This window comes from Thalassophryne amazonica, chromosome 1 (assembly GCF_902500255.1).
Source record: "Thalassophryne amazonica chromosome 1, fThaAma1.1, whole genome shotgun sequence".
In the NCBI taxonomy this organism is placed as follows: Eukaryota; Metazoa; Chordata; class Actinopteri; order Batrachoidiformes; family Batrachoididae; genus Thalassophryne; species Thalassophryne amazonica.
This window is the reverse complement of record NC_047103.1, coordinates 22,524,982-22,669,160: the sequence shown is the minus strand read 5'-3', so window position 1 is coordinate 22,669,160 and position 144,179 is coordinate 22,524,982. Positions and strand designations below refer to the sequence as shown.

Here is a 144,179-nt window from a genome sequence, read left to right as displayed (position 1 = left end):
TCTTTAAAGTGTCCCACTGACACACCTCAGGAGACCAGACATCATCATCATCATCAATTTCATCAATTTTATTTATATAGCGCCAAATCACAACAAACAGTTGCCCCAAGGCGTTTTATATTGTAAGGTAAGGCCATACAATAATTACGTAAAAACCCCAACGGTCAAAACGACCCCCTGTGAGCACTTGGCGACAGTGGGAAGGAAAAACTCCCTTTTAACAGGAAGAAACCTCCAGCAGAACCAGGCTCAGGGAGGGGCAGTCTCTACACTGTTAATTAATTTTAACCAATTTAATTTAAAGGTTTTGGTGTTATTAGTTAGTCAAGTTATTTAATTTAATTTTTTCAAGCTTCTTTAATTTGCCTCCATTCCACTCAGGAATGTTCATGCAAAATATTACCTTAATTTTCTCTCTCGCTCTGTCTCACACACGCATACACACACACTCTCTCTCTCTCGCTCTCACACACACACACACACACAAACACGTTCTCTCTCTCGCTCTCTCCACACACACACACACACACACACACAAACATTTTCTCTCTCTCTCTCTCTCTCTCTCTCTCTCTGAAGGTGGTGTGAACATTGTTGTATGTACATAATGTTCTTTTGTCAATTGAAGAATTTTTCCATATTTTGAAAGAGTGTAAATTTGCTGATATTTTCTATTTTGTTAAGGTCGGTGTCATTGTGAACCCCAGGATCTGTTTGTCTGTAGATAATGGCAGTGCAGTACAGTTTGGTGTACTATGTGTGTAATTGGTGTCAAATGGTGAAATGTTCTTTGCTCAAGAACTTGAGTGTTGTATTTGATACTGTTCCTTTCCAAAGTAGAAATGGGGCCTAATATAGCTGTAAATGGTTAACTTTATCTGTAAAACTGCTGATTTTGAAAAGGACATGAAATGATTATTGTGGAATTGTAGTAATTTTCCGACTGTTCACTTGAATGCCTGTACTGGACAAGACAAGGGAATCTATTGGCACAGCAGCCCCACCAAGACTGTTTTTCACCAGCTGCCACTGACACACCATCAAAACCAAAATGGCCATTGCCTTTATTTATTTATTGGAATTTGAACGTTATCATCTATACAACAAGATGCAACAAGCAAACAATGCAAATAAATAAAATAAACAATAATAATAATAATAATTATTATTATTATTCTCCTGCATTGCATTCATCTGTATTCTCCTGCAAAGATCCTGGCATTGCCAAACCGCTGTCCATGGACCTCATGACGCCAAGCGTCTCTTAATCTCAAAAGGCTGAGGATCCCGTGTCATCGATGTCACTGCTGAGATAAGTGAATGTCTCGCCAGGTTCAACGCTTTCACCACATAGTGATGCACTTCAGATGGCTGGGTCCAGGAGGTCCCTAAATCCAGACAAAAATCAGACTCATCAACAAGTAAACATTCCATTCATAGCAAGAGGTCACAACACAAACATGTCCCTTGGCTGATTCTCAGCAGCAGCTGTTTCAGCTGCAGACCAGATACACAGGCTTGCTTCTTCTGCCCTCTACAGGCTAACGGGCTTTGATTTTGTATGTGGGTCACAAGGTGTGACTCCACCATCCATGACCTTGACCTATGACCTCCAAACCTGTCTGAGATCTTTTGTCGTAGTACACACCTGTAAACTTCGGTGCTGAAAGGTCTAATAGTTCTACACACACACACCTACCTACAATATATTCATAGAGGTTCATTGCTAATTATCAGTTATTCTGGGAACTCATATTCAACCTGCAAACACGTCAAAATCCACCATCCACTTCAGATAAATAAATAAATAAATAAATAAATAAAAGAGCGCTGCAGCTTTAGCAAGAAACCACAAGATGTCGCACAAAAACAACTGTAGGGTAAACAAACTGCATCTGTGCCGCCTGACAACCGGCCTGAATTCCTTCTGTAAATGATATATAGATTTGTTAAAATTTTGTGGAGATTTGGAAAACTATACATTTTTATAAAGCTTGTGAAAGGATGAATCCAGAAAACAATGTTTCCATTTTTTTTTTCAAAGGTTGCTATGGCAGCCATCTTGGATTTATAAAAATGGTTAGTTTCAGAACATTGACAGTTTTGGAAATCCATCATGGCAACCATAACAACTTTTTTTAAGAGACTTTTTTTGGTTGAGGGGGAGTTCCTCATTTCATAAGCTTTCTAAAAATTCATAGTTTACCAAATCAAAAAACAAACAACAACAACAAAACCTTCAAGGAAATTACACACCATTTAATGTGAACACAAACTATTCACTTAACAACAATGTTGACTAAAATTTTTCTGTATAAACTTTATATCTCTGACAGGAGTACTACAGGGAGATTAAATTCACTGATTTTATTTTCTGACTTAATTTGTGCAACATGTGCAGACTGTAATTAAACTCTATCAGCAACAATGATGAGGAATGCATTTTCAAGTGCTTCTTATCTAAGGTTGTTTAAATAAATTAACAAACAGAATACCTAGCTAGCTAGACAGCAAACTAGATGGTCTGCACATTAAAAATATTGTAAAGCTGATTAAACAGTTGTGTGTTTATTGCTCTGCCTTTTTATTTTGGATTTAAAATGTACATTTTTGATAGAATATAGTAAATTCACTTAAATATTCACTTTTGGCTTGTGGACATTCATTCAGATTAATTTATGGTCCAATGAAGGAAGGAATTTTAAGTTGCAGATATCTTCTTTCATTTCTAAAGCCTAGGCTGTAAAATCACCAGTGTAAAACTAACACTGACAGTGTTAAATTAACACTGCCAGTGTACATATGGTCCTGCTCTGGCAAAAGTGGGTCCATATGTTCACTGTCAGCGTTAATTTAACACTGGAGAGTTTACTCTGTAGGACTGGTAGCCACCTAGACCACACAATTTGTGCCCAGTCTCTCTGAGAAAGAGCCAGTAATTGTTCTCTTGCACTGTACTTCACCCTGTCAGCGCTGCCGCTTGTCAAACATAATTTTATGCCCTAGATGTGGTTGGTCTAGACACAATTGTCGACTCCGCTTCTTGTGCTGAATAAATCTCATTAGCAAAGAGCCAGATTTGAACAGAAGGGGCTCACAGCAAGTGTGCTAAAAATAGAGGAAGAGTGTGTGTGTGTACTGTAGAGATCTGTGATTAAATCTGAACTGTTAACCGGCACTGACGAGACACGTTTTTCCCTGAAGTGACTATAGGGTCACTCCTGTAAAAGATGACAATAGAGTACAGCAAATAGGTTATTAAAAGCAAAGGCAGTTTTATATACATATATACATAGAAGTGCTAAAAAAATTAAAGGAAGACTTTGAAAATACATCAAATCTCAAAGGGGAAAAAAGCATACCGGATATCTTCCCTGATATGGACTTGGTAAGTTAGGAATGAAAGGATGCCCCATCGTTTGATCGAAATGAAAATTGTCAACCTACAGAGGGCTGAATTTAAAGACACCCAGAAAATCAAAGTGAAAAAATGATGCGGCAGGCTTGTCCATTTTGTCTAAATTTCATTGCAACAACTCAAAATGGTACTCAGTAGTTTGTATGGCCCCCGCTCCTAATGAGACGACAAATGGTGTCCGGGGTGATTTCCTTTCAGATCTGGATCAGGGCTTCACTTAGCTCCTGGACAGTCTGAGGTGCAACCTGGTGGTTGGACTGAAACATAATGTCCCAGAGGTGTTGTATTGGATTTTGGTCAGCTGAGCATGGGGGCCAGTCAATGGCATCAGTTCCTTCATCTTCCAGGAACTGCCTGCGTACTCTTCACATGAGGCCGGGCATTGCTGTACACCAGGAGGAACCCAGGACCCACTGCACCAGTGTAGAGTCTGCAGGTCCAAGGATTTCTTCCAAATATGTAATAGCATTCAGAGTGCTGTTGTCTACCCTGTAGAGGTCTCTGCATCATTCCAGGGATATGCCTCCCCAGACCATCACTGACCCACCACCAAACCAGTCATCCTGAATGATGCTGTTGGCAGCATTAGATTTTGTGTGTGTGTGTGTGTGTGTGTGTATATATATATATATATATATATATATATATATATATATATATATATATATATATATATATATATACAGTGAGGAAAATAAGTATTTAATTTTTATTTAACATTTCATCTTTGTGTTTGGTTTGGTCACTTGAGTTGTAAATGTAAGGACAAATTAAATAGAATTGTAAAAATGGCGGGGAAAATTATGAGAAAATCCCAGAAGACTCTGGCCCACATTTACACTGACAGGATGAGGAGGAAAGCTGAGAAGGTCCTGGCAGACAGCTCTCATCCTCTGTCCTGTCAGTTTGAGCTCTTGAAGTCTGGGACGCGCTACAGAGCTCCTCTGGCCAAAGGTTCTTTCAAAAAATCTTTTATACCAAATGCCGTCACCATAATGAACTCAAAAAAGTGACCACTGCACAAATTAAACCTGAACTGCTTTACTTCTGTTTTATTTGATTTTATTAGATCTTACTGTACGTTTTATTTATCTTGCTAGGTCTTATTCTATTTCTTCTTTTACTTCCATGTATTTTATGTATCTTATTTTTGTTTTATTCATGTGTTTGTATGAATGTTTTATGACTGTTTTTTTGTCTTTTTTGTGCTGGTGAGCCAAAGACAATTTTCCACATCGGTGGACAATAAAGAATTATTCTGTTCTATTCTATTCTATTTGAACACCCTGCGATTTTGCAAGTTCTCCCACTTAGAAATCATGGAGGGGTCTGAAATTTTCATCTTAGATGCATGTCCACTGTGAGAGACATAATCTAAAAAAAAAATCTGGAAATCACAATGTATGATTTTTTTAATTTATTTGTATGTTACTACTACAAATAAGTATTTCAACACCTGTCAAAATCAATGTTAATATTTGGTACAGTAGCCTTTGTTTGCAATTACAGAGGTCAAACGTTTCCTGTAGTTTTTCACCAGGTTTGCACACTGCAGCAGGGATTTTGGTCCGCTCCTCCATACAGATCTTCTCCAAATCTTTCAGGTTTGGAGTTTCAGCTCCCTCCAAAGATTTTCTCTTGAGTTCAGGTCTGGAGACTGGCCAGGCCACTCCAGGACCTTGAAATGCTTCTTAAGGAGCTCCTCCTTAGTTACCCTGGCTGTGTGTTTGGGGTCATTGTCATGCTGGAAGACCCAGCCATGACCCATCTTCAATGCTCTTACTGAGGGAAGGAGATTGTTTGCCAAAACTTTGCAATACATGACCCCATCCATCCTCCCTTCAATATGGTGCAGTCGTCCTGTCCCCTTTGCAGAAGAGCACCCCCAGAGTATGATGTTTCCACCCCCATGCTTCGTGGTTGGGATGGTTTTCTTGGGCTTGTTCTCATCCTCTAAACACGGTAAGTGGAGTTGATTCCAAAAAGCTCTATTCTGGTCTCATCTGACCACATAACCTTCTCCCATGCCTCCTCTGGATCATCCAGATGGTTACTGGTGAACTTCAAACGTTTTGCTCCTAGTCAAAGTTCTATCAGCAGCATTTTGAACAGTTGGAGACCTCTAATACTGGACTGCCAGAGAACAGGATGTTGCAGTAATACAAACTAGAAGAGACAAAGGCATAAATCAGAGTCTCTGTATGAGCCATAGACAGGATAAGATGAACCTTCGCAATATTACGGAGGTGGAAGAATACTGACCTAGTGGTTTCTCTAATGTGTAGGTCAAAGGATGGTGTGGAATCCAAGGTGGCCCCAAGATTTTCCCTTTGCCACTGTGACGTGTATAACACAAGTCAGAAAATGTGCTTCTCTACAATTCAAGAAGCATTTTTGGGGGAAAACAGGTAAACCACTTTTTCTGGCATAGTTTTTCACTCTGAACATGAATCTAGCCCCAAAATGCGTAATAAGGCCACCAATCAAGGGTTGAAGGTAAATGAAAATTCTACATTTTTCAAAAAGTGTTTTATTTGACATAACAGGATGCGACAAAGCAGATAACCCGTAAGTTGGAGAGGAAATGGCGTCTCACTAATTTAGAAGATCTTCACTTAGCCTGGAAAAAGAGTCTGTTGCTCTATAAAAAGCCCTCCGTAAAGCTAGGACATCTTACTACTCATCACTAATTGAAGAAAATAAGAATAACCCCAGGTTTCTTTTCAGCACTGTAGCCAGGCTGACAAAGAGTCAGAGCTCTATTGAGCCGAGTATTCCTTTAACTTTAACTAGTAGTGACTTCATGACTTTTTTTGCTAATAAAATTTTAACTATTAGAGAAAAAAATTACTAATAACTATCCCAAAGATGTATCGTTATCTTTGGCTGCTTTCAGTGATGCCGGTATTTGGTTAGACTCTTTCTCTCAGATTGTTCTGTCTGAGTTATTTTCATTAGTTACTTCCTCCAAACCATCAACATGTCTATTAGACCCCATTCCTACCAGGCTGCTCAAGGAAGCCCTACCATTATTTAATGCTTTGAACTTAAATATGATCAATCTATCTTTATTAGTTGGCTATGTACCACAGGCTTTTAAGGTGGCAGTAATTAAACCATTACTTAAAAAGCCATCACTTGACCCAGCTATCTTAGCTAATTATAGGCCAATCTCCAACCTTCCTTTTCTCTCAAAAATTCTTGAAAGGGTAGTTGTAAAACAGCTAACTGATCATCTGCAGAGGAATGGTCTATTTGAAGAGTTTCAGTCAGGTTTTAGAATTCATCATAGTACAGAAACAGCATTAGTGAAGGTTACAAATGATCTTCTTATGGCCTCAGACAGTGGACTCATCTCTGTGCTTGTTCTGTTAGACCTCAGTGCTGCTTTTGATACTGTTGACCATAAAATTTTATTACAGAGATTAGAGCATGCCATAGGTATTAAAGGCACTGCGCTGCGGTGGTTTGAATCATATTCATCTAATAGATTACAATTTGTTCATGTAAATGGGGAATCTTCTTCACAGACTAAGGTTAATTATGGAGTGTTGTGTGTTGGGGGGTTTGGCTGGATGTTTTTGTGTTGTTTTCTTTTCTTTGCTCTCCAGGTGGTATGCAAACTGGTTTTTGTCTGTGGAGACGGTGCTGGCAGAAGAGTCCTTCACCCTCATCAGCATTATTAGCTGCACCTGTGGATGATGCTCACGTGTAAACTTAAAGACTTTCAGCTGAAGCAGATAATGAGATGGCGTTCTGCATTTAAGCCATGAGTGGTTCAAGCAGAATTGCCGGGAACTCGACCTTGTGACGTTCGTTTGTGAGACACTGAGGACCGCGTCAGGGTTTGACACATCGTGCCTGTGAAGGAGGACGGGTGAGGGACACATGCTGTCAGCACACATCAGAGGTGATTATTGTCTGAATGATCGTTAATAGTAATTTGGCATTTTGTTATGCAGTATATTTGAACATTGATGAGAATTGTGCAGTTTGCTTCTCACTGCCGTGGCGTACGGACTGATGATCCTCCACCTGTTGTGAGAAGCTGCTCATTTACATAAAGCTTAAATTCAGACCTGAATGTGTTGCTGATAGTGTGTGCCTCTGAAAGATATTTGCTGTAGCTCTGTTGACTTACCTCATCTTTTCCATCCTTCACAGAGTCAGTTTGTCGTGTCCACCTGGGGGGTGTTTGGCGGTGAATCTGAGTCCAGAAGCGCCGAGGCTTCGATTCTTTTGGGCGCTGGAGAGCGCGCCGTCCTTCACTCCACCAGACAACCCACATATTTATGTTGTACACTAATTATTGCACTAGAGGGGAAATAAAATCGTTTTGTTTGTGGAACCGCTTTCTGGTTATTTAGCGCTGGGTTCGGTCAGACGTTGGTCCTCTCCTCAACCTGCGTCTGCACATAACATGGAGTTCCACAAGGTTCTGTGCTAGGACCAATTTTATTCACTTTATACATGCTTCCCTTAGGCAGTATTATTAGACGGCATTGCTTAAATTTTCATTGTTACGCAGATGATACCCAGCTTTATCTATCCATGAAGCCAGAGGACACACACCAATTAGCTAAACTGCAGGATTGTCTTACAGACATAAAGACATGGATGACCTCTAATTTCCTGCTTTTAAACTCAGATAAAACTGAAGTTATTGTACTTGGCCCCACAAATCTTAGAAACATGGTGTCTAACCAGATCCTTACTCTGGATGGCATTACCCTGACCTCTCGTAATACTGTGAGAAATCTTGGAGTCATTTTTGATCAGGATATGTCATTCAAAGCGCATATTAAACAAATATGTAGGACTGCTTTTTTGCATTTACGCAATATCTCTAAAATTAGAAAGGTCTTGTCTCAGAGTGATGCTGAAAAACTAATTCATGCATTTATTTCCTCTAGGCTGGACTATTGTAATTCATTATTATCAGGTTGTCCTAAAAGTTCCCTGAAAAGCCTTCAGTTAATTCAAAATGCTGCAGCTAGAGTACTAACGGGGATTAGAAGGAGAGAGCATATCTCACCCATATTGGCCTCTCTTCATTGGCTTCCTGTTAATTCTAGAATAGAATTTAAAATTCTTCTTCTTACTTATAAGGTTTTGAATAATCAGGTCCCATCTTATCTTGGGGACCTCATAGTACCATATCACCCCAATAGAGCGCTTCGCTCTCAGACTGCAGGCTTACTTGTAGTTCCTAGGGTTTGTAAGAGTAGAATGGGAGGCAGAGCCTTCAGCATTCAGGCTCCTCTCCTGTGGAACCAGCTCCCAATTCGGATCAGGGAGACAGACACCCTCTCTACTTTTAAGATTAGGCTTAAAACTTTCCTTTTTGCTAAAACTTATAGTTAGGGCTGGATCAGGTGACCCTGAACCATCCCTTAGTTATGCTGCTATAGACTTAGACTGCTGGGGGGTTCCCATGATGCACTGAGTGTTTCTTTCTCTTTTTGCTCTGTATGCACCACTCTGCACTCTCTTTGTTTGATCAAATTTTTTTCTAAACCTGTGAGACACATCGAAGTGGACACGGTTCGAAAAATTAAGATGGTTTTCAGTGAAAATTTTAATGGCTGATGAGAGATTTTGAGGTGATACTGTTGCTTTAAGGACTTCCCACGGAGCGGGACGTCGTGCAGCGCTCCCAGGCGCCGTCGTCAGCCTGCTTCAAGCTGAAAACCTCCACATTTCAGGCTCTATTGATCCAGGACATCGTGAGAGAACAGAGAAGTTTCAGAAGAAGTCAGTTTCACCATTTTATCCGGATATTCCATTGTTAAAGGAGATTTTTTAATGAAAGACGTGCGGACGGGTCCGCGCGTCGGGACGCAGCCGGTGTGGTGCGGCGGCACAGGAAAAACACCTCCGTGTTGATAACCATTTGTAAAATCCAGGCGGCTTTTGATGGCTTTCAGTGGAGTGAGTATATGAGAAATTGTTTAACAGCTGGACATGTACCAACTTGTCCTTAAGGCTTCCAACAGAGGTGTTTTTCCTGTGGCGGAGCATTGCGGCGGCTGCGAGCCGACGCTGCAATCCACCCGCACGTCTTTCATTAAAAAAATCTCCTTTAACAGTGGAATATCCGGATAAAATGCTGAAACCGACTTCTTCTGAAACTTCTCTGTTCTCTCACGACGTCCTGGATCAATAAAGCCTGAAATGTGGAGGTTTTTGACAGACCTCGTATATACGAGGGCTGTCCGTAAAGTATAGGTCCTTTTTATTTTTTTTAAAAACTATATGGATTTCATTCATATGTTTTTACGTCAGACATGCTTGAACCCACGCAGTGTTATGAGAAAAATAACCCTGTATTCTGCAGCGAATGTAACAAGGAGTGTCGCTCTCCCACCTGTTACAGCCTGCATAAACAGCCGAAGTATCGTCCTTCCGCCGGTAAGTTCGTTAATGTGTGTGATAACAGAAAAAAATGCCCTCGATGTAAACGTGAGTATTACATAGCGTTTTCTAAAAACAGCGCTCCGCACGTGTGTAAGCAGAAGAGGTGTCATATATGCGGCGAGGCTCTCCAGGAGCCGAGCGAGGGTCACCTCTGCTATATGACCCCGCTCAAAGCTGAAGAGACGCATTCAGAGAAATATGTTTTTTATGATTTTGAAACGTATGTCGATAATAACGGGGAACACGTACCGTTTTACGTCAGCGCTGTAACAAAGACAGGTGATTTTTGGAGCGCATGGGGGACAGACTGCGTAGCCCGCTTCTTTAAACATTTTAGAATGAGAAAATTCAAAGAATACGTGTTCATCGCTCACAACTCAAAAGGTTTTGACGGCTATTTGCTTCTAAAGTATTTAGTCCAGCAGGGCGTAACCCCCGCTGTGATTATGACCGGGAGTAAACTATTACTCATGACAGACGCCGCCTTTAAACAGAAATATATAGATTCGTTATCTTTCCTTACAATGCGCTTATCTCAGATGCCTAAAGCCCTGGGGATCCGGCTGAAAGACGAAATCATCCGCAAAGGTTACTTTCCGCACCTGTTCAGTTCAGAAAAAAATCTGAACTATGTCGGTCCGTACCCTGACTCAGCGGCTTACGGGGTCGCAAATATGTCAGAGGGAGAAAGAGAGGAATTTAACGCGCGGTACGTGCGGAAAAAAAATGCAATTTTCGATTTTAAAGCCGAGGCCGTTATGTATTGTGATAACGATACAAAAATCTTGGCTGCAGCCTGCTCCAAATTTATGTCTGAATTCATCGCTGAAACACTCGTGGATCCTTTTACCTGCGTTACAATCGCCTCGGCGTGTATGAAAGTCTTCCAAACTAACTTTCTTGCTCCAAAAACGCTGGCGATCCCCTCCGCCGACAATTATAGAACGAGGCATAAAAAATATTCGGACGTGGCCGTGCAATGGTTAGAATGGGTTGCTGAGACGCAAAACATTATCATCGATCATGCTCTAAACAGGGGCGAGAAAAAAATAGGAGGTTATTATGTTGATGGGTATGCTCAGATTGACGGCCGGATAAAAGTGTGGGAGTTTCTTGGATGTTTTTACCACGGGTGTGCAAGGTGTTTTACACAGCATGAAATAAACCCTCTCACAAACACCTCATTTGGAGAGCTCCACGCAGCGTGTCAGAAAAAAATAGCCTTTCTGCGGGCTATGCCGGGCGTCACCCTCAACGTAATTTGGGAGCATCAATGGCTTGAAATGAGGCTGAGGGATGAGAGCGTTCGGTGTTTCCTCGCCCGCAGGGGGTTACCGGCCCCCCTCGAACCTTGCAACGCTTTATACGGCGGTCGGACTTGCGCGGCCCGTCTGAGGTACACGGCTGAGCAAGATGAGACGGTCTATTACGTCGACGTGACCTCGCTGTATCCTTACGTTAACGTAAATTTCACATATCCCACGGGGCATCCGGAAATTATCGAGAGAAATTTCCGAGACCCCAGGACTTATTTCGGGCTCATCAAAGCCATCGTGTACCCGCCCCAGGGGCTAAAATTCCCCGTCCTCCCACACAGAACTCCTCACGGTAAACTGGTGTTTACTCTGTGTCGCACCTGCGCTGATGAAAATAATCAAGCTGGAGCGTGCACACACAGTCAGCAGCAGAGAGCTCTGTCTGGGACTTGGACGACCCCGGAATTCCACAAAGCTCTGGATACAGGCTATGCTGTAGCTAAGATTTTTGAAGTCTGGCATTTTGAGGAAAAAAGTGATAAAATCTTAGAGGGGTACATAAACACCTTCTTAAAACACAAGCAGGAAGCCTCTGGTTTCCCTCCCGAATTTGATAAAGACTCCGAGAGCAGAGAAAAATACATCACGGACTACTGGCTGAATCAGAAGATTCGTTTAGACCCAGAAAAAATCAGTCACAATCCGGCAAAACGACAGATGGCTAAGATCTGCCTCAACTCCTTCTGGGGGAAATTCGCTCAGAGGGCAAATCTGACGCAGACCGCGCTCGTTAAAAATGCTGACGATCTGTTCAGGTATCTGTTTTCTGAAGAGTACGAGGTCACATATCTAACATTCCTCAGCAGTCAGGCGGCTATGGTTCAATGGAGGTACGGCCCGCGGCACGTCAGCCGACCGGGTAAAACCGTCAATATTTTCATCGCGGCGTTTACAACGGCGTACGCGCGTTTGACCTTGTACGGTTTTATGGAGGCTGTGGCAAATCCTGACAGGATTCTGTATTATGATACCGATAGCCTGATTTACGTTTGTAGGCGGGGTGAAACCCCGCTGCCTACCGGTAATTATCTGGGGCAGCTCACCGACGAGTTGAACGGCGACGTCATCACAGAGTTTGCAGCGGCGGGACCTAAAAGTTACGCATATAAAACCGCACGAGGTAAAACGGTCATGCGTGTGAAGGGGATCACTCAAACCCACGAAAGCTGTCAGAAAATAAACTTTGACAGCGTCAAAGATCTGGTCGAGGGTTATATAAAAGATCCCGCCCTCGCTGCATCTATCATAACGCCGCAGCAGGGAATTAAACGTCATAAAAGCAGTTTCAGTTTGACAAACGTGTCATTTCAAAAATCCTTCAGGGTGGTGTATGACAAGCGGCGTCTTTTAAAGGACGGGGAAACCGAACCGTTTGGATTTTGAAACATGTCTCACTCTGGAAACACGGTGGAGATTGACCCCAGACTTCAGCTCCCATTCTCCTGTCTCATCGTTGGACCGAGTGGTTCGGGAAAGACTGTGTTTGTGAAAACATTGCTGGAAAATTGTAGCCACGCTATGAGATATGTGCCTGACAACATTGTATGGCTGTATACGTCTGAACAACCTCTGTATTCTGAACTGAAGAATAAAAATATTACATTTGTAAGAGGACTCCCTGACTCATTTCTGGACGACAGCCTTTTCCCTGAAGGTCAGAGCCATCTGGTTATTTTGGACGATCTCATCTTTCAAGCAACGGATCATCCTGAAGTTGTAAGAATTTTCACCCAGTACAGACATCACCGGAATATGAGCGTCATCATGATCACACAGAACTTGTTTCATAAAGGGAAATACAGTCGAACCATCAGTTTGAATTGTAATTATATGGTGCTGTTTAAAAATCCCAGAGACAAGTTACAGATGAACATTCTGGCTCAGCAAATGTTTCCCGGCAGAAAACAATTTTTTTTGGAGGCACTTGATGATGCTACGAGCGTACCTTACGGGTATTTATTACTGGATTGCACGCAGGAGTGTCCAGATCAGTTCAGACTGAGATCGGGATTACTCCCGCACAAGTGGCCCACAGTTTATTTACAGAAAGATAAACGGATATGAGCTCTCTTTTAAAAAGGAACGCCCCCGCTCTTAAAGCGCTAATCAGAGCCGGGGCGAGGGAGCATCACCACAGCCTGAAGACCTGCAGGCCGGAGCTTCTGAAAACTTTATCCGAGATCGCTTTGAATATATTAAAGGGGAATATCGCCTTGAGCGACTCTCAATTCCGGGCCTTGAAAAAACGAAAAAGAGTTTTACGTCTTCTGGCCGACAGAAAAACCAGTTATAAAAAGAAGCGGGGAGCGCTGATTCAGACGGGCGGCTTTCTCCTGCCTCTGCTCGCCGCGGCCCTGCCCGTTATAACGAGTCTAATAGTACCCAGAGGATAATGGCGTTCAAAGCGGCGCAAAAGATGTTTTTACTCACTCCACAGCAGATGCTTCAACTCAGTCATTCCGTTCCACCGAGCGGAAATAACATCAGACAAACGGCGGAAAATGATTTAGACTCGCGAATGCGAGGTATACTGGAAGAACGTATTCACTCTCCTTATGAAAAAATTAAAAAGTATGAGGCTCTGCTGCAGCGCTATTTAACCCTGATCAAGCAGGGGGAACTCGAATCACGCGTTTCACCCCCGCAAGAGACTCGCGTCGCTAAGCAACCTGAGGAGGAGGGGGTGGAGGAGGAGGAGGAGGAGGATGAGACTGTCACAGAGGTCCTGAAGAATATCCCCTCCAGAGAGCGTAGAAACGCTGAATATATTATGAGGAAATTATCGAAGGGTGATACGCGCTGGAGTCCGTCGGGGGAATTTATTTACAAGGGGAAAGTCGTGAGGGGGTCTCACGCCATAGATCTTATGAAACATCTCGGATCCTCGTTCAAGAAATCGAGCCCGCCTACAGGCTGGGTGAAGTTCCTCAATATTTTACAGGAGCGGAACATCCCGGTGGCGTGCGTATCAAACCCGCAAGCCCGCGAGCAGCTTCAGAAGCTTAAAAAAGGCCGGAGCAGCTCGCCGGATGAATCCCTTCTTTTAACCGATTCGCCGGCCAGGAAGAAACTTAAGAAAAAAAAAGACTTCCAACGCTGGGAAGGTTTCTCACCATAAAAGGAGGGTATCGAATTAAAAACTGACTGGATATTATGATCAAGATTCTTTAAAATACATCGCAGTCAGTCACGTTTTTGGGTTACCTGTGGAGACGGGGCTCAGAGCGCCGCTGTCCTCCTCCGGGTTTAAATTGAAGACGTACAGCGCGTAGCCGCGCGCAAAATCCTCCCGGTCTATACAGAGAGGCTGGTCTTTGAGGTGTCGTCCGGTCGCGGTGTAGAGATTGTAAAACTCCCTGACAGAGAGTTCGTTGTTAAATTCAGGCTGGAAAGCTTTAGCCGGCAGCTGTCTCCCGTTTTGACTGAGTGCGAGGTACTCCAGGTCATAGTGTGCAAATTCAAACGGGGACAGATCTCTTCTCCCACTGAATGCATTGTGATTCACCATACCCAGAACCACATATTTGGGCATGGTTCCTAAAAACAGGTTCTCCTGGTTGCATATCCTGGAATGGCTGGGGATCACGTAAGTCTTAACGTTGATTCGTGATAACGGGTACACGGCGTTCCCTTTCATGAGAGCCGCAGAGTGGCCCAATCTCACTGCAGGGGATACGGTGACTTTCTTAACGAATAGGGACGCGCCCAGAATTTTCAGCTTGAAAGTGGAGGCCGCCAGCCCCATCAGGCAGAAAGCATCGCTGGCTCGAATTAATTTGACTCTTAGATCAATGTTATTCAGAAGAAGCCTCTCGCAGAAAAATATGTCCGCGTGCAGCGGACCCTGAACTTGAAATTCACGCGATTCGGCGCTAAAGCGCGCTCTGCTCACGAGGCCTTTATTCGGGCCCGCGTCATCCACAGCGGTCGAATTGTGCTGACCCGGGGTGTCCTTGTAAAACAAACCGCCCGTGAACTGCGATTTCAATGAAGCGGGGGAAAAGTTCAGCAGCGTCTCAATCATTGCCCTGTACGGGTGCGTCGCGCTGGACTGGGAAATCAGCCGGTCACCCAGAGTCACGTCGACTTGTGAGAAAATCGTATTGAGAGGATAATTTATGACGCCCACGCGGGCGTCATTAGCCAGGTCAGTCCCGTCGGCGTTTGTAATTTTCATTTGCAGATAAAGCAGCGTATTATTGAGGTCTAAATACCTCTCACCGTCTCCGGGGATAAAAAACTCGATAGGGCCCATGTCCGTCAGGGCTGATAACGGGCTGACTTCAACGTATTGGCTTTGCTCGATGGACAGCTGGGTCCCGGGGACGGCGAATAAATCCAATTCGCTCATGGTGCATTCGGGGGAATTATTTCGCAAAAGAGACATTGTTTAAGAGAAAATATCCCCGGACAACCTCCTCTTCTTATGCTTCCTTCGAACTGTTCTGCTTTTTCCGGGGGTCTTTCGCTTTTTAACCGTTTTGACCCGTTTCCCCGGGGGGCGTTTCCGGGGCCTTCTTGAGAGCACCATGATCCCGGACCCCCGCTGCTGCTCGGGCTCCTGACTCCGTCCGGCCCTCTCAACAACGCGGCTCACTACGTCGGAAGCGATGCTTCGGGCTGCGTTTTTCAGGTGAGGTTTGGCGATTGTGTATCCTTGTTTAATCAGCGGCGACACAAATTTGAACAGTTTCGAAAATATGTTCCCGAGCCCGCGCCCGTACATAACAGGAGCGCCGTGGAAGCCGTGAAGGCCGTTCCCGACTTGATTTTCATAGTAAGGCACAAATCTATAAATGTCGGCTTTGTGCGCTGCCCCAGCCATTTTTTTTTATCCCGCCGGTTTAAAATGTAATGTCACAACCACTTTACCGTATCTGAAATCCACCGTTTGATCTTGATCGCTTTTGATTTCGATGCGTATTGTCTCAATATGTCTTTTGGAGACCGGGATGTAATAAGCGGGGTTGAATTTCTTTGTAATTATTTCCCCGAAACGACCTCCAATTTCGAACGCTCGGAGGAGAGGAGCAAAAGCGTCACCCACCGCCTGAGGCTGTACAACGTCTGTATAACAGAACAGGTGATACATCCCTGCTTTTATATCGGGGTAGCGGGGACAGCTCGTGACCCCGGGTCCGCATCTCAGCCATTGATTAGGGTGCATCCCCAGCATGTACGCCGTCGGGGCTTCAAAATATACCTGGCTGGTACCGTCTCCTTCCCACAGAAACTTTTTCTGGATATCGTCATATTTTAAAGTCAGATTCGGATCTATAGTCTTCAAACGAGGGTTTATCAGCCCTGCAATAACCTCAAAGTTATCATAATATCCCGTGTCAAAATATCGCGAGTGAACGGCGAGTTTGTTCTTGCCCGTAATTTTCATTACCTGGAACGTACAGGAAGGCTTTTCCGGGATATTTAACCAGGTGTGCGGATAACAAATTTCCGTCAGCGCCACATCCCAGTCACCCTCTAGATCCAGGTGTCGAGCCAAGTCCACCTGGTAGCATGAAATTGTGTTGTCCGGGAATACTTTTAGGCTGGCGTTTGAAGGCAGAGTCATATAAAATCCGTGTTTCAGATCCCGATCCATTTCTCATATGTCGGTTGAAGATGGAAGTTCTCATATTTATACGGCCATCAGCTGGTCCGCGGGAACCCAGGAGTTAAATTTCTCGGGCCAATTTTTCCATCTGACAAATACAAATTTCTTTCCCTTGATAAAACGTTCACGAATAATTTCTTGAACCTGATACGGTCTGTCTTTTGCTATTTTAACCTTCTGCAATTCCGGTTAATAGAATGAGCCTTCAATGATCTCACCGTCATAATCTTTCAATTTATAAATGGGCGGCGTACGTTGTATACATTCTGACACCGTGAACATTTCATCCGTAAAACTTTGTTCATATTTTTTATCAAAAACTCCCCTGAGCTTGGAGACCCTGACTATATCTCCGACCTTATATTTACACTTCACAGGCCTCCTGCGTAGGGTGGATGCCCCATACAAATTTTGAAACACTTGATCGACATTTCGATCATTAACCTCATTCGGCCTCATCTTAATGCTTTTATGATAACTCTCGTTATAAGCCGTGAGTAAAGACGGTAGGATGTCGATGTATCTTCTCGTGTTTTTAGCAGTAAAATATCTCCACATTCTCGTCTTTAGCGTGCGATTAAACCTCTCGACAACCGAGGCTTTCAGATCACTTGCGGTGGCAAAATGTAGAATCCGGTGTTTTTTCATTAAATCCTTGAACGGTTTGTTAAAAAACTCTTTCCCGGCATCAGTCTGCATCTTCAGAGGCACCCCGCTCTGCTTTAAGAGTGAGGCAAAGGCCTGTGAGACTTCGCGCCCTTGCTTTGACTTCAGAGGTCTGGCATACGCTTTTTTTGAGAAGATATCGATAACGGTCAGCAGGTACTTGTACCCGTCGTTAAAATCTGATAACCCCTGCATGTCGCATAAATCCGCCTGAAATTGGTTAAGCGGGTTTGTGACAAATACTCTATTTCTTGGAAAATGCGTCCTGGCAGGTTTGTGTAATGTGCATGCATCTTCCCCCGACAGGAAATCTCTGATATGCTTCATACGAATTTTAGAGCTGTGTTGATCATGCAGAGCCCTGCGTAAACGCTCCGGCCCTCCAAAACTCCCCGGATTTACCGGACTATAATATACATCCTTCATTAAACCCTCATCACCCATCTTTTAAGACGGATCTCTTCAGAATGATGAACCGGATAGTCCTTTTGCATTTTTATATGTTTTAGCGACCATAAATATTAGTCTTTTGTTTTAAATTGAACTCTGATTCAGCACCGCGGAGAGCGCTCACAGAGCAGCCTCGAGCTTTTAATAAGACCGTGTTAAAACCCCTCATTAATTCATACGAGCACCTTTTTTCCACCAAAACCTTGTTTGTATGACTCTGTCTTGCAATATGAAGCGCCTTGAGGCAACTGTTTTGTTGTGGTTTTGGCACTATATAAATTTGATTTGTAAAACATTTCACCCTTTTTCAACAATATTATAGGAAAGAACACAGGCCGTATAAGGTTTAGAATATATGCTTTATTACATTCATTAAAGTCACACACAGAGAAAAAAGCAATTGTTCATGTTTATTAAACACAACATGCGTGAAGGAAAAAAGTATACGTTTTAAATAGGAGCTCTTGGAAACGTTAAATTGAACTCTGATTCAGCACCGCGGAGAGCGCTCACAGAGCAGCCTCGAGCTTTTAATGAGACCGTGTTAAAACCCCTCATTAATTCATACGAGCACCTTTTTTCCACCAAAACCTCGTTTGTATGACTCTGTCTTGCCATATGAAAAACATTTCACCCTTTTTCAACAATATTATAGGAACGAACACAGGCTGTATAAGGTTTAGAATATGTGCTTTATTACATTCATTAAAGTCACACACAGAGAAAAAAGCAATTGTTCATGTTTATTAAACACAGCATACGTGAAGGAAAAAAGCATACGTTCACGTACAAAACTGGAAAACTCTCAGTAATACATCTCCCCCGCATTTACGGTTTATTTCAGTATTCAGCTGTAAAAGTGTAGGAACAATCTCCCCTCTGGACACCCCCATCTGTTTCACCCGGCACGCTATCACATCCACAAACAGAGTGTATAATGTAAGCAGATGCATCATATTACACCGTGTAAAATCGTCAGTGGTCAAAACAGAGATTTTCAGTAATACGTTGTACAGAGATTTTTCAGATGAATGGAGAGCCGCGCTGTAGATATGATCTGTCCAGACTCCGGGCCCGGGGCGACGTCTGATAACGTCGAAGACCCTCTCCAAAGCGCATAAAGGCGGGGCGTCTGGGATCTCCAGCCTGCGAATGACTACCCGCTCCAGCTTATACGAGAGTCCACGTATAATATAAACTTCCCGCAAGCTTTGAAAGAGAATCATCACACAATTACCCATGACTGTAAAACAATATAATGATATTTAAAAAAAAAAACAAACAAAAAAAAAGCAGGTTTTTCTTCAGTCGTCTGGGTTATAGACGGCTACCATCCCCTCCAGGTCGAGATCTGCGTCTTCACCGAAACATGTGTACAGTTCGTTGATCTTTGCTTCAAAATTATCAGTGTATTTCAGCTCAGTGAGGATGTTTTCTACCGCCCCCTGAACCCTCGCAGCCGATGGGTTGAGGAAGCGCTGGGCTAGGAGCTTTACCACAGCTGGGATGAAGGTCGGTCTCCAGAGTCTCACCATTAATCTCTCAAAATGTCCGGTAAAGAAATATTCATTTAACGGGTCCAGGCACTCGTGCTGGCGCTGGCTGGGGTGATCGATCTCACACCCGTAACAGAGTTTTTGTCTGTAACTTTTGATCACAGCCAAAAGTAAGTGTGCCACGCCGACTTTCACCGTTTTCAGGAATTCCTCTGACAGGAACCCGTCTGGCCGGTCAGATGCAAAAGATGTGGCGTATTTCTCAGCCGGCTCGAGGTCTTGTACCTCCCGCGGACTCGCGGCCTCCGTGACAGTGGGAAGAGACCCCACGCCTCCCGGGCTGGAGAGCGCGTGAGAAGGATGGATGTCGCCCCAGACCGCCTCGAGCTGAACTCCCCACGGGCTCTCGTACCCACCGCGGGTCTGTGAAGCCTGGCTCAGGGAGGGCTGGTCTCTTCCACAGTCGAGCGCGCAGTCACAAGCGATGTCGTCGGCCGCTGCAATGGGAGAGGTTGAGGAGCTCATGCTGGTTCGTCGTCCGATGCTTGAATGAGATGTGGTCCCCTGGTTTTTTATAGAAATCCCCGTGCATGCGGGGAGGAGCTACGTCAGAGTTTTTTTTATTTTTTTATTTTTTTTATTTTATTTTATTTTATTTTTTTTTTTAAGTAAAAAGAGGGGCCAAGTTTTTTCGGACTTCGATAACGTCCCTCCAGGCCAGGCACCTTGTAAAGAGGCCCGTAATCCTGTCGTTGCAGGTGTTGAACATCTCATGCCAGCTCTCAGCCGCAGCTGTGACGCTTCTGACGTGGCCGCTGGCACTAACCCGCTCCAACTTAATTTCACCCTCAGAGACAGTGTCAGGAGGTCCACGCTGGAATATCACCCTATAGCGAGGCCCTTGGGCGCTGAGCCAGGTGAGTTGGAAGCGTGTTTTCTTCTTTTCCGGCGTCCGATCTCCTGGAGGTTCAGGGTTGACCGTGTCGCGAATCCGCCGCGGAGAAGACACCCCAATCGGCGGAAGTAAGCGCCACCTGTGGGGTTCCTCGAGTGGCAGTCTCACCCTCGGCCAGAGTGAAGAAACTTACTTGGGCATAATACGGGTCGAACGTGTAAGTTAAACGTTCGTGCCCCTCCAGGCTGTACGTCAGATCTTCCTCCGGTATCGGCTGGCTCAGACGGCTGACGTACATTCTCGCTTTTTTTGGAGCAAGCGAGCCTTCTGTTGTCATGGTGATGTTAACCGGGGTCTCACAGATGTAGCGGAGGATCGGAGTTCGTCTCGCCATGGTGAATGCTGTATGTCACTCTATCGTCGAAAGGGGATTTTTAAACCCTTCTTCGTCCGCGGGGCGTAATTCCTTACCTTTTGCTCTAAAAACACCGTTTGGCGTAAGTGATAAGGAGCATTGTTGATTGTTTGGGCTCGGGGCAGCATCTCCGCTCAGCGGGTGTCCCGCGCCCCATGATCGATCGGCTAATATCTTAAAAGAAAACATCATCTGGCGTGAGTGATAAGGAGCATTGTTTATTGTTCTTCGGGTTCATCACCTCGGGGCAGCATCTCCGCTCAGCGGGTGTCCCGCCACACACACACACACACACACACACACACACACACACACACACACACACACACACACACACACACACACACACACACACACACACACGCACACACACACGCACTCACACAGACACAGCGTCTGCAACAGGTTTTACAGCCGTGGGGTCATGTTTCCACGAGCGGCTCTATGCGTGGGTATTTGACCGTCTTGCTGCAAAGACTTACAGCCGAGAGAGACGGCTATTTGTTCCCCTTCTTTAATTTACGAATTAAAAAACAGAAAAGGAAACGTAATAATTTAAGAATTAAAGATATTAAAGGGGCATTAAATAATAGACAGTGATTTATGTTTAATTATTTCAGAATTAGTTAATTCTTTAATACATTAAAAAGATCTAGGTATTTTTAATCATTCTTTAATTCATGAAATAAAATGACATTAAAATATTAGACCCTGGGTGGGAGGGGAGGTATGGCTTGGAGGCGGTGCTTGGCCGGGGTTAGGGGAGGAGCTTGGGGGTGGGGCTAGGGGAGGAGCCAGAGGCGGAACTAGGGGAGGAGCCGGGGGGCGGGGCTTAGGGGCGGGACATACTGACGTCATCGACTCTGGATGTGACGTCATAAGGGGCGGGGGCCTCGGAGGCGGAACTAGGGGCGGGGCTTAGGGGCGGGGCATAATGACGTCATTGATTATGATTGGCTGTGACATCATAAGGGGCGGGGCTTGGAGGCGGGACTAGGGGAGGTGCTTAGGGGCGGGACATAGTGACGTCATCAATTCTGATTGGCTATGACGTCATAGATGTGGCGGGGCTTAGTGACGTGGCCGATTTTGATTGGCAGCTGTCACTTTTTTGACGAAAGGTGGGTCAGTTTTCTCTCTTAAATGGGAACTTCCAGCTTGGGGGCACAAAGACCGAGTTGGTGATTCAGTGTTTGGGTTTGTGATTGTGGTGTTAAAACTCAATTTTGGAAGTTATTGGTTAGCTGTAGCTTCTGATAAATTTTTGGGTGGTTTATCGGTTTAGCTTTATAAAAGATAACTTTTCAGTTAGGTGATTAGCTGTTATCAAAGCTAACTTTTTGGTTAGCTGTGCCCACCACGGCATAGGGGTGCAAGAGTTCACTGATGTAAAGTGGCATTTGACAGTGCAGAGCTCTAAAAGTCATCACCAATATTTTAAATTGCAGTCTGAACTGAATTGGGAGGCATTAAGTGAAGACATACCAGTAATCCCAAAGTAGTTCTTGAGCTTACCCAGTATTATACGATGATCCACTGTGTCAAATGCAACTAGATCTAATAACAGCAGCACCATAGTGGCATAGTGGTGTAAGAGTTAATTGCAAGCAGAAGGTCATTCACCACTTTACTAAAGTGCTGTCTCTGTGGAGCTGTGCATTCTAAATGCAGACTGTGGCGACTCAAAGCGGTTATTCTGAGTAAGATGGTCCACAAGCTGCCATGAAACCACTTTTTCAACGATTTTGCAGCAAAAAGATAGGTTTGATATCAGTCTATAAACAGAGTCCAGGTTAGGTTTCTTAAAGATTGGTTTTAACCGCTGCAGACTTAATACTTTTAGGGACGGAAGCCGAGGTTAATGACAGTTTAATAATTTCCAGCATAATAGATCCAAGTGTAGCCTTAAAGATCCTTAAAGATTTTAGTAGGTATCAGGTCAAAAAGACAATTTGTGCTTTTAGAAGAAGTTACAAGTTTTGTCAGCATACCTAGTAGAATAGTATCAGGTTTGGTAAATCTCTCTACACTGACAAAAGTGCTACAACCCCTGGCAAAAATTATGGAATCACCGGCCTCAGAGGATGTTCATTCAGTTGTTGAATTTTGTAGAAAAAAAGCAGATCACAGACATGACACAAAACTAAAGTCATTTCAAATGGCAACTTTCTGGCTTTAAGAAACACTATAAGAAATCAAGAAAAAAAGATTGCGGCAGTCAGTAACGGTTACTTATTTAGACCAAGCAGAGGAAAAAAATATGGAATCACTCAATTCTGAGGAAAAAATTATGGAATCACCCTGTAAATTTTCATCCCCCAAACTAACACCTGCATCAAATCAGATCTGCTCATTGACATTGACCCTATGTGTCTTTTTGCAAGGAATGTTTTTGCAGTTTTTGCTCTATGGCAAGATGCATTATCATCTTGAAAAATGATTTCATCATCCCCAAACATCCTTTCAATTGTCCAAAATATCAACATAAACTTGTGCATTTATTGATGATGTAATGACAGCCATCTCCCCAGTGCCTTTACCTGACATGCAGCCCCATATCATCAATGACTGTGGAAATTTACATGTTCTCTTCAGGCAGTCATCTTTATAAATCTCATTGGAAAGGCACCAAACAAAAGTTCCAGCATCATCACCTTGCCCAATGCAGATTCGAGATTCATCACTGAATATGACTTTCATCCAGTCATCCACAGTCCACAATTGCTTTTCCTTAGCCCATTGTAACCTTGTTTTTTTCTGTTTAGGTGTTAATGATGCCTTTCGTTTAGCTTTTCTGTATGTAAATCCCATTTCCTTTAGGCGGTTTCTTACAGTTCGGTCACAGACGTTGACTCCAGTTTCCTCCCATTCGTTCCTCATTTGTTTTGTTGTACATTTTTTGATTTTTGAGACATATTGCTTTAGGTTTTCTGTCTTGACGCTTTGATGTCTTCCTTGGTCTACCAGTATGTTTGCCTTTAACAACCTTCCCATGTTGTTTGTATTTGGTCCAGAGTTTAGACACAGCTGACTGTGAACAACCAACATCTTTTGCAACATTGCATGATGATTTACTCTCTTTTAAGAGTTTGATAATCCTCTCCTTTGTTTCAATTGACATCTCTCGTGTTGGAGCCATGATTCATGTCAGTCCACTTGGTGCAACAGCTCTCCAAGGTGTGTTCACTCCTTTTTAGATGCAGACTAACGAGCAGATCTGATATGATGCAGGTGTTAGTTTTGGGGATGAAAATTTACAGGGTGATTCCATAATTTTTTCCTCAGAATTGAGTGATTCCATATTTTTTTCCTCTGCTTGGTCTAAAAAAGTAACCGTTACTGACTGCCACAATCTTTTTTTCTTGATTTCTTATAGTGTTTCTTAAAGCCAGAAAGTTGCCATTTGAAATGACTTTAGTTTTGTGTCATGTCTGTGATCTGCTTTTTTTCTACAAAATTAAACAACTGAATGAACATCCTCCGAGGCCGGTGATTCCATAATTTTTGCCAGGGGTTGTACTTTGGATCAAAAAAATGAAATTAAAAAAACTGATGTAATTTGTTACAGCTAATTTTTTTTTAGTTTCTCACAATGTATATTTATGATTTTGTAAAGTGATTCCAGCAGATTTGAACTGGAAACCACAATTTTCCGTTAGACCAATGTAAATAAGTACTTTGAATGAAGTGCACTGTGTTTCACTTTTTTTAGTGTATCTATCCTATCAGATTTCCTCTTCATACTCTTTAGTTTTTGCTTGTGCACATGTAGCGGCTGTACTCTCCGGCATCTGTGTTGTGACTCCTCCCACTTGCTCTCCTTGGGACTTGAACTCACAGTTTGCAGCATGGGAGGCGAATAGTCTGTCCAGTCATCTAAAACCCAGGTTGTGGCCTGAGTGGTCAGAGTATCCTTTAGTTGTTGGACTAACATATCCATAGCGACTCCTGCTGGCCTCTGTCACACATTCAAGATTCAAGATTCAAGATTCAAGAGTTCTTTATTGTCATTACAACTTGTAAAAGATGCAAAGTCCAAAACAAAGATGAATAAAATAAAATAGCAAATATACTGAAAAAACACAGATACTATGTTGCGTGTGCAAATTGCAGGGTTGATAGATGAATATATGAATTAACAGATATAGTATAAATACTATGAAAAACAGAATATACTAAATGACACACACACACACACACACACATATATACGAGGTCTGTCAATAAAGTATAGCTCCTTTTTATTTTTTTCAAAAACTATATGGATTTCATTCATATGTTTTTACGTCAGACATGCTTGAACCCTCGTGCGCATGCGTGAGTTTTTCCACGCCTGTCGGTGACGTCATTCGCCTGTGAGCACTCCTTGTGGGAGGAGTCGTCCAGCCCCTCGTCGGAATTCCTTTGTCTGAGAAGTTGCTGAGAAACTGGCGCTTTGTTTGATCAGAATTTTTTCTAAACCTGTGAGACACATCGAAGTGGACACGGTTCAAAAAATTAAGCTGGTTTTCAGTGAAAATTTTAACAGCTGATGAGAGATTTTGAGGTGCGAGACGTCGTGCAGTGCTCTCAGGCGCCGTCGTCAGCCTGTTTCAAGCTGAAAACCTCCACATTTCAGGCTTTATTGATCCAGGACGTCGTGAGAGAACAGAGAAGTTTCAGAAGAAGTCGGTTTCAGCATTTTATCCGGATATTCCACTGTTAAAGGAGATTTTTTTAATGAAAGACGTGCGGACGGATTGCAGCGTCGGCTCGCAGCCGCCGCGACGCTCCGCCACAGGAAAAACACCTCCGTTGGAAGCCTTAAGGACAAGTTGGAACATGTCCAGCTGTTAAACAATTTCTCATATACTCACTCCACTGAAAGCCATCAAAAGCCGCCTGGATTTTACAAATGGTTATCAACACGGAGGTGTTTTTCCTGTGCCGCCACACCGCGCCGGCTGCGTCCTGACGCGCGGACCCGTCCGCACGTCTTTCATTAAAAAAATCTCCTTTAACAGTGGAATATCCGGATAAAATGCTGAAACCGACTTCTTCTGAAACTTCTCTGTTCTCTCACGACGTCCTGGATCAATAGAGCCTGAAATGTGAAGGTTTTCAGCTTGAAACAGGTAGACGAAGGAGATGTGTTGCACTGCATGAGGCAAATGGTGGTCACACCAGATACTGACTGGTATCCCCCCCCAATAAAACAAAACTGCACCTTTCAGAGTGGCCTTTTATTGTGGGCAGTCTAAGGCACACCTGTGCACTAATCATGGTGTGTAATCAGCATCTTGGTATGGCACACCTGTGAGGTGGGATGGATTATCTCAGCAAAGGAGAAGTGCTCACTATCACATATTTAGACTGGTTTGTGAACCATATTTGAGGGAAATGGTGATATTGTGTATGTGGAAAAAGTTTTAGATCTTTGAGTTCATCTCATACAAAATGGGAGCAAAACCAAAAGTGTTGCGTTTATATTTTTGTTGAGTGTACTAAATAACAGGCATACAATAAATATTATAAATACTGGAATGTGCAATTGAAGGTGTAAAAGTCCTGTATGGGAGGGTTGGAGGTGGTGGTGGGGGGGGGGGGGGGGGGCTACTGAGAGTTCAGGAGTCTTATTGCAGTGGGAAGAAGCTTTTGCACAACCTGGATGTTCTACTCCAAATGCCCTGATAAAGTCTGTTTGAGGGCTGAACGGTGAACAGTCTGTGGTTGGGATGTGAGGGGAGTGCCAATGACCTTCTCAGTGGCTCTCACCACTCTCTGCAGGGCCTTACAGTCCATAGCAGTGCAGCTCTCATACCAGATAGTGATGCAGTTTGTTAGGATGCTCTCAACTGAGCCCCTGTAGAAAGTGGTGAGGATGTAAGGAGGAAGGTGAGCTCTCCTTAGCTGTCTGACAGCCAGTACAGTTGCTGGTGGGCTTTCTTGGTCAGGGAGGATGTGTGCCGGGTTCGGGTCAAGTCACTGGAGATGTGCACCCCCAGGAACTTGGTGCTTTGGACGATGTCTACAGCAACGCCTCCTATGGAAAGGGGCGTGTGGGTTGGCTGGTTCCTCCTGAAATAAACAGCGACCTCCTTTGTGTTGTTGACATTCAGGTCCAGGTTGTTATCGGTGCACCAGCCCACCAGATGTTCCACATCCTCTCTGTGCGCCACCTCCTCATTGTTCTGAATCAGACCCACCACTGTCGTGTCATCTGCATACTTTATGATGTGGTTGTTAGTGGAGTGAGCGCCACAGTCATGGTTGATCAGGGTTACAAGCAGCGGGCTCGACGGGGAGCTGCTGTCTCAGACTGAACGGTCCGCCCCTAAAAATTGGTCCGTCCTGCCTGCGCTGTGCATGCTTCATTTCGGAGCTCAGCAGCTTGTCTGAGATGGGGTCTCTTCACCCAAAGCGATCAAATGGATTAATGGGATTATTAAACATCCGATGACAAGTGGTTAATGCGCTTGGTTTCAGTTCAGAAGGCTCCGGGTTCAAATCCCACCCCTGCTACATGTCTCCATTTAATGTGGAGTTGTGTCAGGAAGGGCATCCGGTGTAAAACCTGTGGCAATTCAACATGCAGATCCACCTTGGATTTGCTGTGGTGACAAACAAGTGCAAAACAAGGGAGCAGCCGAAGGGACTTACTTACTGTATGCTGTAGTTTTTTTTTTTCTTTTTCCAAACCCAATTTATCACTATCACACACCTTGTACTTTTATTCTGTGCTTTTATTCAAATGAGGGGGAAAAAAATAAAGTGAATTTTCACTATTCTTATACTAAAACTAGTTATAACATAAAATATAATATATAAAATAATATTATATAATATCAATCAATCAATCAATCAATTTTTTTTTATATAGCGCCAAATCACAACAAACAGTTGCCCCAAGGCGCTTTATATTGTAAGGCAAGGCCAATATATAATAATATAAAATAAATATACGCCCATATTGATTTAATTGCATAGCAAAGCCTATTAAATAATTATGATGATGATAACAGTTTGTTATCATCATTTGTTAACAAGTGTCTAATGAGTGGAGCCCTTCTCAAAAAAAAAAAAAAAGTGGCCCAGACTGTCTTGTGTTTACCATCATGGACACAGTTACCATACGACAGATTTTAAGGCAGCACTAATCTATTTGTTATTACATACTGTCTCCTGCTGTGCTTGCTGCAAGTTTTTGTTTGCGCACATACTGCTGCTCTTACGGTATTTTTGTGCCTTCACATACTGTTGCGGTCCTTACGGTACTTTTTTGTGCGCGCGCATACTTTTGTGGTTACGGTAGTTTTTTTTGGCGCGCGCACATGCGCCCGTGCTTACGGCGTTTCGTGTGCGCACTCCTGGCGTGAGCTGAGCTCACGTCTTCTTCAGCTTCTCCAGCAACACTGGGATGAGACGTGTGGAAAATGGTGGAAAAATGAGCTCCTCTTCTTGAAACAGACGGTTTGGAAGGCAGGCAGTGACCACGTCGGACCCGTTGTTTGGTTTTCGGCGCCGCTCGCGCTCATTCTCTCTGAATGGACGTAAAAAATATTTCGCAGTCTTCTACTTTGCATGCAGCCCGCGTGAAGTCAGGGATTTAGTCCACCGATCCTTGGCATGTGTGCACTTTTTGGCGAGCAGTTTTGTGTCTAAAGACAGTGTGGATTGTCTTTTCGCCTCCACGCTCGGGAGGCGGTGTTTGGCCGATCTTTCATTTTGTCCGCAGGATGTTTTGAGCGGCTGCCGTCTTTGCGGGGGGTTTGCTCACTGCGCACAGCCTCTCTGCGCTGCCGCTCCTCTCGCGCACGGCCGAGGAGGGACATCGGCTTGTAAAACCTGGAAATACGGCAATAAATGACGATGTCCGTCCCAGAGAGGAATCTGGATCGGAGGGGAAGGAGGAGGAGAGCGAGGATGAGAGCGAGATCCTGGAGGAGAGCCCCTGCGGCCGCTGGCAGAAGCGCAAAGAGCAGGTTTGTGTGCGTGTGTGTCGGCTTTAAATCGATCACGTCGGGCTCCCACTGTTGGGCAACATCCCAGCCAGCCACAGTTGTTTATTACTCTGCTGGTGTTGCACGACCCTCTGTGATTTATTGAACTGTTTTGCCCGCCCCCCACGCACGTGTGACGTGCGTCAAAATGTTTGGACAGTGTGTGGATCTAGTTTCCACTTTCTTTTTTTAATCCTCAAAACATTATCAGAGGAGCATTTCTGTTTTTGACTCAGTGCCCGATCAAGGGCTTGAACCTTGGTTTGGAAAAAAAATGTTCAGTGTAGTTTATGAGACACTTCCAACAGGGGCGGCTCCAGGAAATTTTAGGCCTTTGGACCACAGGGCCAAATTGACTGATGGCATCGTGATTTATGTGCCATCTGGACATTTTTCTAAAAAAAAAAACAAAAGCAAAAAACTGTTAAATGAATTCTTCTGAAATTTGGCACAGACATTCCTTGGGTGTCTATTTGGTTGTGGGAGTGAGGGCTTATCACTTGAATTCACCTAGGCCTCCCAGAAAAGGCAAACATAGGCATTTTCATACTTATTGCAGAACTCTGATACATTTTTCTCTAATCCAGCATAAGGTTTCCTATGTACTGAAAAAAATTTAATTTCCCTGGCATCATCTTAAGGGCAGCCCGGAATATGAAAATGGCAATTTCCTCCCTTAATTTATTTCTGATGACCTGTGTGATGAATATTTCTTTAACTCTGTATGGAAATTAATAGAGCCCGACCGATATGGATTTTTTGAGGCTGATGCTGATAATGATATTTGGATGAAAAAAATGCAGATAATCGATAAATCGGCTGATTTGCCGATAGCCGATAAATCAGCTGATATTATTATTTTTTTTAATGAATAAAATGTTCTTTTTTTGGACCCTTAACAAAAACGGTATGAGCTAAAAACTGAAGCTTTGTCCTCATATTGATTCACTTTATAACAGAGAAGAATTTTCAAGTTCAAAAAAATGCAATCAAGAATTAAACCTTTGTGAAATTAGCAAATACATATCCTTAAAAAGAGTTGTGAAATACATCTGATCTTGTACCTCTTGTTGCTGCAGCTTAGATATAGGTTCAGGATAAGGATATAGATTCTTATAAACTTACTTGTATGCTTTTGTCAGCTGATCAGTGCAGTGTGACGGCGAACTACGGGGGCCAGTGATGAACACATTTAAGCAGGGGTGTAAGCAGCTCTCAATTGAATGGAGTCAGAGCTCCATCTACTGGACAAATGGTGCAAAGACATTTTACATTGCCAACACAAACATTATTCAGTAATTGTTCTATTTATGAGAAATTATCGGCGTTCTATCGGCAAAATTTCGGCCGATAGTGAGTACTTTGAAAAGGGCTTATATCGGCCGATATATCGGTCAGGCTCTAGAAATTAATTAGGGGAATGTCAGAAAATCTCTAACCCCTTCAAACATCCAGAGGGAGCCCCCTAAGCCCCCCAAATGTCACAAATGGTATTTTACCGGTCAGTTGCTCTCCTATCCTCACCTATGGTTGTGAACTTTGGGTAATGTCCATAAGAATAAGGTCACGGATACAAGCGGCAGAAAAGGAGATTCCTTTGTTGGGTATCTGGGCTTACACTCCTAGACAGGGTGAGAAGCGTGACTATCCGAGAGGGACTCTGAGTAGAGCCGCTCCTCATTTAAATTGCAAGGAGCCAACTGAAGTGGTTCAGGTATTTGGTGAGGATGCCCTTGGTCTACTCCCTAGGGAGGTCTTGTAGCCATGTCCAACTGGGAGGAGGCCACAAGGAAAACCCAGGGCACACTGGAAGAATTATATTTCTCAGGTGGCTTGGAAAGGCCTCAGGATCCCTCGGGAAGAGTTACAGGACTTGGCTGAGGATAGGGAAATGCAGGGTGAGCTGCTTGTTCTGCTGCCACCGTGACCCAGACCCGGATAACCATTGGAAAATGAATGAATGAAAAACTGATACATTTTTTTTTAATACATCATAAAGTTTCATTTAAAGGTTGCCTGCATCCTAAGGGCTCTCCAGAGACCCCAAATTGTGAAAAACTGTTATTTCCTTTTTAGCAATTGTTTCCGAAGAACTGTTTGATGGATATTTCTTGAATTCTCCAAGTAAATTAATTCAGGCCCTACCTACTCAGTTTTTAACAGCCAGTATCTCACAACTGGAGCAGGTTACAGCTGTGGCTACTATTGATCTGTCATATAAAGTCATATGTCTACTTTCAACTAACACTATGATATTTCATTTTGAATGATCTTGAAAAGTTATGTATTAGTCACTCAAATTTCAGCAGCCCATTTTTCTCCAATGGAGCAGGATACAGCACTATTACTGTTATACAAGTTACTATTGATGATTTATTGATTATTAAAATCCCATTGTATAAAATAGATACAAAACATAATAAAAGAATAACACAATAAAGTGACTAGCACTGATTTCCGTTGTGCTCCTAATAATGGACTCTAATATTGGCCTTTTACCATTTGATTTCTTGTGCCAAATCAAATGGTATGGGGCTCTTTAAGTGCTAAAGGGTTAATCACGCATTAGAAGCTATGTGTCTCCATGAAGCACAACTTGAGCATATAATTAAATCCTCCTCTATACCACTTCATAATGAAGCCATATAACGGGATACAAAATGCAAAACATGCACTATACATAATTTCTCCAATCACAGCCAGAGAAACCTATAACTTCTGGGTTTGTCTGCGTGTCTTGGTGACTTTCCTCACTCTTCTCCTTCTTGCGTAGTTGCTCAGTTTTTGAGAACTATCTACTCCACACGGGATGGATGCATAAACATTTCCAAGGCATATTCAGTGACTTGGAAATGTTCATGTATCCATCCCCTGACTTGTCTGAAGAAAACTGGAAATAAAACTGATTATTTAAAGGTATTATACCAAAGGTGCTGATTACTTATGCAACCCATAATATTTTATATTTTTAATTAATTTATATCAAGTTGTGGAGATTTGCTTTCAGGTTGAGTTTAAGGAAGATATTTTTTAGAATTTTTTATTCTTTGTATTTGAAATGTCATAAACAAATTAAAATGTGTGAAATACCAAGTGTTCATATACTTTAAGAGGGCACTGTAGGTCCTGATTACTACTTGTCTGGGAGCTGTGAGCATGTTGCAAACTGTGGTTTGTGTTAAGAAGGGCATCTGGTGTAAAACCTGCCAAATTCCAATGCGGATCTGTACCAGGTCCACTGGGGTGACCCCAAGCAGTGGGGGCATATGAAAGTAAAACAAACATGAATATTGTTAATTTACTTATATAACACAAAACGCTGACCATTTCAAGCTCCACTGCAGTAACCTGTGTGGTTTCTCGTAGTTACTACTATTCGATTGGTATCATTTTTTTTTTTTTAACAAGTTTTATTTATGATTTTTTGCAGAGCACAGTAACAGAACACCAAAACTTGTGACCCCACCAACAGTAACATTGAGGAAATCCCTTCTACATATGAAAAAAACAAAACAATAAAAGACAGTTAAAAGAAAAAGAAAGGAAAAAGGAAGAAGAAAAAAAATTCTAATAAACATAATGCAATACAACAAATTATTAGGGACCTAAGGTAACATACTCCATTATCTAGGACACAGACAAGCACTGAAGTACACAAAGGAGAGGAGCAGTGATTGATGAACCAAAGGGGCATCTCTTTGTTACAAACATGAATACTTACAATTAGGGATGTCCCGATCCGATCATGTGATCGGAAATCGGGCCCGATCACGTGGTTTCAGACTTGATCGAAATCAGACGTTGCATCCCGATCAGGAATCTGATATAGATTTATCCTCATTATTTTGATCAGTGCTATTTCAGGCTCATTATTGCAGATTATTGGGCCTTTCACGCGTCGGAAGTGTCAGAGGCGTGAGACGCGTTGCTTTTTAGAGGTGTCAAAAGCGTTGTTTTAGCTCGGCTTTTGACGCAATGCTTCTCACGGCAGCGCGCATTGCCGCTTCTGGGCAGGCTGACGCGGTCAAAGTTCAACCCAATCTTTTTTTTTTTTTAATTAAACAAAAGAAAAAACATAAGTTCAGCCGGACAGAGGTGGGGGAGTTGCGTGCGCAAGTTCTTTCGCAGAACTGCTGTTTGTGTGTTTACGCGCTCAGGCCTGACGCCTAGATGCACTTGCACTTGCTTGCTTGCCTCTACTGGTGGTTGGCTCTCACTGCGGTAGTGTATCACTTCCTGTCTCGGAGCACAGCGGTGTTTTCTGTATCTGTAGCTGTTTAATTCTGCGCAGTTGGATTGATCTAGGTATCTAGATTACGATTTGTTTCCCAGTTGTAATCTTACGTGCCTTAACTAAAGCACTCCTTCTGCTGAATCACCTCTAATTATTTACAGCATTATTCACTTGCGTGGTTTTTAGGAATCCGCTAGCTTAGCGTAGCTACTAGCTCTTAAGCCGATTTAGCATGGCGGCTTCTCCTGTCTCTCCCGCACTTTTCTGCTCTGGGTGTGAAATGTTAGTTATTCCTCGGCCTCCTTTAGCAGTAATGGTACTTGTAATAAGTGTAGCTTATTCGTAGCTTTGGAGGCCAGGCTGGGCGAATTGGAGACTCGGCTCCGCACCGTGGAAAATTCTACAGCTAGCCAGGCCCTGTAGTCGGTGCGGACCAAGGTAGCTTAGCCGCCGTTAGTTCCCCCCTGGCAGATCCCCGAGCAGCCGGGAAAGCAGGCTGACTGGGTGACTGTGAGGAGGAAGCGTAGCCCTAAACAGAAGCCCCGTGTACACCGTCAACCCGTTCACATTTCTAACCGTTTTTCCCCCACTCGACGACACACCCGCCGAGGATCAAACTCTGGTTATTGGCGACTCTGTTTTGAGAAATGTGAAGTTAGCGACACCAGCAACCATAGTCAATTGTCTTCCGGGGGCCAGAGCAGGCGACATTGAAGGAAATTTGAAACTGCTGGTTAAGGCTAAGCGTAAATTTGGTAAGATTGTAATTCACGTCGGCAGTAATGACACCCGGTTACGCCAATCGGAGGTCACTAAAATTAACATTAAATCGGTGTGTAACTTTGCAAAAACAATGTCGGACTCTGTAGTTTTCTCTGGGCCCCTCCCCAATCAGACCGGGAGTGACATGTTTAGCCGCATGTTCTCCTTGAATTGCTGGCTGTCTGAGTGGTGTCCAAAAAATGAGGTGGGCTTCATAGATAATTGGCAAAGCTTCTGGGGAAAACCTGGTCTTGTTAGGAGAGACGGCATCCATCCCACTTTGGATGGAGCAGCTCTCATTTCTAGAAATCTGGCTAATTTTCTTAAATCCTCCAAACCGTGACTATCCAGGGTTGGGACCAGGAAGCAGAGTTGTAGTCTTACACACCTCTCTGCAGCTTCACTCCCCCTGCCATCCCCTCATTACCCCATCCCCGTAGAGACGGTGCCTGCTCCCAGACTACCAATAACCAGCAAAAATCTATTTAAGCATAAAAATTCAAAAAGAAAAAATAATATAGCACCTTCAACTGCACCACAGACTAAAACAGTTAAATGTGGTCTATTAAACATTAGGTCTCTCTCTTCTAAGTCCCTGTTGGTAAATGATATAATAATTGATCAACATATTGATTTATTCTGCCTAACAGAAACCTGGTTACAGCAGGATGAATATGTTAGTTTAAATGAGTCAACACCCCCGAGTCACACTAACTGTCAGAATGCTCGTAGCACGGGCCGGGGCGGTGGATTAGCAGCAATCTTCCATTCCAGCTTATTAATAATCAAAAACCCAGACAGAGCTTTAATTCATTTGAAAGCTTGTCTCTTAGTCTTGTCCATCCAAATTGGAAGTCCCAAAAACCAGTTTTATTTGTTCTTATCTATCGTCCACCTGGTCGTTACTGTGAGTTTCTCTGTGAATTTTCAGACCTTTTGTCTGACTTAGTGCTTAGCTCAGATAAGATAATTATAGTGGGCGATTTTTAACATCCACACAGATGCTGAGAATGACAGCCTCAACACTGCATTTAATCTATTATTAGACTCTATTGGCTTTGCTCAAAAAGTAAATGAGTCCACCCCACCACTTTAATCATATCTTAGATCTTGTTCTGACTTATGGTATGGAAATAGAAGACTTAACAGTATTCCCTGAAAAACTCCCTTCTGTCTGATCATTTTTTAATAACATTTACATTTACTCTGATGGACTACCCAGCAGTAGGGAATAAGTTTCATTACACTAGAAGTCTTTCAGAAAGCGCTGTAACTAGGTTTAAGGATATGATTCCTTCTTTATGTTCTCTAATGCCATATAACAACACAGTGCAGAATAGCTACCTAAACTCTGTAAGGGAGATAGAGTATCTCGTCAATAGTTTTACATCCTCATTGAAGACAGCTTTGGATGCTGTAGCTCCTCTGAAAAAGAGAGCTTTAAATCAGAAGTGTCTGACTCCATGGTATAACTCTCACAACTCGTAGCTTAAAGCAGATAACCCGTAAGTGGGAGAGGAAATGGCGTCTCACTCATTTAGAAGATCTTGACTTAGCCTGGAAAAGAGGTCTGTTGCTCTATAAAAAAGCCCTCCGTAAAGCTAGGACATCTTTCTACTCATCACTAATTGAAGAAAATAAGAACAACCCCAGGTTTCTTTTCAGCACTGTAGCCAGGCTGACAAAGAGTCAGAGCTCTATTGAGCTGAGTATTCCATTAACTTTAACTAGTAATGAGTCATGACTTTCTTTGCTAACAAAATTTTAACTATTAGAGAAAAAATTACTCATAACCATCCCAAGACGTATCGTTATCTTTGGCTGCTTTCAGTGATGCCGGTATTTGGTTAGACTCTTTCTCTCCGATTGTTCTGTCTGATGTTATTTTCATTAGTTACTTCATCCAAACCATCAACATGTTTATTAGACCCCATTCCTACCAGGCTGCTCAAGGAAGCCCCTACCATTATTTAATGCTTCGATCTTAAATATGATCAATCTATCTTTGTTAGTTGGCTATGTACCACAGGCTTTTAAGGTGGCAGTAATTAAACCATTACTTAAAAAGCCATCACTTGACCCAGCTATCTTAGCTAATTATAGGCCAATCTCCAACCTTCCTTTTCTCTCAAAAATTCTTGAAAGGGTAGTTGTAAAACAGCTAACTGATCATCTGCAGAGGAATGGTCTATTTGAAGAGTTTCAGTCAGGTTTTGGAATTCATCATAGTACAGAAACAGCATTAGTGAAGGTTACAAATGATCTTCTTATGGCCTCGGACAGTGGACTCATCTCTGTGCTTGTTCTGTTAGACCTCAGTGCTGCTTTTGATACTGTTGACCATAAAATTTATTACAGAGATTAGAGCATGCCATAGGTATTAAAGGCACTGTGCTGCGGTGGTTGAATCATATTTGTCTAATAGATTACAATTTGTTCATGTAAATGGGGAATCTTCTTCACAGACTAAAGTTAATTATGGAGTTCCACAAGGTTCTGTGCTAGGACCAATTTTATTCACTTTATATATGCTTCCCTTAGGCAGTATTATTAGACGGTATTGCTTAAATTTTCATTGTTACGCAGATGATACCAGCTTTATCTATCCATGAAGCCAGACGACACACACCAATTAGCTAAACTGCAGGATTGTCTTACAGACATAAAGACATGGATGACCTCTAATTTCCTGCTTTTAAACTCAGATAAACTGAAGTTATTGTACTTGGCCCCACAAATCTTAGAAACATGGTGTCTAACCAGATCCTTACTCTGGATGGCATTACCCTGACCTCTAGTAATACTGTGAGAAATCTTGGAGTCATTTTTGATCAGGATACGTCATTCAAAGCGCATATTAAACAAATATGTAGGATTGCTTTTTTGCATTTACCCAATATCTCTAAAATCAGAAAGGTCTTGTCTGAGTGATGCTGAAAAAACTAATTCATGCATTTATTTCCTCTAGGCTGGACTATTGTAATTCATTATTATCAGGTTGTCCTAAAGTTCCCTAAAAAGCCTTCAGTTAATTCAAAATGCCTGCAGCTAGAGTGCTTGACGGGGACTAGAAGGAGAGAGCATATCTCACCCATATTGGCCCTCTCTTCATTGGCTTCCTGTTAATTCTAGAATAGAATTTAAAATTCTTCTTCTTACTTATAAGGTTTTGAATAATCAGGTCCCATCTTATCTTAGGGACCTCGTAGTACCATATCACCCCAATAGAGCGCTTCGCTCTCAGACTGCAGGCTTACTTGTAGTTCCTAGGTTTGTAAGAGTAGAATGGAGGCAGAGCCTTCAGCTTTCAGGCTCCTCTCCTGTGGAACCAGCTCCCAATTCAGATCAGGGAGACAGACACCCTCTATACTTTTAAGATTAGGCTTAAAACTTTCCTTTTTGCTAAAGCTATAGTTAGGGCTGGATCAGGTGACCCTGAACCATCCCTTAGTTATGCTGCTATAGACGTAGACTGCTGGGGGGTTCCCATGATGCACTGTTTCTTTCTCTTTTTGCTCTGTATGCACCACTCTGCATTTAATCATTAGTGATCGATCTCTGCTCCCCTCCACAGCATGTCTTTTTCCTGGTTCTCTCCCTCAGCCCCAACCAGTCCAGCAGAAGACTGCCCCTCCCTGAGCCTGGTTCTGCTGGAGGTTTCTTCCTGTTAAAAGGGAGTTTTTCCTTCCCACTGTAGCCAAGTGCTTGCTCACAGGGGGTCGTTTTGACCGTTGGGGTTTTACATCATTATTGTATGGCCTTGCCTTACAATATAAAGCGCCTTGGGGCAACATGTTTTGTTGTGATTTGGCGCTATATAAAAAAAAATTGATTGATTGATTGATAGATGGAATGACAAGAGGATGATGGACACTTTCCACCGAAACCTTGCTCAGTCATCCTTCCGTGCGCAGCAGGACCGCGGTGATGACCAAGTCCTCAGGACAACGATCTGTCATCTGAATAACAAAAAGAAAAAAACAAATTGTCCTGTGATCGTTTGTCTGCAAAACGGCGAGAGAGATGGTGTGTGCACAAGCGACGTGCGCACGCATCACATTTAGGAGCGCGTCTTAAAGAGCTTCTGTCTTCATTCACGTTCCACTGCGCTGCTCTGAACTGTTGAACACTGATAAAGCATCAGAGGGGTACACTGAGGACTGTCAGGGTGTAAATGTACGTTTTTTTTTTGGTTTTTTTTTCCCTTTTACTTTTCAAGTTGACTTTTGAACTTTTGACGCTCTGAGCTGTGACGTAGCTTCGCTCCGTCCATTAGGAACGATTGCGTCGGGCCAAAACACGGAAAGACTAGTGGCAGAAACCACTGATCTGTACAAATGGTAAATGGCCTGTATTTATATAGCGCTGTTCCATCTGCATCAGACGCTCAAAGCGCTTTACAATTATGCCTCACATTCACCCCGATGTCAGGGCGCTGCCATACAAGGCGCTCACTACACACCGGGAGCAATAGGGGATAAAGACCTTGCCCAAGGGCCCTTAGTGATTTACCAGTCAGGCGGGGATTTCAACCACAGATCAGTGCAGAAACCACGTGTCTGAAGAAAAATCCTTGGAAATATTTTTTGTTGTTGTTTGTTACCTCCAAAATTTCTGATTACTGTTTTAAAGAGTTTAGAACACTTGTAATTAAAATAGCTAATCAGTGAATGGTTACTTTAGAAACCTTTCATCTATAAATTAAAACCACCTGTTATTTCAGATTAGATCATTTAACATACGGAACCTTGGACATTTATTTTTCACACAAATAAAATAACATGGAAATTTGTACATTTTTTAAGTCTGGTAGATTATTACTTGATTGTTCAAGTACCTCAAGGAGAAGTGCACTGTTTAAGTGATAAATAATAAAATACGGTGATTAAAATGAAATTATTATATATTGGCATTTGTTCATTGTTCATTCAGGTTTTTTAAAGTATCGGATCGGGACTTGGTATCGGCCAGATACTCAAAATCGGATGACTCGGAATCGGATCGGGGCCAAAAAAACCTGATGGGACATCCCTACTTGCAATCATTCACTCACAAAATGGTCTGAGCTAGTTGTCAATATAATTTAAGAAGGGCTACCATATCTACAAACTTATTGGCTGCCCCCCTGACAGTATACCTATCTTCTCCAGTTTAATAAAATACAGCATACAATCCACTGAGTAAAGGTTGGAGGGTTACAGTCTTTCCACCTCATCAAAATTTGTCTTCTGGCTACAAGTGTGGTGAAAGCTAGACAACTTTGGTGTGTGGTTTTTCAAAAATAGGTTTTGTGTCACCACACCGAATACAGCTGGGAAGGGGGATAATTCTAGGTCTGTACCTATAATTTTAGAAAGAGTGCCAAATATTAGCAGCCAAAACCTGGATAACCTGGGGCATTCCCAAAGCATGTGAATTAAAGTGGCATCAAATTGTTTGCAACAATCACATATAGGGTTTATGTTGGGTAAAGGTACAGTGAGGAAAATAAGTATTTGAACACCTTGTGAATTTGCAAGTTCTCCCACTTAGAAATCATGGAGGGGTCTGAAATTTTCATCTTAGGTGCATGTCTACTGTGAGAGACATAATCTAAAAAAAAATCCGAAAATCACAATGTATGATTTTTTTTAAAATAATTTATTGTATGTTATTGCTGCAAATAAGTATTTGGACACCTGTGAAAATCAGTGTTAATATTTGGTACAGTAGCCTTTGTTTGCAATTACAGAGGTCAAATGTTTCCTGTAGTTTTTCGCAGGTTTTCACACACTGCAGCAGGGATTTTGGTCCACTCCTCCATACAGATCTTCTCTAGATCTTTCAGGTTTGGAGTTTCAGCTCCCTCCAAGATTTTCTATTGAGTTCAGGTCTGGAGACTGGCCAGGCCACTCCAGGACCTTGAAATGCTTCCTACGGAGCCCCTCCTTAGTTGCCCTGGCTGTGTGTTGGGGTCATTGTCATGCTGGAAGACCCAGCCATGACCCATCTTCAATGCTCTTACTGAGGGAAGGAGGTTGTTTGCCAAAACTTTGCAATACATGACCCATCCATTGAGTCACATCACCTGCAGGGAAGGATTTAGCCTCATCAAACTCTAGCTGAGTGTGGGACTCATCTGCCAATAAGCATGTTAGGTTACATGTTAAACTGATGTTGAAGTAGTTTTGTTTTTATCGTTGCTTTTTTTTCTTTTATCAAAAAGCCCAATTTAAATTTTACAATTTGTTTGACTGTTAGTGTGAAATTATGTTGTGCTTTTATTATCCCTCTGGTATGAAGTCCGTCCATCCGTTTTCGATTGTTAGCATCTCAAGTAACACTTGACTAATTTCATTCATATTTAGCATAAGGGTGTACCTGGGTGATCCCCGACACTTGTATTACTGATTTGTGAGGACCGGAGGATACTAATGACTCTTGTTTGTGCTGTTATAATTGTGGTGTTTTGATGTGCACTTGTTGATGTAAATCTTGGTAAAAATGAAAATGCCATTTGGCATTGTGGTGACTTAAAATTATATATTAAGAAGAAAGAATTGAAATTGGACTTGATCAGTTCTACTAACAAAATATCTTGTTCAAATTTAAAAACCTTCCATGTCTTCAGATGCAGAATATACTGTGTTTGTCTAAAATACTTCCAACAGAAACTTCTTTCAGGCCTATTCTCTAAATTCTGAGAGAATCTCTTGCTTTTCTCTCGGAATATTATTACAATACATGAGGACATCCCATATTTACCACAACAATGTCTTAAATGAGGTCTTGCAACTCCTAGATGAGAGGTGACACTGTCCCTAGAGATCTAGGGATCACAGTGACCATGTACTGATTGGACTTATTATGTTTATGTCCAGAGATCAAGGGATCCAGTGGGCCAATTTCATGTTTAGTTTACTTTAAGACTCAATAAAATGTTATTGACATAGAAAACCTGTAATGCCTACTTCTTGTAATTCACAGGAGCTATTGATAAGGGAATTGATAATCGGACCCATAAGTGGAATTGATAATGGCATAGATATCAATAAAATCTTATCAATACCCAGCCCTACCTCTGGAAAGCCGCCCAGTGATGTCATGGCATGTATGACAACATTACAGACATCGCTGAAGTTAAAACGTTTACAAATATATTTCAAAGTTTGCAGTGACAACATAAAATTTCGACATCCTTAAAATCCTGCCACAGTTGAAAGAAGACTACGGCACAATGACAGAATATTCTGCTTCATCACGGCATGGGTAAGGTTTCAAACTGTGCCCTTCCAGGATGCATATCTATGAAAGTGAGAATGGGGCGTTAATCACAGTTAGTGTATTTTAAAAAAAACTGATCTTTAATGAATCTACTAGCGTGTTGCCCATGGGAGCCATGGGCTCTAGATTGGGTAGGGGGTTTATAAAATAGGTAGCTGACATTTTTCAAGGGTGGTAATAAGTTAAGCAAAGCTTGTATTATGAGTTGGAATTGAGTGTGAGTCCAGAATGTTTAGAACCTTTAGACCTCAACAGTATTTAGAAGAAGACCTCAACCCTTTTATTTCCTGTTAATTATGTAAGTTTTTAAAGTTTACTGTTTTAATGTATTTCTAAATTGTTTAGGGTCTTATCATATACACACTGTTGTTATTTTATTATTCTGTTTTGTCAATGGAAATAAGTGGTTTCACTATATTGTGTCATCCATGTATTTTAACGTATTTATATTATATCATGTACTTACATTGAACATAATTAATAAAATAACGCACACATGCACAAATGCATGCACGCTTTTAATATATAGATGATTTACCGCCCCCTGCTGGAATGGCGTGTGAGTCCAGAATGTAATTATCACAGTGTTCAGTGTTGTTAGCTAATATCTGAAGTTTCTTTAAAAACATTAGTCCTATCAATGTTCCATTTTGGCGGCGTTCATCCTTGACCGAAAATACATAAGTATACCAAACTGCAAACATCAGCTCTCCGTAGTATGTCCGTGATCAAAGTTATACACACACACGTTTCTGCATTCTGCTGCAAGCAGGAGCTTTTATTTATACACATCCACAAATACAGATGGTGGCAGAAGACATCAAATGCAACAACCTTTTAAAGGCAGCAGCAGCGGAAATGGGAAAAAAAAAGTGCAGCCAATGACTACTTTGACTGGATGAAAGTGTGCATAATGAAGTGTCACTGAGTGTTTGTGTATAGGGGTGCAGCTGATTGTTGTGTAATAAAATCAGAGGTGATCGACGGCTCCTGCGGTGGTCACAGCACCAGCCGCCTCTCCTTTGATGCTTTTATGCAGCTAGCTGCTGCAGCGCAATTGGATTAAATGTTTGCATTAAGCAGCTGGTGATGCAGTCTGTTATTCTTTGAGATCATTTTGGCTGCAGCATGACTCTGCATTTTCGTGGTTCCGTGTAAGTAGCAGGAATAGTCTTCCGGTGCAGACTGTGCTTCTGCATTAGCATGAATTAGGGGGGCACCATTCCGAATTTAATTTGGTGTCAGCCAGCTCACCTGTTGCCAGACAAGTAACAAATTCACCAAAACCGCAAGTGTGATATGAGGAGAGAACAAGTGACCATTCTAAGATGTTTGACTACATTGCGAGCCAGCGGGTGGCACCTCTGCTAACAGTTGCAGATAAGTCGGACCGTTTAACTTAAAGGTTATCTCGTTGACACATTCTGCCTCCACTGCACCCTGTTGCCACCTGACCTTCCTCTCTCTGGCTGTACTGTGTTGTTAAGCTCACAAAGTCAACCCCGCCTGAGTGCGTTTCCGCCCATTGCTGCTGTATTTTTCCTTTAAGGCCAACAGCAAGCATTAGTACTTTGAAGTTTTCATCTAATATCATGATGTGGTAAATGTGTGTTTACAATCATCCAGTTCGGTGACGGGGTGTATAAGCTGCTAGCCGCAACCTCATCACAACAAGTAGGGCAGGTGTTGCCCTTTATTCAGAGAGTGGCGTCAACTCAGAACATCCAGGTACAGGTGCTATCAAAATAATATAAAAATAGTTAAGCTATCAAATTTACAATTTATGGTGATTTATTTAATTAATTTAAAGACTGATTTATGCTTCTGTAACTCTGTGTCATGCAATGACGTACGTGATAGTTTTAAAGTTCTCTGTCGCTGGATTATGCTTTATTTTGGACTAATGTGACCCTCAACAAGCTTTTCTTTCTACAATCATCACCTCCAATTCAAAGGAAAGTGAACAATTTCATCTTCTTCAGACTGTTGTAAATTTGTGGATTTTTCTGATCCATTTGTAATCAGCGTGTGCACTGCAAAAACGATTAAAATATGATGGCAGACGAAGGACTGAAAGCAGAAAAGTGTCAAATCACAGCCTTTTTTGTGTCTGATTTAACAGGTGCACATCCAGACTGCGCATCCGAGTCTGAAAAAATAAACAGTTGTTTTTTTTTAATCACAGAAATCGGCGAGTGTCAGAGATGAACTTTAATTTCTACCTCTGTTACTGTGCACGTCCAGACTGCTCTGGGATTTTAATGGAAATACATTGTGATCAAACAGGACATTTTATCTGATGCGAGCGAAAATTCGTTTATATTACAGTGTTTATTACATGGAAAACAATACAAAAATGTTGGGACTTTTTTGTCCGGTGACTGTGGATATCCGGTTTATACGATGGCGGTTTAGTTGAGTTTTACTATATCTGTACATCTTGAAGCCCTTCCTGTGTCTATTTGTTTATCCAAAGGCAGAGCAACCGGTCATTTCCAGCAAAATAAATAAATAAATAGGCGGATTACATGCAGCACAGATTACAGTGAACCCAAGATGGCACCACAAGTCACGTGACCGTTTTTTTTTTTTTCCGACTTGTCATGTCACCGCTCTCTCAGTTTAGGCACACGAGGTGTTCTGCCCCCTCCCCATGGAGGTTTCCTTCTGTTTGTGTCTAATTGTTTCCCCGTCGTCTTCACACTGAAATAATAAACCAGTTTTATTACACGTTTCTGTGGAACAATTTAACAATTTTGGAGGGCATGGCCATGTGTTCACAAGTGCATTGTGGATCGAGAGCATATCTAAATCTTTAAATCACTTGAACTTTTTATTACGTTGTGCAATGAAGACACTTTCCATAGCAGAGGTCTGAGCTCTAATTTAGTGCTGCGTAATAATTGGTCTACCGCTATTGCATCAGTTCACGACCATATTTAAGTAATATTTGTTTCTTTTCACTGAGCAAAATGTTGCCTAATATCAGCGTTTGACTGACAGCAGCAAAAAAAAAAAAAAAAAAGCTGTGGCATGATCTGAAACTGCTCCAAGTTAAAACCAACTCCAACAGGTTTAAAACAACAAACAACTAACTGAAAGCTATCACGTCACACAAATCCTTGGTAAAATGTCAGTGGGTGAAAGTTCAGAGTCCATACTGCCGTGTGTGTAAATCAGCTCAGCCACTAAAATAAACATGGGTCACAGTCATATGATCCTGCTTCTTTGCTTCTTTTTTTTTTCTCAGCAGAAACACAACGGGGAGGTTGAAAAATGGTTTGGATTTTTACGTTCATGGAATTTCCTGCCTTCAGAGTCATTCCTACTTCAGCACATCAGAGCATGTACTTTTTATTTTTTTCCCTGGAACTGACTCGTACTGCTGTGACTGGAAAATAAAACTGTGACCTCGAGCATAGTGACGCAAAGGGGAAGTTTTGGATTTGCACTTTTTTACAACCATCTTATCCTGACTTGTGCATTTTTTTTCCCCTCTCTTTGTAGCAGTTAAACAGTATATTGAGGAATGACCAGGAAATGAGACAGGACTTTTAGTCAGAGTAAGAGTGACAGTTGTTGCACATGTTGTTAATGAATAATTATAATTCATGGCATTGCTAATCCACCTCTAAAGGAAAGCAGCAGGTCAGCATCATAATGTACTTGATTGGGATTTGTGTGACTGGTGGCATGTAGCTTCTGATTGTGTCATGTGTGCAATGCCAGAATATGGACATTCACACACCCCAGGAAATTTGAGGCAAATTAGTGTCTTGCATAATATTTCTGTTGGCACATGAAAATGATGACTGCAAGAAGCCAATGGTTTTTGTGCAATGAGTGTTTAAAGGGTCCCTGCCACGCTATGACATTTTTACATATTCTTGAAGAATAAAAAAGCTTTTTCCACGTTGTCTTTGTTTTTTTACCATAAAATTACACTGAACAAGGATTTAGACGTTTCGTTACCCATATGAGAATTTTAATTTTCTGCCTCCGAGTTGACCTACTTTTTCGCTGCGACGGATGTGACGTCATTCGAGTACATGTGTCGCAGCGCCGCTCTGTTTACCAACACGGCAGACACGGACAGCGAAGGCATAGTGCACGATTATAGCGAAGATTTAAATGACATATTGATTGTTTTGAAGAAGATGAGGAAGTTTCTGATGAAGAGATTAACGGTGTAAATAATGAGCGGCTCCAAACCGTGTATGTTCCAGCTGAACGCGACAGGCCTGGCATATGTACTACAGCTTTAAACAAGCCTCGAGGCAAAGAATTTGCCTCGAACATTTTTTGTAATCGAATTATTCGAATTACTCAGTTAATCGTTTTAGCCCTACTTTGATTCACGCACTTGCACCGCACGTCGTAGTGATGATCCCACCCGCTGTGTTCTCAGCTGGACACAGTGCTTTGTTCCACTGCCCTGCCATGCACTCTACACTGGAAGCTGCATATATAAAATTATTTTACAACGGATTAATCATTTCTCTGCAAGTTGTCTGTTGAAAACAGCTCTAATCACTTCTTGAATCACAATGGACTGCTCCAGCAGCACCGTTCGTGCGTGCGAGCTGGGAGAAAGCATTTGGAGGCCGTCTAAAAAGGTAATGTCATGTTTACATTGTCATGGCTTGGTAAACAGTTGTATTTTCTTTACTTCTTGTGTGCAGTTGTAAAAGTATGTTTATGACAGATTTAACATCTCGTTATAATCCTTCAGACGAGCTGCGCTCTGATGCGATCCGCTGACGCAACCACTCGCTCTGTTTCACTTCTTCTTTACTCCACTGATGAGCTGCACATTGAGTTGGCAAGTAGATCGTGCCACGTAGCACGACATTTATGCATGAAGGATTTTTTTGAATATTTCAAAATTGTCTTTGCGCAATTGCACATGCCAGCACCCCTCTCACATTCAGTCCGCACTCGTTAAAGACAAGTTTAGGGCTGCAGCTATTGATTAGTTTAGTAATCGAGTATTCTATCGATTATTCTGGCGATTAATCGAGGTAATCGGATAAAAAGTACTGCATTTTAGACACATCAATAGTCCGGGCTCTCCCTAAGCAATGGCACAATGTCACTTGCGCCAAAGTGTTGTGTATTTTGCTGAAATGGCGATGGATGTGGCTTTCTGTTTGTTTTCATCCAACTTATAATTTAACATTTTTAATGGTTTTTTTTTTTTTTTTAATAAAGGTGGATGGACTGGGTCCCTGCGTGTTTTTTTTTTTTTTTTTCTTTTTAATCCCTCTTTCTCTGCAATTCAGCAGATGTATTTCAGCTGGAGGTTGAAATGCCAGACTTGCAGTCGTTTTTTTTTTAATTATTATTTTTATTATGTTACCGTGTTTGGGAAGTGTTGTCCAAAAAGCAAAAATTAAAAAGTCAACACTGTGGTGAATCTGAGGGGAAACAGAAGAGTGGCTGGGGACAGAGCTGTGACTCGCCTGGTGTGAGAGACCCTCCACTGGGCAGAGAGAGACAGCAGCCGGCCACCGGGTCAATAGTCCGTCCCCACGTAGAGCAGACCGTGTGTTTTTTTAAAAAAAATAGACAAACACACTCCTTCGCTTTAAATGCACAGTAAGTCTATTTCAGATGATCAGCATGGACCATATTTCTCTTAAAAGGCTTTATTTTACTCTGTGTCACGTTGGAAAGCGGTAGCTATGGTTGCTAATTTGATTAGCTGTTATGCTCCAGTCTTCTTCTGTTTTTTTTTTTTCTGCGGACGTTGCGAGCACCACACACAGGCCTGGCATATGTAGTACAATGTTAAATGAAGCTTCGAGGCACAGAATTTGCCTCAAACATTTTTTGTAATCGAATTATTCAAGTTACTCACTAATCGTTCAGCCCTAGTGCAGGCATTAGAGCTCATAACCACAATGGAAAGTTGCAGCTTGCAGTAAGCTCTGGATCTTCTCTGGGGATCCTCCTATACATGCATGCCGCTATAATCTAGTAGTGCATGCATGCTTGCTGGTTTGATAGCTGTTCACTGCGGGAATGACATCCACTCATGTTTCCTAAAGCACAAACTGGGAACAGTGATAGGCAACTTTGAGCCATCTCTTAACATGATGGCCCGCCAAGGGCTGTCTTCTATGTCGAGGAATAGAAATCACCTTCATGATTGCACCTTCTCTGCGATGGTTGCAGAGACGGTCACCAGGACAGTCCCACAACATCCAGAGACTTAAGGTACTCAAGACGATTTCATCCACCCCAGGAGCCTTGCCACCAAGGATCTTCCTGACCATCTCGGTGACTTTGGTCTGGGTAATGGACGAGTCCGCCTCTGTGTCCCCAGTCTCTGCTTCCTCCTCAGAGACGTGACGATGGGATTGGGGAGATCCTCGAAGTATTCCTTCCACCCGCCCACAACATCCCCAGTCAGGGTCAACAGCTCCCCACCCACAGTATAGACAGTGTTGGCGGAGAGCTGCTTCCGCCTCCTGAGGCATCGGACGGTTCGCCAGAATTTCTTCCAGGCCGACCCATAATCCTCCTCTATGGCCTCTCCAAACTCCTCCCAGACCCGAGTTTTTGCCTCTGCGACCGCACACACTGCAGCACACTTGGCCTGCCGGTACCTGTCAGCTGCCTCCGGGGTCCCACCTACCAACAAAGACAAGTAGGACTCTTTCTTCAGCTTGACAACATCCCTTACTTCCGGCGTCCACCACTGGGTTCGGGGATTGCCACTGCGACAGGCACCAGAGACCTTGCGACCACAGCTGCAGGCGGCCGCATCGACAGTGGAGGTGGGGAACATGGTCCAATCGGACTCAATGTCTCCAACCTCCCCCAGGATCTGGGAGAAGCTCTCTCGGAGGTGGGAGTTGAAGACCTCACTGACAGAGGGTTCCTCCAGTTGTTCCCAGCAGACCCTCACAATATGTTTGGACCTGCCAGGTCTGACCGGTTTCCTCCCCTCCCAGTGGATCTAACACACCACCAGGTGGTGGTCGGTCGACAGCTCAGACCCTCTCTTTACCCGAGTGTCCGAGACATGTGGCCGAAGGTCAGATGATACGACTACAAAGTCGATCATCGACCTCCGGTTCAGGGTGTCCTGGTGCCACGTGCACTTATGGACATCCCTGTGCTCGAACATGGTGTTCATGATGGACAAACTGTGACTAGCACAGAAGTCCAACAACTGAACACCGAACGGGGTTCAGATCAGGGAGGCCGTGCTTCCCAGTCCACGCCCCTCCAGGTCTCACTGTCGCTGCCCGTGTGGGCGTTGAAGTCCCCCAGGAGAGCAATGGAGTCCCCAGTTGGAGCACTATCTAGTACCCCTCCCAGAGACTCCAAGAAGGTTGGGTACTCTGCACTGCTGCTTGGCCCATAGGCCGAGACAACAGTGAGAGACCTGTCCCCAACCCGAAGGCATAGGGACACGATCCTCTCATTCACCGGGGTGAACTCCAACACATGGCGACTGAGCTGGGGAGCATAAGCAATGCTACCCCAGCTCGCCGCCTCTCCCCGTGAGCAACGCCAGAAAAGTGGAGCATCCAGCCCCTCTCCATGAGTTGGGTACCAGAGCTCAAGCTGTGCGTGGAGGTGAGCCTGACTATCTCTAGTCGGTACCTCTCAACCTCCCGCACAAGCTCAGGCTCCTTCCCCCCGCAGCGAGGGTGACGTTCCACGTCCCAACAGCCAGAGGCTGTGAGCACGGACCGGGGCCGCTGGGCCACCCGTCCTCGACTGCCACCCAGTCCTCTCTGCACCCGACCCCCATGGCCCCCTCTGCAGGGTCGTGAACCCACAAGAGGGCGGACCCACATCGCTCTTTCGGGCTGAGCCCAGCCGGCCCCATGGGCTAAGGCCCGACCACCAGCTGCTCGCACGCGAGCCCAACCCCAGGCCTGGCTGCCAGCGTGGGGCCCTGGCTTCGCCATACCGGGCGACCTCTCGGTCCTTGATTTTGTGTCGGTCCATGGAAACGTTTGAACTGCCCTTAGTCTGGCCCGTCACCTAGGACCTGTTTCCATGGGAGACCCTACCAGGGGCACAAAGCCCCCGACAACGTAGCTCCTAGGATCGTCCGGGAACACAAACTCCCCACCACGATAAGGTGGCAGTTCGAGGGGGAGATGAAAATCACATTATCTGTTTCTTTGTAGTTGTCATATACAGACTGCCTACATCTAAATTATACAGTGGTAAAGCGCTCATTCTAATGGGTGATTTTAACTTGGACTGGTTTAATAAAATACGCTGGAAAAAACTTAAGGATATCACAAAAAAAAAATCATATTGTGCAATTAATGAACAAACTCACAAGGATAACCAGTTCCTCTCAAACTCTGTTGGATTTAATTTTCACTACAAATCTGGACCGCATTATAAAAACCTATAAGCCACTAACAGGAATGTCTGATCATAATCTCATGCTATTAGTACGTAAGCTGTCAAAATCTATGCACAAGGATACAAGATGCTCACAACAAAAAAGGAGGACATCTTTTATTCCCAAAAGAAGTAGGGGCACTTTTGAAATAGAAACTAAAGAACGTCCCATGGAATAATATTATTAGTTGGGAAAATACTGGACCGTCATGTGACAAACTTCTGTCTGAAATTAAAAAATAGTTCTTAAATAACTGTTAAAAATCATATAAAAAAGGATGTTTTCAAGATATGTATCTAATGAAGTACGATGAGTTTTGTGTTGTCAGTTGTTAATTGTGAACTTGTTTCAGTAACATTCATTTGTTTATATGCATGTATGTATATCTATGTATATATGTGTGTGTAATTATGTATACATGTGTAGGGTATGTTGGTGTGTGTATACTGTATATGTATGTAAAATATGTATGTAGATGAAGACTGTTCACTTGATATGTTTATGATAATGGGATTTAGTTGTGTGTTGTTAAATGTGTGTTGTAGCATGGCACAAGCAGAGGGTCACCCCTTAGAGTCTGGTCTGCTTGAGGTTTCTTCCTCAATACATCACAGGGAGTTTTTCCTTGCCACTGTCACCTGTGTGCTTGCTCTGGGGGTAGGTAATGTGTGTATATGTATGTACAACCCCTGGCAAAAATTATGGAATCACCGGCCTCGGAGGATGTTCATTCAGTTGTTTAATTTTGTAGGAAGAAAGCAGATCAGACATGACACAAAACTAAAGTCATTTCAAATGGCAACTTCCTGGCTTTAAGAAACACTATAAGAAATCAGAAAAATAATTGTGGCAGTCAGTAACGGTTACTTTTTTAGACCAAGCAGAGGGAAAAAAATATGGACTCACTCAATTCTGAGGAATAATTATGGAATCACCCTGTAAATTTTCATCCCCAAAACTAACACCTGCAACAAATCAGATCTGCTCGTTAGTATGCATCTAAAAAGGAGCGATCACACCTTGGAGAGCTGTTGCACCAAGTGGACTGACATGAATCATGGCTCAACACGAGAGATGTCAATTGAAACAAAGGAGAGGATTATCAAACTCTTAAAAGAGGGTAAATCATCACGCATGTTGCAAAAGATGTTGGTTGTTCACAGTCAGCTGTGTCTAAACTCTGGACTAAATACAAACAACATGGGAAGGTTGTTAAAGGCAAACATACTGGTAGACCAAGGAAGACATCAAAGCGTCAAGACAGAAAACTTAAAGCAGTATGTCTCAAAAAATCGAAAAATGCACAACAAAACAAATGAGGAACGAATGGGAGGAAACTGGAGTCAACGTCTGTGACCGAACTATAAGAAACCGCCTAAAGGAAATGGGATTTACATACAGAAAAGCTAAACGAAAGCCATCATTAACACCTAAACAGAAAAAACAAGGTTACAATGGGCTAAGGAAAAACATCGTGAACTGTGGATGACTGGATGAAAGTCATATTCAGTGATGGACTCTCGAATCTGCATTGGGCAAGGTGATGATGCTGGAACTTTTGTTTGGTGCCATTCCAATGAGATTTATAAAGATGACTGCCTGAAGAGAACATGTAAATTTCCACAGTCATTGATGATATGGGGCTGCATGTCAGGTAAAGGCACTGGGGAGATGGCTATCATTACATCATCAATAAATGCACAAGTTTACGTTGATATTTTGGACACTTTTCTTATCCCATCAATTGAAAGGATGTTTGGGGATGATGAAATCATTTTTCAAGATGATAATGCATCTTGCCATAGAGCAAAAACTGTGAAAACATTCCTTGCAAAAAGACACATAGGGTCAATGTCATGGCCTGCAAATAGTCCGGATATTAATCCAATTGAAAGTCTTTGGTGGAAGTTGAAGAAAATGATCCATGACAAGGCTCCAGCCTGCAAAGCTGATCTGGCAACAGCAATCAGAGAAAGTTGGAGCCAGATTGATGAAGAATACTGTTTGTCACTCATTAAGTCCATGCCTCAGAGACTGCAAGCTGTTATAAAAGCCAGAGGTGGTGCAACAAAATACTAGTGATCTGCTTTTTTCTACAAAATTAAACAACTGAATGAACATCCTCCGAGGCCGGTGATTCCATAATTTTTGCCAGGGGTTGTATGTATGTATATAGGGGTGGGCGTTTATATGCTTTGCTTCTGCTCACCACTTTTTGGTCACACGTCACTGTGGAATTGTCTTGTATATCAGTTTTTGTTATTGACGAGTGTGTCAATAAATAAGTTCAAAGTTCAACAAAGCGGATTTTTACCTAGAATTAATTAAGCTACGAAAGGACATATTAAACACCTGTGGAAAAGCATTGATAAACTATCAGGAAGAGACCAAATAAGGGACTATAACATAACACTGAATTTGAATGACAGTCTCTCTAATAGTCTCACCATTGGAAATTCTTTTAATCATTATTTTATTGAATCAGTTCAAATGCTCAGTCAGAAGTTACCACAAACATGTAAACAGCTCTGCCTGCGCAATATGAATGAGTTAAATTTTACTCTGACCAATGGCACAGAAGTACACAAAATCCTGACCTCACTGTCGAGCTCACGGTGCCAGGATATTCATAGACTAGATACCCTAACTTAACAGTGCCGATCACCAGGCTTGTAAATCAATCCATAGTTGAGAACACATTTGTAAAGGCCTTAAAAACAGCAATTGTCATTCCTATCAATCAATCAATTCAATCAATTTTTTTATATAGCGCCAAATCACAACAAACAGTTGCCCCAAGGCGCTCTATATTGTAAGGCAAGGCCATACAATAATTATGTAAAACCCCAACGGTCAAAACGACCCCCTGTGAGCAAGCACTTGGCTACAGTGGGAAGGAAAAACTCCCTTTAAACAGGAAGAAACCTCCAGCAGAACCAGGCTCAGGGAGGGGCAGTCTTCTGCTGGGACTGGTTGGGGCTGAGGGAGAGAACCAAGAAAAAGACATGCTGTGGAGGGGAGCAGAGATCGATCACTAATGATTAAATGCAGAGTGTGCATACAGAGCAAAAAGAGAAAGAAACAGTGCATCATGGGAACCCCCCAGCAGTCTACGTCTATAGCAGCATAACTAAGGGATGGTTCAGGGTCACCTGATCCAGCCCTAACTATAAGCTTTAGCAAAAAGGAAAGTTTTAAGCCTAATCTTAAAAGTAGAGAGGGTTGTCTGTCTCCCTGATCTGAATTGGGAGCTGGTTCCACAGGAGAGGAGCCTGAAAGCTGAAGGCTCTGCCTCCCATTCTACTCTTACAAACCCTAGGAACTACAAGTAAGCCTGCAGTCTGAGAGCGAAGCGCTCTATTGGGGTGATATGGTACTACGAGGTCCCTAAGATAAGATGGGACCTGATTATTCAAAACCTTATAGTAAGAAGAAGAATTTTAAATTCTATTCTAGAATTAACAGGAAGCCAATGAAGAGAGGCCAATATGGGTGAGATATGCTCTCTCCTTCTAGTCCCCGTCAGTACTCTAGCTGCAGCATTTTGAATTAACTGAAGGCTTTTTAGGGAACTTTTAGGACAACCTGATAATAATGAATTACAATAGTCCAGCCTAGAGGAAATAAATGCATGAATTAGTTTTTCAGCATCACTCTGAGACAAGACCTTTCTGATTTTAGAGATATTGCGTAAATGCAAAAAAGCAGTCCTACATATTTGTTTAATATGCGCTTTGAATGACATATCCTGATCAAAAATGACTCCAAGATTTCTCACAGTATTACTAGAGGTCAGGGTAATGCCATCCAGAGTAAGGATCTGGTTAGACACCATGTTTCTAAGATTTGTGGGGCCAAGTACAATAACTTCAGTTTTATCTGAGTTTAAAAGCAGGAAATTAGAGGTCATCCATGTCTTTATGTCTGTAAGACAATCCTGCAGTTTAGCTAATTGGTGTGTGTCCTCTGGCTTCATGGATAGATAAAGCTGGGTATCATCTGCGTAACAATGAAAATTTAAGCATACCGTCTAATAATACTGCCTAAGGGAAGCATGTATAAAGTAAATAAAATTGGTCCTAGCACAGAACCTTGTGGAACTCCATAATTAACTTTAGTCTGTGAGAAGATTCCCCATTTACATGAACAAATTGTAATCTATTAGACAATATGATTCAAACCACCGCAGCGCAGTGCCTTAATACCTATGGCATGCTCTAATCTCTGTAATAAAATTTTATGGTCAACAGTATCAAAAGCAGCACTGAGGTCTAACAGAACAAGCACAGAGATGAGTCCACTGTCCGAGGCCATAAGAAGATCATTTGTAACCTTCACTAATGCTGTTTCTGTACTATGATGAATTCTAAAACCTGACTGAAACTCTTCAAATAGACCATTCCTCTGCAGATGATCAGTTAGCTGTTTTACAACTACCCTTTCAAGAATTTTTGAGAGAAAAGGAAGGTTGGAGATTGGCCTATAATTAGCTAAGATAGCTGGGTCAAGTGATGGCTTTTTAAGTAATGGTTTAATTACTGCCACCTTAAAGCCTGTGGTACATAGCCAACTAACAAAGATAGATTGATCATATTTAAGATCGAAGCATTAAATAATGGTAGGGCTTCCTTGAGCAGCCTGGTAGGAATGGGGTCTAATAAACATGTTGATGGTTTGGATGAAGTAACTAATGAGAATAACTCAGACAGAACAATCGGAGAGAAGAGTCTAACCAAATACCGGCATCACTGAAAGCAGCCAAAGATAACGATACGTCTTTGGGATGGTTATGAGTAATTTTTTCTCTAATAGTTAAAAATTTTGTTAGCAAAGAAAGTCATGAAGTCATTACTAGTTAAAGTTAATGGAATACTCAGCTCAATAGAGCTCTGACTCTTTGTCAGCCTGGCTACAGTGCTGAAAAGAAACCTGGGGTTGTTTCTTATTTTCTTCAATTAGTGATGAGTAGAAAGATGTCCTAGCTTTATGGAGGGCTTTTTTATAGAGCAACAGACTCTTTTTCCAGGCTAAGTGAAGATCTTCTAAATTAGTGAGACGCCATTTCCTCTCCAACTTACGGGTTATCTGCTTTAAGCTACGAGTTTGTGAGTTATACCACGGAGTCAGACACTTCTGATTAAAGCTCTCTTTTTCAGAGGAGCTACAGCATCCAAAGTTGTCTTCAATGAGGATGTAAAACTATTGACGAGATACTCTATCTCCCTTACAGAGTTTAGGTAGCTACTCTGCACTGTGTTGGTATATGGCATTAGAGAACATAAAGAAGGAATCATATCCTTAAACCTAGTTACAGCGCTTTCTGAAAGACTTCTAGTGTAATGAAACTTATTCCCCACTGCTGGGTAGTCCATCAGAGTAAATGTAAATGTTATTAAGAAATGATCAGACAGAAGGGAGTTTTCAGGGAATACTGTTAAGTCTTCTATTTCCATACCATAAGTCAGAACAGATCTAAGATATGATTAAAGTGGTGGGTGGACTCATTTACTTTTTGAGCAAAGCCAATAGAGTCTAATAATAGATTAAATGCAGTGTTGAGGGTGTCATTCTCAGCATCTGTGTGGATGTTAAAATCGCCCACTATAATTATCTTATCTGAGCTAAGCACTAAGTCAGACAAAAGGTCTGAAAATTCACAGAGAAACTCACAGTAACGACCAGGTGGACGATAGATAATAACAAATAAAACTGGTTTTTGGGACTTCCAATTTGGATGGACAAGACTAAGAGACAAGCTTTCAAATGAATTAAAGCTCTGTCTGGGTTTTGGATTAATAAATAAGCTGGAATGGAAGATTGCTGCTAATCCTCCGCCTCGGCCCGTGCTACGAGCATTCTGACAGTTAGTGTGACTCGGGGGTGTTGACTCATTTAAACTAACATATTCATCCTGCTGTAACCAGGTTTCTGTTAGGCAGAATAAATCAATATGTTGATCAATTATTATATCATTTACCAACAGGGACTTAGAAGAGAGAGACCTAATGTTTAATAGACCACATTTAACTGTTTTAGTCTGTGGTGCAGTTGAAGGTGCTATATTATTTTTTCTTTTTGAATTTTTATGCTTAAATAGATTTTTGCTGGTTATTGGTAGTCTGGGAGCAGGCACCGTCTCTACGGGGATGGGGTAATGAGGGGATGGCAGGGGGAGAGAAGCTGCAGAGAGGTGTGTAAGACTACAACTCTGCTTCCTGGTCCCAACCCTGGATAGTCACGGTTTGGAGGATTTAAGAAAATTGGCCAGATTTCTAGAAATGAGAGCTGCTCCATCCAAAGTGGGATGGATGCCGTCTCTCCTAACAAGACCAGGTTTTCCCCAGAAGCTTGCCAATTATCTATGAAGCCCACCTCATTTTTGGACACCACTCAGACAGCCAGCAATTCAAGGAGAACATGCGGCTAAACATGTCACTCCCGGTCTGATTGGGGAGGGGCCCAGAGAAAACTACAGAGTCCGACATTGTTTTTGCAAAGTTACACACCGATTTAATGTTAATTTTAGTGACCTCCGATTGGCGTAACCGAGTGTCATTACTGCCGACGTGAATTACAATCTTACCAAATTTACGCTTAGCCTTAGCCAGCAGTTTCAAATTTCCTTCAATGTCGCCTGCTCTGGCCCCCGGAAGACAATTGACTATGGTTGCTGGTGTCGCTAACTTCACATTTCTCAAAACAGAGTCGCCAATAACCAGAGTTTGATCCTCGGCGGGTGTGTCGTCGAGTGGGAAAAAACGGTTAGAGATGTGAACGGGTTGGTGGTGTACACGGGGCTTCTGTTTAGGGCTACGCTTCCTCCTCACAGTCACCCAGTCAGCCTGCTTTCCCGGCTGCTCGGGATTTGCCAGGGGGGAAACTAACGGCGGCTAAGCTACCTTGGTCCGCACCGACTACAGGGGCCTTGCTAGCTGTAGAATTTTCCACGGTGCGGAGCCGAGTCTCCAATTCGCCCAGCCTGGCCTCCAAAGCTACGAATAAGCTACACTTATTACAAGTACCATTACTGCTAAAGGAGGCCGAGGAATAACTAAACATTTCACACCCAGAGCAGAAAAGTGCGGGAGAGACAGGAGAAGCCGCCATGCTAAATCGGCTAAGAGCTAGTAGCTACGCTAAGCTAGCGGATTCCTAAAAACACGCAAAGTGAATAATGTGTAAATAATTTAGAGGTGATTCAGCAGAAGGAGTGCTTTAGTTAAGGCACGTAAAGATTACACTGGGAAACAAATCGTAATCTAGATAACTAGATCAATCTAACTGCGCAGATTAAACAGCTAACAGATACAGAAAAACACCGCTGTGCTCCGGAACAGGAAGTGATACAATACCGCAGTGAGAGCCAACCTATCCATAAAACAGGGGACAAACAAGACATTAACAATTACAGACCCATCAGTATTTTCCCAGTTGTGTCAAAGGCTCTTGAAAAGGTTATAGCTAAGCAACTCACTAAACATCTTGAGGCTGAAGACCTGCTACATCCTATGCAATTTGGGTTCAGGACAAACCACTCAACAGAAACAACTTGCTGCCTCCTTGTTGAAAAAATAAGAAAACACCTGGATAATGGAGGAGTAGTAGGCAGAACCTTTTTAGCTTTACAAAAGGCCTTTGACACAGTCAGTCACCTGGTTCTTCTCTCCAAATTAGAGATGGGTATTGATAAGATTTTATCGATATCGATGTCATTATCGATTCTGCTTATCGATCCGATTCGTTATCGATTCCCTTACCTCGTGAATTTTGTACTAAAAGTAGGCTTTACAGGTTTTCTGTGTTTCATTGAGTCTTAAAGTAAATAAATATGAAATTGGTCACTGTATCCTTGATCTCTGGACATAAATAAAAATAAACAAAATGGTGTTTCGCTTTGAAGTTATTAATTCAGACTGGATTCTGTCGTTCTAACTTGACTCGTCAGAGAGCTGCGCAACGTTTGGAGCTGTGTGAACAGAACGGAGGATGATTCTCGTTTCTTTCTCACAACAAGACAAGAGTACCAGTTACTAACTTTAATCCGCACAAAAGTGACTCACGATTGACACATTCAGGGATGAAAGTGGTGAAAAACAAAAAAAGCTGAAACCCAAAATTACCCCCCAACACCACCTGCACAAAATTGTTTCAATTCTAGAAGCTCTGAAATGCAATCTGGGACTATTCCAGATGATAAACTGCAGTGAGTGCAGCATCCATTTAGGTGAGAAAAAAAAAAAAAACTTATTCAAATTCATTCCAGTAGTATTCTGCTCTTAGGATGCAGCAGTTTTCTAGTTTGGCAGATAGTTCTGGAGGAAATCACTGAAGAAATTAACAAATTGAAAATATGGTTTGACCGAAACAAACTGTCATTAAACTTAAATAAGACAGGGATGAAATGGAGGTGTAAGAGTCACTAGGTGTTCACAGGAAACACTTATTTATTTCTGTATGTATGTATGTATGTATTTATTTATGTTCATTGTTAGTTGCTTTTATATTTTCTGTTGTGTTTCTATTCAGGTTCTTTTTGTCTCTTTCTCTAAAATTGTATATAATAAGTATATATTGTATATAATAATCATTAGCTTATTAATATATCAACAAAAATAAATTTAATAAATATTACAATTTGAAAACAAATGCACCCGAACGTGATGACGGCTGCAATTGCTTAATGCTAACTTTTAACATTGAAAATGCCATAGACATGCTAACGGATTATCATCGCTCCCGTTTTTAAGTTATAAAATACATCTATCAACTGTTTCAGAAGACCATAACAGGTCGGTTTAACATAGAAAAGGTAAATACTACTCACAGATGTATGCTCTTTAGGGTTTTAGCCGGGGAAAATTAAGCGAAAGAAAGAATAAACGAAGCAATAGATCGAAGCATTGCTTCAATCTGCAAACCACTGCATCGATTGGTTCAAGGTTCAAAGCAAAGCTGCGCTGCAGAAAAGTTGATTACGGACCCACTGCAGGGTCTGTAATCAATGTAGAGAAATGATCATTTTCCTGACAAACACCCCCCAAAACAACGGCCACTCTGAAGGACTGATAACTAGGGATGTGAATCGTACAACAACTCACGATTCAATTCGATTCTAATTCTTGGGGTGACGATTTGATTCAGAATCGATTTTCGATTCAAAGAGCTCTGAGAAATAGTTATACAACCTCTGGCAAAAATTATGGAATCACCGGCCTCGGAGGATGTTCATTCAGTTGTTTAATTTTGTAGAAAAAAAGCAGATCACAGACATGACACAAAACTAAAGTCATTTCAAATGGCAACTTTCTGGCTTTAAGAAACACTATAAGAAATCAGGGGAAAAAAATTGCATTACTTTAGTTCCTTCGCTTACTTTTAAAAAAACATGTAAAACAAATGTGTCAGAGACTTTATTATAGCAACTTTTAAATATATCGGGAACTCTCTAACTTTGGAAGCAGCAAAAACCTTATTTTAACACAATGTCCAGATTTTATTATTGTATCACATGCTGGTCACAAGGAAATAAAAACCCATTTGAAGCCGTTAGAATCCATTCACAATCAAGCCTTAGAAATTTTGGACAGGAGAACAAGGCAGCACCATCACTGCCATGTTCTGGAAAAATACAGTTTGTTGAATTTTGAAAACATTCAAAGAATGGCTAGTATCCAGTTAGTGCATAGAATTAACTCTGCACCTGCTCTTCTTCAGAACTTTGTCCAGGTAACATCTCAAGGGACAAACAGAAGTACACGCTCCATCACCAGAGGGCAGTGTACTGTTCCAAAATGTAAAACAACTTTTGCACAGTCAGCCTTTTCATATAGAGTGATTAAAGAATGGAACAATCTTCTTACGGAATTAAAAAACAAACAAATTACTTTACTTTAACTAGTGAATTAAAAAGTGGCTGTTGAATGGTCAGACCTGCCAGCACTAACTCTGAGTCTGTTTTTTTTTTTCTGTTTAAGAAATGGCTCAATGTGTTTTTCCATGTTTTCTTATATACAATCTACTCGGTTCTGTGATTTAGATGTGTAACAGTAGAGCCTCTAGGGGGCATGGATTTTAACGTGACTTAAGATCTGTTGTAAATACCAGTAGAAATGAAATTGATTAGTATTGTGTAGAGAATGGTGAAGTGTTCTGTGGTAGATGAATGTATGTGATATGATCTGATTGTGACTGACTGTGATGTGGTCTGACTTTCTTTGTCTGTGAAAGTGATTTATTAGTGGAGAGGATTCATTTGATGTGCCCAGGGACTGTGGATGGAAACTAGCTATTTAGCTATAATCTGGTGCTGTTCATCTCTGTCTCATTGAGCTTAATGATGCTGTACATTGTCCCTCAAATAAACTAATTATTAATAATAATAATAATAATAAAGATAAAGGTTCCAGAAGAGAACACAGATTCATAGAATTACTTGTAAAAAGCTTCTGAGTGACTAATGCCATAATTCAGGGTTCATTAAGAAAACTTTGACTGTATGAAAGGACTTACAGTTGGAAGCAGTGTAATATAATATTTAAGACCAGGAAAAAATTCTTAAGAATTAAATCAAGGCTTCTGAAGCACAGTTTTGGATCTCCTTTAAGTAGAGATATCTAAAAAAAATTCATGAAACCACAACCAACTGTTCTGTACAGTTTATTTGACAAAAATCTAAGAAGCTTGGAGCCAAACAGACTTTACGTCATTGAGGAAGGAGGCACAAATTAACACCCAGGTTCCAACAAAACCTCAGGATCACAGGTAAGATATTAATGGAGTTGAATTAGCTAAACTGCAGGATTGTCTTACAGACATAAAGACATGGATGACCTCTAATTTCCTGCTTTTAAACTCAGATAAAACTGAAGTTATTGTACTTGGCCCCACAAATCTTAGAAACATGGTGTCTAACCAGATCCTTACTCTGGATGGCATTACCCTGACCTCTAGTAATACTGTGAGAAATCTTGGAGTCATTTTTGATCAGGATATGTCATTCAATGCGCATATTAAACAAATATGTAGGACTGCTTTTTTGCATTTACGCAATATCTCTAAAATTAGAAAGGTCTTGTCTGAGTGATGCTGAAAAACTAATTCATGCATTTATTTCCTCTAGGCTGGACTATTGTAATTCATTATTATCAGGTTGTCCTAAAAGTTCCCTGAAAAGCCTTCAGTTAATTCAAAATGCTGCAGCTAGAGTACTAGCGGGGACTAGAAGGAGAGAGCATATCTCACCCATATTGGCCTCTCTTCATTGGCTTCCTGTTAATTCTAGAATAGAATTTAAAATTCTTCTTCTTACTTATAAGGTTTTGAATAATCAAGTCCCATCTTATCTTAGGGACCTCATAGTACCATATCACCCCAATAGAGCGCTTCACTCTCAGACTGCAGGCTTACTTGTAGTTCCTAGGGTTTGTAAGAGTAGAATGGGAGGCAGAGCCTTCAGCTTTCAGGCTCCTCTCCTGTGGAACCAGCTCCCAATTCAGATCAGGGAGACAGACACCCTCTCTACTTTTAAGATTAGGCTTAAAACTTTCCTTTTGCTAAAGCTTATAGTTAGGGCTGGATCAGGTGACCCTGAGCCATCCCTTAGTTATGCTGTTATAGACTTAGACTGCTGGGGGGTTCCCATGATGCACTGAGTGTTTCTTTCTCTTTTTGCTCTGTATGCACCACTCTGCATTTAATCATTAGTGATTGATCTCTGCTCCCCTCCACAGCATGTCTTTTTCCTGGTTCTCTCCCTCAGCCCCAACCAGTCCCAGCAGAAGACTGCCCCTCCCTGAGCCTGGTTCTGCTGGAGGTTTCTTCTTGTTAAAAGGGAGTTTTTCCTTCCCACTGTCGCCAAGTGCTTGCTCACAGGGGGTCGTTTTGACCGTTGGGGTTTTTACGTAATTATTGTATGGCCTTGCCTTACAATATAAAGCGCCTTGGGGCAACTGTTTGTTGTGATTTGGCGCTATAAAAATAAAATTGATTGAAATTGATTGATTGAAGGCATCAGATGGAAAGTGACATCATTCACCATTTGGAGAGCACGCCATCACCATGACCTGTCAACCAATGAGGAAGACATTACTCTAAAATCAACATCAGACAGCCAGACAGAAGTTTATAGTTGGTCACCAGGATAATGGCCAAGCTTTATGTTAAATGTCAATTTTGCGTGGTAAAAGTTTATTTTTTTACTTTAAACGTAATTTGTATTATGCTTTAATCAATCAGGTCCCAAAATTTTAAAATGTCTAAACAGACAAACAATGGATTTATTGGCTCACGATATGGGTTATTACTAATAATTCTTATGGCTTTCTTTTGTAGTAAAAATATTGAATTTGTATTTGTTTTGTAGGTGGTTCCCCAAACTTCAATACAGTAGGTCATATATGGAACAAGTAATGAATGATATAAGGTAACTAATGAGTGTTGGGGGAGGAAGTCTTGAGCTTTATACAAAATAGCAATAGCTTTTCACATTTTTAATTTAACATAATTTATGTGTTTTCCAACTCAGTTTATCGTCAATGAAAACCCCAAGAAATTTAGTTTCATTTACAAGTTCAATTTAAATATAATGTACTAGTAAATTTCTACATAAATTCTTGTTTTGTTTTGTTTTTTCGAAATATGATATTCAGCCTCCCTGGTAAAGTCTACTCCAGGGTGCTGGAAAGGAGGGTTCGGCTGATAGTCGAACCTCTGATTGAAGAGGACCAATGTGGGTTCCTTCCTGGTCGTGGAACTACCGACCAGCGCTTTACTCTCACAAGGATCCTGGAGGGTGCCTGGGAGTATGCCCACCCAGTCTAAATGTGTTTTGTGGACTTGGAGAAGGCGTATGATCAGGTACCCCGGGAGATAGTGTGGGAGGTGCTGTGGGAGTATAGCGTGTATAGGATAAAATGCTAAACAAACATGCAACCACCGGCAAAGATCTCTGTCTGATGTCTGCTCAAAGTTTTAAGCATGCACAAAACTTTCAGATGGACTCACCAGACATCAGCTGACAGAGAACACAAATGACAAAAGGGTTATAATCTTTATTGACATGTTAAAACATAAAGGTGCTCATACAACATGTACCATTAATTAATGGTACTGATTTCATATTTCCGTGATGTTTTAAGTTCTGATTTCTAAAAAAAAAAAAAAAAAAAAAAAAAATTTTTTTGATGATTTTTACAGCAATTTAAATCATGGTTTAAATCGGGCGTGCCCAACTGGTCAATTGGGATCGACCGGTCGATCGCGGGCTGGTTTCCAGTCGATCGCATGAGGGTGGTGGTGGGGAATCTCCCACGGTTCATTCTATCTGCGCATGCGCAGGGTCAAGAGGTCATGAGGAGCTACAGTGGAGAACAAGGCGAGCGTACAATGGCCGAGGCAAAAAGATCCAAACTTATCATTTTCATCCAGAGTGGAAGGAAGATTTTTTTTTTCGTTTATTCAAATGGCGAATCCATCTGCCTTATCTGCAATGCAAACGTGGCATTACCGAAGAAAGGGAATTTGGAGCGGCATTTTAAGACAATCCACAAGAGCTATGATGCTAGCTTCCTGGCTAAATCACCTCTTCGCACCCAAAAAGTGCAGAAATTGAAAAGCCAGCTTGCAGCACGACAGGCCGTTTTCACCCGGCCAAATACCACCAGTAAGGCTGCAACCATAGCTTCTTATTGTGTCAGCCGTGTTCTGGCAAAAAGAAAGAAATCTTTCAAGGATGGTGAGATTGTGAAAGAAGCGTTCATGGAAGCTGCAGATGTGCTCTTTGCCGATTTTAAAAATCAGAAGGAGATTGTGTCTGCTATTCAGGATGTGCAGCTCTCAAGAAATTCTGTTACACGACGATGTGAGTTTATGGCGGAGGACATTGAACGGCAACTGAGGAATGATATTGAGGCACGTGAGTGTTTTTCTCTGCAATTTGATGAATCCACTGATGCTGTGGACGTGGCTCAGATCTGTATTTTTATTAGAGTGGTTTTTGACAACATGAATGTAAAAGAAGAGCTGCTGACCATTTTGCCTTTGAAAGGGCACACAAGAGGCACAGATATTTTCAGTTTTTTTTATGGAATTTGTTAATAAGAGCCAGCTGCCCTTCTACAAACTCATTTCCATAACCACTGATGGGGCTCCAGTGATGGTTGGACGTACTGCTGGGTTCATTGATTGTGCAAACAGTGTGAATCTTTTCCAGACATCCTGATTTACCATTGCATAATTCACCAGCACGGGTTGTGTGGGAAGATTTTAAATATGGAAGATGTTATGGATGTTTTGCTTGTTTTGTTCGAGCCAGGAGTCTGCAGAAGCAATTATTTCGTGCACAGCTGAAGGAGACGGGTGCAGAGCACACAGATCTGCTGCTGCACACAGATGTTCGATGGCTCAGCCAAGGGAAGTTTCTGGACGGTTTTCTCAGTGTTGCCTGAAATTAAAGAATTTCTGAAACAGTCAACTCATGCTGATATGCACAGCTAGAAGACAGTCAGTGGCTCTTGGATTTAGCCTTCTTACCGATCTGACCGACAAAGCTCAAGAACTTGAATCTAGAACTGCAGGGTAAAGACAAACACATCACCAACCTGATCAGCTCCGTGAACACATTTAAAAGTAAGTTACACTTGCTATCAAGCAGGTTGCAACAGTGTGATCTACGGAAATTTCCACACATGGATGCAGAACTTAAGCGTCAAGGCAAAGACTGTGCGGAGGTTGAGAGTGCACGTTATGCTGAGCAAGTGCAGAGCATCTTGTCAGAATTTGACAGGCGCTTTACTGATTTTGCTTCCATTGAGCCTGTTCTCACTTTCTGTGTTTTCCATTTGGGGAAAAATATTGATATGGACTGTATAACATCCAAAATAGAAATCACTCTTCATCCTGGATAGCTGTGCTCTTGAGAATGAGATCCTCACACTGAAAAGGACATTGAGATGAAATCCAGAGCAAACACCTGGCTTAAACATCCAATTTTGGAATCTAATGCAGAAAGAGAAATACCCCAACCTCAGACAAACTGCGCAGAATTTGACTGCACTTTTTGGATCAACTTATCTGTGTGAATCTACCTTTTCGCACATGAAAATCATCAAGTCAAATACAGATCCACCATGACAGATGACCACCTTGCGGCCTGCTTATGGCTGGCAGTCAGCTCCTACTGTCCGGATTACAAGAGACTAGCTGCCTCCTCTCAGTGCCAGAAGTCCCTCTAAGGTTGGGAGCAACTGTTCCAAGTTGAATTCCGAGTTGTTTGTTGTGTTGTTACAGGCCAGTCCTAGGCCTACTTTGCTTACTGTTTGCACTATGCACATTTACTGCAATATGTATTATTACTATTAAAACTTCATATTTGTTCCAGAAAATTGTGTTGTTATATTAGTGCATAAAGCCATGGCGTTCAGTATGGCTTGGTAGATCTCGATACACTGTCAATTTTAAAAGTAGATCTCTGTTCAAAAAAGGTTGGGCACCCCTGGTTTAAATCCTCTAAATCAGGTTGAGTAAACTTATTTATTTATTGAGTGTATGTGGATCATTTTTGGCTTCAAACTTTTATAGCGTTTTTAAGGACACCTGCTATCCCGTGTTAGTTTGAGGTGTCCAGGTGTCTGTTAATGTTGTGATCTCTGCAGAGAAGCTGTTGGGTTATGTGATCTTGATGTATGCCGGTTGTGAAATGTCGCCTGGTGTGAAATGTGAGCCGGTGGTGCCAGTGAGACTTCCTGGGGGTCATCACATGGGACAGGTGATGATTCAGCTGTCAGCATTTTCCACCCCAGTTCTGTGAAATTGAGCTACCTGGATTTTCTGCTAGTTTTGGAAGCAAAGCTGGCATGAAGAGGAAGCTCTAGGAATAGCTGACAGGTCTCGTGGCTTTCACGTAGCTGTCATAGTGGTTAGGGTCACATGACATCCATGCCCCCAAGGAAAACCTTGCACAGCTCAAGCGGAGATCTCTGAAAGATATCCAATTCCTAGAAACATCTTTTGGCAGAGCGGTTTGAGAATGATGAAGATGTAGGCCTGACGTGACGGCAAGTGAAAGATTTGGCATTACTCTTGCAGAAACACTTGTCTTAATGCCTTCATAGTGTATAAATCTAATTATATTAAGGTGTCATTTATTTAACACTTGTCGGCATACTCTTTCTGTGGGTGCCTCAATTTGTAGCTAATGAAGCAAGGAGCCACATACATCAGCCTCATTTGAATTTAATATGCTCGTTAATATCTTTCCTTCAGTCCTCGAAGTCCAGCCTTGCAATTTTAATTTTTCACCCCACATGTAGTAGTAGGGCATGTGTGGGTATTGTTGTTTTTTCCCTTATGTGTCCTCTGTCCGTGTGTGAATAAAATAACTTGAAGAGTCTTGGTCTCATTTGGACCAAACATGGTGGAATAATGGCAAGTCAACCCAGGATAAAGTGATACATTTTGACAAAAACTGGCTGAATGTCAGGATCATAGGCCAGGATCAAAATTTTTTGCCCAGTGCTCATCAGTCTGGCACCTATTCCCAAAACTTTGTATATGGAAGAAGGACTGCATTTTTATAGCACATCTCCATCTAGCAGATGCTCAAGGTGCAAGGCTTGAGGTCCACCTGCAGTGTCATTATTGTCCACCAGGGGGCCACAGCTCACACTTTGGGAATCGGTGCTATATGCTATATCTTTTTACCAATTCTGTTCAACACATAAGTTGAAGAGACACCTATGGTATTATTAAACACTAGCATGAAGTCAAATACTGCCTTTTCCTTTGACCTTGGGTAACCTTGAAATGTAAAACTCAAGATCATCACAGTTTAAACAGGTTGCAAGCCATTATGGCTTAAATGTAGTGGAGGTAGTGTGTTAGTCAAGGATAAAGTGGTTCATTTTTGGATGGAATTAATGAAATGTCAAGACCACATACACCTGTAAAATATGCAGGTTGATCCCTGAATCAGGCAGAATTTATTTGGATGACTCAGATGTTTAAGTTGTGGGAGTTTTACTTTTCTTGTTTTTAAAATAAGATGGAAGAGAATCCAAATCTGCAGTTTTCCTTTAAACGGATAACCCAATGACTTCTAATCACAGCTTTTGGAATAGTCTCATTCTCATCACGTCATGTGAGTCCTTAATAAATGTTTTCAAATTCCACCACCTACACTCTATTTTGGCTGTCTGACCTGAGATCTGACGTATGCCGAATTGCTATGTAACACACCTTATTCCATAGAGCGCCGTTTTATTACGGTCACCCACGAGCCACAAAAAGTGCAAAACTGGATGAATTGGCTTACTCCCGGCTTGCCTTCTAACAGGGTGGCTTATAAAATGCAGCCCTGGCAACTGGCTGTCTTATAAATTACCAACCTGGAAACCCACCCGAATACGAAACTGGCGCTGCAACCCTCAGCCAGAACCACAACAAATGCTGCTTCTGCTTCAGATTTTTACCTCGATGGAGCACAATCAAACAAGCTTCAAGCTGTACTCAGTAGGGACTACCCCGTTTAAAGACGTTTGAACGTGACTGAAGCTGTTAAGATTATGAACACCCGGATGTTGCCATGGACTAGCGACAATTTGGTGAATCGGAATGAAAATTTTAAACAGCTCGAACATTTCATCCCGATTTGTGAAGATTGACAACGATGGCTCTAGAAGTTACTGTGATGCTTTAAAATGCGCCCAGATATGCTGTTCGGGATTAAACGGGAAGGAACGGCGCTCTGTGGAATAGCACCATAACTGCCATGAAACTATGAAGGCAGCAAAGCTGCAGCTGCATTCACCTGTAACCCCTGCTTTGAGGCAAGGGCAAAGGCCGCGCCCCTCCTTGCCGAGCGGCTTTAACATGGGTTGCTCTGCACTTTGATCTGACAACATGTTTGTGAATATCAGTGCTGACTTTACACAAATCCAGTCATCCAACTGCTGGAGGGACATGACAGTATGTTGCGTAAAGCCTTTATAAACACGGCCATCTCTGCTGTAGCTGTCAATATGGCAGAGCTACTACAGGACGTTTTTCTTCACATGTGCTGTGTGCTTCCAGCCTCAGATCCTGGGCTTTTTCTAATCCATCATTAACTGTCACATCGTATTATATTCAAGTACTGCTGAGTGTTGCCATTTTCCTGAATTTTTCAATTAAGTGAATGTTTAATTTTTGATTTAAAAGTTGGACAAAAAAGCTGTTTTCAACTTTGATTTTTCCAAAGCAACTTGCAAGCATGTTCTGTCTGGAAGTGTTATTTCCTTTGAAATGTGTTATGCAGTGCTTTCCCTACCAATATACGAGGGCTGTCAATAAAGTAACGGTCCTTTTTATTTTTTCAAGAACTATATGGATTTCATTCATATGTTTTTACGTCAGACATGCTTGAAACCCTCGTGCGCATGCGTGAGTTTTTCCACGCCTGTCGGTGACGTCATTCGCCTGTGAGCACTCCTTGTGGGAGGAGTCGTCCAGCCCCTCGTCGGAATTCCTTTGTCTGAGAAGTTGCTGAGAGACTGGCGCTTTGTTTGATCAAAATTTTTTCGAAACCTGTGAGACACATCGAAGTGGACACAGTTCGAAAAATTAAGCTGGTTTTCAGTGAAAATTTTAACGGCTGATGAGAGATTTTGAGGTGATTCTGTTGCTTTAAGGACTTCCCACGGTGCGAGACGTCGGCTCAGCGCTCTCAGCCGCCGTCGTCAGCCTGTTCAAGCTGAAAACCTCCACAGTTCAGGTTCTATTGATCCAGGACGTCGTGAGAGAACAGAGAAGTTTCAGAAGAAGTCGGTTTCAGCATTTTATCCGGATATTCCCTGTTAAAGGAGATTTTTTTAATGAAAAGACGTGCGGACGGGTCCGCGCGTCGCGACGCTCCGCCACAGGAAAAACACTTCTGTTGAAAGCCTTAAGGACAAGTTGGAACATGTCCTGCCTGTTTAAACAATTTCTCATATACTCACTCCACTGAAAGCCATCAAAAGCCGCCTGGATTTTAAAAATGGTTATCAACACGGAGGTGTTTTTCCTGTGCCGCCGCACCGCGTCGGCTGCGTCCCGACGCACGGACCCGTCCGCACGTCTTTCATTAAAAAAAATCTCCTTTAACAGTGGAATATCCGGATAAAATGCTGAAACCGACTTCTTCTGAAACTTCTCGGTTCTCTCACGACGTCCTGGATCAATAGAGCCTGAAATGTGTAGGTTTTCAGCTTGAACAGGCTGACGACGGCGCCTGAGAGCGCTGAGCGACGTCTCGCACCGTGGGAAGTCCTTAAAGCGACAGAATCACCTCAAAATCTCTCATCAGCCGTTAAAATTTTCACTGAAAACCAGCTTAATTTTTCGAACCGTGTCCACTTCGATGTGTCTCACAGGTTTGGAAAAATGTTTGATGAAACAAAGCGCCAGTCTCTCAGCAACTTCTCAGACAAAGGAATTCCGATGAGGGGCTGGACGACTCCTCCCACAAGGAGTGCTCACAGGCGAATGACGTCACCGACAGGCGTGGAAAAACTCACGCATGCGCACGAGGGTTCAAGCATGTCTGACGTAAAAACATATGAATGAAATCCATATAGTTTTTGAAAAAAATAAAAAGGACCGTTACTTTGACAGCCCTCGTATGTTAGGTTATTCATTTTATTAATTTCCTTTATATATATATATATATATATATATATATATATATATAGTCAGATCACAACAGAAGTCATTTAGGGAGTAACCCTGTTGCGTGTGATGATTTGCGGACGTTCGTGCTGGTTATATGGTTGTAAATTGGATTCTACCGGTGGCGTGTTAGCAGAGTAAATGGATATTTGTGGTCAGAACCCTGGGCCAGGGTGCGGAGTAATACATCCAAATGTGAAACGGTTGAATATTTTGCCACCGTTACCCCGATATTATACGGTCTGAAACAGGGCTGCAGCTATCGATTATTTTAGTAATCGAGTATTCTGGCGATTAATCGAGAAATTGGATAAAAAGTACTTTCGCGTTTTTAAACATCATCAATAGTCCAGGGCTCTCCCTACTATCCCTACTAAGCAATGGCAAAATGTCACTGCGCCAAAGACATTTTGCTGAAATGGTGATGGGATGGTGGCTTTCTGTTTTTTTTTTTTTTTTAAGGTTGGTGGACTGGGTCCCAGCGTGATTTATTTATTTATTTTTTAAATCCCTCTTTCTCTGTGATTTAGCAGATGTATTTCAGCTGGAGGTTCAACATGCAAGCCTCGCAGTCTTTTTTTAATTTTATTTTATTTGAGTTACAGTGTTTGTGAAGTGTTGTATGTTGCCCAAAAAAGCAAAAATAAAAAAGCGAAACACTCAGTGCGAGTGGACGCACTGAGTGTGGACTTCTGCTGAGTGGATCTTCTTTCAGAAGCTGTTTGTCAGTGTGGCCGGAGACGGAGCTGTGACACGGGCAGGGAGAGACAGCAGCTGGCTGTTGGGCGAATAGCCACTCCCCACGTAGAGCGGGCCGTGTGTTTTTTAAAAATAGATAAACACACCACTTCGCCTTACGCGTGCGCACACACACACACACACACACACACACACACACACACACACACACACACACACACACACACACACACACACACACACACACACACACACACACACACACAGGTGAGAACACTCCAACCAGTGAACAAAGCATATGCATTGGGAAATATGCTGCATCAACCACCTGAAAAGCAGACAGAAGTATCTACGTAAAAAAAAGACCAATCCTCCTTTTATTTATTTTGCACCTTTATAAGACAGCCATTTGCCAGATCTGCACTTTATAAGTCAGCCTGTTTTGAGCTGTTTCATCCCATTTTTGCATTTTTTTTTCTTTGGATCATGGGTGATCGTAGTAGAACGGCACCTGATGGAATAGGTGGAAGAGTGAAAATTCAGTGTATATAGAATGAATAGAGGTTTATTTGTTTTCTTTTTGATTTTAGGAATGTTCTTTCAAACACGTAGACAGTGTGTCTACGTGTTTGACCAGACCTGGTCATTTCTAGTCTCCCTGCCAGTACAGTTCAAGTAATTGTTGGATTGTTATGCTGACTGCTGTCATTAAAAGAAACCCGTCTATCTCTCCACTCCCCCCCCCCCCCCCCCCCACACAAAAAGCTGCAAACCTAGAGGAAACGGTGTTCTGCAAAAAGATTTTTTTTTTTTTGTACAATCTCTGCTATCTGCACATTAATAAAATACTGAGAGGAGCCTGCAGAGAGTTCTTTTTATTATACTCATCATTAGATTTCAAGTTTTAATTTTGTAAAAATTCAAAATTCATGTACTTTGACATTAAAATTTATTTTTGGCCCATGGGCCTTCACCCAGACTAATTTTTGGCCCTTTATATGAAAGAATTTGGGCACACCTGATCTAGAGGTTAAAGGGGTAGACTTGAGACCAGAGGATCCTCAAGTCCCCGTCAGACCTGAAAATCAATAAGAGCTGTGGGGCGGGGTCCTTATTTGACAAATTGGTCCTGGTGTGCAGGTGAGCGCTAATAGTGTATGTAAGGCATCATTGTAAACTGCTTTGAGCTTCTGGAGTCCTTGTAATATTTAGATTTACAGTCATGAAACAATAAAAGCTCACAAGCCAGAGGAGATAAATACTTTGTATAGGCACTGTATAGTGTTGTAGGTTTGCTGCATATATTCCCAGGTTTCTGTTGTAATGTGTGTGTGTGTGTGTGTTTGATCGCCTGATGTATTTTTCTGGGAATTACAAGTAGTATTAATTTGTTTTCCTCTGGAAAATGTTCAAATCATGATTTAAATTTCACATTATTTGTGACTGATTCTGTCCTTATGCTTTGATATGATCGTGGCCATTTTTGTAGTTTTGTTTGACTGTACTGATCGAGTGGTGGATAAACCAACATGAAATTTGCCCAATTGAATAGGAGATCCGTTTCGAGCTGTAGCCTACTTTTCAGTTTGTATTTATAGAATAAAAGTCTCCCTTAACCATTATCAGGACATTTGTGTTCCATAGTGAAGCTTTGTGCATGTTTAAAAATGAAAGTTACACATGCAACTACGGTTCTATGACTCCTTGATGACTGCCAGAGGCAGTGTATAAATCACTGAATGATCATCTTTGTGCGAACGCAAGTTGAGAATAAATATAAACAAAGACGTGGCCGTCAGGTGACCTATGTGAACCTATATGTGACATCAGAATCTCTGTCCCTTAAACCTTCTCGTGAGCAAACAAGGATTTCAAGGGACCAAGCGCTCTGGTGGCCATCCAGGATTCATACAACCGTAGTTACATGTGTAACTTTCATTGTAATTCATCCTTCCTGACCGCCAGAGGCGGTGCATAGAGCACTGGATGACATATGTCAACAAAGTCATGAGGAATCTAAACACAATGCCTACCTCATGACGCATGGAAGTGTCCCTGCAGAACTCCCTTAAGCGGATGAGACATAGCCATGCATCACCCTGTAGAACCTAGAACACGTTGAAGGGGACACCCAGCATGCTGTTGCACAAATGACATCCAGGGGAACCCCAGTCATAGCGGCCCAGGAAGTTGACATACCACTTGTAGAATGGCATTTCATGCCAGTTGCCAGTGGATGACCGTGTGAAACATAGGCCTGCTTAATAATGTCCACAACCCAATGGGAAAGACATTGCTTGGACATTGCAAAACCCAATCGGGGCCAAGCACGACACACACATAAGCAATCAGATCTACGCAGTGACGCCATGGTCTTAATGTATACATCTAAGGCACGGACGGAGCACAGCGGCTCAAATGAAGTAGTGGGGCCAAAATGCGCCAGCTCGAGTGGGCGAGGATCGCCAGCATTAGTAAACATCTTGGGAAGAAAAGAAGCATCAGGCCAGACTGTAACGCCAGAGCCGTCAACATTCCATCTGCAGCATGTTTCATGAACTGATAGAGCCTGCAGTTCCCCTACATGCTTACTAGAAGCCATGGCCAAAAGGAAACCAGCCTTCCATGACAGCCGCTTTAGGTCCGCCCGCTCCAAGGGGTCAAATGGATGGCCCTGCAGGGCATCCAGCACCATGGACAGATCCCACGATGGAGCCACTAGTCGAGTGGGAGGGCGGAGATGACTGGCCCCTTCTGTCACTGCCAACAGAACATCCATTAAAACCACGATGCCAGCAAGAAATCATGGCAACATATACTTTGAGGGTGGACAGTGACCGACCCTAATCAAGGAGCACCTGCAAAAATCACAAAATGGATGCAACTGGGCAGCGGGTAGCATCCAGTCCACCGTCCTGACACCATTCATTAAAAAGCTTCCACCAATTCGCATACAGCCATTGTATCGAGGGCGCGCAAGCACAGACAGTCATTTGGTCTATTCCACCACTGAACTTTGAGAAGGAGACACTAGGCCCTGCAGCGGCCACACCCAAAGCTGAAGATGCCTGCAACACCTCTCTCGTTTTTAACATGCGGAATGGCAGCCTCTCCAAAAACACATTGTGGCGTCTCAAGTCTAAAATCTGGTGAAGATCACCAGTCTTTTTCAGAACCAGGAAATAACTGGAATAAATCCCCCCGATCCAGCAGCCTTGTGCAGCAAGGTCAAGAGTTCTGACTCGAGTGCCCCGATGTGACCTAGGTCGTGAATAGTGGTCCACTTGACCGGTCCAGAGACAGGTGGCAGACGGTGGAATTGAATGCGATACCCCTGAGACAGGGTTGTCAGTACCCACACATCCGGAGTGCCCTAAGCCCAGCACTCCCTCTGAGCTGGCATAAAATACTCCACTGTCGGTGGCAAGGCGTCACCTATGCGACCCGCGGCCCTCTGAGGGCCAGGAGGGGCGCCGGGTGGACAGGGCTGCATGAGGTGGTCTGGAGATCTGAGCCCTAACCACACCACTCTGATCTTTTGCATAAGTCACGTGTCATCCAGGAGGTGCAACCAGGGCCATGGGGACCACAGACTCCGATGAGCACTACGATGAGGCACAGGGGTCTCCCGGTATTGTAGGGGAGAAACATTCCTCAGGGTCCTCCTGCAGGGCTCTGATAGAGGAGACTGGGCCAACCACACCTGACGACGGGTAAGTGCCGGAGTAGACAGAAAGTGACCGGGTTCCCAAGACATCAACGTGAAGGTCTGCAGCTAAGCATCCAGCAACACCTGTGTAAGTCCATCAGCGGCTGTGGACTCCAAAGATGTGAAAAGACCCAGTAAAAGATGGGAGATTGAGTTCCCAAAACACCCCATACGTGCACCAGTATCATATGCCCTACACAAGAGTTCGTCCGTAACACGGCAGTGGGAGTTAGGGCATTGAGGATTAGTCCGAAGTGCCTCATCAGGGACAAAATCAGGGAAGCTGTCGCCGGCTGTACAGAGGGCATATGGCCCAGGCCAGACCGTGGTGCATCCTGCATGGATGCAAGAGCCCTGCCGTCTGATGTCAATTGTGACAAAGCCTTGGTATCTGTTCCAACACACATGCATCTGCCAAACCAAACATAGTCCGAACATAGCTGTCTGACGCATAAAATATCCACTATTGGAAGCGTCAGGCACCCGATTCAGGTGGGAGAGAGCCGCCTGAATAACCCGGGGTGAGGCGCATCCACAACACTCCCACGGAGACTAGAAGAAACTCGAGAGTCAGACTCAGAAGCCCTCGACTCTACCTTTGCACGGTCCAGACTAAAGAGATTGTCACACGTCCTCGTCGCACAGGGACGCTGAATCACAGTCAGCAAAAGAGCCTGTAGGTATGGCATAAACGCCACCATCAGGCTGTGGCTGGACAGTACGGAGGAGGGCCTTCATTTGGGCCAACTCCGAGGTCAGAAAATCCACCCTGTCTGCCAGGTTAACATCAGGCACACTCATCCGGAGATGAAAACAGAGCAGGACGACACCAGCTGACAAAAAAATATATATACATAAAATACACATATAGTTCCAAGTTTTTCTGATTTGTGGTTGTTTCTGTTGCATTTCTGAAATTACAGAACTGCTATAAAGAAAGGTTGAACATTTTATTGTGTTTTAAAACTTTGTAGAACAAATGCAAACACCAAACTTTTATAAAGAAGGAAAAAAAATATATGGACATGCAGGTAAACTTTGATATATACGGAACAGAACAATGCAGGCTGATTTGGCTCCCCTTATTTTTTGTATAAATAAATCAGAATAAAATACGAGGTAACTCACTTTGAAATTAATATAACATATAGCTGCAGCTTAACGTTGAAAAATAACAAAAATCAGCAGCTTGAATTTTTATTCTGACTCCATTTTGTTTTAGTGTGATGAAGTCATCCTTTTTTTCATCTCATCAGTCACATTTTGTGCTTAAACACTACATTAAGCTCAAGATTGAACAAATATATACCTTTGTAAAAACAGCTGTTAAAGTTCAGAGTTCTCACCTGCTTTTTGTGATCTGTGCCTCTGAACATCACTGCACAGCTTCTCCACATCAGGGTTTTTTTTTTTAACCCGTGTATGCGTAAATTTTTGCTCAGTTCATTTATATATTTTTGCACAGTATAAAGTGCACGTATACAAAAGAAAAGCCGAGAATGGCCCGCTATCAAAAAAGAGCAGGTAAAGTTGGTCGCAACATTATCCGTCCAGCGTAAAACACAGGGATGGTACACGCGGCCGCGCCCGGAGTCACACACGCTCAGCACACACTTGTGCAGCCTCTGAAGGGCGAAACACACAACTTCGACTTGTAAGTCACGAAGCTTAAAGCAACAAGCGGAGAAATATACAGTATGTCGTTAAAAAACTCACCACCCTGCATCAGCTCGAAACTTGCGAGTCGAGAAACGAAAAGGGACTGAGCTCCCGGTGTCACGTGACCTATATAGGATCACGTAGGTCACCTAACGGTCACATGTGTCTTTGTTTTGACTTTGTTCGCACAAAGATGATCATTTAATGCTTTATGCACCGCCTCTGGCGATCAGAAAGGATGAAATAGAACCCAGATTCATATTAGCCAATCCTGTAGCTGCTACATTCAATAATAAAGCGTTGTGAGAATATTGTTTGAAGCAACGGTAAATGTTTTACAATGTCCATTACAACTATCCACTTATCCACTTGTCCAAATGTTTTAGCACTATCAATTTACGACAGCAAAGAGATAACATTGCTGTAGAAGTTATCATTAAATGGACTGCATTTATATAGTGCTTTTCCTTCTGCATCAGACGCTCAAAGTTCTTTACAAATCAGTGCCTCACATTCACCCCAATGTCAGGCTGCTGCCATGCAAGGCGCCCACTACACACCGGGAGCAACTAGAGGATTAAGGACTGTGCCCAGGGGCCCTTAGTGATTTTCTGGTCAGGCTGGGATTTGAACCGAGGATCCTCTGGTCTCAAGCCCAACAGTTTAACTGCCTTCCCTAACATAGCATTGCCTATGTTAGCAATACTGTGTTAGCATTGCTAACATAGCATTGTCTTTTTCTTGTAACTTTAGTGGTAGGTAGCAAACCTGTTATTGCAATGGTGTGGATCATAATTCAGACAGGATTTGACTGCTAGAATACCAGAATGTACCTTAGATCATGTAGAAATTGAAGCTTCCTGGGGAGGTCACCCAGATCGCCAATTGGTGGCATTGTGCCGTTGTCCTTTGTATATGTCCCACTGTCCAACCTACTCACCACAAAATCTTCAGGTTTTTTTTCCCTCACTTTCATCTGGACAATGTTAAAGTCTGCACGCCGTACAAGGCCTTTAGCAGTCGTCTAACGTGGTGACAGCATGTTTCTGTTTTTAGCCTTACGATACACTGTTTCAGTGCAGCTCTGCGCTGTGCAGTCAACCCTTACATGCACAGTTTGGTATTTTCAGGTAGTTTCACTGGATTGGCTGCAACAGGGATGACAGTCTGCAAGAATCCAAAACATGGGAGTGGCGCTTTTTTTATGGGTTCTGTTCAAACAGCATTTTGTCCATTTCATCATAAAGAAGAACCTACAAACAACTGAACAGAAAAACATACAAATGGATCTGGTTCTCGATTGTGTACTAGTTTCTCATCTTTGAACTTTTTCACATTGTTGAACATTTTTCAGAGCATTATGACGCTGGGTGTGAACCTTTTCATTATCTCATCATTCGATTCAATTATGTTTCATGGGGTTACGATTCGTTACATAATCAATTTTCGATTGTACGTAAATCAATTCAGCACATACGAGGTCTCTTAGATAATAAACCGACCCTTTTTTTTTTTTTTAACTATATGGATTTGAATGACGTGCGATTACACCAATCATGCTTGAACCCTCGTGCGCATGCGTGAGTTTTTTCACGCGTGTCGGTGACGTCATTTCCCTGTGGGCAGGCCTTGAGTGAGATGTGGTCCCGCCCTCTCGGCTGAATTCCTTTGTTTCACACGCTGCTCGAGACGGCGCCCGTTGCTTTATCAAAATTTTTTCTGGACCTGTGAGGAATATCCGAGTGGACACTATTCGAGAAATTAAGCTGGTTTTCTGTGAAAAGTTTAACGGCTGATGAGAGATTATGGGGTGTTTCTGTCGGTGTAAGGACTTCCCACGGAGCGGGACGTCCTGCAGCGCTTCCAGGCGCTGTCGTCGGCCTGTTTCGAGCTGAAAACATCCTAATTTAAGGCTTAATTCACCCAGGACATCGTGAGAGAACAGAGAAGATTCAGAAGAGGCCGGCATGAGGAATTTATGCGGACATTCCACTATTTAAGGACATTTTTTTAATGAAAGACGTACGCGCAAATTCGCCGAGTTGTTTCCGTGACGACTCGGCAAATCTGTGTGCGCCGCGACAGGAAAAACACCTCCGTGTTGAAAACCATTTGTAGAATTCAGGCGGCTTTTAATGGCTTTCAACAAGTGAGTAACTGAGAAATTGTTTAACAGCTTGGGCATGTTCCAACTTGCCCGTTAAGATTTCCAACGGAGGTGTTTTTCCTGCCGCGACCCCCCCGCGGTCGGGTCCAGCCCGACATGCGACTCTGCCCGCACGTTCTTTCATTACAAAATGACCGTTAACAATGGAATGTCCGAATAAACTCCTCATGCCAACTTCTTCTGAAAGTTCTCTGTTCTCTGACGACTTACTGCGTCAACAGAGCCTGAAATGTGGAAGTTTTCAACTTGAAACGGCGAGACGCTGCCGCCTCGAAGCGCAGATCGCCGTCAGGCGCCGTGGACCGTCCTTAAAGCGACACTACCAGACCAAAATCTCTCATCAGCCGTTAAAATTTTTACCGAAAACCAGCTGAATTTATTGAATGGTGTCCACTCAGTTGTGCCTTACAGTTTTGAAAAATTTTTTATCAAACAAAGCAACAGTCTCTGAGCCATTCCTAAACAATGAAAAAAATCGACGAGCGGGTGGACGACTCCTCACTCAAAGACTGCCCACAGGCGAATGACGTAACCGACAGGCGTGAAAAAACTCTTGCATGCCCACGAGGGTTCAAGCATGTCTGATGTAATCACACGTGATTCAAATCCATATGGTTTTTGAAAAAAATAATAAGGTCGGATACTTTTCTAATAGACCTCGTAGAGGTGCTAATTTCAGGATCTACTCAAGTGTGCTGTAGTGTGTTAAGAAAGGTGGTGTGGCAAATGATGCCATGGAACTAAAGTGTGTCTGTTATGTGTTTTATATTTGAATGTAAACAAAAGCAAATGTATCGTTTTCCATGATGTAGGGGTGCAGGTCTTTTGAAATGAAACAGGTGATGGATCTAGTTATTGCTTTTGCGCACTCGGAATCAGGTGGAAGATGGTTAAAGTGATACAGTGTGTGCCAATTGGCTCCTGGTGTTGCCACTGCGGCTGTTCAACTTCTTTCACAGTTTGTGTATTGAATTCTCCCCACCACATATATTAAAATTTACCCAGAATGCATTGGTTTGTCAACATCAGTCAGACAAATTCATTCCCATTGTTTGCAGTGCTTGACATCTACATTTGTTTGCTTTTTGTTGATGTTGTTGGAGTTTTTGTTGTTGTTTTTTTGTTTATTTTTTACATGTCTATGCAAGTTTGTCCAATTTTGCAAGAGTGTGACTAGGGCAGTCACAATTATTACAGTATTCGCCAGTCGCAATTATTTTTCATATTTACAAATATTTTTCATAATCGCGATTACCGTGAATTATTTATTTTATCCACAAATTTGCATAAAACGACTCGGAATCTGACGTCATCGTGCTGCAGCAGCCGCACGCAGCCTCGCTGCCTCACTCACTCTGTTTCCCTCTCGTCTTGGTCGGATGGTTAGCGAGGCTCGGATAATAACATGTAGCGTCAGGTGGTTCTGGTTCCAAAGCCACGTACCACGGCACCGTTGTGGATGCATTTCAGTTTTAAGTAGGGCTGCCACGACTAGTCATGACTACATCGACTATTGAAATCATCAACAACTAATTTAGTAGTCAATGAGTCATTTATTTTATTTAAGTCTTTGTTTTTCTCTCAATTCATAGTTTTGGGCAGCCGTCGTGTCATCATTTGGACGTTCAAATTTTGAATAAGACGGCCGATTAAAATAGTGGCCGTCTTGTTCAAAGCAGTCTAAAATGCACAGTTTACTGAAGGAGCTGTGTGTGTGTGTGTGTGTGTGTGTATGTGTGTGTGTGTGTGTCTCTGCGTGCGCGCATGGAGTCAACTGGCTGCAGACTGCGAGCGAGGGAGGGGGTGGGGGAGGGGGGGGATTCCGGAGGCACGAGACGTACATTCTGCTGAAAGCCATCAGTGCACGTGAGACAGCGAGCATGGAGGAGAGAGAGAGGATTTTAACCTGAATGGACATGTTTAAAAAAAAAAAACAAACCAAACCGTGGAGCTGCCTTCACTTCTCTTTCCACTTTCTCTACCGGTGCAGTTCTGACGCTGCCGTCCTGTTCACACCATGTGTGCGTCGTATTCTGAATTTATGAGATTATGAGATGAAATAAATGGTCAAATATCCTTTTAAAAAGTACTTTAAAAATGAGAATTTGTAAATGAACTGAGCAAAAATTACGCATACACGGGTTTAAAAAAAACCCTGCTGTGGAGAAGCTGTGCAGTGATGTTCAGAGGCACAGATCACAAAAAGCTGAACTTTAACAGCTGTTATTTTCCAAAGGTATGTATTTGTTCAATCTTGAGCTTAATGTAGTGCTCAAGCACAAAACGTGACTGATGAGGAGAAAAAGGGATGACTTCATCCCACTAAAATGAACTGGAACCAGAATAAAAATACAAGCTGCTGATTTGTTATTTTTCAAAGTTAAGCTGCCGCTATATGTTTTATTCATTTCAAAGTGAGTTGCCTCTTATTGTATTCTGATTTACTTATACAAAAAAACATGGGGAGTCTAATCAGCCTGCATTGTTCTGTTAAGATTATATTAGTTTTCTTGCACATGTCCAGGTATTTTTTCCTTCCTTATAAGAGTTTGGTGTTTGCGTTTGCGCCACAAAGTTTTAAAACACAATAAAATGTTCACACTTTTCTTTATAGCAGTTCTGTAATTTCAGAAATGCAACAGAAACAACCACAAATCAGAAAAAGTTGGGACTATATGTAAAATAGTAAGTCCCTTCGGCTGCTCCCTTGTTTGCACTCGGGGTCACCACAGCAAATCCAAGGTGGATCTGCATGTTGAATTGGCACAGGGTTTCCGCCGGATGCCCTTCCTGACGCAACTCCACATTACATGGAGAAATGTAGCAGGGGTGGGATTTGAACCCAGAACCTTCTGCACTGAAACCAAGCGCATTAACCACTTGGCCACCACCCCTGCTGGGACTATATGTAAAATGAAGATAAAAATAAAAAGTTGCACTATTCTCAGTTTCTCCACTCACAGAAGCCAAACATTCTTCCAGAGTTGTGTAATTATACTAGGATAGCAGAATATAAAGAAGGGGAAAAAGGAAAAAAAAAATAGACAATATAATCCTCAATCGCAATTATTTGCCTGACAATTAATCATCTCCAGAAATTCCTAATCGTGACAGCCCTAAGTGTGACCATGAAGTCTTAAAAATGAAACAATGTCATGTTAGTGATCTCAGTGGGACAACTGTGGCGTGAACACGGTGCTTTGAAGCAGTTAGCACTAGCTGTTAGCAGCATCTATGATTACTGGCTTATTGACTGAAAGCAGGAAGTGGAGTTGGACGGCAGGACGATAATTCTCTGACTGTTGTATGCCACTTAATTTGTTGGGATGCGGTTGTGTTGCAAGGTATATATTTAGTATTTGTTATTTTGTTTATGCAGTCTGGTTTACAGTTATTACAGTTAAATCTGGCTGCACCTGTCAGGAGTGCAACTAGAAAACAACTGACTGTAAATCTCTTCAGAATAAGGCAAATAATAATATGCTCCCTCAGTGGTGGCACAGATGTGACTACTGTATATGTGGTTGGGAGAATGGTATGAAGCTCCTTCTTCCCCGTGATATTATATATTCCAGAGTGCGCCCAAATGCTTGCCTTTAACGTTGACGTTGTTGCTGCTCCGTGCTAATGAGCTGAGCTAACTTGCTAACATTGTGCAAACTGTAGTATGGAAGCCAAGAAGGATGCGCGAGAGCAATTCTACATTTATGGCAGTGAGGAGAAACTATTAAAACACATAGCATTATTTTAAATTTGATTTTTTTTTACAAGTTTTGAATGGTTAAGAGCCAATATTTTTAAAGTTCAGGCAGGTTTACATTAGGGTGTGATTCAAGCCATTTTGGATTTCAATGAAACATGGCTCAGAGATGGAACCTACCAAGAAACGAACTTTCCCAAAATTTTTCCACTGAAAACCAAATGGTGACATTGCCAGGGGTCATCAAAGTTCAAGGCAAAAATACGCTAAAAGTGATATTTCATTAAATTCCCATCTTTCAAGTGGTGTAATATTCAGTGCAATATTCAGTATAACTATCAAATGACTTATGGAGACAAACTCTTTAATCTTACATACATATTAGGTTGGGGGATCGATGGTGCTGAATATGGGGGCGCTCAGAGTCTGGTTATTTTGCAAAATTGGTTGTATTTAAAGGCCCATAACTCTCTGCGCCATCAAGACCCCAACCAGATTTCAATGTTATCAACAAATATAGGCCCTACTCTATCAAATGCAACCGAAAAAACATTGGGGTCTTGATGGCGATGACCACCAGGGGGCGCCAAAGTACTCAACTTGCCCAATTTTGAGGAGGTTTAGCGCCACATGGTGGCTCACGCCATCAGACTTTTTTTAATGAAATTTGCAGGAGTGGATAAACCAACATCTCTACTTTATATAACAGTTGGCAGAATTTTGGGGACTCCTCATATTGATTTGATATCCCTTTAAAATCAGGTCATTGGTCATACATTTGTCTCTCGATCTGCGTCATCTGCAGTACAAGAGTTCATGCATGACTTACTTGGATATGCCTCAAATTGCCTTTTCCCTTGGCAGACTTGAGGATTTGGTATGGGAAAAATAACTAAAGGAAAATTCTTATGTTCTATTGAACAGGACATGTTCTCAAGCTTGTTGCCATAGCAACTGATACCAGTACACATGTATTGGATTAACTGTACATAAGGGAAGGAGAATCTAAAGAAAATATCATCAGATCATACATGCATTCATGTGTTAATTCATGCAGTTGGCTTAGCGAGCATGTGTTCAATGACCTGAATAAAAAGGGGTATCAAAGCAGTATAAAAGTAGTCCCCTAAATTCTGCAAACTGTAGAGATGTTAGTTTATCCACTCCTGCAAATTTCCTTTAAAAAAGGCTGATGGCGCGGGCCACCAGGTGGAGCTAAACTTCCTTAAAATTGGACAAGTCGAGTATTTTGGTGGCCCCTGGTGGCCAGCGCCATCAAGACCCCAATGATTTTCAGTTGCATTTGATATAGGGCCTATATTTGTTGATAACATTGAAATCTGGTTGGGGTCTCGATGGTGCAGAGGGTTATGAGCCTTCAAATACAGCCAATTTCGCAAAATGACCAGACATTGAGCACCCCCTATATTCAGCACCATTGATCCCCCAACCTAATATGTATGTAAGATGAAAGAGTTTGCCTCCATAAGTCATTTGAGAGTTAAACTGGTTTGGGGACTTGATGGCACTGAATTTAACCAAATATCAGTTTTTGCATATTTTTGCCTTGAACTTTGATGAACCTTGGCAAGTTCACCATTTGGTTTTTGGTCAAAAAATTTTGGGAAAGTTTGTTTCTTGGTAGGCTCCATCTCTGAGCCATGTTTCATTGAAATGTGAGTCTACTTGAATCACAGCCCACCTGATCCTGAAAATATTGGCTCTCCAGGATAAGAATTGAGATTCTGACATAAATTGAATTCCCCTCAGCACCCCTCATTATGACCAGGCACACACTCCCTTCATGGTTACTGCTATAATGGGACACATAACAGCACTGAATGAAGTTTAATGAAATATACATCTGACATTGCATAATTGAAAGCTTGATGACAGTGATTAATTTTTCATTATTTTGTATTTCTGGGAAAGCAGTCTCGTGGCGTGGGATACAGCCTGCAGTGTTGCCTTGATATAAATGTATTTCCAGAACGTGTGCCCCTGCCAGAGTGGGCCTCGCTCTTTTCTACGGAAAGCATGCGATATAATTTAGCAAATCTGTTTTCATAAGATAATTATAAATGATCGACTTCGAATTTAATTTCCAGATCTGTGTGTGATGCTCGGTGCAGTTGGCTTTGACAGCCTGATAGCAAGTGCTGTTCTGGCATTTTCTCAAGATGACATTTAACAATGTATCATGGTGACATGATCTTCATTTAATTTAATTTAATTTATTAAATTTATGTAGTGTCAAATCACAACAAAGCTGCCTCAAGGCACTTCACAGAAGTAAGGTCTAACCTTACCAACTTTCATCAAGTCTTTTTTCCAAAAATATGTCTTGAAAAAGAGGGTTGTCTTACAGTCAGAGTTCTCTTAAATGTGGAACAATATGAAACTCGCTCAGCCAAGAAATCCTGAGCTGTGTGAATGTTTATTTTGTATTGGTGCTTGAGGCCTTTCTGTCCAGCGGATGCAAGGTAATTGATCTTCAGAGTTAGGATTTGTCTGTTTATGGAGATTTAACAACTGCTAGTAATGCAGCTTCATCAAATGAGAAGTGCATCCCAGCACCCATCCATCTGTCAGATGCCTGATGAATTAAATATAAACCTGGTGAATAAAAGCCTCCACCTCCACCGGTTGACAGTGATGACAGCAGTGTCATCACTCCGGATGCGACACGTCAAAACTGGACAACGAGGTTGAATCAGACACGCTAACCCCCCTGTGGCGCTTTCAGATTTGCTCAGTTTGACCGTGTAATGTTGCATAACCATAGCGACCACAAAAACAGCAGTTTCATATTTGTTCGTTCATTTATTCATTCGTGTATGCAAACATGCTTTATTTAAGCCATGCCGAAGAGTCACACTCACTTCTCTGCTTAATTCACAAGACAAACGTCTGCTGGTAAAAAGATTTGACATTTATAAACCTAAGTGTCTTTTGTTTCCACCTTCTCCTTTTCTCCACAAGGTCTTCTTAACAAGCTCAACATCAGCCACTTGACTAATTGCGCCTCATAAACAAGCAATAGCTGTGAGAGGGAAAGTTCTTTTAAAATGCAATCTCACACACCTCTTAAGTCATTTTTTTTTTTCTGCTCGACTGTCTTGTTTGCTTGCTCAGCCTCCGGTAATGGGTGCATTGTTCAAACATGCTCAGTCCCGCCACTGTGCTCGATTCCAGCTTTTGCTGCTGCTAGCTACTGTGGCAAATGTTCACTCAGCCTTTAGACCGCTTGCCAAGTCTTTTTGAGCTTTTAGTTTTTTCCTGCCGAAACCTTAGCCAGAGCTGGAGATTGGTCCAGAGGTGGAGAGTTTCGCATGACCTCAAACTGTGTGTTGATCTTCGGCTGGTTTTGTGGTAGCAAAGAAGCAAGCAGTGTGATTGGATTTACAAGCATGTGTTTGTTAAACAAGTGGGCAGAAAATACCCTGTTTTATAGAGAACTTTTAATGCTTCGGCAGACCTTGCCAGACCTGTTGAGCTTCTTCTCCAAGAACAGAATCAGTTGCAGATGTTTTTTAAAGAAATGGGAATGGATCCAGTTTCACTTCACATGTATTTACATGTATTGTATATGTTTTTACAAATAGAATCAATTAATCAAAAAGGTAGCCAAACACTTTGTTTTAGCAGCCTAGTTTGAAGTGCCACTTCTGTTCTCAGAGGTCTACTGTTGCCTACAAAATTACCAGTTGCAAACTGCTTCGTACCTGAATTGTAAACCTTCTCCTGTGTTTGAGTCTGTGTATGGGGCCAGATTTTAGGCAGTGAATGAGTTTCTTTGAAGTGATTCTAGACAATGGACGTATTGCCTTCAGTGCTTAACCTTTAATTTACATGACCTCCTACTTGGCTGAAAATGGACAGCAGTGGGCAAGTTCTCGTATATCTCATTTGTACATTTGGATAAATAAGTTTCTTGATCACTTTCTGAGGCTTTCTAAGCCTCACTGAGTGAGGTTTTGAGACACTAAAGTAATATTTTTCTGCAGTAGGGCACGGACATCTTACACATCACATGCTAGCTGTACGTTATACTAGAGCTTTCGGCGAAATTCTGTTGTACCAACATTAATGGTAAATGGCCACCAGGTGGAGATAAAGCTCTATTTCGAGAACCTTGAGTACAGGCTGCTGTGAGAAACTACAACAAACCTGTTGCTGATATTAGTAGATGTTATATGCTGACATGTATTGGACTTCCAATATGTACACCTCGGTTTGATTCCCGGTCACACCACCAGTCTGTGTCCTTGGACTAGATACTTTGTCTGCATTATCCCAGTCCATGTAGCTGTACATGGGTACTAGTCTTGGTGGGGGAAATAAACCGCAATGGGCTGGCATCTCATCCAGGGCAACTCATAGAATCACATCCACTTTATGCGTTGGTGTGCAGGAATAAGCACAGATGTCTATGGACCTCAGAGGCTGTATACAAGCACTTATACATGAAATATTTACTTGGGGAGATATTGGATGAGCAGAGACAGTGTTGAGAAAATGGATTATGCTGCAGTTCGTGAAGACATGTTTTTAATCTTTCTCTTATGAAAAATTGTAGTTAACTAGATTTTAAGTTGAGGAAAGCCTACTTTTATAATTAATTGAAAAGATGGATTAAATGTTTTTTATTAGAAACTGGATTCTCAATAGATTGCTTGATAGATGGTAGACGTCTCTCCTGAACTAGAATTGATTTATGAATCTCAGAGGACAAACATACAAGGAAATACATCTGTGTCATCAGGCAGCCTGAAAAAGAGCTGAGAAGTCCACGTGTATGTTCACAGCGGGAGCTATAACAGGGTTAAAACAGAGTGCTACTCTGGTACAGACTCTGCATATATCAAGATCCAAAATCCAACAGACTCTGTCAAAGTAAAAGAAAATTAAAGCCTCCCAGCTCCACTGAGGAAAACTAAATGCAAAAGAAAAAAAACTGAACAGGGCACTCACCCTCTTGTAGAATGAGTTCCAAGATTAAATATGTAAAGTCCACTCTACCAAAGAAGTCCTCACACACGGATCATGCACGATTGCCAGCCAGAGAATAATGTCCCACGGCAGCTCTGCCATCAGTTCCTCATGAAGTTCTCACAATTCTGGCACATTAGATAGAACGTCCATCATCTCCTGAAGTGTGTGTCGTCTCCTCTCTGTACATCCGAGCCATCACTTTGAAATGAAAGCTCTGAAGCTACACTATCGGACGTAGCAGCGTTTGTTTCACTCTGTCTGTTGACCAACGGGATGTTTCTGCTTTTCCTAAAATGTATGTTATATGCTGAGAAATGGCAAAAAATGCAGACGTTTTCCGGAAATGCACCTGCTAACTCGTCGAGCGAGAGGAATAATTACCAATAAAATACATCAGCGACCAGTAATTATTACCGCATGTGCGTGGATAGACTTATAATCATAAATACTTTGATGTTGTGTTGTTAACCGGGATGTTAAATAACGTGCGACGTGTCCTTTAACGTGATGGCCTACGTGTTGTAGATACAGTAGTGTTCAGAATAATAGTAGTGCTATGTGACTAAAAAGTTTAATCCAGGTTTTGAGTATATTTCTTATTGTTACATGGGAAACAAGGTACCAGTAGATTCAGTAGATTCTCACAAATCCAATAAGACCAAGCATTCATGGTATGCACACTCTTAAGGCTATGAAATTGGGCTATTAGTAAAAAAAAGTAGAAAAGGGGGTGTTCACAATAATAGTAGTGTGGCATAGGGATGGGTATTGATAAGGTTTTATCGATATCGATGCCATTATTGATTCTGCTTATCGATCCAATTCCTTATCGATTCCCTTATCGATACCTCGTGAATTTTGTACTAAAAGTAGGCTTTACAGGTTTTCTATGTATTTCCTTGAGTCTTAAAGTAAATAAATATGAAATTAGTCACTGTATCCTTGATCTCTGGACATAAATAAAAATAAACAAAACTGTGTTTTGCTTTGAAGTTATTAATTCAGACTGAATTCTATCGTTCTATCTTGACTTGTCAGAGAGCCACGCAACGTTTGGAGCTGTGTGAACAGAACGGAGGACGATTCTCGTTTCTTTCTCGCAACGAGACAGTAGTCCCAGTTAGTAACTTTAATCCGCACAAAAGTGAATCACAACTCATATTCAGGGATGAAAGTGGTGAAAAACAAAAAAAGATGAAACCCAAAATTACCCCCCAACACCACCTGCATGAAAATGTTTGAATTCTAGAAGCTCTGAAATGCAATCTGGGACTATTCCAGACAATAAACTGGAGTGAGTTCTGAATCCATTTAGGTGAGAAAAAAAAAATACAACTTTCCTTATTCAAATTCATTCCAGTAGTATTCTGCTCTTACTAGGATGCAGCAGTTTTCTAGTTTGGCAGATAGTTCTGGAGGAAATCACTAAAGAAATTAACAAACTGAAAATATGGTTTAACCGAAACAAACTGCCATTAAACTTAAATAAGACAGGGATGAAATGGAGGTGTGAGAGTCACTAGGTGTTCATTTATTTCTTTATGTATTTATTTATTTATGTTATTTGCTATTATATATTTTCTGTTGTTTCTATTCAGGTTCTTTTTGTCTCTTTCTCTAAAATTGTATATAATAATCATTAGATTATTAATATATAAGCAAAAATAAATTTAAGGAATATTACAATTTGAAAACAAATGCACCCGAACGTGATGACGGCTGCAATTGCTAAATGCTAACTTTTAACATTGAAAATGCCATAGACATGCTAACGCGTTAGCATCACTCCCGTTTTTAAGTTATAACATACATCTATCAGCTGTTTCAGAAGACCATAACAGGTCGGTTTAACATAGAAAAGGTAAATAATACTCACAGACATATGCTCTTTAGGGTTTTAGTGCGGGGAAATTAAGCGAAAGAAAGAGATAAACGAAGCAATCGACCGAAGCATTGCTTCAATCTGCAAACCACGCTTCGATTGGTTCAAGGTTCAAAGCAAAGCCGCGCTTCAGAAAAGTTGATTAAGGACCCGCTGCAGGGTCTGTAATCAGTGTAGAGAAATGATCATTTTCCTGACAAACACCCGCCAAAACAACGGCCACTCTGAAGGACCGATAACAGAATCGTTAAGCACAAAGCTTATTGATGTCGGTGGATCGAATCATTTCTTAACGATACCCGAAAGGAACCGGTTCTCGATACCCCTAGTGTGGCATTCAGTCAGTGAGTTTGTCAATTTTGTGGAACAAACAGGTGTGAATCAGGTGTCCCCTATTTAAGGATGAAGCCAGCACCTGTTGAACATGCTTTTCTCTACTCATATACTCATATTAAGTATAAGTTTAGCCTGAGGCTAAAAGCCTGAGGAAAATGGGATGTTCAAGACATTGTTCAGAAGAACAGCGTAATTTGATTAAAAAGTTGATTGGAGAGGGGAAAACTTATACACAGGTGCAAAAAATTATAGTCTGTTCATCTACAATAGGGGTGGGCAACGAGGGCCAAAACACTGCAGGTTTTCCTTGCAACCGATCACCTCAGCAGGTGGGTTGCTGATGAGCTTCTACCTTGAACATAAACACCTGGTCGTCTTGAAATTACCTGCTGAAACACCTGATCATTAATGAAATCACCTGCTGAGGTGACTGGTAGCAAGGAAAACCTGCAGTGCTTTGGCCCTTCATGGCACATGATTGCCCACCCCTGATCTACAATGATTTCCAGTGCTTTGAAATGGACAAAAAAAACAGAGACGCGTGGAAGAAAATGGAAAACAACCATCAAAATGGATAGAAGAATAACGAGAATGGCAAAGGCTCACCCATTGATCAGCTCCAGGATGATCAAAGACAGTCTGGAGTTACCTGTAAGTGCTGTGACAGTTAGAAGACGCCTGTGTGAAGCTAATTTATTTGCAAGAATCCCCTGCAAAGTCCCTCTGTTAAATAAAAGACGTGCAGAAGAGGTTACAATTTGCCAAAGAACACATCAACTGGTCTAAAGAGAAATGGGGCAATATTTTGTGGACTGATGAGAGTAAAATTGTTCTTTTTGGGTCCAAGGGCCGCAGACAGTTTGTTAGACGACCCCCAAACTCTGAATTCAAGCCACAGGTCAGAGTGAAGACAGTGAATGATGTGGGCATGTTTCTTCTACTATGATGTTGGGCCTATATATCGCATACCAGCTATCGTGGATCAGTTTGGATATGTCAAAATACTTGAAGAGGTCATGTTGCCTTATGCTGAAGAGGACATGCCCTTGAAATGGGTGTTTCAACAAGACAGTGACCCCAAGCACACTAGTAAACGAGCAAAATCTTGGTTCCAAACCAACAAAATGAATGCCTCGCAGATGTGAAGAAATCATGAAAAACTGTGGTTATACAACTAAATACTAGTTTAGTGATTCACAGGATTGCTAAAATAGCAGTTTGAACATAATAGTTTTGAGTTTGTAGCGTCAACAGCAGATGTTACTATTATTGTGAACACCCCCTTTTCTACTTTTTTTTTTTTTTTTTTTTTTTTACTAATAGCCCAATTTCATAGCCTTAAGAGTGTACATATCATGAATGCTTGGTCTTGTTGGATTTGTGAGAATCTACTGAATCTACTGGTACCTTGTTTCCCATGTAACAATAAGAAATATACTCAAAACCTGGATTAATCTTTTTAGTCACATAGCACTACTATTATTGTGAACACTACTGTACAAACACAGAACAAGACTTCGAGTCTACCAAAAATATTTACTTACAAATACATACAAAAGTCTGAAGTTTACACAACAGAATCACATTTTAGACAGTATTACCGTGACCTTTTACCTTCTGTCGTCATATGAAAATTACCTTATAATGACTTACATCGATGAAACAGGTGATCAGTAGGTGTTTAATAGGTACACAGTGCATCAGAAAAAAGCAGAGCTGTAATCCTTGATCATTCTTCTCAAACATGCATAAACTCTGTAGCATTCAGCAAAAGGGGAAATAATCACCATTTTAATGGTTGCGCATACGTGGACCACAGAAGAGGATTTATTTATGTAAATTGCACCATTTCACTATTACATAATCACACCAGCTGCACCGTCACATGGCCTTCCGTTTATCTTTTTTTTAATTTTTATTTCATTTTTCCTGTAATATGTTGCAGGTTAACCTTGTGCAGTAAATGAGCACCTTGGGGCTTCTAAAGTGTGATAAATGAGATTGTTGTTTTTTTTCTTCTTCTTCTTTTTTCAGACTTTTGTTCTCTGCAAAGTGTCAGGTTGTTAGTGTCGGCATAAGGACAATCAGGCAGCAGCTGCTCATAATGCAAAATTAGAAGACAGACATGGATGTGGTCAAAATAAGTGAACAAAAAGAGAATAGTTGTATTTCTGTTTGGTAAACATGCCTATAATTGCTGCACGTCACATCTGTTAACAGCATGACAGTGAGAGACATTTTCTGAATGCTACCAGGGGATCTTATCTTTAAACACATGGATAAAATGGCTGAGTGCCATGACCTTGGGGTTTTTCCTCCACAGGCATGCCTGATTAGCTGAAATAACCGGTGTGTGTTTAAAGGGGAGTAATGCCTTTTCACCTCAGTGATTGGTTGGTGTGGACGGCTCAGTCAGTCAGTCACTCAGTCATCAAGTATACTGCCAAGGAGTAATGTATACAACCCCTGGCAAAAATTATGGAATCACCGGCCTCAGAGGATGTTCATTCAGTTGTTTAATTTTGTAGAAAAAAAGCAGATCAGACATGACACAAAACTAAAGTCATTTCAAATGGCAACTTTCTGGCTTTAAGAAACACTATAAGAAATCAAGAAAAAAAATTGTGGCAGTCAGTAACGGTTACTTTTTTAGACCAAGCAGAGGGAAAAAAATACGGACTCACTCAGTTCTGAGGAATAAATTATGGAATCACCCTGTAAATTTTCATCCCCAAAACTAACACCTGCATCAAATCAGATCTGCTCGTTAGTCTGCATCTAAAAAAGAGTGACCACACCTTGGAGAGCTGTTGCACCAAGTGGACTGACATGAATCATGGCTCCAACACGAGAGATGTCAATTGAAACAAAGGAGAGGATTATCAAACTTTTAAAAGAGGGTAAATCATCACGCAATGTTGCAAAAGATGTTGGTTGTTCACAGTCAGCTGTGTCTAAACTCTGGACCAAATACAAACAACATGGGAAGGTTGTTAAAGGTAAACATACTGGTAGACCAAGGAAGACATCAAAGCGTCAAGACAGAAAACTTAAAGCAATATGTCTCAAAAATTGAAAATGCACAACAAAACAAATGAGGAACGAATGGGAGGAAACTGGAGTCAACGTCTGTGACCGAACTGTAAGAAACCGCCTAAAGGAAATGGGATTTACATACAGAAAAGCTAAACGAAAGCCATCATTAACACCTAAACAGAAAAAAACAAGATTACAATTGGCTAAGGAAAAGCAATTGTGGACTGTGGATGACTGGATGAAAGTCATATTCAGTGATGAATCTCGAATCTGCATTGGGCAAGGTGATGATGCTGGAACTTTTGTTTGATGCCATTCCAATGAGATTTATAAAGATGACTGAGTGAAGAGAACATGTAAATTTCCACAGTCACTGATGATATGGGGCTGCATGTCAGGTAAAGCCACTGGGGAGATGGCTGTCATTACATCATCAATAAATGCACAAGTCTACATTGATATTTTGGACACTTTTCTTATCCCATCAATTGAAAGGATGTCTGGGGATGATGAAATCATTTTTCAAGATGATAATGCATCTTGCCATTGAGCAAAAACTGTGAAAACATTCCTTGCAAAAAGACACATAGGGTCAATGTCATGGCCTGCAAATAGTCCGGATCTTAATCCAATTGAAAATCTTTGGTGGAAGTTGAAGAAAATGATCCATGACAAGGCTCCAGCCTGCAAAGCTGATCTGGCAACAGCAATCAGAGAAAGTTGGAGCCAGATTGATGAAGAGTACTGTTTGTCACTCATTAAGTCCATGCCTCAGAGACTGCAAGCTGTTATAAAAGCCAGAGGTGGTGCAACAAAATACTAGTGATGTGTTGGAGCGTTCTTTTGTTTTTCATGATTTCATAATTTTTTCCTCAGAATTGAGTGAGTCCTTATTTTTTTCCCTCTGCTTGGTCTAAAAAAGTAACCGTTACTGACTGCCACAATTTTTTTTTCCTGATTTCTTATAGTGTTTCTTAAAGCCAGAAAGTTGCCATTTGAAATGACTTTAGTTTTGTGTCATGTCTGTGATCTGCTTTTTTCTACAAAATTAAACAACTGAATGAACATCCTCCGAGGCCGGTGATTCCATAATTTTTGCCAGGGGTTGTAGAAAGAAATGGAAAGGGCCTATGATTGAGCCTTGTGGGATCCCCACATTTTGTTTTGTAGACTGTTTTGTATTTCATGCTGGTGAAGAATGTTTGGTGTTTCACTGATTTACCTTATAATTAAGTTGTCTACATTCTCAATCCAGCAGATTGTTTGTTTGACAAAGATATTCTTTAGACACCACAAAGCAGTGTACCCAACAAACACCAGTGACGTGTATGTGTGGCTTGGTTGGCATGGGAATTGATGAGATGATCAATATCAATTCTGATGATCAGTCCAGTCTTTATTGATTGCCTTATTGATTCCTGATCATTTCTGTGTGCAAAAATGTACATCAGCAAAGGTTTTCAGTGTCAGTGCAAGTGTTTTCTTTGTTGCTCGAGACAGAGTTTGGTATTCTGACACGTCCGATATCATGATGTCACCTTAGTTCAGTTGTAGGACAATCTGTTTACTATAAGGCTACTCTGTTATGTTGTTCAAATTGTACAAGCGCAGCTTTGTAGTTTAAGGTGGTCAAATTCTTTATTTTCTATGCATCGTTATCATGAACCTTCACAATCTGGGAGATGCCATTGTACAACCCCTGGCAAAAATTATGGAATCACCGGCCTCGGAGGATGTTCGTTCAGTTGTTTATTTTGTAGAAAAAAAGCAGATCACAGACATGACACAAAACTAAAGTCATTTCAAATGGCAACTTTCTGGCTTTAAGAAACACTATAAGAAATCAAGAAAATAGATTGTGGCAGTCAGTAATGGTTACTTTTTTAGACCAAGCAGAGGAAAAAAATATGGAATCACTCAATTCTGAGGAAAAAATTATGGAATCACCCTGTAAATTTTCATCCCCAAAACTAACACCTGCATCAAATCAGATCTACTCGTTAGTCTCCATCTAAAAAGGAGTGATCACACCTTGGAGAGCTGTTGCACCAAGTGGACTAACATGAATCATGGCTCCAACATGAGATATGTCAATTGAAACAAAGGAGAGACTGCCTGAAGAGAACATGTAAATTTCCACAGTCATTGATGATATGGGGCTGCATGTCAGGTAAAGGCACTGGGGAGATGGCTGTCATTACATCATCAATAAATGCACAAGTTTACGTTGATATTTTGGACAATTGAAAGGATGTTTGGGGATGATGAAATCATTTTTCAAGATGATAATGCATCTTGCCATAGAGCAAAAACTGTGAAAACATTCCTTGCAAGAAGACATGTAGGGTCAATGTCATGGCACAGGGTCAATGTCAACGAGCAGATCTGATTTGATGCAGGTGTTAGTTTTGAGGATGAAAATTTATAGGGTGATTCCATAATTTTTTCCTCAGAATTGAGTGATTCCATATTTTTTCCTCTGCTTGGTCTAAAAAAGTAACCGTTACTGACTGCCATAATATTTTTTTCTTGATTTCTTATAGTGTTTCTTAAAGCCAGAAAGTTGCCATTTGAAATGACTTTAGTTTTGTGTCATGTCTGTGATCTGCTTTTTTTCTACAAAATTAAACAACTGAATGAACATCCTCCGAGGCCGGTGATTCCATAATTTTTGCCAGGGGTTGTACTTCTCATGTTTGCGTGTCACAACATCTCGAATCTGTCTTTGGTTTTCTATGGAGAATCTTCAGGTCACTCTTCGAGTGGACGGAGGAGGAAAAATGTATACAATTGCATACTTGTCTGTCATAGCACATCTCAGAAGATGGAATTTGGCCCAAATATTTTATGTTAACATTAAACGGTGACAAATATGGACTGGTGGTGATGAGATAAAGCCTCGTTTAACTTTGGAGGCTTTGACACTTCATCTAGCGTCACAGGCAATTGCTTCACCAAAAGCTTCATTAGTTGAAGCCTCATTTGACAACTCATAATTTGACATTTACTTGCCAAATCATGTACAGCACACTTTCTGTGATATTACAGGGTCACTTTTTGCAGCTTTGTGGACATGTAAAAACAAGCAACACTGACAGTTAGAATTGACGAGGTGTACTAGATATGTAGGACACAAGGGTAGTTCTGTAATGTTGTGGATGCAGTGATGTGTGGTAGGTTGCTTCCAGACCTCACCTGAAAGGACCTGAAGCTACAGATTCCATCTTGTGCAGACCAGTAAATTTTTCATTTTAGAATTTCATTTTTTCAATTCAGTTTATTGTCCATGTGGCCGTTTCACCGATGGTGCTTCTCCATTTACCCACCATTAGTGAGTTCTATATACACCCTGAGGCCAATGAGTACCCGGTGGTTAGCCCCGTATTCCATGTCTGAAGAGAATGAGAGTGTACAACTCCTCCTCAATGGAACATCGGTCTAACACAGGTTACTTCCCAAACCAAGGCCAGTATACATTCACCACTGGTTGAGGTCCCACAATGGAATGGAGATGAAGTCTCATGTCCAAAAACACTGATAGATGACCTGGCTGGTGATCAAACTCGGGTAGCTCCTTATGCCACTGAGCTACCTGCTCTTGTTTATAGGATAAATTAAAATATTATCCCCAAAAAATGCTTAAAGCTTTAGAGCCTTTCAGATTTCACAAAAATTGTGTGTGCATGCATGAGGTTTTGACATTACCGTAAGTTACCTTTAATGTTGCATGATCCGTAAGATGTCTTGTAAATCACTTCAAAGGTGTTATCTGGGAGTTTTTATATTTAGAAGTTTTTATTTCTTGTTAACCTTTGTAAAATATATAAGGAACACATTAGTCTTATGCAGAAATAAACCATTTTGGAATATTTTCCAGCATTTTGGTTTATTTTGTTCGAGGGAGCAGCTAGCAGACATCACCGTCCATTTGCACTCTGATTGGTTGTTGCCATGTGCGTCCCAGCATCTCTTGTGCAAGTCAGGGGAAGCCCCCATGTGATCTATGACATCACAATCATAGACTATATTCTTCTCTAACCTGTGTAGTTCAAGGCTGTCTGTTCTTTTGAAATTTTCCCCATTCAGGGAAAAAATTTTTTTCCAGACATTGAAAATTGTGATCATATTGGCAATGTCATATTAAGAATCTCTTATTTAAAGGTTAATAAATAAAATTATAGTGGTGCCAAAGAAAATTATTTCTATCACTTAAATCTTAAAAATTTGAAAGGCCGTACAGCTTTAATGTCAAGGCCTGTAAGCAGTTACTGTTTAAACAGCTTTTGTAATGAACCTGTTTAACACTTTATTGGCATGTCCCAACCAGGACAGCTGATAAAATCTTTAATGTAGTTATAATTTTACAATCGCTCACTTATCGGTCTTTTAAATCTCAGCCTTTGTTCCTGTGCCATTTGCAATGAAGATGTACTAGCCAGAGTGAAAATTATACAATGGCAGTTGGGGCGGTGGGGGGTCCTTAACTAACATTTCTAATGTGGGATAAGGGAAATGAAAACTTTAGCTATTTAACATTTAGTTATTCTGTCACTCAAGGGAAAATTTACAAACTCGCTTATGTTGGCATTCATGCCTAGATGTATTCCAGTTCAGAACCTTTGAAGGTAAGAATGTTATGTGCATTAAACAAGCTAAACAGCTACTTACATGGACCTACATTATCCTTTACTTTGTGGTCACATTAGCTACAAGCGACAGCGGCAAAGCAACAACTAGCTGTTCATTTTCAATCAGAGTGGGTGTTTTGCAGTGGCAAGAGACACTGGACACTTTGCGGCCAGCTAGGCGGGAGCCAAAATTGACGAGAAGGCTATTTTATGCAAATGCTGAGTGACGCGACATTGTGACAGCCAATCTGAGTAAAAAGGCAGCATGATGTCAGCTGGCTGCTTGCTCAAACAAAATAATACAGGGTGGCAGAATACGCTCCAAAAGAGCTGTATTTTCTGTATTAATATATTTTGTAAAACTCAGTGAGAAATAGACAAAAATGTTGTTTTTGTAACTAGATAACACTTTTGAAGTGGTTTACAAGACATCTTACGGAGATGTTAGTGTACCCGCTTCGGGTACGCCTGTCAAGCAACAAAGCCAACTGCTTGTCGCCATCTTTTATAGCTAATGTGACTGTAGGGTTAGCTTGTGCCACGCATTGGACAGTTGACTTAAATCTGAAATGACAATTTTGCCCTCTTCTGTGAAGGTGTCAGAAAGATTTGTCATGTGTTACATATGTAGAGAACAAATACACATGGCTCATCAGTTTTACAGTATTAACGCTCAGTGTCATTGTTCAGGAGGTTTTAGCAATGCTGGAATAATCTGTTTTTGTTGCACGATAGTGAGAAACATCATCCTTTGGTTATTATTTGACAACCCAAACATTCATGAAAAGCTAATACCAAAATACTTACCATAGGCCCTACGAAATAATAATAAAAAAAAAACACGCAAAGCACACCCATGACAATCAGTTCAAAGGGGTCCGACAGTTTTCAACAATCCAAGATAAGCGATACAAGGTTCCCACAGTTTTAGACACCCATCAGCCCTCCCTCTGAGTCTAGACTTGATTTTTTTTTTCAAGTAGAAAAACAAACACGAGATCTTTCAACAATAGAGCTTTCCAGGATAATAATGTTCTGCGCTGTGCTAGCAGTGAGGTAAAAGGCAATTGCATCCACCTGCGAGTTAGTAAAGAACACAGTGGGGACTCCACAAAGTCCAAAACCAGAGATCAGCGGACAAGGCTCCAGTCTGACTCCAACAACATGACGGATAAAATCAAAAAATACCAAATCCAATATGGCTGAAATTTAGAGCCAAAAAAAAAAAAAAAAAAAAACCCAAAACAAACAAACAAACAAAAAAAACAAAAACAAACCATGAGTTAAATCACAGGGAGAGGAGTTACATCTGTTACACAGATCAGAGACATCGGGATCAAATTTGGATAATTTGGACTTTGATAAGTGCAGCCTGTGTACTACTTTAAATTGAATTAGGCAAAGTCTTACACAAGATGATGACGTACGAATTCTGTTCACAGCCTTATCCCAGAAACTTTCCCCGAACTCAAGACCCAACTCTTCTTCCGAATTACAGATACTTTTATTGACTGGATGATTGTCCATTGAAAGAACAAGATTATATATCTGCAATCATAAGAGCTTTCTTATGGCGCACAAGTTCAAAGAGGTCCTCCCAAGGATGTTTAGACAGCTGAGAGGGGAACTCCGAAAAAATAGGAGATGCACAATGTCTAATTTTTTTTTTTTTTTTTTTAAGGATCTAAACAGCGTTATTAAAAGAGGCTACATGGCTTTTTCCTGCCTTGCTTGCAGTGTTTTGACTACATTGTGTCCTGTTGCTGTTTGCTAATCTGCCTTCCTCTCCTGCATTCCTCTGTGGGAGGTTTTATGTGCGTTCCTTGAGAAAATGAATACGTGAGGCATGATGAGAGTCGAAGGGGTCTTCGTATCTGCTCATGTCTGACCTTGGGGGCCCTTGGGAAGAGATTGAACCTTTAATGCCGTGGGAAATCAGCAGTAAACCTGGTATTTCAATTTAGATAATGTAGAATTTTAAGAACATTATTTGGTGAAATGCTGCAGAGAAGTTAAAATGAGTTTGTTTGCAAAATTCTGGATGACTCGTACCAATATTTATACCAAACATAATTATGTTGACATAGTATTATGAGAACTGACAGACTAGGTTTGCAATCCAGTTTAAACCAGATTCAATCTTGATTACTTTCTAGCCACATAGTGTTCAGACTTGTCTTTCAAATCTGGATCATCCTACTAGGATGCGGGGTTTGCAGTCCTGCTCCAGCCATATCCTGCACCAGACTGGAAAGTTTGGGTTCTGTGCTATGTTGCACAGAATATAAATGGGCAGATCTAGGGGGTGCCACCCCCTTTGCTTCACATTCACCATTGTGGAATACATGTTCAAATGAATAAAAAATAGGTTATAAGGTGTCTTTTCTCTTTGGTTGTATTTTATAGTGAAATATGCACCAAAATGCAGGAAATGGTACCTAAATATTTGCTCACAAATGCATGCCTCCCCCCTTCACTTACAGAATCCTGGATCTGCCCCTGGATGTTCAAATCAACTTTCAATGTACAGGTTCAGACTGCAGATTTTTGAGGTCAAACGTTGGAATACAGACAATAAACTGCAATCGACTAAAACGTTTTTTTTCCCCAAAAAAATGAGACGTCCTGCATTCTTTATGAAATAAATTGATGCTGACGTGCAGCGCAGCCAGCTGTAAGAGCTCAGCTCATAGGTATGGAGTGACATTCATGCCAATAATGTCTGGAAGGAAATGCTTTTGACAAAAACTACAGATTTTGTTTATTTCTATTTATGTCCAGAGATCAAGGATCCACCATGTAGTTTATTTTTGTCCAGAGTTTAAGGATCCATTGACCAATTTCATATTTACAGGGATGCTTATTCGCCGTCTTTGGATGGTTTTCCACCTTTCTGTAAATTCTTGCCGTCTAAAAGAAATGCAGGACTGTGAAAAAAATCTGTGGATCCACGAAATTCTGTGGATTTCATCATGGGGGGGAGGTGTTTTTAAAAGAAGACTTGTGCAGCATGTCTCTGTCATGGACTGATGTCGGACAGAGAGAAGATGACTGTTTGAAAAAAGTCTGATAAGGACAAGAATCTGTGGAATTGTCGCTGGCTTCATCAACACACCTGAAAGATAAAAGAAACGGGAAAAGTGAACTATGCCCTCAGGAAACACGTTAAGAATTTCTCTCTCTGGAAAATAAACATTGTGCTGTTCAAACAGGATTTTAGAAAAGATTATGTGACTTTTTTCATTAATCTAGACTTTCTTTCATTGGGGAAAAAAGACTGGCTTTGAATGGATTTAGGCTGCATGAATTTACACAAGAATGTAAATGAGTTTTTATTAATGTAGACGTTTTTTATGGGAAAAAGACACCGTGGATTTACAGGAAATTACACAAGAATATGTGGCTTTTTTACTATAAGGTATGTTAATCAAGGTATGTCAATCAATCAATACATTTCTGTATAAAATAAAAAATAAATAAATTCAGGTTCAGATTCTTAGAGGTGTTTGGGCTCAGACTGAGATGGATCATTTAAACAAATTTAACATTTTATTGTTGTGCATTATTGAATGAATAATAGTAATTGAGCGGCTTCAGTATTATGGTATGATATTATGATATGATATCTCTTTACCTCGTCTGAAAGCAGTTATGAAGTTATTTATAACATTTTAGTTGAGAGTTATGATTTTTAATTGCTGTCTTTGAGCCCAATCACAAACAAACTAAATAAAGTTTTCATGAAGATTTAGCTGTATTTGTAAACTGTTGTGTTGTTATATTCTGTACATGCTCCTACAGGATGGCACAACATGCAAGCCACATGTTGTGCCATACTGCATAAGATCACAAGAGAAATTTAACAGCTGTTTCAGGTCCAAATTTAGTCCAAAGAATGCACCAGAATGCACCACAGGGCACTTGTATTCTCAAAATTTTCTGGGGGGGGGGGGAGACATATCCCCCAGACCCCCCTTACCTTTTCAAACGCCTATAGCATTCGGGGTAACTTTTGCTGTCTTGAATGTTATAGATGAATCACATTGCTGTCTTTTTTTTTTCTCCTAAGCATCCATGTATTTATTTACTTTATGACTCAATAAAATGTGGTTAACATAGAAAACCTGTAAAGCCTACTTTTAGTACACAGAAAATTCACAAGATGTATCGATACGGGAATCGATGAGGAATTGGATCGATAAACGGAATCGATATAGATGAAATCTTATCAGTACCCATCCCTAGTGATGATTGAACTGTATTCATCACTTTATTGATGTCAAACATTGGTGGAAGTAACCCTCTAATTATTTACAAATATTTTTCAATATGCTTTCATAAATGCAGAAGCAGATTGAAAATATGTTGCATTTAGAACACTCACAGTCTAATTGACACACGTGCACACACACATACACACACACGCACCCGCCCATGAGTTTTCCGATGCTCCAGTCGAAGTCTTTGATCCTGTGCGTCTTTGTTGACTGTGAGCACTCTGGAAGGTCAGACACAAAGCAAAGAGGCGCTCATTTGCATACGGTGCAGCATCCTTCCAGGGCAGTGAAATGCAGATTACTTGTGTGTAGCCTTTTTAAATATTAATGCTATGCAACATATCTGCTTTTCCTGTAAAATTGTGAGCCTAGGAGGTACACAGTCGAGGCGAGATGCTCGTGTAGGAGACAAAGCTTTTTTTCACTGTTGGGCTTGGACCCACGCACACTCTCAGACAAAGGCACTTTTTCATCTGTTGCTGCAATGCATCCATGCATAGGGATGGGAGAAACTTGTTTGTCCTCCATTCCTCCACTCTGCCACTCATGTCTTCTGTCCCCTTTCTTGCTGCAGGCAACTAAGATATGTTTTCTTTAACTGAGATAAAGATCTAGTATGTTGCCACAAATCCCCTCCTAAAAATTACACTACAGATGGAGCAGTCCATTTTTAGCAACATGCTGTGCGGAGAATTTTTGCTCGGCTTAAAAACAGCCTTTGTTGAAGGAATGTTAAATGAGAGCAATGCTCTTTTTCAGTACTGTACATTGCATTAACCTCTATGTATCTACGTTGCAGATAGATGTCTATTTTAGAAATGTGAGGGTGGGCCATTTGTTTGCCTGGGTGATTGCCATCCAGGACCCACTGTGACATGACTTGACTTGCTCTTTTGCATTTTTTTTTCCCACATTTGCACATAATGCTTGGCATACTTATACAGACGGAGATTGCATGACCCCTGTTGGACAGCACCAGAAATGCATGTGTGTGCATGCTATTGTCTACTGGCGCATCATCAAGTGGGATAAAAAGGTGGTAAAATCTTGTTCATGCTTTAACTATACTTAATTAATGATGGAGTGGAAAACTTTATACTGGTATAGTGTCTGTAGTGTTATTCTCCGGAACTGTAGGTGGCAGCAGTGAGTAACTACTCGGTGAAGCAGCTGGCATTAGACTGAAAACACTAAAGCAACAGGAGCAAGAGATTTGTTGACTTTCTTAGAAAATAAAGTTTGTTTGTAAAACATGGCCTTAACCATATTTTGAGGTTTTGCAAAAACGTTCACTGCTACTTAACTGTATCTTGTACCTTAATTTTACAGTGCACATTGGCTCATACCCAGAGAGGCACAGCACATGGACAAGATGTCCTAGCTGACATTCCTTCACAATACAAGTGGTGCGCTTCATTGGAACCTCATCCCTAAGCAATCCTACATTTGTCACAAAGTCTCTCTAACAATACCCAAAGCTCCAACAGTCAGACCAGGTTACCAACGCTACAGCCAGATACTCATACTAGCTTATCATATAGTAGGCAAAATGCAGTAAGTCATAAGCTGCAGGGTATCTGAATACTCTGTAGACACTTGGCCATAGTCAAACCATACCTGGGTGGTCAACTACCTCCATACTGTGCAAACTGATTGCAGTACACTGTCGCATGAAACAGCTGGAGCCTGATAACTGAAGAAAAACTTCCCAGGAAAAATTTTAGTAGTGGAAATGCATGAAGAACATAAGGCGACATGGCATTGTACAGATGTACATCAGGAACACTTAACAAAGTCTGTTGTTGATGGTGGCAGCATACTTCGTCCAAATTGTGTCCCTACTACTTGCTTGGTTGCTTACTTCTAGTCCATACTACAGTTAACAGTTGGGTTGTAGGTTCCTACCCAAAACTCATCCTTTCTGTGTGTTTGGATGCAAGGCAAGCATCTTAAAAACATATTAAAGTTTTGAGTAAACAGATACTCAGATGTTGATATCCCCTACACCTTAAAAGAAAAAAAAAAGATAGTAGTTTGCAGAGAGATTTGGCTAGGTGTTAGACTTCTTGCTACTGGATCATTTGTCAAACTTTTATAAGAACCAGTTAATCATTCAGCCCTAGTTAGTAGCAACACTGTTTTTTTTGTAGGTAGCAATGAATGAATAAGTCTTTTACACCCGTCTGTGGCCATTTTTCTCAACCTTAATCATTTTTAGATCTTTAAAAAAAAAAAAAAAAAAACAGTCCACCATCACTCCAGTGAGAAATGTCCAGAAATAATTTGTGTGGGGAGGTAAAGAAGGGTTTTTAGTTTTTCCTGACAGCCGAGATCCAGTTTTACCTGGATCAGATGACGTTTAAGCAAGCTTCAGAATACAACTTGGTGGTGTGTTGCCACGAACACACGATCCCCAAAATCCTCTGTCCACACCCTAAACCTACCGCCCTCTCAACAGCCAATCAACAGGATGGGCCGTGCTGTTTACCAGTCTCATGCTGCTGTGACCGAGCACCGGGCCCCTGAAAGCCCCATGGGAGGTGGACGCTGGGACAGGAGACCAAGTGTTCCTCAACATCGACAGAAAATAAACATTAAGTCCTGACTTGAAGAGAAACTACAATTCCCATTTCTATCAGGGACTCTGAGCAAGGTCTCCCAGTCTCATAAAACCAGTAATTAGATTATCATCTCTTGAGTTGGAGTAAAAAGATTATATCTCGACGTCTCTCTCTTTCGGCTGCTACACATGTCGTCTTTCTAAAACGGCCCCTCCCACCCTCCGTAGCACTTGAGCTGCACCATGGATTGAGCCAGAAACAGCCCACTTGTCAAAAAGCATTTGGTGAAGAATTAGTTTCTGGTGGCTGGCATACATGCTGAATGAGTGAGAGTCTAAAAATGGAACACTTCTAGCAGTTTGTCTTCACACTCGTCGGCGCCTCTCTTCTGCTGTCCGGGTGTGAGTTGGTTCAGTTAACAAACCCTCTGCTGTTGAACCTCCTTTAGAAAGCTATTTGCACCGTTCATCATCAACTCCCATGTGATGATGTCATGTTCAGTGGCACAGTTGGAGCTCTGTGGCATATGTCACTGGTTTTCACTTTAGACATAATCAGGAGTCAGAGACAGTCAGCAGACCACAGACATGATGATGATGATGATGATGATGACAGAGAGGCATTAAGGCGTGTTGTCGTTATTCTCAAACATTAAAGCTACAGTGTGTAGAATTTACGGGTGTTGATGAGCAGAAATTGAATATAGCATTCATAACCGCCTGTTCATTCATGTGTAATTACCTGAAATAATGAATCGATGTGTTTTCTTAAGCTTGGGAGGAGCCCATCATATCTACATGGGAGTGCGCCCCCTCATACAGGCTGCCATTTTGCACTGCCATGTTGATACAGTAGCCCAAAGGGGACATACTTAGTCTGCCTTTTGCATTTTGAAGCATGGCTGGAAGACTAAACAAAAAGAAGAGGTATTTAGTGGTTGCTCTGCTATCCACCATCTTCTAGTACTATGTACATAGTAGTTGCTAGAGCAGATTAACAAGTTTGAGAACTTTCTCTTTTTTTTTTAAACATACACATTGTATATCACAAGAGGAGGCAAGGAAACATGGATCCAAGTTGCCAAAGAAACAAAAAACTGAAGGCAAACAAATCGTGACCAGCAATAGCATAATGCAGTCCGCAATCTCACCACAAGGGGACACTAAATTTTGCACAATGCAGCTTTAAATAAAACCCATTTAGCATGTGTGGCTTCAGTTGTAGATTGCAGTCTGGTACAGTAGTGTTCAGAATAATAGTAGTGCTATGTGACTAAAAAGATTAATCCAGGTTTTGAGTATATTTCTTATTGTTACATGGGAAACAAGGTACCAGTAGATTCAGTAGATTCTCACAAATGCAACAAGACCAAGCATTCATGATATGCACACTCTTAAGGCTATGTAATTGGGCTATTAGTAAAAAAAAAAAAAAAAAAAAAAAGTAGAAAAGGGGATGTTCGCAATAATAGTAGTGTGGCCTTCAGTCAGTGAGTTCGTCAATTTTGTGGAAGAAACAGGTGTGAATCAGGTGTCCCCTATTTAAGGATGAAGCCAGCACCTGTTGAACATGCTTTTCTCTTTGAAAGCCTGAGGAAAATGGGACATTCAAGACAGTGTTCAGAAGAATAGTGTAGTTTGATTAAAAAGTTGATTGGAGAGGGGAAACTTATACGCAGGTGCAAAAAATTATAGGCTGTTCATCTACAGTGATGTTTCTGTGTAGGCTCTCAGTTGTCCAGGTGGTTTCCATAGTAGAGAAGCTTGAATCTTCGACTGGACTGGGTTGCTTGACGCGAGGACGTTTTGCTTCAAATTGCAGAAGCTTCCTCAGCTAAAATTCTTGCTCTGGTGGTCTGACTTCTGTCTTGACTCTTGTAGAGAAGAATAATCAAGAAGTCACAAAAGATGGAGTTTTAAACCTAACCAGACCCCTCCTACCGAGAGGCAGACTGCTATAGGCTGGTGACTAAACAATAGCTCTAATTAGCACCTATTGTGCTCTAGTTAACACCCTCCTAATGACAGGGCAGCTGTCCCTCTCCTGATGGCTCCCTTGACGACTCTGCTGATGACGTGAATGACTCATTACCATGAACAAAAGACTGAAACTGCTTTGACCTGAGTACCCCATTGTAAACAGGGGATAAAGCGTGTCTCAGACCCCCTCCCCAGTTAAGGCTAGGTTTCAAACGTTTCACAAAGAATGCCTCCTTGACCCCTCTCTCAAACCATTTCTTCTCTCTGGCTAATATTTTAACTTCCTTGTCCTCAAACGTGTGGTTAGTGTCTTTAAGGTGGTGATGAACTGCAGACTGAGGTCCACTGGCGCCCTCTCTGCGGTGCTGGTATAGCCTTTTGTGTAAAGGTTGCTTAGTCTCACCTATGTAGTGTTTGTTACAGTTTTCCTGACATCAACTGGCCTAAAAAGAAATGGAGGAATATTTTGTGGACTGATGAGAGTAAAATTGTTCTTTTTGGGTCCAAGGGCCGCAGACAGTTTGTGAGATGACCCCCAAACTCTGAATTCAAGCCACAGTTCACAGTGAAGACAGTGAAGCATGGTGGTGCAAGCATCATGATATGGGCATGTTTCTCCTACTATGGTGTTGGGCCTATATATCACATACCAGGTATCATGGATCAGTTTGGATATGTCAAAATACTTGAAGAGGTCATGTTGCCTTATGCTGAAGAGGACATGCCCTTGAAATGGGTGTTTGAACAAGACAGTGACCCCAAGCACACTAGTAAACAAGCAAAATCATGGTTCCAAAACAACAAAATTAATGCCTCACAGATGTGAAGAAATCATGAAAAACTGTGGTTATATGTACAACTAAATACTAGTTTAGTGATACACAGAATTGCTAAAAAAGCAGTTTGAACATAATAGTTTTGAGTTTGTAACTTCAACAGCAGATGCTGCTATTATTCTGAACACCCCCTTTTCTACTTTTTTTTTTACTAATAGCCCAGTTTCATAGCCTTAAGAGTGTGCATATCATGAATGCTTGGTCTTGTTGCATTTGTGAGAATCTACTGAATCTACTGGTAACTTGTTTCCCATGTAACAATAAGAAATATACTCAAAACCTGGATTAATCTTTTTAGTCACATAGCACTACTATTATTTCAATGCGGGATCGGACTGAAGGCGGGAATGCGTCGTCTTGTCACCAACATCATGGAAATGATCCGGATGTACAAACTGTTTTCAGAGGGCTAAATGTTAGCTGCAAATTTGTCATTTTTAAACGAATATTTCTCCGCTGAATTACAAATTTGGGCTTACAGATTTACTTTACTGCATTCACAAGGGTCTTATAAATACATATCAGCTATTTCTTTTCTGAAATCTGACCACATTTATTTCAATGCAGGTCTCCTTTAAGCACTTTGTAAGTCCACTGTTGTTTTTATTTAAGTTATTTTAATTTTGAATTGTTTATTTTTGGTCCGGGTGGGATGAATGGATAGTCACCGCTGACATGGGACCTTTCTTCTGTGAAGCACTATCTTGTGTTTTGATTTTGCGCTGTATAAATGCAATTAAACTGAGTTACTTAAGAATAACCAGATGAGTTCTACTTGCATTGTGAGGGATGTCAGTTCTCAAACTATGGTCACATGGAATGATTTTCGAGCATGAGGAAACTTTTAGTTGCCACCTCAGTGACTTAACAACACCAGTGGCATGCGTATGTAAACACGCTGTTGGTGTTTGTCACTTGAAGGTTGTTCCCAGGGAGTGGCCAGCCAGTGGTTAGTAGGTGTTATTGTGTACAATGTTTAATGATAGGTTATAAAGGCACCCACAGTGTCACCATTTTCTCTATGCTTGACTATTTGACAGAACCGAAGTTTGATTGATTTCCTTCAGTACAAATGGTTTCATTATGACACTACTGTAGTTGGCATGCTAACATCGCTATAAGATGGCTTGCAAATCGCCTCAGAATTATTATCTGGTTACAAAAAGTGTTTTTATATTTAGAACGTTTACAAAATACGAGAGGAAAATATTTACAGAAATACCGCTGTCTCGGAGAGTATTTCGCCATCTTGGATTATTTTGTTTGATTCAGCCAGCATACGTCATGCTGCCTTCACTTGAATTGGCAGTCAATCTGTTGTTGAAAATGAAGGCCAGCTTGTCGTTTTGCCTCTGTCGCTTGTTGCTAATGTGACCAAGGGGTGAGTATGGCAGATTAAGAATTTGCATCAGTTTGGACACTTCAACTGAAGCCAGACTACATTCTCCCTCGTCACTGCACCATTCTACTGCTGCAAAATGTGGATTACATCAGGTTGTACCCAGCTGAGGCAGCAATAAAGGGTGATGAGCCATCTTCAGCGCTTCATCGACGTTGCATTAATACCGCCTCATGCTGTGATGGAGACCGAGCAGCCTGTGTTCACCCGATTACAGATGAATGCACTGCTTCTCCTCTCTCCACTCTCCGTGGCTTCCTTTTCTTTTCAAATCTTGGAGCACTGTGCCTCTCGGTCTATCTTGCAGCCCATATTGCCACTCTCTAAATCCCTTGTCCACAATCCCCTCTCTGTCTCCCGCTAATCTGTCTTTTCACCCCTTCAATCTGTGGCTCATCTTCTCTCCCTTCCTTACCATTTGACGTTCTATAAATGACTGGCAGGTGGTATTACTGCTTTTATTTCATCTGTCATAGATGGAAAGCAAGAGTTTGCAGCAGATTAAAATAGATCCATTTTAATAATGTGTGTCGACACAGAGCCCCATGCACGTTCTTTTTCAAAATTAATATAGTTGCCTGCTGCAGGTGAACAGATTATAAAGAGCTTTTAGCAGATAACAGATGTGTAATCATTTCAGACAGTGGTGGCACTAATGGGGTTTTTTCTAGGTGGGATTAGGCGGGATCGTGAATATGGAAATGGGTCCTTTAAAGTTAATTGTGAGGGAGTGCTGTATTGGCATTGACATTGATTGTTATATAAAATAATTTTTTAAGGTGTTAAATATTTCATAGGTTTAACCATAGACTGTGATACTGGACGAATCCTCCATAAAGTCACCCATAGTTTTCTGAAGAGACCTGGAAGTGCTATTTTGAAGCTCAAAGCGTGCTGTTTTGGGTGTCGCCATATTGGCAGTGCTTACTCCGCCTTCATCCTAGCTAACCCATAAATGGGTAAAGAGGTGGCGTGTAGGCAAGAACCTGTGTGACCTAGGTGGGCAGAATGAAGCCCCCATCTCAAGAGTTACTGAACCAACAGCTAACAGGCTAACATTGGTTCTTGTGTTTTATTAAATCATATTTTGGGGGACTTGGGTGGTGGTTTTCATGAAGGCTGGCTTTGGTGTGGAAATTAAAAATGATGACCATCTTATTTCCTCAGTAAACATGGATTAACCCTCTGGGGCCGATGCCGTCGTATACAGCGGCTGAGACCAAGCTTTACTAAATTCTATATAACTTTTTAATGATATGAGATAGAAACTTACTTTTTTTGCTGAAAAATTAACTCCGCGAATTTTCAAGCCACCGTCCACCATCTTTGTACTCCTCATAGAAGGTTTGTGATGATGTGAGCAATGTGAGTGTCCAATCGGAATTGGTTCACCATCACATGGTTTTCCAAAATCCAATCGTAGGGCAGATTTACCTCACGTGATAAACCAAACATCGTTTTTAGGAGTGATGTGTTACTAGTTGGCTCGTTTGAATAGCCATCTGGCTGTTGGCTCCAATATGCCCTGCGCCATTACGCACAGTGATCAGTGAAAGTGAGCAGACGGAGCGCCTCTCACACAATCTCACATGCTCAAAAACAGAGTGTGTGAGTTTCAAAGATGCTCCACTCCTCATTACCTGTGATTGTTATTGAATAAGCCCGTGGCAAGCTCTCTCGCTCTGATGTAAAGCACCATTTACCATATCAATGGAGCGAGGGGGGGGGGGGCCGCTCCTCAAACTGAATGAGCCTCGAAGTGTGAATGTTGCTTTCAGAGCAGGAGAGAACAAACACACAGTCAACTTCATAGTAGAAGTTTGTGATGTGACCTTTGTGTAATAGCAGACAGAAATTGCTTTGAGATGAAGACAAACGCAACACATAGACCATTTTGTATATATTGTTCAAAATGTGCATTTGTGTTTATTGTTTGAACCTTTTTGTTGCACAGTCTTTCACACAAGACTCCAAATTACCTTTATAACGTGTCAAAACAGTTGTTTATTATAGTTTGCTGTGTTTTGAATAAATGTGTGTGGAAAATTATTTTCTGCTTTAGTTTTTCCTTTCTTATTTCTGATTGTAAACCTTTATTACACTTATAAAACACAGCTATAGCATATATATTCTGAAACTACAGGTTGTCCTGAAAAAAGAGACATAAAACTTGATTGTGGGATGCAGGGAGAGCTGTTAACAGCAATAATAAAACATTTATGCCAGGCGAGTGAACTGTCCAAAAAATGCCCTCGGACCCCAGAGGGTTACTGGACCTAATATCATCAAGCTAACAGTAGCTGCTAAAAATGCAAAAGCCGTTAACATAAATTAAATAATTGGAAAATCTCACATGACTGAAATTGTGGAGCACAGACGTCTTAGATGGTCTGCTAGGACAGTTAACCCCAAAACAAGCCTTATTATTACAGATATTTCTAATAAAAATGCTCAGAAAGGACAAACACAGTCCCCTCCAACAGCTAGCAGCCAGAGCTAGGCGTCTTGGTGGCTGGAGTTCTGAACTTTGCTCAGCGGCACACACTAGCTGTCACTCAGTGTGGTCATACCCTTAATTATGCATGACGTTATGGCTTAAAATGTTTTAAACTAATGAGCTATAAAAAATTCTCCCAAGCAGTTGTCATAGAGGAGGAAACAAGTTGTAGAGGCTAAAAAATGTTTTTCGACCAGGCTGTAAACATGCTTATTTCTCCTCTAAATTTGGACATTTTAACATGGGTTTCTATGGGAATCTGCTCCCTCTTGGAGTGAACCTCAAGCAACCATTCAAGTAACTGAAACTTTTCCCCTCTTCTGTTGACTTCATTTTTAACAGCTGGGTCTTGGGTTTAAATGTGTTCTCTGCCCTCTGCAGGTGAGCCAAGGTAATGTCCCTGGTGTGGAAAGTGCTTCTTTGGCCATGGACACGGAGGAGGGTGTGGAGGTGGTATGGAACGAGGTGCTCTTCTCAGACAAGAAGGTCTTCAAAGCACAGGAGGTATTTAAAGTCTGCCAATGTATACTGAATGTTTTTGATCATCTGTGAATTTTAGAGCACAAAAAAATTCTGCAAAAGTCTGAAGCAAGATGTATAGAACTTGGATTTGACAAGAGATCTGTCCTGAAGGACTGGCAGCTTCTGTGAACAGAGTATTTAGGGAATAACCCTGTTGTGTCTGCTGATTTGCGGACGTTAATGCTGGATGCAGGCACCATAGAGACGGTGCCTGCTCCCAGACCACCAATAACCAGTAAAAATCTATTTAAGCATAAAAATTCAAAAAGAAAAAATAATATAGCACCTTCAACTGTACCACAGACTAAAACAGTTAAATGTGGTCTATTAAACATTAGGTCTCTCTCTTCTAAGTCCCTATTAGTAAATGATATAATAATTGATCAACATATTGATTTATTCTGCCTTACAGAAACCTGGTTACAGCAGGATAATTATGTTAGTTTAAATGAGTCAACACCCCAGAGTCACACTAACTGCCAGAACGCTCGTAGCACAGGCCGAGGGGGAGGATTAGCAGCAATCTTCCACTCCAGCTTATTAATGAATCAAAAACCCAGACAGAGCTTTAATTCATTTGAAAGCTTGACTCTTAGTCTTGTCCATCCAAATTGGAAGTCCCAAAAACCAGTTTTATTTGTTATTATCTATCGTCCACCTGGTCGTTACTGTGAGTTTCTCTGTGAATTTTCAGACCTTTTGTCTGATTTAGTGCTTAGCTCAGATAAGATAATTATAGTGGGCGATTTTAACATCCACACAGATGCTGAGAATGACAGCCTCAACACTGCATTTAATCTATTATTAGACTCAGTTGGCTTTGCTCAAAATGTAAATGAGTCCACCCACCACTTTAATCATATCTTAGATCGTGTTCTGACTTATGGTATGGAAATTGAAGACTTAACAGTATTCCCTGAAAACTCCCTTCTGTCTGATCATTTCTTAATAACATTTACATTTACTCTGATGGACTACCCAGCAGTGGGGAATAAGTTTCATTACACTAGAAGTCTTTCAGAAAGCGCTGTAACTAGGTTTAAGGATGTGATTCCTTCTTTATGTTCTCCAATGCCATATACCAACACAGTGCAGAGTAGCTATCTAAACTCTGTGAGTGAGATAGAGTATCTCGTCAATAGTTTTACATCCTCATTGAAGATAACTTTGGATGCTGTAGCTCCTCTGAAAAACAGAGCCGTAAATCAGAAGTGCCTGACTCGGTGGTATAACTCACAAACTCGCAGCTTAAAGCAGATAACCCGTAAGTTGGAGAGGAAGTGGCGTCTCACTAATATAGAAGATCTTCACTTAGCCTGGAAAAAGAGTCTGTTGCTCTATAAAAAAGCCCTCCGTAAAGCTAGGACATCTTACTACTCATCACTAATTGAAGAAAATAAGAACAACCCCAGGTCTCTTTTCAGCACTAGCCAGGCTGACAAAGAGTCAGAGCTCTATTGAGCCGAGTATTCCTTTAACTTTAACTAGTAATGACTTCATGACTTTCTTTGCTATTAAAATTTTAACTATTAGAGAAAATCGTTATCTTTGGCTGCTTTCAGTGATGCCGGTATTTGGTTAGACTCTTTCTCTCCGATTGTTCTGAGTTATTTTCATTAGTTACCTAACCTCCAAACCATCAACATGTCTACAACCCCTGGCAAAAATTATCGAATCACTGGCCTCATGAGGATGTTCATTCAGTTGTTTAATTTAGTAGAAAAAAAGCAGATCACAGACATGACACAAAACTAAAGTCATTTCAAATGGCAACTTTCTGGCTTTAAGAAACACTAGAAGAAATCACGAAAAAAAATTGTGGCAGTCAGTAACTGTTACTTTTTTAGACCAAGCAGGGGGAAAAAAATATGGAATCACTCAATTCTGAGGAAAAAATTATGGAATCATGAAAAACAAAAGAACGCTCCAACACAACACTAGTACACTCAAGAAAAATATAAACGCAACACTTTTGGTTTTGCTCCCATTTTGTATGAGATGAACTCAAAGATCTAAAACTTTTTCCACATACACAATATCACCATTTCCCTCAAATATTTTTCACAAACCAGTGTAAATCTGTGATAGTGAGCACTTCTCCTTTGCTGAGATAATCCATCCCACCTCACAGGTGTGCCATATCAAGATTCTGATTAGACACCATGATTAGTGCACAGGTGTGCCTTAGACTGTCCACAATAAAAGGCCACTCTGAAAGGTGCAGTTTTGTTTTATTGGGGGGGGGGGATACTAGTCAGTATCTGGTGTGACCACCATTTGCCTCATGCAGTGCAACACATCTCCTTTGCATCATCCGTGAAGAGAACACCTCTCCAACGTGCCAAACGCCAGCGAATGTGAGCATTTGCCCACTCAAGTCAGTTACGACGATGAACTGGAGTCATGTCGAGACCCCGATGAGGACGACGAGCATGCAGATGAGCTTCCCTGAGACGGTTTCTGACAGTTTGTGCAAAAATTCTTTGGTTATGCAAACCGATTGTTTCAGCAGCTGTCCGAGTGGCTGGTCTCAGATGATCTTGGAGGTGAACATGCTGGATGTGGAGGTCCTGGGCTGGTGTGGTTACACATGGTCTGCGGTTGTGAGGCTGGTTGGATGTACTGCCAAATTCTCTGAAACGCCTTTGGAGACGGCTTATGGTAGAGAAATGAACATTCAATACACGAGCAACAGCTCTGGTTGACATTCCTGCTGTCAGCATGCCAATTGCACGCTCCCTCAAATCTTGCGACATCTCTGGCATTGTGCTGTGTGATAAAACTGCACCTTTCAGAGTGGCCTTTTATTGTGGACAGTCTAAAGCACACCTGTGCACTAATCATGGTGTCTAATCAGCATCTTGATATGGCACACCTGTGAGGTGGGATGGATTATCTCAGCAAAGGAGAAGTGCTCACTATCACAGATTTAGACTGGTTTGTGAACAATATTTGAGGGAAATGGTGATATTGTGTATGTGGAAAAAGTTTTAGATCTTTGAGTTCATCTCATACAAAATGGGAGCAAAACCAAAAGTGTTGCGTTTATATTTTTGTTGAGTATATTTTGTTGCATCACCTCTGGCTTTTATAACAGCTTGCAGTCTCTGAGGCATGGACTTAATGAGTGACAAACAGTACTCTTCATCAATCTGGCTCCAACTTTCTCTGATTGCTGTTGCCAGATCAGCTTTGCAGGTTGGAGCCTTGTCATGGACCATTTTCTTCAACTTCCACCAAAGATTTTCAATTGAATTAAGATCCAGACTATTTGCAGGCCATGACATTGACCCTATGTGTCTTTTTGCAAGGAATGTTTTCACAGTTTTTGCTCTATGGCAAGATGCATTATCATCTTGAAAAATGATTTCATCATCCCCAAACATCCTTTCAATTGATGGGATAAGAAAAGTGTCCAAAATATCAACGTAAACTTGTGCATTTATTGATGATGTAACGACAGCCATCTCCCCAGTGCCATTACCTGACATGCAGCCCCATATCATCAATGACTGTGGAAATTTACATGTTCTCTTCAGGCAGTCATCTTCATGAATCTCATTGGAATGGCACCAAACAAAAGTTCCAGCATCATCACCTTGCCAAATGCAGATTCGAGATTCATTGCTGAATATGACTTTCATCCAGTCATCCACAGTCCACGATTGCTTTTCTTTAGCCCATTGTAACCTTGTTTTTTTTCTGTGTAGGTGTTAATGATGGCTTTCGTTTAGCTTTTCTGTATGGCAAAGCTTCTGGGGAAAACCTGGTCTTGTTAGGAGAGACGGCATCCATCCCACTTTGGATGGAGCAGCTCTCATTTCTAGAAATCTGGCCAATTTCCTTAAATCCTCCAAACCGTGACTATCCAGGGTTGGGACCAGGAAGCAGAGTTGTAGTCTTACACACCTCTCTGCAGCTTCTCTCCCCCTGCCATCCCCTCATTACCCCATCCCCGTAGAGACGGTGCCTGCTCCCAGACCACCAATAACCAGCAAAAATCTATTTAAGCATAAAAATTCAAAAAGAAAAAATAATATAGCACCTTCAACTGCACCATAGACTAAAACAGTTAAATGTGGTCTATTAAACATTAGGTCTCTCTCTTCTAAGTCCCTGTTAGTAAATGATATAATAATTGATCAACATATTGATTTATTCTGCCTTACAGAAACCTGGTTACAGCAGGATGAATATGTTAGTTTAAATGAGTCAACACCCCCGAGTCACACTAACTGCCAGAACGCTCGTAGCACGGGCCGAGGCGGAGGATTAGCAGCAATCTTCCATTCCAGTTTATTAATTAATGAAAAACCCAGACAGAGCTTTAATTCATTTGAAAGCTTGACTCTTAGTCTTGTCCATCCAAATTGGAAGTCCCAAAAAACAGTTTTATTTGTTGTTATCTATCGTTCTCCTGGTCGTTACTGTGAGTTTCTCTGTGAATTTTCAGAACTTTTGTCTGACTTAGTGCTTAGCTCAGATAAGATAATTATAGTGGACGATTTTAACATCCACACAGATGCTGAGACTGACAGCCTCAACACTGCATTTAATCTATTATTAGACTCAATTGGCTTTGCTCAAAATGTAAATGAGTCCACCCACCACTTTAATCATATCTTAGATCTTGTTCTGACTTATGGTATGGAAATTGAAGACTTAACAGTATTCCCTGAAAACTCCCTTCTGTCTGATCATTTCTTAATAACATTTACATTTACTCTGATGGACTACCCAGCAGTGGGGAATAAGTTTCATTACACTAGAAGTCTTTCAGAAAGCGCTGTAACTAGGTTTAAGGATATGATTCCTTCTTTATGTTCTCTAATGCCATATACCAACACAGTGCAGAGTAGCTACCTAAACTCTGTAAGTGAGATAGAGTATCTCGTCAATAGTTTTACATCCTCATTGAAGACAACTTTGGATGCTGTAGCTCCTCTGAAAAAGAGAGCTTTAAATCAGAAGTGCCTGACTCCGTGGTATAACTCACAAACTCGCAGCTTAAAGCAGATAACCCGTAAGTTGGAGAGGAAATGGCGTCTCACTAATTTAGAAGATCTTCACTTAGCCTGGAAAAAGAGTCTGTTGCGCTATAAAAAAGCCCTCCGTAAAGCTAGGACATCTTACTACTCATCACTAATTGAAGAAAATAAGAACAACCCCAGGTTTCTTTTCAGCACTGTAGCCAGGCTGACAAAGAGTCAGAGCTCTATTGAGCCGAGTATTCCTTTAACTTTAACTAGTAATGACTTCATGACTTTCTTTGCTAATAAAATTTTAACTATTAGAGAAAAAATTACTCATAACCATCCCAAAGACGTATCGTTATCTTTGGCTGCTTTCAGTGATTCCGGTATTTGGTTAGACTCTTTCTCTCAGATTGTTCTGTCTGAGTTATTTTCATTAGTTACTTCATCCAAACCATCAACATGTCTATTAGACCCCATTCCTACCAGGCTGCTCAAGGAAGCCCTACCATTATTTAATGCTTCGATCTTAAATATGATCAGTCTATCTTTATTAGTTGGCTATGTACCACAGGCTTTTAAGGTGGCAGTAATTAAACCATTACTTAAAAAGCCATCACTTGACCCAGCTATCTTAGCTAATTATAGGCCAATCTCCAACCTTCCTTTTCTCTCAAAAATTCTTGAAAGGGTAGTTGTAAAACAGCTAACTGATCATCTGCAGAGGAATGGTCTATTTGAAGAGTTTCAGTCAGGTTTTAGAATTCATCATAGTACAGAAACAGCATTAGTGAAGGTTACAAATGATCTTCTTATGGCCTCAGACAGTGGACTCATCTCTGTGCTTGTTCTGTTAGACCTCAGTGCTGCTTTTGATACTGTTGACCATAAAATTTTATTACAGAGATTAGAGCATGCCATAGGTATTAAAGGCACTGCACTGCGGTGGTTTGAATCATATTTATCTAATAGATTACAATTTGTTCATGTAAATGGGGAATCTTCTTCACAGACTAAGGTTAATTATGGAGTTCCACAAGGTTCTGTGCTAGGACCAATTTTATTCACTTTATACATGCATCCCTTAGGCAGTATTATTAGACAGCATTGCTTAAATTTTCATTGTTACGCAGATGATACCCAGCTTTATCTTTCCATGAAGCCAAAGGACACACACCAATTAGCTAAACTGCAGGATTGTCTTACAGACATAAAGACATGGATGACCTCTGATTTCCTGCTTTTAAACTCAGATAAAACTGAAGTTATTGTACTTGGCCCCACAAATCTTAGAAACATGGTGTCTAACCAGATCCTTACTCTGGATGGCATTACCCTGACCTCTAGTAATACTGTGAGAAATCTTGGAGTCATTTTTGATCAGGATATGTCATTCAATGCGCATATTAAACAAATATGTAGGACTGCTTTTTTGCATTTGCGCAATATCTCTAAAATTAGAAAGGTCTTGTCTCAGAGTGATGCTGAAAAGCTAATTCATGCATTTATTTCCTCTAGGCTGGACTATTGTAATTCATTGTTATCAGGTTGTCCTAAAAGTTCCCTGAAAAGCCTTCAGTTAATTCAAAATGCTGCAGCTAGAGTACTGACAGGGACTAGAAGGAGAGAGCATATCTCACCCATATTGGCCTCTCTTCATTGGCTTCCTGTTAATTCTAGAATAGAATTTAAAATTCTTCTTCTTACTTATAAGGTTTTGAATAATCAGGTCCCATCTTATCTTATGGACCTCATAGTAACATATCACCCCAATAGAGCGCTTCGCTCTCAGATTGCAGGCTTACTTGTAGTTCCTAGGGTTTGTAAGAGTAGAATGGGAGGCAGAGCCTTCAGCTTTCAGGCTCCTCTCCTCTGGAACCAGCTCCCAATTCGGATCAGGGAGACAGACACCCTCTCTACTTTTAAGATTAGGCTTAAAACTTTCCTTTTTGCTGAAGCTTATAGTTAGGGCTGGATCAGGTGACCCTGAACCATCCCTTATTTATGCTGCTATAGACTTAGACTGCTGGGGGATTCCCATGATGCACTGAGTGTTTCTTTCTCTTTTTGCTCTGTATGCACAGGTGGTCGTTTTGACCGTTGGGGTTTTTCCGTAATTATTGTATGGCCTTGCCTTACAATATAAAGTGCCTTGGGGCAACGATTTGTTGTGATTTGGCGCTATATAAATAAAATTGATTTGATTTGATTTTACTGTCGCAAATTGAGCTAAAAGGAGTTTTACTAGATCTGCTAACGCCTTGCCTGTAAAACAGCAATTTCCGACTGTAATCCAGCATTAATGTCCGCACATAAACATACACAAGTAAAACTAAGTGGCAAATGAAGTCAGTTTTTTCTTATCAAAAGTATATTTTTGTGTCTTTGTATTTATTTCTCACAACAGAGGAAAGGTGGCCCAAAAAATTGTTATTAGTTAGAAGACTACCCCGTCCAACTGATGAGCATGTGTTATGTCTTCTCCAGACTGTCAGCTATTTGATAACATGACTCGTGTATCACATGCACCCGGGGCACAGTGAATTAGTCTAGAAAGTGATTTACTAAGCCCCAGTATCAAGTGGATGACAAATATTACTTGTTGAAGCTTAACTATTCCATGATTTTTTAATTTAATTTGTGTATACAAACAACTGTTTTCATGTTTGAGCAGAAATTATGACAGCTGTATTTATATTAGTTTCTAAAGGACTTATATCACTTTATAAGACACTCACACATTACGTAGCTGGTTTGCTGGATTATAGTTTGTATATGCATCAGCATATATTTAATAATTTTGAAGAAATCTTCATAATCATGTGTTTTTTCATTATATTCTAAGTTGATTCACTGTGCCCGGTGAATTAGTGTCCGGGGCACAGTGAATCAAAAATTTTTAAATTGATTTTAAACACCTGTAAATTACACTTGAGGAGACATAAATAACACAGCTTTATAAACAATAACTTGCTGTATTAAATCCACAATAGAATTACCTAAACCTATGCATAATGTGTTTATGCTGCCACAAAACAACATTTCTGACCCACTGTGCCCCGGCTTCCCCAATAGTTAATCCATTTTGGTGTTGTTGCGCTGCCAGCTGTTTTTTTTTTCTTCTTCTTCATTTTCTTCTTCTTTGTGTTTAATGGCGGTTGGCAACCTCTCGCTCACAGTGCCATTAATGACATTTGTGTAGCAACACGCGTAAACAGGGCGCAGAATAACACATTGGATGTGAAACGGTTTTAATATTTTGCCACCGTTTACACGATATTTTATGGACTGAAATCTCACACAATTAAACCAATCAGATTTGCGGAAAAAATGTAATAGGATTAGAATGTAGAATAGAGGGACAGGTTTTCATGCACTCACTGACATTTCAATTCTCCCTGTTTTAATCCAGAAAGAGGTCATGTTGGTCCCCTTTCACACGTGAAGGTAATGAGATGAAACATCTCCGATGCTTTTATCTGTGATGATTTGGTGCAGAGTAGTTGTGCAGTGAAGGGCATGGACACTTGTGTTTTCCACAGCAGAACTGTTCTCCTCACAGTTCTCCTTATTGTATCTTGTTGTGATACTGGATGTACGTGCACAAGTGTGATTTTATCTGATCAAATAGATGTCTGGAAGCGCCCTCACACACTATGGTTTATATATGAAACCCTCTGTCTGGTTCAGTACTCTCCTAATGAGAACACCAGAGAAGGAAAAAGTAATTTAGTTTTATTGCACGAGTGAAACCCAACAGCACCAGAGCAGCTGTTCACAGCACCCTACATCTCCACCATGGCTATTAACATCACATAGATTTATCATATTAAGTTTTACACAGTGATTCCTAATAAATAAACTAGAAGCTTTATCACTTTCTGTTTGGGAAGATGCCTTTCACACATGGAACTGGCAACATTTGCAGAAGACTGTTGCCCCGGCGACAGAAAATACTTGACATTAGGTGACCTATCTCATAAGTCAAGAAGTACCAGGGCCCTAAAGACTTGGACCTTCATTCCCCTGCAAAAATACTGGCATCACCAAACACCTCTATCCAGTGACCTCATCACTCTAAAAGCTCCATCTCCAGGTGTTTCTTGAAAGACAGAGGACCTGAAAACATGGGTGTCACTGCCAAGATAAGTGAATCATTGTACAAGTAAACCTGGCTCTTCATCTGGATCCATAACAATCCCAAACCCAGACACTGATACCTCAATCAGCTTCTCAAGTGTTGCAGTCAGGATGCCCATTGATTACACATTCTTACTGTGTGGTTGTGAAACTGGACGCTAACCAGTCAGCTAAGGTGACGACTGGATGTCTTTAGTACCAGCTTTCTTTGGAGGGTCCTTGGACAACGCTGGAATGACTTGATGTCAAATGTCCGGTTACTTAAGAAGACTCAGATGAGTCCGGTTACTTAATAAGACTCAGATGAGAAGTATCACTTGCGCTCTGAGGGGAGTGTCTGCTACAATATTTGGCACATATGGCGCATTTCCCCTGGCTAGATGCAGCCTTACTCTTGAGGACCCCATTGGCTGGAGTAGAACAAGGCCCACACTTCACCTAGCTGTGGCAGAGAGATGGTTAGTTTCTGGAGGTGGGAATGGGACCAATTGTCTGTCTAAGTGGTTGCCATCCAGGACCCAAGGCTGTTCCGTGGTGTGGTCGATGCAGTGATGCACGACAGGAGTGTGTGCTCCCAGATTTGCCTTGATACACTTTAGTTTCTGGATCTAGATCGAGTGTCTGTATTCGTGTGATCGTGTTTGTGTCCACGCCTCTTCATTACGCGTCTTCTGTGGCACCACGCAGATCAATAAATAGATTGATACATTGAAAAAGAAGTTGGCACCATTATGTTACAACATGCAAGACAGAGAGAGTTGACATGTCTTGAACAACATGCCATTGATGGTGGGAACTACTGAGGACCTTTTGCTTGGTCCCGTAATAAGTTCTGCAATGTAAACGCACCTTAATCAACAGTCTGTCACACAAAGCCTCAGAAAGGGAAGAACATTACAGGTACGAAACTCTTAATCTCAAGTTGGAGTGGCTCCAGGTAAGAGAAATTTCCATGCACTCTCCTGGTTTTGGTGGATAGTTTCTTTTAGGAGATCCTTTTCATTTACAAGTTTGCCTGGGTGGTCACCAGTTGGGACCCAAAGCAGTTATGTGTGGCACTAAATGTGGCACCATATGACGCAAGTGCATTGTCCCCACCCTGACCTGACCTGAGGGTTTGGGAGGGAGCTGCTTTGAAGTTTGTCTCCAGTATCCACCCCTTCTTATTTTTTATTTTACTTCACTAAGAAGAGGGTCTGGATCCAAGCATGTTTGTCCATTGTGAAGCAGTTAGAGCACGATCTTGGTCTAAATCTGACCAACATCCAGGTGCTGATTAATTGAGACCTTGTACGTCATCACCATGACATAGTTGTTACACAGACATGAAAACGTTGGAGGAGAAAAAGTATTTTGGCCATTTAAAAAGCAAGACTCCATCAGCAAATATACAAAAAAAAAAAAAAAACAACAAAAACTTTAACTCTTATAGCTGCTGTTGAAGCATGTATCTGTTTGGCATTGTTCCCACAGTACCCTCTAATGGTTACAGTCAAAAATCCATGTGTGTCATTCTGTTATGTCTGATGTCCCTGGAGGAGGTCTCACAGTCTCACAGACTGGGTGTAAGTCAAGTGAAAAGCACCTGATGTCTTTCTTCCTTTTCCATTTTTGCGTGAATTTAACAGCTAATTTGCCCGACAGATCCACAGAACGTTGTAGTGTTAAATCTGTCTTTGTGTGCAGTCATCATGAAAGAAAGAAAGTCTGGAGCTCCAGCCATGTAGATGGTCTCTCACAGAGCCTTTTGCATCCTCATGAGAAAAATCCCAGACCTAAAGGGTCCTCTTGACTACTCATAAATTCCCACAGTGGCTTAATGGTTAGCACTGGTTCCTCACAGCAAGAAGGTCCTGGGTTCACTTCCCATCTGGTCCTTTCTGTGTGGAGTTTGCATGTTCTCCCTGTGTCTGCGTGAGTCCAGGTGCTCTCGTTTCCACCCACAATCAAAAACATGCTTATTTAGGGTCTCCCTATGCCCCTGACCGCAGCATCTCTGCATCTGGAGTTGGTCCCCGGGCACCAGACTGTGGCTGCTCACTGCTCCTAGTGGTTGTATTGTGTCAAACTGTAATTATGATGGGTTAAATGCAGAGGACTGATTTCATTGTATGTATCTACAGTGACAATAAAAGGCCCCTTCTTCTTCATACTTAGAAGTTAATTTTACTATTAAATTGCTTTTATTTTTCTTGAAACCTATGTCATAGATGGATGATATCTTCAGGAGTTTTCTCCTAAATCAGAGCTATGTTTTTTATTTGGATATTTTGTCAGTATGTTTTTGGCTCCTGGAGATTGGAAGACTTTGCTCCTGTGGGTCTTGGAGCTAACATCATGCTCTAAATCACTTCCCATACCTGTTTTTAGGAGCAGATCAAAGAGATGTTTGAGAACCTGATGCAGGTTGAACATCCCAACATCGTCAAATTCCACAAGTATTGGTTAGACATGAAGGAGACCCAGGCTCGGGTGAGGTTTCTTTTTCCTTTAGTCTGTTCTTTTTTCCTTCGTTCCACTCTTTTTGGATGTACACAGTATTTTTTGACGACAGGTATTCCCTCCTACGTCTTTTTGTCAGGTGATATTCATCACAGAATATATGTCATCAGGCAGCCTCAAGCAGTTCCTGAAGAAAACCAAGAAGAACCACAAGACCATGAATGTGAAGGTCAGTCTTTGTTCTTTCTTTCTTTTTTGGCTTCTCCCTTTTTGCTCGGGTTCAAGATTGCGGATGCAGCTCCAAATGCTGGTTTGGCACAACTTTCACACCAGATACTCTTCCTGACACAACTGTAGATGTACATGGACAACGGGGCATAGGTGGTCTTGATATGGGAACCTTCTGTTTTGGAAGAGAATGCACCAGCTGTTTTCACCACCATTGCTTGGCATTCAGTCTTTGTACGTCACCCAGACGTTGGAGAGTTTGCCATATTTTCTAGAGTGTACGTTCCGGGGGGGGTCTTTTTTTTTTTTTTTTTTTTTTTTTTTACTAGTTTGGACATTCCTGTGACGTACTCAGGTGTGACTTACAGTATATACTGAAAAAAAATCACACCTTTTTTCTTCATAAAAGTGATAATTATGATGATTTATATTGGACTTTCTCAAGAATCAAAGCACTAAACAAAATAAACTCTAACAATAAGAGACCAAATACCTCTAAAAGTACAAAAATACATGTCAACAATGCACAAGAATTCCAAATTAAAGGGCTGATAATACAGAACAAAGGCGCAACTTAATTTCCAGTGCAACTCCGGAAAATACGGTACTCATTCTGTCTTCTGTTGGTGACTGAGGGTACTGCACTCTAGGTGCAGTTCAGATTCATATTTTCAACACAATGAAGACTTATTTAACAGCGTGAGTTCCTCGTGGTTTTACATGAGAGGCATGTCTTTATTCATAGTGGAAGTTTGAAGCCTGACTGGAATTCATACATCTCAACTTTTCTTGTATTTGTGTATTTTTGTGTTGTAATTTGTAGATCTGACTACAAAAGGCATGCTGTCGACATTTATTGTTCCTCTGTTTGATTGACAGTAATGTGTAATACACACTTTATGTTTTCTGTAAAGCAAATTATTCTTTGAGCTCTCTCTTTTATATTGTATTTTAGGCATGGAAGAGATGGTGCACCCAGATTCTCTCTGCCCTCAGGTACAGAGTCATTTCCTGACAAAGCCAAAGTTATGTAATTAAAAGAAAAAAACCCACATTAAAGAAAACATAAAATGCTTGTTTTTACTGGCAGTTATCTGCATTCTTGTGACCCACCAATTATCCACGGCAACCTGACGTGCGACACCATCTTCATCCAGCACAACGGCCTCATCAAGATCGGCTCAGGTCTGCTCCCTACAGGGCTTCTTGTGTTATTGCAATACAGATTAGAGCCTCTTGTAGGTTTCTGGATTTACCAAATTAATTTAACTGGAATTTTCTTTCCACAGTGTGGCATCGGCTATTTGTTAATGGTAAGAAATAGACTTTTTTCTTCCATTCTCGTCTCAATAACTTTTAAAAGAATAAAAAATGAATCTGTTATATCATCAGTGTTCCCAGATGCCAGCGTCCACGGTAAAGGGAGGCAACACCGTGATGAGCAAAGGAATCTCCATTTTTTTGCTCCAGAATATAGTTGTAAGTGTGATTATGTTGCAGAATTCTGCAGATTGCCCAATTTGTGTGAACTCCATGATGCCTTCTGAACAGAAATCTTCTCCACAAAGTAATCATGTAGTTGTTGCAGTAAAGTCCATAAGTAGTTGGACAGTGGCTAAATTCCTTTCAAATTTTGTCTCTGTACATCACCGCGGTAGAGTTGAAATGAAACATTCAAGATGTGCTTGTTATACTACAAGCACATCTTGAATTTGAGTTTGTACTTTTATTCAAGGGGTTGAAAAATAATTACTATTCATGAATTACAGCTGTTTTTATGCACATTAGCTCAATTTTCAGAGGCCATATGTAATTGGACAAACTAAATATTATGATTCTCATTCATTTAGTTATTTTCTGCCACTTATCCGGGTCCGGGTCGCAGTAGCCGTAGACCAAGCGGTTCATCCCACACTTCTTCTTTTTTTTTAATTTCAATTTATTTTCATTTATATAGCCCCAAATCACAACAGAGTTGCCTCAAGGCGCTTTACACAAGTAAGGTCTAACCTTACTTAACCCCCAGAGCAGCAGTGGTAAGGAAAAACTCCCTCTGAGGAAGAAACCTCAAGCAGACCAGACTCAAAGAGGTGACCCTCTGCTTGGGAAATGCTATAGACACAAATTACAGAACAATTCACAAAACAAATATACAGGAAATGCTGTCTTGGGGCTTCTTGGGGCATCCCCAAATCACCTGGGAAATATAATCCCTTCGGCATATCCTGGGTCTTCCCTGGGGTCTCCTCCCAGCTGGACGTGCCTGGAAGACCTCCCTACGGAGACGACCAAGGAGCATCCTTACCAGATGCCCATAGCACCTCAGCTGGCTCCTTTTTATGCGAAGTAGGAGCAGCTCTATTCAGAGTCCCTCCTGGGTATTCGTGGTTCTCACCCTGTCCCTCAGTGTAAACCCAGATACCCAACGGAGGAACCCCATTTCTGCCTCTTGTATTAGCGATTTTATTTTTATGTTCATTACCAAAAGCTCATGGTTATAAGTGAGAATAGGAGCATAAATTAATGAGTAAATTGAAAGTCACAGCTTCTGGCTCAGCTCTTTCTTTACCACGACACACGACACAGCGTTCACACAATATCAGGTGTCGCCCCAATCCGTCTATTGATCTCAGGCTCCATCTTTCACCTACTTGTGAACAAGACCCTGAGATACTTAAGGTAAACTCCTCTAATTGATTGCTGTTAATACACATCATTACTTTTACACCCACTTTTCTTTTGAGAGGGCAAGTGATAGATGTATGAGCTTTTCCAAGTCACTGAATATCTTGGAACTTCATTTCTATCAATTACAAAGAAATACATACAGTATGGTAAATGTGTTTGGCATAGAAGAAAACAGGCCCGTTGGTGCCGGTGCTTCCATAGTGCCATTGATTCCATAGTGTGAAATGCATTAGTCTATAATTCCCTGTGGACTGGATACCAGTCCACCACATGTACTCATTTACAGCTGGGTGGACTTCGACAATGCAGACGAACTGTCTTGTTCGGGTACGAGGTCAGCATATTGGTAGCCAGACTCCTTATCCCACTGATCTACCTGATCTACTCCTGTCTGGATTAGGCACTTCTAAAAAAAAAAAAAAAACTTGGTGAGTGTGCAAGAAGGAATCTAGTGAAAGAAAACACCAAGTAACCCATGACAACGCTGACAGAATTAGTAGGTTTCTCTGGATGATACTGGAGAAACTGGGGATAGTGCAACCTTTGACTGTTTCATCGGTTTCACACCATCATGGTGGAGAAAATCCTTCTCTAGGCCACTCCACCATGAAACTGTATCCCTTGGCCCGATATAGTATGTTCATTTGTTTTCAGCTGAATCTGTTTGAACCGAAATTTCAAAGCTGATCATGTACTAATTTGTACAGTTATTTAGGGTTATTTTGTGGACCTACTGTCTCACTCTTCAATCCTATGCTTTCCCTGTTTATCTTGCTGAAAATGGGATTACAGGTCTACTACTTCTAAAAATGGGTGTTCTAGTGTATGGGATACATACGAGTATACCGTAGTTTCTTAGTAACACCTAAAGATCCTTGCTGTATGTTTGGTAATTCCATAAATAAACCCATTTTTTTCTCTTGTTTCTAGCTGGTGAAGATGATTATGCCATTGATATTTTCTCCTTTGGGATCTGTGCCCTAGAGGTAAAGGGGGAAAAAAACTGGCCATTCTCTTTGACTGTTTCTTCTGCACAGGCATTATTGGTGTGTAACCAGGCTGTTTCTAACCCTAGATGGCAGTACTTGAAATTCAGGCCAATGGAGACACTGCTGTGTCAAAAGAGGCAATTGCCAATGCAGGTCAATCTCTGGAAGATCCTCTCATGAGAGTGAGTCTGAAAATGTACTAATTATACATCAAATGGGAATATCAACTAAATAACACACGCACCAATTTGCTTCCAGTCTTATCTCACAAAATATGCAATAGATAACTCTGTCTAGTTTCTCCCTGCCCTCTACAGGAGTTCACCCAGTCCTGTTTGCGCCACGAGGCCAAGCTCCGCCCTACTGCACACGATCTTCTCTTCCACAGAGTGTTGTTCGAGGTCCACTCCCTCAAATTGCTTGCTGCCCACTGTCTCATCAACAATCAGTGTGAGTATTCCCTCTTACTCTGTGTAAGTAAAAAGAAGAATAGGGAACAAGAAATTAGGAATCTACAGCAGGCCACGGAGCAGGTGATTAGAGACCCTGCAAGGCTTATGACAAATGTGGGTGTGGAATCCATTAGCTTAGCAGGGAAATTAGTGCAGAAAATCCACTATGGTGATAGTGCAGTTTATTTGCCAGGGAGGGAATTTCAAGAAGTTGAGACTGTGGCCTGCTTCCATAGTCGTGTCCATAAAAATCATAGAGGGATATGCTTTCCAATCTTAATACCCATTACTATATTGGACGATGTTGAAATTGAGGATGGCCCGGTGGGTGTTCCACCAATAGCAAAGATTTCGTGTCTGCTACCTACAACGCGCGTGGAATGTCTCAAACCTAAACCTACTTCTAGGCATCTTATATATGCTACTCTGGAACCACCCCTAAACCCGAACAGTTCAACTATCAACCACACTGAGGTCCTTAGACTGGGTCTCATTAACATAAGATCACTGTCCTCAAAATCATTGTTGATCAGTGATCTAATTATTGATCACTTAGATATGATTGGGCTATGTGAAACGTGGCTTAAACCTACAGCTGTCCTCCCCTTAAATGAGGCTTGCCCACCAGCATATAAATTTAGTCACGTCCCTCGTGATGCGAAGCAAGGCGGGGTGTTGCTCTTATTTATAAATCTAGGTTTAGCTTATTAGCTGTTGGGGGTTACAAATATAACTCGTTTGAGCATCTGATTCTCCGCTCTGCTCAGGATATTACACATTGCCAAGGTCAGAAGAATAAAAATCAGTCGTATTACTTGTCACTGTATATAGGCCTCCTGGCCCATATTGTGAATTCTTAGATGAATTTGGTGCGTTCATCTCTAACTTGTCAACTAGTGTAGATAACATTCTGATCATTGGTTACTTTAACATTCATATAAATATGCCTTCTGATCCCCTCTGCAAATCATTTATGGAAATTGTGGATGCATTAGGATTTCGGCAATTCATTCAGGATTCGATGCACATTAGTGGAAATACCCTGGATCTGGTTCTCGCACGTGGTATTGCTGTCACGAATATTGACATCATGCCTCTTACATCAGTGGTGTCTGATCACTCACTTATTAAGTTTACAGTTTCGCTGCCGTGTTTAGTAGAACAACGACCCTATATATCATTACGGCGATGCATCAACTCCTCAACTAAGACTGAACTCGAAGCTAGACTGCCTGATGTCTTAGCTTCACATTTGACAAATACTCAGTCAGTAGACAGACTTGTGGATAGTTAAAACCGCACTCCCCCAAATCACAGTCACCTTGGTTCAATGATTATCTGTGTGACCTCAAGCATAAAACAAGAGGTCTAGAACGGAAATGGCGTCGTTCACAATTAGAAGTATTTCACCTTGCGCGGCGTGATGCTATCTTAGACTATAAGCATGCATTATTGGCTGCAAAGCGGACCTACTACTCTGATTTGATCAACAAAAACAAGCATAACTCAAAGTTCTTGTTCGACACGGTGGCAACACTTATGCATGGACAACCACCTGTAGTTCGCTCTCCTTTTACAGCACAAGATTTCCTGGATTACTTTGGGAAGAAAATAGAAGACATCAGGTTAAACATATCCCGGCATGCATTAACCCAGCCACTACACCCTGCTATTGAGGTGGGCGCCACTACTGAGGTATTACCTAGATTTACAGAATTTGATAGTATCTCACTAGGCATGCTGACAAACTCGTAATGTCAACAAAAGCACAACCTGTTTATTTGATCCTATACCAACAAAACTGTTTAAGGACCTGTGGCCCACTCTTGGGGCCGACTGTGCTGGAAATTATTAATCTTTCTTTAACTTCTGGATCTGTTCCTAAATGTTTAAAATCTGCAGTGATTAAACCATTACTTCAGAAACCTAATCTTGACCCTAGTGTATTGAAAAACCATCGGCCGATATCAATCTATCATTTTTCTCAAAAATTCTGGAAAAAGTGGTGTCACGGCAGCTCGTAGACTATCTTACTGAGAATAATCTCTTTAAGCCACTGCAGTCTGCTTTTAGAAAATATCATTCCACAGAGACGGCTCTCACTAAAGTGGTGAATGATCTTCTGCTTACAATGGATTCGGACACCTACGGTTCTGTTGCTGTTAGATCTCAGTGCTGCATTTGATATAGTGGATCATCATATTCTACTTGATAGGCTGGAAAATTATTTTGGGATTACTGGGTGTGCCCTTACATGGCTGACGTCATACCCGTCGTTCTCACTGTGTTTTGTACAGTAACACTACCTCTAACCTTAGTGACATGAAATTTGGGGTTCCACAGGGGTCTGTCTTAGGCCCCCTGCTTTTCTCCCTTTATATAGCACCCCTTGGGCACATATTGCGGCGTTTTGGGATTACCTTTCACTGCTATGCAGATGATACTCAGTTATACATGCCGATAACTGCTGGTAATCTCATTCACATAAAATCCTTAGAAGATTGCCTTGCAGCAGTGAGAAGTTGGATGTCTAGAAACTTCCTACTTTTAAACTCTGATAAGACTGAAATGATGGTTCTTGGTCCAGTGAGACATCGGCATCAATTTGACCAGTTAACGCTCAGCCTCGGCTCGTGTGTCATACATCACACTGACAAAGTGAGGAACCTTGGGGTAATTTTTGATCCTTCATTGTCCTTTGGCCTCCACATTAGAAATATTACTAGGACTGCTTTCTTCCACCTGCGAAATATAGTCCCGTCCTGTCTATGGCTGATGCTGAGATCCTGATCCATGCATTTATCTCTTCTATACTGGACTACGGCAATGTTCTATTTTCTGGTTTACCGCAGTCTAGCATTAGGGCTCTACAATTGGTTCAAAATGCTGCAGCCAGACTTTTGACACGAAGCAGAAAGTACAACCTACACCCATTTTGGCGTCTCTTCACTGGCTTCCTGTCCCAGTGAGATCAGATTTTAAGGTTCTGCTACTAACCTATAAAATTATTCATGGACTGGCACCTCCCTACCTAGCTGACCTAATTAAACCTTACGTAGCGGCCCGGGCTTTACGTTCTCAGGGTGCAGGACTACTTTGTGTCCCTAAGGTGAATAAGAAGTCTGTGGGTCACAGAGCTTTCTCTTATCATGCCCCTGTTCTGTGGAATGATCTCCCTGAGTCAATAAAACAGTCAGATTCTGTGGAGATTTTCAAGTCTAGACTTAAGATGCACTTATTTTCCCTTTCATATGGCTAGCATACTGGTACAGTTTTGTTTTATGCTTTTTACTCTTTTAATTCATTTATTAGTAATTGAAGCGGGCTGCGGCCTCAACTTTACCTAAATTCTGCGTCTTTTAGTGAAGCTTAGGGCTAGTGGCCGGCGATCACCTTAGTATTTCTTCTGTTTTTCTTGTTGTTTCATGCTGGCAAATTATACAGTATTTTTTGTTTTTCTGATGCCTGATTCTCTTTTTTCTCTGTTTAAGGTGCAGCTCCATCCAGAGATGGGAGTTGTATTTGTGTTGGCGACCCTCCTGTCCTGTGTACCAATAGCATTTCTTGTATATTTGTCCATGAATTGTTCTGTGAATTGTTCTGTAATTTCTGTTTGTGGCATGGCCCAAGCAGAGGGTCACCCCTTTGAGTCTGGTCTGCTTGAGGTTTCTTCCTCAGAGGGAGTTTTTCCTTACCACTGTTGCTCTGGGGGTTGGTAAGGTTAGACCTTACCTGTGTGAAGCGCTTTGAGGCAACTCTGTTGTGATTTGGCGCTATATAAATGAAAATAAATTGAAATTGAAGAAGCAAAATTAGCAGAAAAGGTGAAAGAAGCAGAAGAATTTTTATGCAATTAATCCAACAGAGGAAATTCTAAAGGAATTACAGAAACACAATTCCCAAGCTCATGTATGTTTATGCAACAGGTCTGCAAACATTGTCAAAATATGCAAATTAAATTTTCATTTATAACCAAATATTGAAGCATTGCTGCAAACAATAACAGTTATAGACACTTTGCCATAGTACTATGGCACAGTGTCTTTAGGGTAATATATTTAGGGAATACCCCTGTTGTGTCTGAAGATTTGCGGACATTCGTGCACGGTTGCAAATTGAGCTAAAAAGAAGTTTTACGGCAATGCATTAGCGGAGCCGGTAAAGCTGATATTTGCTACCGTATAACAGCATGAACGTCCGCAAATCATCAGACACAAGGGGGTTATTCCCATTCTAATCCAATTCCATTGTTTGCATTGTCTATTATTCTGTAGCTAATTCGGTTGACGAGGCTTACTGTGAGGCAGTGTTGCTCCAACAGCGGTCAGGGCGCAGGGTAATCCATCAAATGTGAAAATCCATCAAACGTGAAACTGTAATTCTGTGTCAGAATCCACATCAATACTTTTGTATGGTAGCTTAAATTCACCTATTTCGGTGGTGGCAGTGTCTGTACGCAACTTTCTCTTGCTCTCAGCTAACAGGGCTAGCAGTGCACGTGGCCGGCGTTCTGTCGAATTGTGCGTCTCATCGCATAAATGAATGAATGATAATGAATGATATCCTACAGGAATGACATCTCATCAGAACACTGGTCAGGGTGCGGAGTAATACATCCAAATGTGAAACGGTCAAATATTTTGCCACCGTTACCCCGATATTATACAGTCTGGAATCTCAGACGATTAACCAATCAGATTTGGGGAAAAATATAGTTGGATTAGAATGTGAAGTATGTTATTTTTTTGGAGATTGATACAATCCATAAACCGCTGCGTGTATGAGTTGCTGTCTTGTTTTTAATGTCAATGTCTTCTGTAAATGGAACAAATTATAACCAGTTAAATGCAAAAAGGGTTTTAAAAAGAAAAATGGAGCTACAACTAATGTTTTATTTGTGCTGTTAGTTTTTCTTCTAAGTATTTCTTGAATAATCTTTTATAGTTTATAAAATTACAGAACATTTTTAAAAGATCTACCTTTGACTTTGTAAGAGGTCAGATTGGTGTTTTTCAGTGGTGGGCACAACTAATGTAAAAGTCAACTTCTATATCCACTAATCTGCCAACTGAAAAGTTAACTGCAGTAACAATAAACCAACAGACTGCTAAAACATTTAGTTAAAGCTCCCACTGCTGCTACCTTTTATTATATGAATGTAGCTTTGGCTTATTTTTTATTTATTTATTTTTGGCTTTAAAATTCTGAAAAACAGACCTAAAGAGCTGACATTTTATTATGTTGAAGCATTAACATGGACGAGCTGAAAAGGTTTAGTGTGCCAAAATTGGGTAGTAATTTACATGTAACATGAAGTTTATTCACATTCCAGAAGAGATAAAATGTACACATGGAACATAATTTTAATAATCTAATTCAGTCTTTTAGAGACCCAAAATGTGTGTGGGATAGTTCCGGTGTCAGTGACGGCACTGTTATCTGGAGTTGACATTTATATTGTTTAATTTAAAGATTAGTATATGTAAAAACAAATAAAAAATCACTGGCACATTTTTGCATGTCAACGAATTTTATGAAGGAACTATATTAATTTAATTAAGTCCAATTTAAGCTACTTTCTTTTAGTATAATAAATGAATGCCCATGTGTTGCACAGCTTTGTGAATGTGAGACATGTATTTGTTGAGAACATTGTTTAAAAATATAATTTGTCTTTAAAGCTGAATATATGAAAGATATTTTTACAAATTTTTTAGAACATCGGCAAATATACATTTTCATTCATGTGGACAAACTGTTTTGGAGGTAGAAATGGGTTTACCAAAGTCGTCACAAATGTCACAAAAGTCATGGAATATATGAAAAAACATTTTAAAACGTTGTTTAATATATATATATTTTTTTTAACAAATCCTGCTGGAAACTACTTGAGAGAGATCCGTAACATTCCAAAACAGTAAATTTAAACAATAGTAATATTTTATCATATAATATTCTTATTATATAGTTCCTTTTTGGATGTATAAAATCCATTTAAAAAAAAGTCATTCCTGACTTGTAAAAACAAACAAATTACTGCGCCATTCTTGAAGAACATATTCCCTCCATGTTTTCCCCTGATGATTTTATTTGTCTCTAAGACTAATTAAAATATAAAAGTAGTTTCAAGTTGACAGGAATGTTCTTTTAGAGTTTATGAGCCTTATACTGGTGTGTTTCAGTGAGGAGCTCCCACTAACAGACACTGCGGGTGAGGGCAGCCTCTCATAGCAGGCATGGAGAGTAGAGATACCAGGTGGTATTCTTCATCCTCTAGGATTGTCTGGGAGTTAAACAACATCTGGCTGAAAGATCCATTTTACAGATTTTACAGAAGATTTGTAGTTTTAAGAAGTGGTCAAATGAAGACTCTGGGACGTTCTGTTGCTGATCTATTAATAGAAACATGATGAAATCTACACTTAGACATCCAGGCGCGTCTATGGACGTCAGCGGGTTAACTATACTTGTCATTTCTGCCTTTGATTAGTGCATACAAAATACCCAACACCTGCATTACTTCAGAAAAGGTTGAAGAAGCTGTTTTTCACACATCTGGTCACAATTAAGTGAATGCAGGCTAACACTAGAATTATGGGTCCCTGAAATAGGCAATTAGTGCATTTTACTCAGGCTTGACATCCTGCTTGTCATCTCTTCAAGGTGATGCTTGTTGATCTCACGCCAGTGCATCAGTTTTGCTTAATTGTTTCGTGTATACGTAAACTCCAACAGGAACAAACATAGGATTTTAGGATTTACCAAACATTTTTGACTGTTAAACTTGATTTACAAAAAAGAAAAAAGTTAGCTGGATTAACGTTAGCGGAACTAAATTTAGTGGAGACCTAATTGGTCCACTAATGGTTTTCAAAATTAGCTGAAAAGCTAATCAGCTAATGGAAAACCTAGCTCTGCTAATTAGCTGTTAGCCAATTAGCAGAACTGTACCCACCACTTTTATCTTTAAATGTTTTATTTGCAGAGATCAAAACCACAGGTAATCACCAAATCTTCACATTTGCACTCAGCAAATTATTAACTGATTAAACAGGTACTGTTTTCACATGGATAATGTTTTGTATGAACAGTCAGTTATTTTTGAGGGGGAGGGGTGGTGGTGGTCATTCCATCAGATGTCTTCCAGTTCATGACCAAACTGGTGTTGCATCAACAGACTTGCTTCCAGAGAACTGTGTAGAGGAGAAAACCAAGTCCTTTGATCCCAATGCTGTCATGGCGGAGATCAAACATGACGACAGACCGGGAGTCCAACTCAAGTAAAATCAACCAACCAGCTTCCACCTCTAGCATTATGTGAGTGTCACCTGACGTTCAGCATGTCTCTTTATCCACTTGCTTGTGTTTTTCTTCTCACAGATACTCCCACGTCTCCCCTTTGGAACTTGACAAGTTTCTGGAGGACGTCAAGTAGGTGAAAAAGCACAAGATATTTGTGTTTTACAGTGTAGATGAACACTTTCCCACAAAGGCTCTAGTGTGAAAGTTAACACTGTGCCCAATTCTATCTTTAGGAATGGAATTTACCCCTTGATGAATTTTGCATCAACACGGCCACACCCCTGTCCCTCGTGCTCTCTCTTGTCTCAGGAGCAGGTAGAGACAGTCAAGACCCCAACTCCAGAACCCCAGGAGACTGAGACAAGAAAGGTTTGTCTCATAGACCTGTTTTGGCCATAAATTTCACACGATGCCCACATGTGTATTATAATAACGTGATAGATCTCACAGGAGATGTTTCACTCTGGTCCAGCTTAAGAATATATGTTAATTCTTCTTTTTTTTTTTTTTTTTTTTATCAAATCACAAATGAAGTCACCCCAAGGCATCACATATAATGCAGGTTTAAACCATACCCACCCCAAGAGCAAGCACATTGGGGAGAAACACTTTAAATGCCTATATCGCTAAGAAAAATTGTCAGTGTCTCAGATGATATAGCAGCTAGAGTGCTGGTTCTGGTGTCATTACTGTGAAGCTCTTTTCAAGCACTACATAACCTTCACAAAGACCTTTTTCATAGCATCAACCAGAAGAAAAGTACAATAAATGGAAATCTTCAAATGTGAACCTCCAAAATGCATCCTTCAAATTTTTTCAAATTGCTATCAAAGTTAGCTCATGGTCTCAACACATTGTCGGTGAGAGATGTATAGATATTGAAAAAGCTTTTAAAATGACACCAAAATTGGCTCTCTAGCTGCTATACCTTCCTAGATATAGTGTTTTTTTTTTCTTTTTTCTTTTTTTTTTTATCACGAGGGTGTGCTAATTAACTGAGACTTCGTTTGGCGTGTCTCACTAATTAAGAGGACGTGAGTAAAGTATGAGTATTCTGTGCATTACTCGTTAATTCCGATCATTCCACAAAAATTTACAAATTTAGAATGATGTCAACAGATCTATCTTTAATTTGACATGAAATGACCCGAAACTCAGTTTGCGGTCTGTTGGTTTTGCAGGTTGTTCAGATGCACTGTTAATTTGGAATCAAATGAAGAAGGGACCAAAACTCATGTGAGTCACAAAGTATTACAGGTACTACATTTATTTTAGGATTGTAAGATTAATGCAAGGATTAGATCATAATCATTTAAACATCTTGGTATGTTTCAGACTTTTATCGAGCTTAATTTGAATGTGTAGTTTTGCTTTTCCCTCAAGCTGTCCTTGTTTCTGAAGATGGATGACAAGCTTCATCGGCAGCTTAGCTGTGACATCCTTCCAAGTAAGTCATCGACCCCTCTATTTTAGAATGCATGTGTATGCGCTGCAGGCTTATTTTTAATCTCACATTTTTGTAACTGAACTAGTTTATGTGACCTTTCAGCTGACACATCCAAAGACCTTGCCAATGAACTTGTTCACTACGCCTTCATCAATGAGGTAGCTATAAATCCATTTTTCTCTCTGTCAGCAGCAGTGTTGGATGAATGTTCGTACTGTTGAGTCCTAAAATCACCCAGTCGAGCAACTGTAAAAAAAAAAAAAAAAATTAATTTACTTACTGAGATGGAGGTGTAACGTCCACAGAAGCACATACTTGGACAAACAAGTTGAATGTAGCACATTACGCTGAAATTTTTTAGGGGGGGGTAGTTGGGCCAGTCACACAATGTGGGGAATTGTTTCTAAATGTTGCCTTAACAGTTTAAGTAACCCTAAAGTAACAGTCATGCGAGCCAACAATGAAATAAATTGCTGCGATTGAAACATCCTATTTTAGCCCTGAGGCTCGTCGGGACACTGCAAACCTCCAGATACTATAGCACAAAGTGGAATGAGCGTCTATGACTCCCTCTGGATGGGAAGCCAGTCCATTATTGGTTACGTCCCTCACTTCAAAGACCCACTGCAAGCTTGATTAAAATTTGCATTAGACATTCTTAAGATGTCTTGTTAATATACATATAAACGTGTTTAGATAGAGATGAGGTAATCACAGTAGACAACACCTCCTAAGGGCACTACTAAGAATGATAACATTTGAAGCTTAAACGCTGCTTGTTTTTATAGCTAGCCATTTAACAAAGCAGCTCCTTGTCTTGTGTGCTGCCTAGGAGGATAGTGAGAAGGTAGCTGGGTTCCTGGAGGACGCTATCAGTCGACACCGGGTCCGAGCACTCGCCTCTGTGAGTACACAGTGAGAAAGGGTCACGACAGCAGACGGCCCCAACAGAAGGGCTTGGGGGCGTTGACCACACAGATCACGGAATGGGCAGCGGGGGAGCATCACACGGCCGAATGCAGAGGGAGCTGACCAAGCTGGGGATATGGGGGTAAACAGAGAAGGATGCTGGGCCTTGATGGTAAATCATCCAAGATGGAAGGGACAGAAAGCTGGAACTGAAAATGGAACCGAAGATACCTCTGGCCGAACGACCAGAGGCAGCAAGGCTGTGTTCAGTAATCTCACAAAGCAGTGGCAGATTGATGAATTCCCTGCCAAAAAGGGCTATCACGCCTTAAGGTATCTCCACAAAACCGTTTCGCAGACGCAGCAGCTACGAATTCCGGACACTTAATTTCTCATAAATCTCTTGTTTGCACTTCATTGTCCTATTTGATCCGTGAATATTTACAGTACTTCAAACCTCCACCTCATTACAGTTTGTGGAATTTTTTTAATAAGATTCTACCCAACAAGCACTGTTATTAGTCATTTATTTGACTTATTTATTTCTGCTTAACTGTGAACCATGACAGGCCCTGCACAAACCTGCTTCAGTTTTACGAGCTGCAGAAAGACACCGCTCACTTAGGTTAAAGGCTGGTTCCTCGCAGACAGCCAACATGTAATGATGAGCACTGAGATGATGCCTGTCTTTTAGCCTGTAGTGCCCTTCAGGCTTTTCTCTACGAATGCATTCTGAAAGCCAAAGACTTGCAAAGTGCCTGATATGGCAAATTAGTTTTGACAAATTATCCCTGTAATGTCCCGCTTTTCTCAAGTTTGAAAATACATTTTGAATTCAACTCATTCAGGCAGATTTTGATGCCTTATTTTGGATTATAATTGGTGCAGTTTCTATCTGTTCATGATGAGTCACAAAAGGTCATTGTAAAGTCAAACTACTGTTAAGAGCTGCAGCCAAAATTGGACATAAATCAGATGAGAAATTCTCTACTGCAGTCCATGTTATCGGCTGTGCCCCAATTCAAGGGCTGCATCCTTCGAAGGTCAAGCCTTCAGACACCAAGGAGGCCGAAATAAATCATTCTGAAATGAGACGGTCTCGCCCATGGATTGTTTTACTATTGTGTCATTGGTGTTTCCCACCTCTGACCCATGTCACCTAGCAACTTTGACAGCTACATGCAACAAGCTAGCACAGTGGGTGTAACCAGTAGTTCAGTAATCATATTTCAATACTTATTTTTGCTTATAAACATTATTTATTTACAATTGAGTATATGAAGCCAAAAGTTGTCCTTTTTGTTTTTAGTCCTTGGGACTGAAGGTCCAAAAGGACTAATGCCATTGAAATTGATCCCCAGTGGGTGGTGCACTGTCAAAACTTCTTATCAATAACCTTTTAAAGAAATTTCCTGAAATTTGGTGGGGAACTTCCTTGGTGAAGGTTGGACTTATGAAATGAATCTCCCTGGAACTCCCAGAGCCATCCAGAAGGGCAAAAAATATTTTTCTGAAATTTTGTACAAACAATCTTTGGGGAACTGTCTGATCATGACAAGGTGGACTTTCTCACTGAATCCCTATAGGCCCCCAAGAAGGACAAAAATTTTTTGCAATTTTTCACACTTTGATTTATTACAGAAAATTCTATTCATAGCATTTTTCTAAAATGTGTTACAGATATTTCTTGGGTGACTGTCTGGTCATAGTAAGTTGGACTTTCTCATTGAATCCCTGTGGACTCCCCAGTTGGGTAATCAATTTCAGGCAAATACCTACAAATGTCTTACTTAATGCCACTTTCTCCATATTTTGTCAAAATTACTCTTTATTTGTCCAGAAGACTTTAGTTTTCCTTGGCCCAGTTTTTGTTTTTAATTTACAAACCATTTTGTCTTGGGGGAGGGGGATAAATTGCGCAATGACTCCTGGGATTGTTGGGCCTGCTTAGAATATACCTGTTATATGATTCGTTTTTTGGGAGAAGGCTGCATTTGTCGGCCTAGTCCCGTGGACTATGCAGGTCCCTGAATTGAGACACAGCTTTATTTTGGGAACAGAAGCAGCTCATGTAAATGTAAAAAACTAAATTAAAATAAACTGGAGTGCATCCCAAGAATGTGATGAAATAACTGCTTCAGCCATGTTGACATTATTGCGATAAATCATTTTGCATTCACTGCACCTCAATATGGTATGTGCAATGTGTTGTAACGGTCTTATGTGATGGTATGTGTCACGCTGCACATGTGGGTTGTATAAATTTTAATTGAGACTGACACTTGCACTGAACAATGTGGTGCACAGATCAAAAACGCAGATTTTTTGCAATAATGTGCATGTAATGGTAGTCTTACATATTTGAGAAAAATTGCCGTTAAATAAAAAGAAAAAAAAAGATTTGATGTCTTAATGATTAGTAGTTAAAATTGCCATTCTGCTAATAAATATTACTGCTTTTCTTGTTTTTGTTGTATTTCCAAGCTATTTGATGCGCCTTTCTAATTTAATTTGTATTTAGTATTTCTAGCTATAAAATCTACCCAAATTCCACCACAAAAAATATGGTTTTAAAATTTCTGTCATTATGCAAATATATATTTAGAAAAACGCTTTGTGATTTCAGTATTTGTGTTTTGAACAGAACTCTTTTGTTTCAGCACAAGAATGAACTGTGGAATCTGTTGCATTGCAAAAATAGAATGTATAGTTATCAGCATACATATGTAGACTTTGGCAAAGATTTTTGTTTTCAGTCTACGTACATCACAAAAGTTATAGTTGAAAGCAAATAATAGGGGCTTCTACAGTGGTGCAGAACAGTATGTCAACTCTGTCCTTTCCACCTTTTTATTATTTAATGACATCCACTCAGTAAAGTAAACCAGAATTTGTTTTATATATACATTTAAAAAAAGTTTTTAAATGTGCTTTTTAATCTTAGTTATAACATCACCAAAATGAAATTGAAATATAAAAGCTAATTCATCACTTTTACAGCCAGTTGTCTTTAGGCAATGCAGAGGGAGGATCCAAGAACACCAGAATCTTGAATATGTATTAGAGTTCATTTAATTCAGTCATTCTGTAGCAGACGCATAGAGAAAGTGTGTTACTCTATTATAAATCTGTACTTGGAAAAATGGGTTACGAGAGAGGAAAGCCACCAAGGTACCAATTACCACTTCGAATGGGTTACGAGCTGCAGTTGCTGTGACTGTAGGAACTGTGCACAACTTTTGTCTATTGCATCACCAGTTGCATACATAGCTTCATGGAAGAGCAGAACAGATGAAAGAATAAAGCTTAGATTTCATATGTTTTCACTGAATAAAGACCTCTGTTCCACTCTACATTGAAGCTATGGCTGGTTAAGCAACAGCAAAACGTACTCTGTGCACAGTATCTCTGATCAACCACATAAGGCTATAACTGTCTTGGTGCTTCCCTCACTATTCTCTTTCATACACACTTAGTCATTTTTGAGGACAGTGTACGCTAGAGATGTTTACCACAGTAATGTGCTGTCTATTTATTAATGATTAATATATTAGATTTCACAATATTCAGTGATTTGTAAATGTTTCTATATCCATCCTTTGACTTTTCTAAAGAAAACTGGTTTTAAAAGTGGTGATTTCCTTGGGTTCTAATAAAGGTTTCACATATTTTTGCATTCCTTTATTTGGGCTTTGATATTTTATTATTTTTATATTTCATTTGTCTTTACAGTGAGTTTTAAGTGTGTAGTTTTATACATTTTAATGTAGAAACACCCAGGTTTTTTTTATTAAAAATGTTCAGTTTCTAGCACCACTGTAGAAACTATTGCTAGAAACGGTGGTGTAGAAATACCACTGTTTCTAGCACCACTGACTGCAAGATTTAATTTGAGGGTAATTACATTTAATTGGGGAAATTGTGTAGGAATTACAAATTTGTGTGCTGCCAAGTTGTCATTTTGATGGCTTCCCTCATGAGTATCCTTCATGCAGTTTTTGGGGGCAACCTCCTCTTGTCAAATTGGCCAGCATGCTCGCAGTTTTAATCAAACTCCCATAAACAATATAAGACTTGAAATCAGCTGCTGGTCTTTTTTCCTGATTTATCTTGAAACATTGAGGGGAAAAACACACTTGGCTGCAAAAGAACAGAAGCCACTTGTCTACTTTTGGTATTTTAAAAGGGGTTTCCCACCTTTTAAAAAGTGCTGTAATTTCTCATGATTTGGATGGAGTTATTGTGAAAGTTGACAGTGTATTCTGAACTCATGCATTTAATTTCAGATTTTAGGCTAAAGTAAAAAGCAGAAACAATGCCTTTGACTGAAACTGTCAAAAGCCGGTGTCGCAGACCGAATGATCCCCCCTATAAATTGGTCTGCCCTGCCTCCACTGCACATGCATCATTTCAGAGCTCAGCAGCTCGTCTGAGACGGAGTCTCTTCACCCAAAGTGATCAAATGGATTATGGGATTATTAACCATCAGATGATAAAGGTAAAATCTCTTAAATCATTCTAAAGTCAGTTTTAAGCAGAAACAAGGCTGTTTTAAGCAGAAACGAGTTGATATTTAGTTACAGTTTGAAATAACGGACACAGTGAACGCAACAGCTAGCGGCTCGTGTAGCTGCGGCGCTCTGATCGCTTCCTCTGTCCTTTATGATGAAATAATGCTGAATTTATGTGGAAATAATTGTTCTACAAAAATTTCAGATACCTGTCGCTGAGACAGGTGATGACTGGAGTGCAGTTTTAAGCAGAAACAATGTGCTAATCCGTGAACCGCGCTTGATGACGCATGCGCAATGAAAGCAGGGCAGATCGATTTTTGGTGGGGTGCTGTTTGGTTTGCTACACCGGTCTTTGTCTCAGCTCCTCCAAAGGGTCATTTGTAATTCGGTCTCATGCACGCCTAAGTCCAAATGTCAAGACCGAACTTTGGAACTGGACTTGAGTCCTACAGCCCTGATGACCATGTCGGGTCATGTTGTTTGGGTAGATTTTTTTTCTTTCCTGTTCATTTTTTTCTCCCCCTTTATGGACCTCGATAGCGAAACATTTTGGTTTGTCTGGTTGGACTTCAGCAGTCGATTGCTGTTTGTCAGAATCACCTGCCTGTACATCATTTATTTGCCAGGTTTGTAAAATTTTATACTGCTGTACAGTCACTGATTTACAGTAATGTTCTGTTCTGTCGAGCCTCCCGACCAACGTCTCTGACTGGAGATCTGAGTTCTGCCAGACATTCACTTAAGAGGTTGTGGTGTACATATTTGGTTTTGGCTCTTAAATGGATTACTTATAATGCAAACCAGTGCCACTGTTGCTCTCATCTATAAACTGCATGTCTCAATAATCTGCAACTGTTCAGAAATTTGCATTTTGCCTTTTATCAGTCTCAATTCAGTCCCAGAGGGGACCAGACCAAGAAAATGAATGTTTAAACTGAGCAAACATTAAAATACGTCCATATCAGTCGCATTTTTTTGGCAGTTTATTTTAGTCCTGCAAATCTCTTGAGTGAAACTTGGCTTTGGATGTGTTCTACCTAAAACATTTGTTTAATATTGTAGCTATAATAGTTAAAGACATGAAAATAAACTGTATGTGATGTAACAGTTTACGGCTTCTGTTCTTCAGGGCATGTCATAGTTAAAATGTCAAAGTTGTGCTCACTCAGTTGGTGGCTACCAGATCTAGTCTTTAGAAAAGAAAACTCCCAAGCAAATTGGGAAATATAATCCCTCCAGTGTGTCCAAAGTCTTCCCCTGCGTCTCCTCCCGGTTGGCCATCCCTGGAAGACCTCCCTAGGGAAATGACCATGGGGCATCCTCAACAGATGGCTGAACCACCTAGGCTGGCTCCTTTCGATGCGAAGAGGCAGTGGCTCTACTCAGTCCCTCCCGGACATTCAAGCTTCTCACCCTGTTCCTGAGTGTCAGCCTAGATTCCCAATGGAGGAATGTCATTTCCACACCTTTTATCTGAGACCTTGTTCTTTAGGACATTATCCAAAGCTTATGACCATAGGTGAGGATAGAAGCATAAATTCACTGGGAAATTGAAAGTCTTGCCTTGTGGCTCAGCTCTTTCTTCACCAGGGCAGTCTTTTTTACAGCATCCACAGGACATCAGATGCAGCCCCATTCTGTGTATTGATCTCACGTTCTGTCTTACCATCACTTACAAAGAAAATACCTAAAAATACTTGAAATCTTCCAATGACTCCTCAAACCAAGCGGAGACAATTCACCCTTTCCTGACACAGGACTGTGATCTCAGATTTAGAGGTATTGATCCTCATCCCCATCGCTTCACACTCTGCCTCAAACTTGCCCAGTGCACATCAGAGGCCACTGTCTGATGAAGGCAACAGAAATGCATCATCTGCAAAAAACAGATGCAATTTTTAGGTCACCAAAGTGGACACCCTCCAATCCTTGACTGCACCTTAAAAGTTGCTTTTCGATGTGTTCTACTTAAAGCCTTTGTTTAATATTGTAGATATTGCAATTAAATACATGAAAATAAACCATTTGTGACGTGTCAGTTTGTGCTCTTGTTTATCAGGCCATGAAAATTCAGTAAGGTATATCTTATATATTATATTCCAGTTCTAAGGTGGAACTATGCTAGTATACTAAGGTATATTTAAATATCTAAAAAAGGAAGAGTAAAATAGAAGAGTAGAAAAGAGTAGAGTAGAGCCACTTAGGTGCCAGGTCTTGAGAACCAGGGATGGTGTCATAGTTAAAATGCACTAGGACGCTGACCTGTAGGGAACCATGGGTTCTAGATATGGTCATTTGTACTATATACGGAGGACAGCTGACTTTTGGGGAAAATCTGTTTACAGTTTTGCTACACCTTTTAAGTATTGATATAGAAACATTTCTTGGCTTTTATGAAAGTCTTTATTGAAGGTTTAATCTGTTTTCAGTTGTGTTCAATTTTCTAAAATGAATTTTTGTCATCAATAAGATTTTCTGAAGCTGCTTAACCAGTGCAGTATTCCATGTAAAGAAATTACAAATAACTGAAGTTCTATATTTGCACTGTAACAGTGTTCACATTAGATAAAATCCCCCCCCCCCCCCCCCCCCCCCCCGTGACATACAGGCTTGTTTTCAAAAATTACTGATTTCTCAAAAAATATTGGTCTGTTCACCTTGCTGTTTTCACAACATGAAAAATTACATAATTATGCCAAAGGATGGAAGTCAGCTCTTTCTGGATTTCAGTTGACATTCCAGATACACAAGCACACATCCCAAACCTTGCCAGCAGATGGTAGTGTTCAGCTGATGGCAGACATTGGCAAGTCCCAGGCTGACAATGAAGCTTTGGTTCAGGGACCAAGTTTAGTCATACTAAGCTTGATCAGGGAATTTAAAAACAAGCATGTGTGTACTAATTTAGGGAAAGCTAGTGCCAACCAGCACTGTTGCTCTGACATATGCAGTTGTCAGAGAATTTTAAAACATGAAAAGTGGTTGACCGATGAAAATAAAGTTAACCAACCTGTGCTCTTGAATTACAACAAATTGTGATGTATGTGAAAGACTACAGTGTGTCATACGGGGTTTACATGTTCAGCAGCAGGTGAGCCTAACCTGGTCCCACCTGGTGAGTGAGAAGGAACAGCCATGCGTGGTCCTTCAGAGCTGCTTGGCGGTTTTTGTTATATGGCACAATGATGCCTAGGGTTGGCCGTAATTGTTTCTGAGCTATGCTAATAAACTGGGGGAGTGTAGTTATCTATTCTTTCACCCATAGTATTTTAAAGGGTACATGACTTTTCCAGAGCCTAGGAACAGCTGTTAGGTGTTGTTCTAGAAATAACTTTTTCTCAGTTGTTTTGTGAAGTTCATCATCAAAAAGTGGCCTTACAACTCTTCCAGATCACCTGAACTGACAGTCAATGATGCAAGCTTCCACCATGTGTTGGGTGGTACAAGGAACCAAGTGGTAATGGTCTGCAGCAGCTTTTGGGTAGACATCAGTGACTTAACGAATACTAAAACCTTATAGAGATGACACATTTGATTGTCAGTATCCTGATTGTGTGTGTTTGGGGGGTAGTTTAAGTTTATACTATGCAGATACACCTTGAATCTGCTGTGGGTAACCCAGAAGAAAAACAAGGGAGCAGCCAAAGGGACTTACTATTGACTTTCATTGTCCATTATCGTTAATCAGTGTCATGACAAAATGTAACAGTTTGCATTGTGGGATTTTTACTCAAAAGTGCTATGCATGTCATTGGCAGCATAAACACAGGGCAGTAGTTTCCGTTTCCTGAATGCTTACTTGTCAGCATTAGATGTTTAGAAGTTATCATGGTTGGCATGATGTCATACAACCCCTGGCAAAAATTATGGAATCACTGGCCTCGGAGGATGTTCATTCAGTTGTTTAATTTTGTGGAAAAAAAGCAGATCACAGACATGACACAAAACTAAAGTCATTTCAAATGGCAACTTTCTGGCTTTAAGAAACACTATAAGAAATCAAGAAAAAAAGATTGTGACAGTCAGTAACGGTTACTTTTTTTAGACCAAGCAGAGGAAACAAATATGGACTCACTCAGTTCTGAGGAATAAATTATGGAATCACCCTGTAAATTTCCATCCCCCAAACTAAAACCTGCATCAAATCAGATCTGCTCTTTGACACTGACCCTATGCCATGACATTGATCCTATGTGTCTTTTTGCAAGGAACGTTTTCACAGTTTTTGCTC

At 41.2% G+C, this 144,179-nt stretch overlaps 1 protein-coding gene across 1 annotated transcript; it reads left to right on the top strand.

The window, feature by feature from the left end:
* The first annotated feature begins 28,032 nt into the window (after window positions 1-28,032).
* LOC117507241 (nuclear receptor-binding protein 2-like) lies at window positions 28,033-141,058 on the top strand. The gene is given in 20 exon segments (XM_034167071.1): window positions 28,033-28,548; window positions 28,551-28,645; window positions 109,724-109,846; window positions 121,348-121,449; window positions 121,559-121,648; window positions 122,603-122,643; window positions 122,738-122,832; window positions 122,937-122,960; window positions 123,040-123,126; window positions 125,266-125,321; window positions 125,411-125,506; window positions 125,642-125,774; window positions 132,954-133,056; window positions 133,157-133,207; window positions 133,312-133,447; window positions 134,260-134,277; window positions 134,279-134,314; window positions 134,462-134,525; window positions 134,628-134,683; window positions 135,358-141,058. Coding segments are annotated over 20 exon segments (1,515 nt in total). The 5' UTR covers window positions 28,033-28,526; the 3' UTR covers window positions 135,445-141,058.
* Window positions 141,059-144,179: the final 3,121 nt, after the last annotated feature.